The 113,517-nt window shown below is 40.6% G+C and overlaps 1 protein-coding gene across 3 annotated transcripts; it reads left to right on the forward strand.

Moving 5' to 3' along the window:
* The first annotated feature begins 16,037 nt into the window (after window positions 1-16,037).
* Dpys (dihydropyrimidinase) lies at window positions 16,038-92,392 on the forward strand. 3 transcript variants are annotated; one of them, XM_047565579.1, is made up of 10 exons: window positions 16,038-16,391; window positions 30,375-30,533; window positions 32,721-32,900; window positions 34,238-34,427; window positions 45,779-45,935; window positions 47,069-47,210; window positions 48,667-48,809; window positions 79,916-80,123; window positions 90,552-90,665; window positions 90,758-92,392. In XM_047565579.1, the coding sequence occupies exons 1-9, from the start codon at window positions 16,128-16,130 to the stop codon at window positions 90,654-90,656; spliced, it is 1,548 nt and encodes a 515-aa protein (XP_047421535.1). In that variant the 5' UTR covers window positions 16,038-16,127; the 3' UTR covers window positions 90,657-90,665; window positions 90,758-92,392. The 3 variants fall into 3 exon arrangements, with proteins under 3 accessions (XP_047421535.1, XP_047421545.1, XP_047421550.1); XM_047565589.1 differs by lacking the exons at window positions 79,916-80,123; window positions 90,552-90,665; window positions 90,758-92,392 and adding an exon at window positions 68,077-68,441; XM_047565594.1 differs by lacking the exons at window positions 79,916-80,123; window positions 90,552-90,665; window positions 90,758-92,392 and adding an exon at window positions 68,174-68,440.
* The last annotated feature ends 21,125 nt before the right edge of the window (window positions 92,393-113,517 follow it).

Genomic DNA, 113,517 nt, shown 5'->3' on the forward strand with positions numbered 1-113,517 from the left:
TTATTAATTTCCTTTTTTATGGCATCAAAAACAATATGAATATAAAATATACTTTCAGGAGTTTATTGTCTTGAATTTTTAAAAATATTCCAAATTCCAAGATCACTTTTTGTAAGTGCATTCTCTTTTTACAGGATATACGTGTTAGTAGATACTACCCAAATTTGTTGTTCAGGTGTTCTGTACAGTACTTGGTCTTCCGGTGTGTCAGTCGGAATGCTGGTGTTAGTAGGGAAGAGGAGAGAAGCAAAAGAGCTGTTCCAGAAGTGTGCTGTAGGCCAGCGGCTCGTGCCTTATCTCTACAAGCTCTTGAAGTTTTAGTTGCTACTGCTTACTCTCCTCATCCACTGTAAGCTGGAAATAAATAGGTAAGACAGGTTGAAACGGATAAAGGAAGAGTGAGTGCCTTCAATCCATGAGGTATTTTTTGAGTACCTTCTGCAGACCCAGTATGTTTACAGCTGTTCAGCTCTCTGCTGCCCTCTGTCAATATGCTCCATCATTCTCCTCACTCCTTTTCCTCTGAATTCAAAGTAAGAAGATGACAGCAACTTCATGGGGCCTCAAATAGGGGGCCTGTTTAAAAACTGGTAGATGCAGGCAGTGGGGGGAATGCCTGAGCTCTTGTTCAGGAATAGCATATAGATTACAAATTGAATATGGACAGTATATCAGTTGAAAGTTGGCTATGATTGTTTTTTTCCTAAGGTACTCAAAATTCAAGGTGGTAGTAGAAAGAAGACAAAGTAAAATTTACAGATTTTGGGGGCTGGAGGAAATCTTTTTAAAGGAGGAAGTAACAATAACTGAGTATTGAGGAACTTTCTAGGCTTTCTGTAAATCTGTTATATACCCGTTACATATACACACATGTAAATATAAGGGATATATGCACACATGATTTATCATCGTGTGTTGCAGGATTTTTTTTCCTTAATTTTTTTTTTTTTACTTTTTTTGAAACATACCTGCCCCTAAATGTGAGTATGTGTTTCACACTCACGTCTCAAAGACCATTTCTCAGAGCCTTTTACCACTACCTGCTTTGACCTTGTGGGAAAGAATTTTTAAAGCAAATAATACTTACCCATTGTTGAGCGCCTTTTGTCAACACAGTCCTTAAATATGTCTGGAATCTTCACAACCCTATGAAACAAACTTGCTTCTGTTTATCCAAGAACAGAACTAAGATTTAATGTCAGTCATATCTGACTCAACAGCTGTCTTGTGAATAAGATGGACTATTTATCAATCAGGAGAAATATCCGTTGAAATTGGAGCTGATGGACCTGAATTATTATGTACACTAGCTGAGCCTCAGGTTCAGCTCTGAAGTATGATAGCAACTGACAGATGAGACTGGAATTTTCAGGAAGCAGGTTTATTTTTAGCTGTAATGGTCCAGAAAGGCTAACACCTAAAAATCTCTGGACCTAAAATTCTTTTAGATTTATGCTCAGTGGGATGGTTCTCTTTGTCCCAGATTCTTAGGGTAAACAGGTTTCACATGTTTCCTCTGCAAACCTGGCATTTACAAGAAAAAGGAAGCTATAAACCACAATGCTCTCTGCAGAAATTTTTACTGATACCTATTGACACCCTTTGTAAAAATCTTTCTGACAAGAATAATAGCTTAATTATATCAAGGGTCTTTTGGGTGAGGGTACCTGGTCTGCTTCACTACTTCATAAGATCATTGTGAGAAGTAAATTAAAAGAGCATTGGTGAAGGCCTTAGCACATGTCTTGGTCATCTATTGTTGCATAACAAACTACCCCCAACTTTTATGTGTAAAGCAACCTCAGCCACTAACAAAACAGTAATACTTGATAGGAGGATATGCTTCTTGAAGGGCTGACCTACTTGGCTGGCTGCTAGCTGGGATCTCAAATGGGAGCCTGGGGTCCTTCATATGGGTCTCTTCTCCCAACTTCTTGTGTTTCCTTACAGCATGGAAGCTATGATCCAAGAATGTTCCATTACACCTCTGCAGAGGCTGTACTTACGGCTTCTTATAACTGACTGAGTCTCAGAAGTCCTAGAATATTACTTCTGCCACATTCAGTTTGTCAGATCACTAAGGCCAACCCCAGATTCAGTAGGGAAAGAGATTCCACTCTTGATAATAGAAACAGTTTGCAGCCAACTTGTGACATTTTCCATCACAGCACAATACCTGATTCCTAAGAAACACTGAGTTGCCATAGTTATTATTTTAAGTACAAAAATTTAGTGTCTCCATAAGAAGTTCATTTGTTAAGAGAATACCAAATCAGTTTCTCAGTCATAGGCCAACTATATTAATTGTGCCTTACATTTGTTTATTACAAATACCAGGGTAAAACAATTTGCCTTGGCATATTTAGTCAGAAATCATAGCATTTAAATGTATTTCAGCAGGTAAGTATAAACAATTAACAGCTATTTTTCAACTACGTTTGAAATAACTTCTGCAGCATATATCATCATAACCTATAAAACATTTGCTTTAAATTTTATTAGGCACAACAATATAGTGGGTGAAAGTGTGAAGCCAGATAGCCTGAATTTTAATCTCTTTGGTCTCCTTACCAGCATGTGACCTTCAGCAAGTAACTTAGTCACTGTTGACTCAGTTCTTTTTGCTTCCAATGGAGATAATAATAGGACTATTGGAGAATTAAGTAATTAAAATATGGAATGCTCTTGGAACAGCACCTTGCTGTTCTATCTTATCTGCTGAGTTGAATTCAGAAACAAATTCCTTTCCATCTCTTATGTTCCATTTTGTGAACTTTAACTGCATTCTATTCCTACTTCCTTTGGTCAGACTTTGCACTTTTGCCATTTTTATTTGATATTTTTATTATGCAACATAATTTCCATTTCCCTATCCCCATTTCCTTGGTTTAGAATTAAAGTAAACCTTTAATTGTACCAACCAAACTCAACATGGCTTAAGTACTTCTAATCCTCAGAACGAGTATGTGATAACTGGTATTACCCAGTCAGACATCAGCATAAGCATCAATAAGTGACTTTGCCATTGGGATTGGAAGCAATGTAAGTTTTGTAACTTAAACTAATTACCATATTTTTACTTATACAATAGTAGAGGGATTTTATTTTCTATTTAAGATTTTAATAACCCTATACTTTTTTTGTTTTCCAAAACTTATAAGGATTGAAAAAGCACAACTTCACAATCACTAGGATGGCTCTAGTCAAATGGAATAATAAGTGTTGGCAAGGATGTATACAAATTGGAGGTCTCTTACATCACAAACATAAATTGATGCAGCCACTTTATAAAAAGAGTCTGACAGTGCCTCCAAAGTTAAATATAGAGTTACCATATGACCCAGAAATTCCACTCCTAGATATATACACAAGAAATGAGAATATGCCCATAGAAAAACTTGTACACATGTTCAAAGCAATTTTATTCCTAACAGACAAAAAATGGGAAAATGCCCAAATGTCCATATCTTGGTCAATGACACAAGGTTTCTCTTCGGGATGGTGAGAATTTTCTAAAATTAGACTAAGTGAAAATTGCAAAACTAAAAACCACTGAATTTGCATACTTCAAGTGGGTCAACTTTGTTGTATGTTAATTACATACAACTCAATAAAGCTGTTTTTAAAAGATCAGAAAACAAAATTACAAATAACATTTTTTTCCAGTTCATTTTTAGAATGAAATTATGGCTATTCCTCTATAAATAACCTTGCTTATTCTGCAGGAGAAAAGTAGTTGCTTTATCATATTAAAAACAGAAAAAACTGTTCATTTTCATTTATTTAGTCAACAATGTATTTTCAGCAGTTGTGGGTACCATTGGCCTTGAAACATGATCAAGGAACATATTACTTTGTTAACCCCTTTGAACCATACTTTATACATCTGTAAAATGGAAGTGATGTTTCCTACCCCAGAGTTCTTGTAGAAATGAGATAATAAACCCAGTGCCCCGCCTATTCAAACTCACCAACTATTCCATAAATATTTATGGAGGGACTCTTACAGGTCAGGCCTCATTATAACTAGTTCTACTTTTTACCTGACATCCGGAACTCTACCTTAGAAGGCCCCTCCCTGGTTCTCTTCTGTTGTAAGTGTCCTAAGGGGCAAGGAATTCACGGGGTCAGGGAGACATGAGTAGTCCCCACCAGCTTCTAGGTCACACTTTTGGTATTCAGAATCCCAGAATTTCCTGTCCAAATGGTGTAAGCCCACATGTAGGGTCTGCCTGGCTCGTGTATGGATCTGTCTTCCCAGGGGCTGATGGAGCTGCCTCAGGCTGGGGAGCCCACATGCATGAAAGAGCACAAGGCCTCTCACAGGACAGGATGGGGCTGGGGTGGGAAGAGACAGGGTCAGAGTCCCATTCATACCTTGTCCTGGGCACTAGAAATGGTAGGAGCAGGGCTCATCCTGACAGAGATGAAACAGTATCCAAAACAAATTTGAATCCTATTAAGAACACTAAATTATTTCTACTAATTGAAAGAATAATTATAGTCCATTTAACTTTTTTCCCCCTTTTATAGTGTATATAGCTCCAAGTACAGAGCTAGAACTCAAAGATCATCTTTCCCCTTGTACTGGCTTCTTAAATTACAGTGAATGAAAGATTATTGCCCTTAGTACTTGTGTACTTTTATTTTACTTCTAGTATTTTTGATTGTTTCCTTAAAGGACTCATTGCAAAGAAAATCCAGGGATTTTTATTATGACAATAAAAATGCCTTATATTTTAAAAGTCATTGATGCAGATTTACAATGTATAATATGCAATACTCTTTTCCCAGAGAAAAATGTCAAGAATAAATTGATGTCAAGAAGAAAGGGAAAACATGACATAGAAGGATGAGAGTAATTTTAGAGATATTTCAAAACTAAAGAATGATGGAATAACTTTCTCCTCTCCTCCCGGCTGCCTTTAAACAAATGTGGCTACTTGTTACCCAAACATTCTTGATTTGACTTCTTGTGCTTTAGGGGTCTTGTTAAGGAAGTCAGTTCCTAAACTGACATGGTGAAGATTTGGGCCTACTTTTTGTTCTCATAGGTGCAGGTCTCTGTTTTACTGCCCAAGTCCTTGACCCCCTAGGGATTGAGTTCCCTGCAGGGTGAGAGAAAGGGGTTTAATTTCATTTTGTTACATGTGGATTTCCAGTTTTCCCAGCACCATTTGTTGAATCAGGCTATCTTTTCTCCAATGAACATTTTTGGTGCCTTTGTCTAGTTTGAGATAACTGTGTTTACGTGGGTTTGTCTTTGTGTCTTCTGTCATGTACCATTGGTCAATGTGTCTGTTTTAGTGCCAATACCATGCTGTTTTTGTTACTGTGGTTCTGGAGTATAAAGTCTGTTGTTGTGATGCATCCTGCTTCATTCTTCTTGCTAAGGATTGCTGTGGCTATTTTGGGTCTCTTATTTTTCCAAATGAATTTCACGATGGCTTTTTCTGTTTCTATGAAGAATGTTTTTGGAATTTTAATAGAAGTTGCATTTAATCTGTATAATACTTTTGGTATTTTATTTGCCATTTTTGACAGTATTAATTCTGCCTATCCAAGAGCATGGGATTTCCCTTCCCTTCCATCTTCTAAGGTCTTCAGTTTCTTTCTTTAGTGTTGTATAATTTTCATTGTAGAAGTCTTTTACCTCTTTTTTTATATAGTTTTTTTTTTTTTGAGGCTAGATAAATGGGGTCATTTTCCTAAATTTCTCTTTCACTGGATTCGTCACTGTTGTATAGGAATGCCATTGATTTATGGGTGTTGATTTTATATCCTACTGCTTTGCTGAATTCATTTATTAGTTCTAGAAGTTTTCTGGTAGAATTTTTTTTATCTTCTAAATACAGAATCATGTCCTCAACAAATAGTGATAGTTTGAATTCTTCTTTTCCTATTCATATTCCTTAAATTTCTTTCATTTAGTTGCTCTGGCTAGAATTTCCAGGAGTATGTTGAATAGAAGTGGTGATAGAGGGCATCCTTGTCTTCCAGTTTTTAGAGGGAATGCTTTCAAATTTTCTCCATTTAGAATGATGTTGGCTTTGGGTTTGGCATAGATAGCTTTCATGATGTTGAGGTATGTTCCTACCATCCCTAATTTTTCTAGTGTTTTGAACATGAAGGGGTGCTATATTTTGTCAAATGCTTTTTCTGTATCTATTGATTTGATCATATGGTTCTTGTCTTTAAGTCTATTAATGTAATGAATTACATTTATTGATTTCCATATAATGAACCAACCTTGCATCCCTGGAATGAACCCCACTTGATCATGGTGCACTATCTTTTTGATATGTTTTTGTATGCCATTTGCTAGAATTTTGGCATCTATGTTCATTAGGGATATTGTTCCAAAGTTTTCTTTCCAGATGTGTCTTTGTCTAGTTTTGGTATCAGGGTGATACTAGTCTCATAGAATTGAGTTTAGAAGGTTTCCCTCCTTTTCTATTTCATGGAATAATTTGAGGAGTATTGGTGTTAATTCTTCTTTGAAGGTCTGGTAGAACTTAACTGAGAATCCATCTGGTCCTGGGCTTTTCTTGGTTGGTAGGCTTTTGATGGTGTCTTCTATTTCATTGTTTGAAATTGATCTGCTTAAATTGCATTTGTCCTGTTGGTTCAGTTTGGGTAGGTCATTTGTCTCCAGAAATTTTGTTGATGTCTTTGAGATTTTCAATTTTATTGCAGTATAAATTTTCAAAATAGTTTTTGATTATCTGCTGTATTTCAGAAGTATCTGTTGTGATATTTCCTTTTTCATCATGAATTTTAGTAATTTGAGTTTTTTTCACTCCTTCTCTTCATTAGCATTGCTGGGGCTTTATCAATTTTATTTATTTTTTTCAAAGAATCAACTTTTGTCTATTTTTTAAATTGTTTCTTTTGTTTCAGTTTCATTGATTTCAGCTCTGATTTTAATTATTTTCTGTCTTCTGCTGCTCTTTGTGTTAATTCTTCTTTTTCTAGGGCTTTGGGATATAATGTTAGGTCATTTATTCATTGACTTTCTATTCTTTTAATGAATGAGCTCAATGCAGTGAACTTTCCTTTTAGCACCACTTTCATAGTGGCCCAGAGATTTTGATATATGTATCAGTGTTCTCATTTACCTCTAGGTATTTTTTTTATTTCCTCCCTGATTTCTTCTGCTATTCATTTGTCATTCAATAGTGTCTTATTTAGCCTTCAGGTGTTGGAGTAGCTTCTATTTTTTATTTTATACTTGATTTCTAATTTCATTCCATTATGATCTGATAGAATACAGGGCAGTATCTCTATTTTTTATATTTGCTAAGAGTTGCTTTGTGGTATAAGATATGGTCTGTTTTAGAGAAGGATTCATGTGCTGCTGAGAAGTAAGTGTATTTGCTCTTTGATGGATAAAATATTCTATATACTCTACGTTCATTAAGTCCAAATTATTGATTGTATTTTTTAGTTCTATAGTTTTTTTGTTTAGTTTTTGTTTGGAAAATCTATCCAGTAGTAATAGAGATATGTTAAAGTCACCCAGTATTATTTGTTGTGATCTATTTGATTCCTTGAAATTGAGAAGGGTTTGTCTGATGTACATTAGATGCTTCATTGTTTGGGGCATAAATATTTATGATTGTTATGTCTTGTTGATGTATAATTCCCTTAAGTATAGTTCCCTTAAGGATATTAAAGAAATGTCCTTCTTTGTCCCTTCTGACTAACTTTGTCTTGAAGTTCACTTTATCTGATATGAGGGTGGACACCCCTGCTTGTTTAATGGCCCATGTAAGTGATATGTTTTTTTCCATCCTTTCCTTCAATCTGTGGATGTCTTTTTCTAGGAGATAAGTCTCTTGGAGACAGCATATGATTGGGTCTTGCATTTTAATCCAATCTGCCAGTCTATGTCTTTGGATTAATAAGTTTAGGCCATTAACATTCAGGGTTATTATTGAGATATGATTTAGATTCCCATTAATTTTGGTTTATTTATGATTTTTAATTTGACTTAGTGTCTCCTTTGATTGTCTTTTCCTGTTCCTCCCTTTGCTGGTTTTCATTTTCTTTCTTTTTTTTTTTTTTTTTCATTTCCTCCTCATGGAATATTTTGCTGAGAATGTTCTGTAGTGCAGGTTTTCCAGTTGTGAATTATTTTAAATTTTGTTTATAATGGAGAATTTGTATTTCATCTTCAAATCTGAAGCTCAGTTTTGCTGGATATAGGATTCTTGTTTACCATCCATTTTCTTTCAGAGTTTGGTATATGTCATTCCAGGACCTCCCAGCTTTGAGGGTCTGGGTTGAGAAATCAGCTGAGATCCAAATTGGTTTCTCCCCATATGTAATCTGATACCTTTCTCTTGTGGCTTTTAAATTTCTATCTTTATTTTGTATGTTATGTATTTTCATTGTAATGTGCCTTAGTATGGGCCTGTCATAATTTTGCACATTTAGAGTTCTATAAGCCTCTTATATTTGATTTTCTATTTCATTCTTCAGGTTTGGGAAATTTTTGATATTATTTCATTGAAAAGATTGTGCACTCCTTTGGTTTGTGTCTCTTTGCCTTCCTCTATCCTGATAAGTCTTAGATTTGGTCTTTTCATATTATCCCATAATTCCTGGAAGTTCTGTTCATGGCTTCTTACCGTTCTCTGTGTGGTCAGATTTATTTTCAAGATTATATATTTTTTCTTTATTGTCTGAGGTTCTTTCTTCTAAGTGGTCTCATCTATTGATGATACTTTCCATTGAATTTTTAATTTGGTTTATTGATTTCCTTCATTCCAGGATTTCTGCTTGATTGCTTTTCATAATTTCTATCTCTTTATTGAAGTGATCTTTCACCACCTGAAATTTATCTCTGATTTTACCTCTTACATCATCCTTTATCATGGGTAAGTTTACATACATTATGAACTCCTTCTCTAACATTTCTCCTATTGTGTTGTCAGTGAATTCTATTATTGGAGCACTTGGTTTGTTTGGGGTACTTTGTTGCCTTGTTTTCTCATGTTGTTCCTGTGTTTTCCCATCTAGCAGTGTGGATCTGAGGTAGTACAGTTTCTACCCTGTAGACTTAGAGTGTCACTGAATGTTTCCACTACAACATGTTTAAGGTGGAGATCAATATCAACAGCACCCAATGTAAACAGTATGCAGCCTTACACCAAAAAGGTCCTGTTAAGACATCAGGCACTTCTCTCACAAGTGGTCCTGAGGGCTGAGTGCCAGGACTGGAGTGCCTGTCGTCGAGAGCTTTTCTGTGTCAGGCAGATCAGGACCAGGCACTGAGTGCTGCGGGCTGGTCATGTAGCCGTGAGCACTGGACTGGGTTAGTAGCTAGGGAGGGGTTGGAAGACTGGGGACCAGGGAACGAGGGGGACCTGCTGGGTATTGGACTGATGCCAGACCTGGTGGGGCCAGGGGATCAGTGGATGCTGGACTGGGGAGAGAACTGGGGACCAGATGGTGTCAGGGCCCAACAAGTGTGGGCCCCGGTGGGCTCCAGGAATCCTGTGGGTGCTGGACCAGTTGGCTGGGCGAACTGAGATGCTCTCACAACCTCTTTCAACCCTATCCATCCTCTTGTGCCTCAGGACTCATGGACCTGGGGAGAGCCCAGGTCTCTCCCACCTCTGCAGCAAGATGGTGCCTGTCAGCACACCCAGCAGGAAGACCCCAAACCTGCAGGCACCTTGATAATGGACCTCCAGGCCCTGGGTGGTGTCCCCAAAGAGAGACAGCCATGTTCAAAGATGGGGCAGTGGGCAGGGAGCCCATTATTTGTTTTTTGTTTTGTTGTGTTACGTTGTTTGTTTTCTGAGGCAAATTGACCTGCAAGCCAAAGAAACAGTTGTTCTTTTCAAGAAGCCATCTAGTGGTTTAGTTCAGCATTACAATTACTAATCTTAAACCCAATTAGTTCAATAACTTATTTTTCTTAACGCTGAAATGAATTACCTTAGAGTCAAAAGTCAAATTGAAAATAAATGATGCTAAAGCTGAGTTTGGAGATCAAAGGATGTTTTAAAGAGATTCTTAACTGTGTCCTTATTAATACAGACCAAATGCGAAAGTCCCACTAGAGTCCAGACAAGGTGGACAAGGTGGAAATGAGGTTAGTGAGCTCTCCTTACACACCACTGAGCTCTTCTTAATACCATGGGCTCTGCAGTAGGTCTTTGAATCCAAAACTATATCTGATCCAGATTTCATTTTCCAGAAGTTCACAGCCTAGTGCCCTTAAGTACAGAGTTATGTAAGAGTTGGATAGCCAGGTGTTATTCTTGATCTACAACATAATACTTACCATATCTGGTTCTAAATGGATAGCTCCTGCAACAAAAGAGAAATTTTGCCCCCAAAAATATTTGTTCAATGTGAACATTTTTAGTGAAGAAAATACACAACTCCATCACCTTCAATTTCTATCAGAGAAAAACAAATATAGTAAAATTAGATGGCACAGACAGTGCAGAGAGAGAAGAGGTCCAACCTCAGAGGGAGTGGGGAGAAGTGCAGGTGAAGGGCACCTGCCAGCCCATGGCCTGGCTTTTTACATTGAGGTCATCAGCGTCTTACCAATGTCACATCTACATAACTCTAATAAAGTGTTCTGAGGGCTCTACAGTAGCACCTGCTGTCCTTGCTCCAGCCAGAGCCTCCCAGGCTTCCTGGAAAAGTTGTAGTAAATCTTAGGAAGTTCTACCTTTGGCTTTGGACCTGGACGTCATGGGGTTTTGTTATATTTGTAGGGATAGGAACAGCGCTGCCAAGCTACAGATGGCTTTTGAAACAAAATGTCAACACTGGTAAAAATTTGGCTTTGGAGTGTGGTGTTACATAAGGAGTAAATTACAGGTTCCAGAATGAAAGGCTTGCCTCTAGCTTTTGCTGCTGTGTGACCTCAGACAAATCATTTGATCTCAAAAGGGTTGTCTGTTAAAGGGAGAAATAGCACTTAGCTCAAAGAATTGTTCTGAGGAGTAAAATAATACAGGTAAAGAGTTTGGCCCAATACTGACAATGTGAGTGCTCAGTAAGTCTTAGCTATTAGCTGAGCACCATGTCGCACACCTGTAACAACTAAGGAGGCTGAAGTAAGAGGATCACAAGTTCCAGGCCAGCCTCAGCAACCTAGTCTCAAAATTTTTAAAATAAATATGTAAAAATAAATAACCTTGGCTGTATTTCAGTGGTAAGGCTCCCCAGGTACAAGCCACAGAACCAAACAAACGAATAAACCCAACTTAGCTATTGCCGCTGGTATCGTTTTTCAGGGCAACTACTTTCCTCTGCCCAGGAGCCCTATATAAGGGATGAATGCATTCTGGAGTTGCACAGTAGACAAGCTCTCTCAGTGGATCTACAGAGCCAGGGTCACCATTCCTATTTATCTTGTCACATATCACTGAGCAGTGATAAAAATGTCCCTATCCATTTTTATCAGCCCTGTTGTGTTAGTCCACCTGTACTGCTGTAACAAAATACCTGAGACTGAGTAATTTACAAGCAACATAAATTTCTCACAGTTCTGGGGGCTGTGAAACCCAAGATCAAGAGGCTGGAAGGTTCTGGTGAGGGCTGCTTTCAAGATGGCATCTTGTTGTGTTTTCCATAGGGGACAAACATTGGGTCCACTCATGGTGGAAGGGAGTAAGGGCAAAGAGCCAAATACCATGTTAAACCTCCTATGTTAAGGGCTTGATCCCATACACAAGGGAAGAGCCCTCATGACCTCATCAGCTCCTAAAGGGCCCACTTCTTTTTAACATCTCATTAGAGATTAAGTTATTGTGCAAATTATGGAGGCACATGAGCATTCAAACCACAGCACCCAAGCATCATCCCTTGATGACTGCAGGTTTTATATCCTGCACATAGCTCCCTTTCTAAGCGATCCTCATGACCCAGAGGGAGGAACCAGGACTTGATCTCCCATTCACTCATCAGCACCCAAGAAGGTTTAATTCTAGAACTATACCAGGCACTCTCTGTTCATAGAATCTCAAAACTCTGAAAGTGCAGAGGGTGAGACTTATAAACTCTCATCAACCCAGTTCTCATTTTTCTAAGTGGGCATACCGAGGCCCCAGGAGTAAGTGACTTGCCTATATTCCACACCAGAAGTTGACATCAGAGCCAGGATGAGATTCCTCATTCAATTTTCTCATTCAAATTTCCTCCAACCCTCTGTGCTCCCTCTGTGCTACCTTCCCCACTCCTAGTCCCATCCCTGATCCAGATATAACTCATCGCCCTGCCAGGAAACTATCACAGAGGGGGCCATCTTCTTGCTCAGTCTTGTTCACACATACCTTCACACTGCCCCATCTTCTGCCCCACTGAGAGTTCTTCTGTTAGGTAGAATCAATGGCCTAAAAAAGCCTCTCATGGCCCTCAGGAACCTGTGGGAGGACGGTGGGTGATGGAGTAGGAGAATAGCAAAAGCAAGCTTGGCATGTCCAGATAGCTGAGGATGGCAGGGCTTTCTTCCAAAACACCGGCACCATTCAGTGAAAGAAGACCTGCTTGCATTTCTGGATTTTCGGTCCCTGTGGTAGGTCTGGGAAGCTCTTCCTGCAGATTGCTGTCACCCACACTTCAAAGCAGATGTGTCTCTCTGAGTTAAACATCAACAATCTTTCTAATCCTTCAAAATTACTCCTCTGAGGAGGAATGTGTTCTCAGACATGCCTGGGTAGTTAAGTCAATCAAACTGAATACTTCCCCAGCAAGAGTGCAAGACAACAGGGGTCCTCCTTCTTGCCTTCCTCCCTGTGCCAACACCATGTCCCCGTAATACTTGATCACTGTCCTCTGAGGGTCTTCAGTGTCCAGATATAGGACAAAGAAGACAGAAGTGAGGATGTTCTAAGGCCAGGCTTCTCCTGCTGAGCATGTTTGTCCAGATCACCCTTGTGCCTTTCGAAGTGTTGTTCAGGAATGCTGGTTAGAAAGCGGGAACGCCCTTTCTTTTCTGCCAGCCAGAATTTCTCTCTGGAATGTTCTCTCCTCTCTCTTCTATGACTGCCAGTGAATCATGAAATATTTCCCCTCTGCCAGTTTGGTGACATCCCATGAGCCCCCTTTCTGACAAAAGTTGAAGTTAATTAAATGTGGGAAGTTTATTCTGTGTTGCCTTGCTGGGCATTTCATGATATAAAATGTCCACGATAAAGAAACCTTTGAAATCATTAATCTGGACCATTTCAGAACGGATTTGCCACTGACATCCAATCTTGCTTTCCCAGGGTGGTGCTGACTTGAACAGTGTATAGGAGTGACAGTGTATAGGTAATTATGTGCACAATTACCCTCTTTCACCTTGGTACAAAGGTCCCTTGACAATACCTGTGTAACCTCCTTGGGTTTTTGTTCCTGGCTTGACAGCCCAATCTATTGGAGCTTTTATATTATTGATGCTTTCTAATTTTTAATCATCTGGAGGTTTGGACAATCTGAGCTTGAGGAAATTTAGCAATAATAATTCTACTATTGCAAATACCATCTGCAGGTCACATGTGACATCTAATCTTTAAACTCCAACTATCTCCCCAGTCTCTGTCAGTTGATTCTTGCAAGCAACAGGAGAAGCAAACCAGCTCAAGCAAAAAGAAGGAAGTCTAGGGAAGGGGTAGGGTTGGTTTTCAGAGTTCAGTGTCGTGAGAACCCAGTGTCTCTCCATCGCTCCTTCCTGCTTTCTGTGCTGGCTCTGTTCACCCAGGGCTGTTCCCCTGTGTTGTTTAGATGACTCCCAGAAGTCTCTTGTTCATACACCCCTCCTGGCTTTGAGTTCAGCTGCAAAGAACAAGCCTCTTGTCTTCTCTATCTAACAAAAGTCTTGGGATCTGCTCCCCCTGGACATAATTAATCTTCTTGGAGCCCGTGCCCAGCCCTGAACCCATAACTGGTTACAAGCATGTCCTGCTGGGATAGGCAGAGCTGGGTGAGCAGCTCAGTTCCACAGCCAGCAGTCCCCTCTCTTCCACCTAAGAAAGCAAGTTTCCTAAGAAAGCAGGAGAGGGACTTCCCACCAGTGACTGCTATTAGAATAAGGATGAGAATATATGCTGAGTCAGCAGATGTCCATCACAACCAACAACCCTTCCGTGGGACATCATCCTGTCACTTTCTTGAACTCTGCATCACACAGTGCTCTTGGTCTCCTCTCCCAGGTCCTCCCCTGCCTCCTCTTCCTCCCTCATGCCATGTAAGTAAAAGGGTGGTCCCTGTTCCATCTAGCTTTCTTCTTCCTAGCTTACCCACATGGAGTGCAGACTCCCAAACTTGCCATCCCTCCTCCCCTCCTCTGTGCTTTTACCCACCTGTCCCCTCTACCTGGAGCATCATTTCCTCTCCACACACACCCCTCTACATATCCATATCCTTCATATTTGGGTTCAAATACCACTTTATGACTCTTCCATAACTAATTTTCTCCAGGCCAGAAATAAACTGCCTGTTACTTCTAAACTCTTTCTTTTACCTTCATTCTCTCTCAGAGATAGAATGTTCTGTTTTGCATATTGAAATGTGTATGTGTGTCCCCATTGGCTCTGAGCCTGTTGTTATCACTTGACCCTCTACCCAATCCCCCACCAGAGGTAGTCTTTGCAAAGCTAGTATCTGTTAGGTAAATTTGAAATTTTGTCATTGGAAAAGGGTCTGTGGAGGACCCCAGAAAGGGAAAGGGAACCTCACTCAGTCCTGCAAGTTCTCAACTTATGCCACAGGAAAGAATTTCAGGATGCATCAAAATGGGCACAAAGATTTATTTAAGAAAGCAAGGAGATTTCTACAGGAAGCAAGCAGTAGAGCTGGTTATGTACTCAAAGGGAGAAGCAGTGCAGGACTGAGACAAGCTTCGGGGGTCTTGGGCTCTTCTTTTTAAAGGAAACTGTAAATAGTGAATAGGAGAAGTGTGGGGTGGGTGACCTCAGCTTGGTGGGTTCCTAGTCACGGAGCACAGGGCAGGTCACGGTGGTCTGATTCTTTCAGGATCCCTTGATGCCATCTAGTCAATACATAATGTTTGGAATATACCCATATTGTAAGTCTCTAACAATATTTTTCATTGGCTTTATTTAGTCTGACTAAAATATGCTGCATAAACTGGAAACAAATGCAGACATTAATCATCTGGACTCACAATACTAGAATTTAGGCCTGGAGCAAAACAGGGTTAGGGAATAAAAGTGAAGGTGTTCAAGGGGCTTCTTCTGTTTCATTCCCTTCCTCGTGGGTCTCCTTTCTACCTATCCTATTTCTTCCGTCCCACTTCAGTCTGACACTTCCTGCCTGATTAAGATGCCTTCATGTCCAACCTCATATTTGTTTCTCAAAGCAAATCTGGAGGGCAAGAGCAACTACTACTTAGTTTTGTAAGTGAAAAAATGGAGGAAGCAAAAAAATAAAAGATTTATTTGGAGAGCTTTCGGCCAGTTTTCTAGAAAAACCAGAAGTATAAACCTAGATCTTTAGAGTTACAATATCTGCTATTGGCCAAGAAAAAATTGCTGGTATGTGTTATATCAATAAAACCTAGAGAACAGTTGAACAAGTCATTTTGGTTTCAAATAGAGAAAACATTTCGCTCTGAACTGAAAATCACAGACATTGTGTGTAATTTGTTCCTCATATAGTTGAAGAATAGACAAAAGGAAATCCAGACCAAGGGGTTCTGTTCTGATGTGCGTCTAAGTGGGTGCTCTGGTCGCTGCTGCTGGGACGCTGGCTGTCCCACTTTCCCACTCTCTGTTGGTCTTTGGGTACAGACAGGCTCATGAAGGAGAGGGACTCGGTGGAGATCTTTTTTTCTCAAACGCCTTTTCTTATGAAGGAAAATATAATTTCTCTCACTTTTAAAACTCCAAGATAGAAACCCGGGTGGACACCTAGACTCAGGGTGACAGCTTGTGGGTCTGCGAGGGTAGGGACCGTGCTGACCTGTTCTGTCCCTGACTTTGGCGCCAGCCCAGCCCTTCCTTGGGTGGAGCCCGCACCTTTGCCCACTTCATAACCCGCCCCAAGGGCTCAGGATTTGCAGTCGTCCGGGGACCTTCCTGGAGGGCAACCCTCTCTCACCGAGGCCACCCCTCGCGCAGCCCTGGGCGATAGGACCTCGCGGGCCCCTCACCATGGCCACGCGGCCGCGACTCCTCATCCGCGGGGGTCGCGTGGTCAACGATGACTCCTCGCAAGTGACCGACGTGCTGGTGGAGGACGGCGTGGTGCGAGCGCTCGGCCGCGACCTGCTGCCGCCCGGGGGCGCGCCCGCGGGGCTGCGCGTCATCGACGCGGCGGGCAAGCTGGTCCTGCCCGGCGGCATCGACACGCACACGCACATGCAGTTCCCCTTCATGGGCTCACTGTCCGTCGACGACTTCCACCAGGGCACCAAGGTACCTGCCCGGCTCAACCCTCAGGCCTCGCGCGCTGTCCCCGGGGAGAGGACCGCCCCCGCCTGCGCAGCCGCGACCCAGTGGCAGGAGCGAGCCGCAGGGACCCGCGCGTGCGCCGAGCTGGCGTGCAGATTCCCCGCGCGGAGCCCTTTCCTCTGAGCGCCGGGTTTCAGGGGCATCAGCCCAGCCTAGGCCAACCCAGGCGCCAGACACTCCTCTCTTTGGGTAACTGGACAAGTTTAAGGCAGTCTCCGTCCTTACCTCATTTCTCTACGCCCCATCTCCTCAAATCCCCGGTTTCCCTTGCTGTTCTGTGGAAGTCCACAAAGTTTCTGTACTACCCATAGTATCTTTTTAAAAATAGGTCCTTCCAGCCATTTCTCCCCATCCTTCATCCCAGCCAAAACTAAATGCAAAATCCATTCATTTAGGACCCCTGCCTTGTCTCAGGTTAGTGTGTGGCGGGTGCTGTTTGCTAGGGCAGGAAGGACGCCCATCCACACTCACCCCCACTAGGAATAATACGGCCTGACCAGAGTGTGAAAGAGAAAAGATTCCAGGAATGTTCTCCCAGCATACACCAAGACACCTAGTCCCATCTTTTCTCCCACCCGCCTGGTCCTGGGGACACCCAGTGTAGCTCCTGATTCTTGCTGCCTTAGTTACTGATGGTGTAGGAGGGCAATCGGATCCATATTCCCAGGTGAAGGGAAGTTTGGATTTCTCTAGACAGAAAGACTAGAAGTTGGGGACAATGAAAAGAACCTTAAATATTTCCTCATAACTTCGGGAGATTAACAAGGTAGCTTTACAGGAACATGAAGCTAAAATTTCACTCTGAGCACTTGGGCTAAAGCCAAACCCACAGCATCCTGGAGTCTCAAGTTTTGGACTGCCTTGAGAGAAATGGTTCCTTCCAAACTGAATATGTACTTATTTCTTTAAGTCAAAGCTCTTCACTTGGAAATGTGTGTGAGGTTTTCCCCAAGATCATACCTTGATGTGAATGCCAAATCAGGATTGTTTGGTCCAAGTTTAAAGTGCACAGTCTTTCAGTCCACTTTAAAGAATCAGTATTTAGTTTACTGTCCTCATTTTCAACTATTTTAATCTCTTTGTGCCTGCCCTGCTCCAAGTTCCCCAGTCCTTTATGATTGATCAGAATGTTTAACAGAACAAGAAAGGTAGGTGATTCCACCCAGAGAGAAGGATCTGGGGCGGGCTGCCCAAATCAACATTTAGAAAGCTTCTTTCTAGTTACTTATTATTGACCTTTATCATCTGGTCAATAAAGTTTCTTTGCAGGACAAATCTGCTTTGAAAACTGGCAAACTTTGTTTTAAATATTCTTTTTCCCCTTTTGCTAAAAAAAAAAAAAAGTTGAATTTTGATGAACTCATTTTTATATTTTAAATAAATTTGTTCAGTTTTTAAATAATTAATGAGCATAGAAAATTAGAAAAAATATAAAGAAGAAAAATATTACTAATGGAGTAGTTGCCCTTAACAGTCACCATCGTTTGGGTGTATGTGGCCTTTTGCTTTTCAATGTGCTATATTTTACATAACTGAAATCCTATTGTGTATGTGTATAGGAGAATATGTGTGTGTAAAACTGTAAAGTTTTGTAACCTTCTATTTTCAGTTATGGCGCAGGCATTTCCAGTTATCACTAAGACTCATCACTAACAAAATGCTTTGTTACAGCAGGGTATTCCATCCAACACCCTCTTTTGCAAGGTGGGGAGCTGCTGTTACTGACCATCGATCGTCAGGCCATTAGCAGCACTGTCCTTACACTGAGAAGTAGCTTTCATTTCTCTCTCCCTTCAGGGTTGCAGATGAAGTAGCCAAAAAGAGGAGAGAGGGACATTTCCTCCCTTTCTCAAGACTGACTCTATGTGCATGAAGATCCTGGAGAGTGGTTCTCAGTCCTTTTTCTGTTCCTTGGATATTCTGGGTTTTTATAGCATAGAGAGATTTGTCGTTTCTACCTGAAGCATATACCTGTGGCATATTATAGTCTGTTGCCAATATGTGAAAGGTCTTATCCACCAGTTGATTCTCTAGGTATTTCTGTTCTTAAAGACTATCAAAACACTAAACAAAAACATATTCTTAATGAGTTTAAGACAATAAGTCAAAAATGATACAAGCAGAGAAATGTTCAAAGGCTTAGCAAGTTCATAGTTTCTGTTGAATATTAAAAAGTACCACCAAGAGGCTAAGTTGCAAAAGTCTACATCAGAATTGGTTGGCTGGATCCAGGAGATAACAACTTCCACCCCCAGAAATCAATGAGGCTCCCTACAGGGAACCACAGGGACAAATGTGGATCACGGGAGCACGGAAGTGCTACCTGAGTTCTGGAGTGAGTGGACCCTGGCGTTCTTTTGTCTTCTTTCCTGGTCTTCACAATGATTTCCAAGGCAATGTTGGTTATTCTCTGGTTTGAGAAATTAGGGACAAAGAAGCCTTTTGAAAATACTGGTTGTATTTTATATGAAACTTGAAAAATGTCTTCTTAGTAAATATTAAGTAATATTTAGCAAGCACTCGCTACATACTAGGCACTGTGCTAAGTTGTACATCATCTTCCAACAATCCTGGGTGCCATTATTTTTTTTATAAAACTAAGGAAATTGCAACAAGTTACCTGGCTAAGGTCTAGTCATACACCTAATAAGTGTCCAAGTGGCTCTTCAAATTCCATTACTGCCTGATTTTGTCACTAGAGCTCTTACCTTTTAGACTCAATGCCTTTGAAAAAAACATCTAATACTCAGATCTGTCAGAGAAGGAAGTGACGGATGAGCAAGCTGTGTAAGTAGCATGCTAATGGAGATGGCTTTTCTCAAAAATAAAGCAGAGTCACCCTCAGGAAATACAGTAGTCCTTCACCTTTCCAAAGCTGCAGGCAGTTTAAGTCATCAAAATAAGTTCATGTCATAGGTATTATATTCATATGGCATTTATAATTGCATTTGTAGCCACATCATCTCAAAGGGTACAGAAATGGGTACCTTAAGTACAGAAAGCCATAAAGTAAAAATGATATATCATGCTTTCAGGAGATGGGCCCCAAAAGGTTAGACCGACAGCTATTTGCTTTCTGTGTCTACCAGGCTGACCATTCATAATAGCCAACATGTACAAGGGAGGCTGTTTGTGGTGTTCTATGTATTGATCTCTTGTTGTGATGGGTCCCAATTTAAAAAATAAAACATAGGTCAACTAAAGGTTACATATTTTGTAAATATAATTCATATCAGAGATTGATTTAAAGCCTATGATTGACTTACTTAATTACAGATGAAAGCGTTCTATCTGATGTAACTAATGGAAATAATGTTCTGCTTTAAGGAAATCATATTTCATTTTGTTGCTATATACTAGGTATACAGTGTATACAGTGGTCTTCTAATAATTTGATATCCGAGGGGGAAGGACAATGAGATTTTTTATTCAGTGAATATTCAATAAACCTGAAGGAATTATGATTTTGATTTTGCTATGTCCAATGACAAGAAGGTGAATAAAAAGATTTCAACAAGTTTTCAAATACTTACATTTGTATTTAGATATCCATGCAAGATGGCGTGGATGAACTCCCATTAAAAACCTGGTACAGTTGGTAGCTGGAAGTAGGATCATGTTTTTTAAAAACTGGGAAAATATTCAGCACAATTTTTTCTTTTCTTTTCTTTTTTTTTTTTTTTTTTTTTTTTTTGTCTTTTTGGCGAAGGTCAAAAATTTCTCAAAGTTATTGAGAAAGGAAACCATACTTTGCTTTGGAAGTTTTTGGTAAAATGCCATGGAGGTGATTACTTAGAAGGCATGTGATTAAGCACACATTTATGGTTGTATTTATAGAGCTTTCTCACCTTGTGGAAGAGCTGTGCTTCAGAACCCTGAAGTCCCATTTTCTGCCATTTGCCAGAGCTGCAGTGAGAGCTGTGTGGGCTGACCCCATGACCTCGGGCAAGTCACTTCCTCTCTCAGGATTGTCACCCTTTCCTTATCTGTGAAATGAGGCATTGGTTGGATAAACAACTCAGTTTTTAAAATGTTGTTAAAAGGTATAAAAATATATGTATACTTAACCTCCAGCCCTCCATAAGATGCTGGTACATTGTAGTCACTCAGTATACACTAGATGAATGAATAAACTGCTTTTTTAAAAAAGGAAAATACAGAAGAGAATAAAGAAAAATAGCATTTAAATGACTTACAATTGGACCATTTTGCTACCTGCTTTTAGATTTTTCTTTTTCCTTTTGCTACCTGTTTCAGATTTTTTAGTTGGGGAGGAACATATAAACATTTTTTCATTCTACTAAATTGTTTGTAGTCAGTCAAGTGCATCAAATATTTCCCCCTATCCTTAAATTTTGTCATTAGAGAACATGATTCTGTGGCCCCATTATCCTCTCTGAGGCCGAGTCTTAGATTTTTCTCTCTAACCTCAGTGTCTCTTGATCAGGCCTGTTTCCACCTGTCTTCTGATGTCACAACCTGGGTGTCCCAGAGCTCCTCAGACTTAGCCTGTTGCAAACCAATTGTATCCTCTCTCCAAGTGCCTGGCCTGTTTTTCTTTCTGTTTCTCAGACTGTTAATGGCTCTACTCTCATCTTCTCCATTACGGGTATTCTGCACCTTCTAAGGTTTTTTGGTTTTGTTTTGTTTGCCAGTATGTAGCAATGCTGTGACAAACATCGTTGTTTATATTTGTAATTACCTTTCACATCATCCCCCAGAATAAAATGCCTGGGCCAACGAGTGTCAGACACATCTTAAAGGAGTTCAGTGCATTCAGACTGCTCTGCCATTCATGTTCCCTTGTCATTCCCATTTCACTGTGTCCTGCCCATTGATGAATATTTGATTTAAAAAAAATTCTATGCCAGTTTAATAGGAAAAACATAACTTCTTAATGATTTTAGAAGATTATTTTTTTTAAATTACTGGTGAGCTGAGCTTTGAATGCTCATGTTGTGCTAATAGTTTGCAAGAGTTTTCAGTTCTAAAGGTTTGTAATTGTATGTTTTTCCCCAGTGGCTGATGATTACAGAGTTAACCTTTGGATATTTACAGGAAAGAAAAAACATCTTGATTAATTTGAAACCACTAGATGTTAATAAGGCTATAGCCCTATTGAGGGAGTTATGTGTTAGGAATCTTTTCACTAAACTTAACAGAATCTAGGACTTGTCTTCTTTCCATGTTCATACTTGAGTACTTCATGCTTTTTACTTCATATTTTCTCCCTCATTTGTGTTTCCACAGGAGTGTTTTCAATGTCTCACAAAGGTACTTTAGGATCAAGGTTTCCATGGTACTACTTTCAGGGAGGAAAAGCTTTTCCTTTTCCCTCTTGTGTTTCATGACTGAGGACCTACAAATTAAACCAACAGAAGACAGACAAGAGAAAAGACCTTTAAAAAAAATTCCTGTATGTATGTGGCTCAAGAAGTGGGCTAGCATTTGGGGCTTATATACCATTTTAATGGAAGGAGAGGGAAAGAAGAAAATAAAATAAATTACTTTTTTTTTTTTTTTTTTTTTTTTTGGTACCAGGGATTGAATTCAAGGGTATGTAACCACTGAGCCACATCCCCAGCCCTGTTTTATATTTCATTTAGAGGCAGGGTCTTACTGAGTTGCTTAGCATCTCTCTGTTGCTGAGGCTGGTTTTGAACTCACAATCCTCCTGCCTCAGTCTCTCAAGTTGCTGGGATTACAGGCATGTGCCACCATGCCCAACAAGAAATTACTTCTTACTGGGGTAAGTGGGAGAGGAGTGTACACATATGGGAAAACAAATAGGAAAGATAAATGGACCTTTAGCGGAATAGATGGGAACTAGGACAGTCTTGTGACAACGTCTATTTAGGTGTGGTGCAGGTTTCTAATTCGTGGTGAAAAGTTGATCTTCCCTGATTACAAAACTCTCAGAGGGTATCCATGATAATTGAGTTCTTTTGGGAGGCTCTACTTTATGGCAGACATGGGAGTACAGAAGAAATCCTATTCTCAAATTTCTTCCACTCAAAATAAAGTTTATGCTATCGGATATATTTTGGATCCTTAACTGCCAGCTAATATCAAATAACCCCAGATGGAGGATTCTTCAAGTTGATCACTAGTTTCCATTAATTCAGCCAACACATGTTTATTGCAAATCCACCACATGCTGGGCATTGTGGTTGACACAGGGGTTGTAGAGAGGAAAACCATGGTCTTTATTCTCAGTGGCAGATAGACCACAGGTATATGGTCTCTAACTTGGGCCTAAGTAATAAATTGTAGGCAGTAGGATTTAGGCCTTGTAGACTTAGCTTTGATGGTTGTGACTAGTTTTGTGTAAACACTTGAGGTCAATGACTTAGGTCAGATGAAGAAAGGTCATTTGCCCTTTCACATGGTCCCCATCATACTGGCCTACATCCCCCGGCTGTGTTTCTGAGCAGGTTAGATGGCTGATAAGTGAGACTAGGCCGCTGTCCAACACCTACACTTCAGCACCTCTTTGAGCTTTCTTCTCACACGTCCGGTAACAAATGGAGGGAGGACCCTTCAAGTTTTCAGTTGAGTTTCATTTCATCCAATAGGGAAATTGCCTGTTATGGTGACAGTCATGAATTCCTGAGCCTTGAGGAAGAGTTGTTCACACATAAACGTAAATACCTAAAATATTAGTTAAAACAGAACAAAATGCAACCTTTGTTTACATCCCAGAAATTCTTCGAGGCATTGCAATGGAAATAGACTGTAATTTTGTCTGTTTGCGTTCCAGGTGAGCACTGATTAGGGGTGGGCTTTGGACAAATCCGAGCATTCGGCCTTCAGATGTGCTCAGAGTCTGCATTTCACATTAACGTTGTTATTTGAGGATCTAGGAAACTACATGGGTGGGGCCAGTGATATTTGGGGGAAATGACATTTCACACTAATCTGCAGCTACACAGTTTTCCTAGTTTGCTGCCAGAAAAGTTAACAATCATTATTCCATTGCATCCTTTTGGGGTGGGGACAATGGGCCCCTGCCTTCCTTTCTCCTTCAAACATTCAGAGAATATTTATGTGGGAGACACTCTACTGGGCACAGGGCATACAGAGATAAAACAACATCAATTTCAGTGAGAGAGTGAAAATTCTCAAGTTGATTGTAATGTACTGTCAGGTTTAAGAATCGATCACTAGACTTGGTAGAGAAGGGAGCAGGGATCAGGAACATGAGTGACATCTCTCTCTGAGGTGAAAAGGGACTGAATAAAAGGCCCTGTTGCTGGAGCAGAGTGAGTGAGTTGGGAGAGGGCAAATACTTAGAAAGCTGAGGAGACAGCTCAGGTTGAGACCACGCAGGGACTTCTGGGCTGTGTGACAGTTGTGTTTTCTTCATCTTAAGAGCAACAGGAAGTCAAGGAATGGCTCCAAAATGGCAGGTGTCACTGGGCAGGGTGCCTCCTTCCTTGCAGTTTAGTTCATGTTGTCTCTGGAGGATAGCTCTCCAGCTGCCCACAGTGGTCACCTACTCAGTAACCACACCCTCTTCCTGGTTTTCTTTCTTTCCTTTTTCCTTTTCCTTCTATTTCTTCACCCCTCTGTGCTAGTCCAGTCTGGGGAAATGAAGGAGCGCCTCCCAGAGTAGGTAGGAGGTGGCCTGGAAGGCCTTTGTGGATGGACTGGACTTGAGAATTCAGGGAAGAAGAGAGTTAAGTTTCAAGGTGGATTCTTAAGTATCTAGTTTGCACGGTTGGGTGGATAATAGTGTGATCAATGTTTCAAATTTGGGGAATCAAGAAGCTGAATCAGAAGTGTGCAGGACATCATGACAAAGCTGAATGTGCTCTGGATTGGGAACATAAATTGAGATTATGAAGTCTGTTTTCATAAATCATAATGACTACAAGAAAGCTGAAACGAGCGTTTCTCCCTAAGGCTCAGCTGGACTATTGGGTTTTTTTTTTCTTTTGCTTGGGTGGATCAGGTCCTGTGACTCATTTTGATAAAACAAAGTCACTTGTTTTAGGATGAGCTGAGAAATGATAATTTGGCAGCCCCATGAAAAGGAAGAAAATGCTTTGGGGTATTTTCAATGATGATTTACAACCTAATGCATTCTTAAATAAGATCTTATGTAACATTATGGCCCACTCCTGGTCAGAGTTTATCTCCATTTAAGTTCCATTGCATTTGTTCTGGAGACATCTTAGGCTTCCCTGCCCCCAGCCTCCCAAAGAGGATTTGAGATAAATTGGAAGCTTTTCAAGGGAGAACATCCAAAGTAATTAGGAGCTGAGAGAATTGATTTATGAGCCAAGATTAGAAAAGGTAAATGCATTTTGTTTGGCTAACAGACAAATAAAAGTGGAGAGAAGTCAATCAGGAGTGCAAACAAAGAGAACCATTAGGTTTCCTCTAGTGACTGCAAAGACCTTCAGACTCACTGTCTCTCCCATTCCCCAGTGACTCTAAATTCATTCCCAGACTGGGATGAGGAGGAGAGGTCGGGTGGGAAGGAGAAACAGAACAAGAAGGAACAAAGAAGATAAGTGACTGCTACTCTTTTTTCTCTTTCCTGCTCCTAGTTAATTAGGAAAGTGGAATATTTGTGATCAAGCCTCATTCAAGAGCTTTGGAACCGTAGTCCAAGGACTTTCAGTCTACTTTAGTCTTACAAGGGTAGCCCTTTGACCAGCTCGTCTTCGATCTAGTAAGAAGATCATTAATAGTTCAGATCATTAATAGTTCTGTCTTCTTAACTTACATACCAAATATAGGTATATATATCTTCATGTCACCTGTGTAAAGTATTTCTCTTATAAAAATTATGCTCTTACAGAAAATTTAGCAGATACTGAAAATGAAATTTAACTAGAGGAAAATTAAATTGACTTATAATCACAACACCCAGGAATCAATGCTGTAATAGTTTGTCTTGACTCAGCACCGTTTCTTTTTCGTGCTAACTGTAGCTGTGTTCCGACATGATTTTGTGGCTCATTCCTGTGTCTCGTGTCTCTCTCCTGGACGTTTCAGCCAGTTTCAGGAGCCTCCAGCATCCTCTACAAGGTTGCTCTCACTTCCTTCTCTTGTCTTTGATGGCTCTTCAGCATCCACTGAGTGGACAAGTGCTCCAGCATCTCATGCTCAGGATGCTCCACTATTAACTTGTGCTTCTTCTAAATGGTGGGTGGTGCTTCCTCTCTGTCCACTCAGCTGCCATCTTCTCATTCATCCCCATCAAGTCTCACTGGACTCCCTTTGACCCTCCAAAAACCATTGCCCTGACTTCCTCCTCTGGGCACCATCATTTTTTATGGTCCCTATTCACCTTAATTCTGCCCCATTCTGCTGAACTACTGACTCCTCTTTCCATGGGTCACTTCCTCTGAGCCTGCCCTTGTGCATTCACTTTCCTGGAAGCACAGGCTTTGGAGGCTGATGACCCTGATTCCAATTCCACCTTTGTCTCCAGTCGCAAAACTGTGGTCAAGTTTTTTAATGGTTCTCTGCTTAGTTTCCTTCACTCTAAAATGGGGTTAACAACACTGCAGAGCTGTTGAGATGATTAAAACGTGCCAAACATCAGAGTAGTTCCTGGCACATGACAAGCACTCACTATGGGTTAGATGTTATAATTACTGGCAATTTCCATGTGTATGTCCTACTCTTTATTTAAATCTGACCTTCCTCTGATCTCTGAGTCAGTCTTTCCCTCCTCTAAATTCCCTATTGTCTTTTCTCTGTACCTCTTCTAGGGAGTTTAGTAATTTTTACTTCCCTTTAGCCTTTTCTATACGACTATTAATTATAAAAGTAGATTTGCTGTTAATACAATTGAATTATTTTATTATAATTTTTCCTTATCTTTCTCTTTCCCTCTGGACTATACACACCTCGAGAGCAGAATCTTTGATTATTTGTGTGTCCCTCCCCCTGCATCCTTCACTCCATGCAGTGGCTACATGTGATAGACACTTATTATAATTTTATTAAAATATAATTTATATGAAATAAAATCCAGCCATTTCAAGTATATCAGCTCTTCATATATTGTGCCACTGTGTTAGCTTTACATTGCTGTAACAAAATAACTGAGATAAACAGTTTAAAGGAGGAAAGATTAATTTTGCCTTATGGTTTCACATGTTTCAGTTCATTGTCACTTGACTCCATCATTTCTGGCCTGTGATGAGACAGAACAGCATGGTGGGGAGGGTATGGTGGAGCAAATGTGCTCACCTCATGGCAACCAGGGAGCAGAGAAAAAGGAGAGAAAGGAGTGGGGTCCAGGGACAAGATATAGCCTTCAAGGGTGTACCCCTAAGGACCTGGTTCCTCCAACCAGGCCCAATCTCCTAAGTTCACACCACTTCCTACTAGCCCATTAAATTCTGAACCTATCAGTGGAGTAGTCTATTGATGAAGTTATGGTCCTACTGATCCAATCACCTTCCAGAGGCTGCACCTCTGAGCGCAGCTGCTTAAGGGATCAAGCTTTCGACACATGAGCATTTGGGAGAGAATTAATATGCAAACCATAATAGCAGCCCTCACCATAATGAGTTTTAGGACTTTTTATCACCCTCCTCTCACCTGCCTCTGCAAAACCCTACCTTACCCTTTAGCTATCACCCTCTCCTCTCCCCATCCCCTCCAGCAAACACCAGGCAACCATCATTCTGCTTGCCATCTCTGTGGATTTGACTCTATTGGATTTTATTCCTTTTTAGGCCAAATATAGTCCTTTATTCCTTTTATATATAGTACTTTATTCCTTTTTAATGCCAAATCCTATTACATTGTATGAATTCATCAACTGATGAATGTTAATCATATTCATATGCCAAAATGCCTGACATAAACAACTTAGAGGTAGAAAATTTATTTTAGGTGACAGTTTTGAGGTTTTAGTCCATGATCAACTGAACCCATTGCTAGGGACCTGAGGTAAGACAGAACATCATGACAGAATACTGATCAGCTAATGGAAGCTGGGAAGTAGAGTGGAGGGGTCAGGGACAAGACATAGTTTCTAAGGCACACCCCTGTGACCTAGTTCCAACCTCCAATCTTGCCCAACTTACATACAGGTTCCACCTCTTCCCAGTAGTTGATTCAAATTATTAATTCATAAAATCGATTAATCCATTGATAAGGTTAGAACCCTCAAGATTTAATCACTTCTCAAAAACCCCACCTCTGGACACTGTTGCACTGGGGACCAAGCCATCTACACATGAGTTTTTAGTGGACATTCCAGATTCAATCCATAATAATGGATGGTTGAATTGTTTCTGCTCTTTGGCTATAATGGAAAATGATGTCTTGAATATATGTGTACATGTTTTTGTGGGGACATGTTTTCACTTCTCTTGGATATATGCCTAGGTGTAGAATTGCTAGGTCACATGGTAACTCTATTTAATTTTCTAAGGAACTCAGGACTATTTTCCAAAATGGCTGCATCATTTTAGATTCCCACCAGTAGCATGTTGGCCTTCTGCATCTGTGGGTTCTACATCTGTGAATTTAACCAAACCATGGATTGAAAAAATTTTTAAATTGCATCTTTTTTCTAGTCAGTAGTCCCTAAACAATATAGTATAACAACTATTTACGTAGCCTCTATGCCCTGAGGGGTAGATAAGTAATATAGAGATGATTTTAAATATACAGAGGGCTGTGAATAGATTTCATACAAACACTATGCCATTTTTATAAGATAGTTGAACATCCACAGATTTGGGTGTCCTGAGGGATCCTGGTACCAAATTCCCATGGATACTGAGGAATGACTGTGTCTAGTTTCTCCACGTCTCACATGTGGTAAACTTTTCAAAGGGAAAGAATATGTTTCGTAAACTTGATTTCGGTTCAGTAGACCTAGAAAAGTACTTTCTTCTAACAGTATGTTCTATTAAAAAATGTCCCTCATTCTCAAGGGTTGTTTGTGTTGTATTGGGAAGACACTTTGAGAAGGAAGGAAGAGGCGAGAAGAGCATTCGGTATCCAAATAAAAACACAACCTAAGAATATTTTTATAGTACTATCATTATACCAATAGGGATTTCTTGGGAAATGCAAATATACATTGCTTTGCATGGACAAGTTCATGTTATATAAAGGCAGCGACAAAGTATATAATCCTGTACAACAAGCAAGTTTTCTACAAGGCAAAAGAATTGAAGGAGAGCCAAGTGACTTAAGGAAACATAAAAATCTATTGAAGTAAGGAAGAAAAAGGAGGTAGACTAGAGCTGGCATACTAGGCAGGGCCTGGGAACATTTGGTGCATCTGAAGGGTGGTGTGGGGTGGGTGACAAGGGTATGGTTGGAGGACTTGAGGGAGAGGCTGGTGGCATTGCCTTCCTCTATTGCCATATTACCATGTTTCTGGAGATGAGATGATGTAGGAAAAGTGGAGAAAGTGCTAATTCTGAGAGAAGGGTGCAAAACTCATGATACACCATGAACTGAAGCTTACAAAGCCCTTGCATGAGTCAAACTCTGTCCAAGCACTTAATATACAAAACCCCAGTTTGAATCCTCCTAACAGGCCTATGGGTTAGGTGCAATTATTGTCCTCACTGTGCAGATGAGGAATCAAAGGCACACAGAGGTTAAGAAATTGCTCAGCTAATAAGTGTTGAATCCGAGCTTTGTGCTCTAGAGCCAGAGAGCCTCCTGGGGCCTTGCCCTAAATCACAGTGCTATCGTTCCTCCCTGTCTGTGTTTATTTTCTTCACCTGCATTGTTTGAGTACAACAATTAAAAGAACATTAACCACCCTGTGGTTGTAGTTTAAATGAAATCAATTTAAATAATTAGTCTGAGGCATTTGATTTAGTAACAGTTTTTAAATTAGTTGTAATGTAATGTAATGTAATATAGTATGCCAGGAGGTATATTGAGAATTGAGATAGAATGCAGGGACTTACAGACCACGTTAAGAAGATTCAACTTTATTCCAGAAGCATCCAGGTTTTTTAATTCTTGTTCTATTTTCAATTGACACAAAGTAACTATGTATTTATGGGGTATGATGTGCTGTACGTATATACATTGTATAATGATCAGATCAGAGTAACTACCATATTTATCACCTCTGACTTTTATCCTTTCTTTTTGATGAGAACATTCAAACTTTTCTCTTCAAGCTGTGTTGAAACCTACCATACGTTCTTGTTAACTGTGGTCACCTGCCATGCGATAGAGTGCCAGAACTGAGTCCTCCTGTCTAACTGTAACTTTGTCCCAGTTGACTAACCTCTGGCCATCCCCCCTCCCTCTTACCCTTTGAAGTCAAGTGGCCAATTCGTGCTTTGGAGGTATCCCTCTGCAGTGAGGGCTTGGGAGAGGAGGGAAGCAGAACTGGAGAGATAAAGACCAATCAAGGCTGTTCAAATGGTTTAGGTGAGAGATGAGAGGGATCAGAACTAACCAGAGTGGTGGAAATGGATAGAAGGGACAGAAGTAAGTCAAAGAAAAATAAAGGCATTACCTGGTGTTTTTTTGCGGGGGAGGGAGAGGAAAGAACCCTGTCAGTTACCCAGGATCCTGTTTGGGTCATAGGGCAGTTGGAGGTACAATTCACCAACATGGATCTTAATAAAATGGAATTTTACTGTAGTGAATATGGTTTCTTCGGGGAAAAAAAGTCTGACTCTCTCTCACTTTTCCACTTTGGCTCTTCTTTACAGTCCTCACTGTTTGCTTCCAGTCAAGGCCGCTTTCACCTTATCAGCTTTGTCATTCCTTTTGCAGAAGCGATGCCAGCAGTTTATACCTTTCAAACTTTAATTTATGGGCCGTCTACCCATGTCCCTCCGGGTCTTTTAAATAGGCAGCCTCTCTGTACAATTTCTTGGACCCATCACATTTCCCCAAGTGCTTGCAAATACACATTGCTCAAGGTGATAAATGACTTAACTAGAAATTGATGGCTAACTTGTCGAAACCCTCTTGTGATTCCAGGCTGCTCTGGCAGGAGGTACCACCATGATCATTGATTTTGCCATCCCTCAGAAAGGTGGCTCCCTCCTTGAGGCCTTCGAGACCTGGCGGAGCTGGGCTGACCCCAAAGTCTGCTGTGACTACAGCCTCCATGTGGCTGTGACGTGGTGGAGTGACCAGGTGAGGCACCTGGGTGCCAATTTGTTCCACTTGGTCCCCTTCTCCTTGGTGCGCACAAGAGAAAGAAACAGGTAGTGTCAAAAGGCAAGAATCTACTGGTGTCGGCTGCTTCCAGGGTGGCTGGAGAATTGAGGGAAGATTTTCCATTACACACTCTTGGGTACCTTTAAAATTCTGAATTCTGTGAAGAATTATTAATTTAAAAAACTAAAATAAAAAACGTATAAAGCCACTAAGATAAATCCTTTATGCTCATTCACGCAGCTTCTCCTAATATTTAATCCATGAATTATAAATATTTTAAATATAATTTGTAAAGTACTGATTTCTCTTTTTCTCAACTTCAACATTCCCAGAATCATTTATAGACAGTATTTTCCCACTGATTAGAGCTTCAATTTAAAGTACTTAGCTTCTGGAAAAAAAGTTAAGGAAATTCTATTTTTAGAATTCCTTCAAATCAGATGCCTCCCGTCCCTCTCTTGACACCTTGTTGAGAGAGGAGGAGCAGACTGGGGCCATTTCCCAGCCCTCTCCCTGCTGTTTCCTGACCCAGGCCCTTCCTGTACTGCTCTACTGATGCCACCCCTGGCAGCCATTCACAATAAAGTCTAACCAATCTTCCATACCCACTCATGGCTTAGGCCATGGCAGAAATGGTAGCAAGATTCAGACAGGAAAGACAGTTTTGAGAGCTGCTAAAATATGGTGGTTTTGCCTCATCCATTTGTGTGTGTGCCTTGAAAGAAACTTTTAACAGGGATTTAAATCCCAACTTGTTTTTCTGCATTAGACTTCATCAGGTATCTTTTTGTCTGAAAAGTTCACCATAATAACAACATTATCTGAGTAACTCAGGCCCCCACCTCTTCCCCCAAACTGGGCTTCAGATCCCAAGTTAATATAAAACAAGTAATCTATCTTTAACAGATAGTTCAACAAACATGATAGCAAGGTTTATAGTCCACAGCTAAAGTTGATTTTTCTCCAAAATTCCTTTCTAAATGATGCATTTTTTCTCTTTTATGCCTGTAAGGCACATCCTTCCTTCTTTCCTCCCTCCAGTTCTTATTTTATAAGATGGAGCAGAGATGATAGTGTTTGCCCTTATCAGACTCCTCATACTTTAATATGCAGAGGGATAAACTGTTGTTAAAATTCAGGTTCTGTTCACTTGCTATAACCAAGCTTCACAAACAGAATGACTTAAACAACAGAAATGTACATCTTCCCTTCCAGAGGAGGGAAGTCCAGGATCCAGCTGTCAGCCAGGTTGGTCCCTTCTGAGGACTCTGAGGGAGGCTCTGTTCCAGGCCTTTCTCCTGGGTCTCGTAGCTCACTGCAGTCTTCCGTGTTGCTTGTGAGGAAGCTTCACCGCAGTCTCTGCCTCCATCTTCACAGTGTGTTGTCCCTATGTGCAAGTCTGTGTCTGTTTCCTGTTTTTAAGGCCACCAATCATATGGGATTAGTGTTCATGCTAATGACTTCATCTTAACTAACATCTGCAATCACCCTCTTTCCAAATAAGGAGTTGGGATTCAACATATGAATTTGGGGGGCACACAAGTCAACCCATAACAGTAGTGCAGGATTGGGTGATCCTGAGACCTTGCATTTCTAGCAAGGTAATGCAGATGCTGCTGATTCGTGTACCACTTTTGGAGGAGTGAAGCTTAAACCTCTTTGCCTGAGAACAGTAGAATGGGACTTTCCATGCACATGGATGACAGGATGATTATCTTCCACTTCCATATCATCTACACCTTCTGTGTACATCTTCTCCTTCCTCCCTTTGAGAACTCATCCTATGGCTTTAGACTTGACCTCACTTAAGCTTCAAGTCCTTCTAGATCCGTGATTGCTCCTCATAGTGGCCACATGACTTCCTCCTAATCTTCCAGAATAATTTCCTCAGACTGGGAGATAGATGCAGAGAATTTATACCAAGTATAGAAATGAAGTACTTTGGGGAACACTATTAACTTTTTCATGATCTAAAATATCAGAACAGCAGCAATTCATCAGAAGAAATAGTGCATCAGGTGGGAGAAAGATCAAGGACTCACTGCACATTCCTGGAACTTAACTGTTCTCCTTATTTTACTTCTTTATTTCCTGAATGTAATTTTTTGAAGAATGTTGAAACTATTCAAGGGTGCAATGTTGTTGTTGTTGTTCCCTTGTTAGGTTAAAGAAGAAATGAAAGTCCTTGCCAGAGACAAAGGTGTCAATTCTTTCAAGATGTTTATGGCCTATAGAGATTTGTACATGGTGGGAGACAAGGAGCTGTATGCAGCCTTCTCTCAGTGCAAGGAAATCGGTGCAGTTGCTCAGGTCCATGCAGAAAATGGAGACTTAATTGCAGAGGTAAGCATTTGTATTCCAACCCTTCTACAGAAATAAAAGCAGCCATAACTTAGGTGAAGATGATTACGTAAGAAGTAAACTCATTCGCTGCAGTGGAGGACACAGGACAGGACAGAGACAGATTTTCTGTGACTCACAATTACTTGACCTGGTTACTTGAGCCCCTGTGCTGAGTTTTATTCAGCTGGTGTGCATACTTCTATGAGGACTTCCCTTTTTCAAAACAGCTACCTGTATTAGATACCAACCATGTGCTATTATAAATATGTAAGTAGGTTTCCCTGTGTCCCTTAGTACTGGTTTTGTGTTTTTTATTTTTTGTTTTATTAGTAGCTTGGGCTGCAGGGTTCCAATTCTAAAGCATGGACAGCATGGGTGTAATCTGATGACTTAAGCAGTGTATTAGATAGCTTTTTAAAACTCTACTCTTTTCAGAAACTGGGAATTAAAATGTGCTCTGGAGGAATCTGGATGATATTTATTTCTCATGTTAGTTCCATTATTAATGCCCAAAGGGTACACTATCTGCAAGATTTAAAGAGCTGTCTCTTACCCTTTATATTAGCAGAATATTTTTTTCTCCCCAGGCTCAGCTCCCATTACAGTGAGTGAGATTGAGGCTCAGTGGCCAGGAGGCAGTAGGAATAATGAGAAGAGGGCATGAGCTGTAAAATCAAACAGAACCAGGGTTTAAATTTGACTCCTCCATTTCCTGGCTACGTGACATAAGTGAGTCATTTTACCACTTTACGTCTTGACTTTTTGCCTTTTTTTTTGTGAGGAAGAAATAAAATTTTGGAGTCAAGAAATAACTGGTCCAACATCATTTAGTGGGTTGGGTTAGGGAGACAACGAAGACTATGATTCAGTAAAAAATAAAATGAAACTAATCACACAATACATTATAATGAGTCACTTCAACAAAGATCTATAATATTTGGTTTTGTTTGAATCAATATCCTGTCTTTAAATATGGACATCGCTTTTCAAAGAGTGTAAATTAGAACTAATCTCATATTTTTTTTAACTTTTCAATCAAAAGAACTTGATGGTGAAATTCTGCATATGAAGAATTAACATATGCTATGGGTATACTGAAGTTATTTTTACCAAGCATGTGCACTGTATACACATGTGCACAAATATTTACACACACACACACACACACACACTCTTTTACACCCTTACACAAACACCACACACACACACACACACACACACACCTGTATACTTAGCACTTCTAAAAAAGTCTGAGTACCTTTAATTTATGATAAAGCAACTATATTTGGTGTTGGAAACCTTCGTGCTGTCTTTTTGCTTTCTTGTTTGCTTTTTAGGGGGCAAAGAAGATGCTGGCACTGGGGATAACTGGCCCTGAGGGCCACGAGCTGTGCCGACCAGAAGCAGTGGAGGCAGAGGCCACGCTGAGAGCCATCACCATAGCCAGCGCTGTGAACTGCCCTCTCTACGTGGTGCATGTGATGAGCAAATCTGCAGCCAAGGTGATAGCAGATGCACGGAGAGATGGTAATTCCTGAATAAAACCACCCTTCAACTCAGTATTAGCTGTAGAGGGGGATGAAATACCTGTAGCCTCTGCTTTTGCTTATGGGAAGAGTTGCATGTAAATTCCCACAACATTTTTTCCTCCCTCTTAATTTCATCCTGTCTGTCCTTATTTCATCCTTACACATGTCTAATTTTTTTTCTTCTTTCACTCCTCTTCGTGGCTGCCTGTCTTCCTTCAGGTTATTTCTTTCTTATCTTTGGGACCTCAAACTGTTTCTTTTAGTTCTGCCACATCATGAGCAACTGTATTTTAATGTGACGGCCACATGCAAAGTTCGCCAGTTAATTTGAAAAAGGCTTCCTCACCTCTTAGGCATCTCCACTCATCCTCCCAGCATCTGAATCAGGCCAGTGCAGGGTGCATAGTGCATGCCCCAGATTTTTCTTTTGAATTGAATTGATTTGTCTAATAGCAACTTGAGTGTTGGGAGTAATGAAAGCAATTATCTATTACGAATAGTATTTTTAATGATGATTATTTTAATATTTTAAAACCAAAGTTATTTTTACCCCAAATTATGTTTTTGCCTCTGTTTTCTAGTTTAACCAGGCTTGTAAATAGTCATCCTAAAATAAATGGAAAATCTCCTATTTGTGTTAAGAGTGGGGCCAAGGAATAATTTCATTCATTGCAAGTCCTGGTAAAGGAAGGATGAAAAACAGACGTTGTGCATTTTATTCAGGCCTTGCTGTGTTGTGCTACAACTTCTATCACCTCACCTTTAGAAACAGAGACGAATCATTCTGGTAGACTTTTCCCCCCTCTGAAACTGGCTACATAGTTCATGTGCATTATAGAAACTATGAAAATGGATTTGGTGTGTATACAATTGGTACTAACAAAAATTTTATTAAAATTGCTTCTTGCTGCAAGAAGTTTCAGTAAGGATTTTGTGAGCCATAGGCACTGGTTAAAATGCAACCAGTCAGCACTTGTGTAAGAGTGAGCTTAATTTCACACAAGCATTAATAAGGTCTTGGTCCCAACTATTTCTGATTGCTTCCTCTCCCACATCTCACGTGGGACAGAATTGCAGTATCAAAGCAGCCCTTAAAAGAAAATGCTGCATTTATAGTATTAGGTTTCCCCCCACCAGGTGGCGCTGTTGCCAACTCTATGAAATTGGTATGGTTTCCACTGTGAACCGAGCAAAGTTTGTAATGTCAGAATATGATTTAGGGAACAGTAAAGCCAGCAGAAATGGTCAATCCTAACCCACCAGCAAGGTACAATTTTGACAGTTCTGTTAGGAAGCAGTTTCTTGTCCTTGTGTATTTATTTGATAATGGGATGTAATTCCATTAGAATCAGAGTAAAGATCTGAGGAGAATTTTAGACTATAGATTGTAGAAAACTAATAAACTTAAGTATGAACATTTTAATTTTATTTTAAATTAGTTTTAATTTCAATTTTATTTCAAATAGTCAAAACATTTATATGGTCCAAAAGTCAAAATTATATTTAAAAAAATATTGAAGGATGTCTTATTTTCTTCTCTAATTCCTTCTCATATCCCATAAGTAATTTTTTGGTTAATTTATATTTACAGTTTATCTTTACAAAATAAAAATATATGTATATTCTGATTACCTCATCTTTCCTACATAAAATGGATTATACTATACATAGCATTTTATACCTTGCATTTTCTTCCCTCATTTGAAAATATGTCCCGAAGTTCAGCCCTCTTTAGGTGTGGAGATTTTTCTAATTCTCTTTTACAGGCACAGAGTATATCACTGTATTTATTCAACTAGTCACTTCTTGATAGACACTCAAGTAGATTCCAGTTTTTAGCTATTATAAATAAAATCACAATATTGTCTTATGCATATGTTATTTCATGTTTGTGGACAGTGAATTACTTTCCTATTGCTTCTGTAATAAATGACCACAAACTTGGTGGACTGAAATAATAAAAATTTATTAACTTACAATTCTAAAAGTCTGAAGTCTGAAATAGATCTCCCTGGACTAATGTCAGGGTGTCTGCAGGGCTGTGTTCCCTTCCAGAGGCCCTAGTTCTCCTTTCCTTGCCCTTTGCAACATCCAGAGCTGCCCACACTCCTTGGCTCATGGCCCCTTCCTCCATCTTCAAAGCCAGTCAACAGTGGGTTGAGCCCTTCTCACATCCCTTTATTCTGACCTCCTGTTTTGCCTTCTTTCTTTTACACTTTAAGGATCCTCAGTTTGCATTGAACCCACTCTATTAATTCAAGATCATCTCCCCATCTAAGGTTCTTAATTCAGTCACATCTGTGAAGTCTCTTTTGCCACATAAAGCAACATATTCATATGCTGTGAGAATTGGGATATGGACATCTTTAGGGATCCATTATTCTGCCTAATGCAGAAGGATATCTTCAGGGTAGATTCCCAGAGGTAGGGCTGTTGGTTTAAAAGGTAAAGGTATATTGTAATATTTTAGATATTGCTAAATTCCTTTCCCAAGGGATTATAAATACAGAATATTTAAATGTTACCTCAAATGTTATTGTTAAGTCAGATTTATTGTCGTAGTATTTGCGAAAATACCCTATTGCCCAGTTGTTGAAGAGGGAGTGGAGCCCAAAATAAAAAGCACGAGAGATTCCCCACCCTTGCATGTACCCTTGCAGTAAATAAGGCATGTGACCAAGAGGAACCAGAAGGGAGAGCATGTTGGAAATTAAGAGTCAAGCTGTTCACATGGTAACTGCATCAGCAAACCCAAGGGCAGACCTCTGGGGAGTGTAGAGGGACCAGAGAGGGTGGACCACACTGACCTTTTGTGAAAGATTCAGCCACCCTGTGCACATTCATGTATTATCTAACATAACGTCTAAACACAAAAGAGTAATATAGACCTATTAATGGTTATCTTAAGTGAGAAATAATTCAGTCTTACAGGTTTATAATATGAACGTTCCCCATTTGTAAATAGCTTTGCCAGTCCATTGTATCTTCTAGGACTTTGACACTCTCAGTGGGTGCCTAGAACGCAGCATTGGCATTGTCTGGGAGAATGTTGGCCCCCATCCCAGGCCCACTGACTCAATATGCACTTTTAACTGAAACCCCTGGTGACTCATATGCATATTAAAGTCAGAATCCTGTTTCAGAAGGCACAAAGGATATTCAATTATTGATTGCCTCTATTGTAATAGCCTAGAAATACAATGCTATTAAATTTGATTTTATTGTTCCATTGCCAACAATACACTCAGAAAAGAGGGAACATGATTTTAACAACTAACATTGTGGAGTATTTAATATGTTCCTGGCACATAGTAGTATTTTAATATCTTTTATTTCATCTCAGGTTTGACTCTATATTATCTTATCAGTGCATTTTCATGTATATTATTATTTTTAATTGTCATAATAATGTTTCAAGCTCAATTTTATCACTATTTTGTGACCGGTGAAGCTGAGGCTTGGGAAAGATGATTGGTAAATTTAGCTGAAGATCACATTATCAGTAAGTGCTAAATCTAGAACTCAAGCCCAAGTTCATCATCCCAAAACCAAACTTTTTTGTTATTCTTCATCCTATTCAAGGAGAAGCTGGTCTGCAGTTGAGGAAATGCAGATATCTAGTTTAAATTTAATTGACTTGGAGATTAAAAAGATCAAGTGGTTTTTGTTTTTTGGCATTATGTTTTAAAATTTTATTGAAGGCATCATCACCATCTTGTTATTTTTATAATTATTAAAAGTATGAAACTGCCAAGAATGGAAATGATAAAGTATTCAATGGAAAGTAAACACCTCTTATCCTTCTTAGTTCACTCTTTGGAGCCAGCAATTTCATCATCTCTCTTTTAGTTTGGTGATTGTCTCCAAAATTCTAAACTCTAAATATGTAAGCAGTGATTTGTAATTTCTTACAGTATCACCTGGCTTTCAGCAGTGGAAAATGAGTAATTTATGTAAATCTCGCCCCTTGAGAGGTCACTTCAATTGGTGGACTTAAATTTATGTGCTTTGGCCATTGCTTTTAGTTTATCTTCTTTCTCCACCAGGAGGAAGAAGGAGCTGAGAGGCCCTGGGTGAACTTTGCTGCCTCTGACCTTCACCCACTGCAGGCCCCCTTCCCGTGGACAGGGTGCTCAGCAGTTGGAGTTCTCTGTAACTGGAGTCGCATGGCCAGGCTTTGTCTGTAGGTTAAGTCTAGACTTTAGAACTGTTCACAGTATAGGATTGTGGAAAAATTCTTCTCCGTAGAAACAGTTAGAAGAGACCTTGAAAACAATTTATATCACCAAGCCACTGCAACTTAGTGTTATTCAAATTAACTGCTGGAGAAGCAATTTCCAGGAGTCAGAGTCGAGTGGATTTTCTTCCCTTCAGTGAGGCTCAAAAGCACGCCTCCTTTTAGCTTGCTGCATCTTCAGACCACTACTGTCTTGTAAAGTTTTTTGTTTTACCTGGAATTTTTCAGTTAGTTCTTTTTAAAATAGGTTGAGAAAAGAAGCAATGGCCTTCTTTATAACATCACCAAGAGTCTCCAGCTTCTCCGCGCTTTCCACTGAGCGCCATGGGCTCTTCTTGCAGAGATTGATTTTGTGAGAACAAAAGGAATTTTTTGAAAGTTGCATGTTTGATAGTTGTATTCAAAGCCTGCTATAGAGATGTCATCCTAAGATACTCTAGGCTCAATATCTGGTTTCTCATATCACCCCTTTTCTTGAATTACATTGAAGAGTCTCAGGTCATTTTTTTTTTTTTTTTTTTTTAAGGAAAAGTGTATAGGAGGTAAATTTTCTTTTTCTTTTTTTTTCTTTTGCAGGCACTTTTTTTGATTCCTTCTCAAGTTCATTTGGTGATTTGAATGGGCATAGAGTTCCAATTTCAGAATGATTTCTTCTGAATTATCAAGATACAATTTCATTCTTTTCTGGTATCAAGTGGTTATTGATGAACAAGCAAATGCAAATGAGGTTTTTGTTCTTTTGTCACTAACTTTCTTCACCATCTGGAAAATTATATTTTTTCTTCATCATAAAAGTCTAGAAAATTAATTAAGAATGGCAGTGGACTTTTTAAAAATTCACCTTGGTGTTCAAAGGCCTGTTTTAATCTGAAGACATCTTCGATTCTGAAAACTTTCCTTCTTTTATTCCCTCCACATTCATCTTTGCTTCCTTTTCCTGGAACTCCTCCATCGTCCTCCATGTCCTTTCACTATTTTTACCTTTAGGGAAAGAACTTTAATTTTTTGCTCTCCAGTTTAGGAAATGGTTTTGTTTATTCTCTTTGCCCTTCTAATGGACTTTTATCTTGGTAATCCAAGAAAACTTTCTTGTCCCTTGATGACTCCTTTTTTTCCATGGCTGCATCTTCTTTTTTGTTCTTGTTTGTTAATGCAAGCAGTGTTTTCTTGACCTCTCTGAGGATACTAATGAGTTATCTCTGTTTCTTTCTGAGTCAAGTTTTCAGTTTAAAAAATGTTTTGGTTCACCCTTTTTTGTGTTATTTATGTCAGGTGACCCTTGGCTGTCCTTGTGTGGAACTGGACAGGCCATGCAAATAGCGTGGGGAGTGGACGTGGCTTTCCCCTGACACAGAGAGATCTGTTTTCTAAATGAGTGCTGTGGATGGCAGCGGAGTGTGGTACCTGATGAGCTTAAGCTTAGATGTGGGAGCTTTACTTGGTGGCACTAGATGCCATCAGAAGCCTTGTCTCACACATAGTGGTGAGGGTCAGAGCTGACTGGTCCACTCTTCCCTCCCTTCACCAGCCCCTCTCACCCCAGGAAGATGCTCCCATGACTTCTTCTGCTCCTTTGAGACCCAGCTGTCCCTTCAACATTTTCCTCATTATTTATGCCATCCCATCTGCTTTCCATCTTCCTGAAGTCTGTCAAAAGCTCTGGTCAGCACAGTCTGTCTCCACACTTGTGTAACTCTGGATTTCTTCTCTCTGTACCTCTTTCCCAGGGTGCTGATGTGAGCTGGGAAGGAAGCAAGTTCAGTCCTTAACTTTAATGCAAAACCTGAGCCTTTCTTGTGCTCACCTATTGATATTTTCTTCTAGAATTCAGCACCTGTAATGAGTGAAAAGCAGGTTACAGAAAAAGGCATAAAACTTTCAAGTTCCAGCCATCCAAAGGTCGCCTTTGACCATTGAAAGGTCTGTTTCATGCTTTTCTTTCTCAGTCTAAGTTGAGCAACTGGAACTCAACGCACTGGTACTTCCCACTTACCTTTCTTACATGAAGTCACTTGTGCGAAAGCGAATTGAGGACATCAAAAGTGTGTGGCCTTTTCTCCCAGGAGCAGTCTGCCTGCTTGACCCAGAGCTCAAGGGTAAAGTCATGTTGCATTTAGAAGTTCTGGTCTCTGCAGCCCAGATTGCATTTCTCTTTAGTCTAGTCTTTGTCCAAAGAGTATGTGTGCCAATGTGAGTCATTGCCTAGTGACACTCTTTATTTTGATCTGGATAGCTTTGGTTATATGTGCTCCTTTTCAACCACAGTATTGCATGTAGGATGATTAATGGTCTTTTAGAAAATACACTTGTCACTTTTCCCCCAACCTCCCAATAGAACTTGTGTACATAGAGATTCACAGTTTTGCTGGTGCTCTGTTTAGAGCGATGGTGATTTCTCTCAGCAGCTAAACTTGATGTTCTACTTCTATACACCTGTTATAGTTTGTTTTCCATTTATGATTGAGATTTTCAATGTATTTCCCACACATGCCCCGTTCAACTTGTCTTAATGAAGTTCAACTTTATTTTATATCCAAGATCTTATTTTCAGGGTGTAAGTATGATTCTCATTTGAACTTACTAATAAATTTTTTTCTTTATACTATTTAAAGAAAATAAGTCACCAGGGCTGAGGTTGTAGCTGAATGGTAGAGCACTTGCCTAGCATGTGTGAGTCCCTAGGTTCAATCTCCAGTACTGCAAAAAAAAGAAAGAAAAGTTACTGGACACCAAGTGTATGCTAAAACTGCTCTAGACACTGGATTTGCAAGCTGGATTATGATTATTTTAGTTTTCAAGGAGTTCACGGTGAACTGGGCTACTTTGTACTTAGTTTGTTGTTTATTTATTTGATTGTTGTTTGTTTGATTTGGTTGTGTTATGTTTGATTTTGGTTTTCCTATAGTAGAAAGCTTTACTTTCCAAGTTTATTGTTATAAAGAACGAAGTTCTCTTACACAGAGGTTTTAGATTTCCTGTTTTACGTCTTATTTCAACTTTGTCCTCCGTAAAATCCTTTTATGTTTAAAAGATGGGGAGAAAGTTCCACACAGTGGCCTTACTCTCCCCAAGTGGTCATACTGACCATTGCTTCTTAGTGCTAAATGAGAGCAAATCAAATTCTTTTTGCACATGTACAATGTGCTGATGTTCTATAACCAGGGCCACAGAAAGGATGCTGTGTAGCAGCGATGAGGTAGATTTGAATCTTATCCTTTCTTTTTCCTTTCTTCCTCTTGAACATCTAAACACCCAACTCTCTTTTACTTGGAACATGATTTATCTTGTATTCAATTGTAAAACAGTTTTTTTAAAAGTTTTTCAAAAAATGGAATTGTGTGGCCAGTAAGGAAAATATCATTTGTGGAATGCACCAGTTTGCTGCAGCTGCTATAACAAAGAACCATAGACCAGGTAGCTTAAAGAACAGAAATGTTATTTTCTCACAGATCTGGCGTTTAGAAGTCTGAGATGGAGGTGTCAGCTGGGTCCATTCCTTCTGAAGGTTGTTAAGGAAAGTGTGTTCCAGGCCACTGTCCTTGACTTATAAATGGCCATCTGTATCTTCATGTTATCTTCTTTCTGGAATTTCCTCATCCTATAAGGACCCCAGTCTTATTGGGTTGGAGTCCATCCTAATTACCTTCATCACCTCTATAAAGACTTTATTTCCAAATATTGTGAGATCTTCAACATGTTAAAGTTTTCAGGGGACACAATTCAGCTTATAATATGAAGTGACTATAGGAGTCTAGGCACATGGCAGGTACTTTCATATACATTAATTTATTTGACCTGCACAAAACTAAACTACCATACTAGAAGGACATTGTGAACCTATTTCATAGATGCAAAGAACAGACTATAAGTATGGCCATCTTGCACAAAGCTAAAAGTAGCAAAAGTAGGATTTGAACCTAATTCTGTCTGATCTGCTCTACCCTGCTGCTTGTAGGTATTTCTCTTCTCGATTATTTCCTTTCTTTGTAAAAGTAATATTTTTAATTCACAGTAGAGCCCAGGAAAGTTTCACCCTGTTGTTTAAGCTAGGAAAATTAATTTTTGTAAGTGTGCTTGGCTTCCTATTTGGTAGCCAATATTTCTGCTGCTGGTACTTATACAACTTCCCTGCCATCTTTCAACCTGTACATATCCTGTAACTCAGTAAAGTGTTGCTCACAGATCCACACAAGGTTTTAACATCCATTCTATCACCTTCATCTCATAATCTGGTTGGCTGGTTCAGGGGGAGTTTGGACGGGTTTGACGTGCTTCATTATTTGGAAATCTTTAGAATCTCTCAGAGGGTGAAATGACTTTTAGTGGGAGAGTGCATCATAAGTGTAGAGTCTTTTTTGGTTTTGAGCCAGAGGATGGAGGAAGTAGGTGAGCACATCTGTGGGTAGACAGGGTCCAACCTCATGTGAGACTTGTGCAGGCAGTGGGAGGAGATTAATGATGAAGATGTCTCTCTCTCCCAGGAGTTGTTGGAACTATCTGGTTGCTAATGTAATCAGAAAAGTACCAGACTAAGGACAGGTAGAGAGTTTTTCATTTACAACCTGCCATGTAGTAAATGAAAGCAGTAAGTGAAATTGGAAAATTGCTCAGCCTCATCCACAAACAGCTTGTAGTGGACTCAAACATTTAAAAATGCATGCTCTTTACCAATGACACTTTTCTTAATAATGTGGTACATATGATCTGATATCAGAAGAGGAGGATTTTTAATTCTGGCTGTACCACTAACTACCAATATGGTCTCAGGTAAATTAATGTCTCATTGAGTGTCAATTTCTTCATCTGTCACCCAGCAAGAGGGTTGCTGCAAGGGTCAAATTAGATGGTGTGGGAGAGCTTTGCAGGCTGTAGAGTGCTATACAGATGCTAGCTATTTTTATTATTCCTTTATTTTTTGCCCAAATCTATCAGAACCCATGATTATGCTGAATTGTCTAGTTTGATTCTCCAGTTTATGGATTTTCCAGGCCCCTTTTCATTTCTTACATGCTTATTAGTCCCTCGAAAATGTTTTAAAATCATTGTGAAATAGGGTAGAGAGCAGTTAGGAATTTTTACTTTTTAATGTTTCCTGCATATTTATAGACACTTAATGGGGAGAAAATTGGGAGGGGGTACACAGTTAACAAAGACTTCATATATACTCAAAAAGTGGCCTATCACATTTTAAAGGAGCTAAGCCCTTCCAAGGAAATTACTGTCATCTGGTTTCAAAACAGTCCTGGCAGACTCCCGGTAGATGCTGACACTTTTAATTTTTCCTGAGAGCTATTAAAATGGTAGAAGTTTTGGAACTGCGTTCCCATATCACCGTGATGTGCCAAGTGATTGAATAGAACGTGTGATAAGGATCTTGCCTCAATGATGAAGCACCACAGAAAATCCTGAGTTGGCAACTCCAAAATGATTGCCAATCAAGTTTCAGAGTTCTCGTTGTCCAAGCTTCTGGAAGAAGTTCTTTCCTACTAGGAAGTTTTCTTTGAACTTGCAAATAAAAGGTCGTATCTGTCTTGCTTTTTCTCTGGTAGTAGTACGTTACCTCTTCATTCACTAGAAATGATCGCTGCTTATGCTACAGGCCCGAAAGAGATGCTAGTGGTGTTTCCCCTTTCTGGAGGAGGGTAATCAGGACCTGGAGCAGGATGGGATTCATCTAAGTGTGTGCATCTTGAAAGCAAACCATCTATGCTCTGGCTGTTCCTGGAGGATTACTTTTATTGACCACGGCTTGATACTTGGTTACTCTGGTGAACTTCTTAGGTTTCAGCAAGTCTAGCTTCTGTGGTTTTATAATTTCCTAGACTGGTTAGAGGAAGATGGCTAGATTGGGGGAGAAAGGATCTGTGAAATAATAGGGTGTTACATCCCCACTTAATATGACTCAGGCAGCTAGTGGCCATCGACCGTCAGTACTCTCTAGGGAAATCAGTTAATTTCAGTTATATATCAGGATTGTAACTAAAATTTGGCATCTGATTAACCAGAGTGAACTCATTTGGTATGCCAGTGTCTCCTTACTGCGCACTCCTTTTTTTGATTGCTTGCATATGATGAGGCTGAAGCCAGAGAATCTATTATTCTGACAAATGCTAATCAGAGTTAGGATTCTGATTTTAAATTCAAATTCATTGTGCACTATTAAGTTTTCTAACATTGTGTGCTTTTGATGGACTCATTTGCATGATTTTTAAAATATGCATTTCAGGCTATAATTTTATTATATGAGTGTTCTTTTACTTAATATAAGATTTTTGGAGAGCTTTTTTTAGGGTATGAAAAGATTAACAATCTATTTGCAGCAGCAATGTACTGTGATTGAACTCCATATGACCTATTTTAATCATTATCTGTCCTCTGGCTGGTAGATCCTAAGTTAGGACTACTGGAATACTAATGAGTGTGTTCAAATCCTACTCCTCTGCCTCATCTATGTGGACTGTATATAAAATGACTATAGAGAAGCACATAACCCCATAACTTTATCATCACGTTTCACTGGAAATTATAACAGCATTTTCCTGATAGAATTTTTGGGAAAATTCCATTAGAAATGGCACATGTATAAGCCAGCCTTTGCAAGGTGTGCTGCAGTAACAATGCATCTAAAATAGGAATGGCTGACAACTAGAGATTTACTTCTCATTCGTATTCATGTCCATCGTGGGTTGGCTTTGCCTCTGCTCCATAGTCTTTTCATTCTGGAACAGCCCCTACTGCTGTCATGACAGAGGAAAAATGGGAATGGAAGAACCCCAAGACATTTTTAGTTTTTACTTGGAAGTAGCACATTTTATTTCCATTCATATCTAATTGGCCAAAGTAAGTCAGGTGGTCAAGCCTGGTATCAGGTGAGTGGGGAGAAAAATCTATTCTACCATTCAGTGCAGTTACTAGTGCATAGTAAATGCTCAATGAACTTTTTTTGTTACCTTTAAATCTGTTCCCAAAAGTAAATTATAGTTTGGGATTCTGTTACGCTATTGATATTTTCCTCTGCTAGCTAGGACAGAGAATACTAATATTTGTGTGTTTGTCATATGGCTCTTTTAAAAGCAAATTAAGGTGCAGAATGCTTCCTTTGAACTTTTCAGGGAAGGTGGTCTATGGAGAGCCCATAGCAGCGAGTCTGGGCACTGATGGCACACACTACTGGAATAAAGAATGGCACCATGCAGCCCACCACGTCATGGGTCCACCTCTGCGACCAGACCCTTCGACTCCTGGCTTTCTCATGAATCTATTGGCTAAGTAATCATTGTACAGATGACTGTGAAGTGTTTTGCCAGAAGAAGTTATTCTACAAGTCTCAGGTTTGGGTGAAGGAGAGCTAGTCTTAAATCTGGAGCTTCCATGGAACTTCCAGTATTCTGTTCTCCCTGACCTGACAGATTCTGGGCACTTCCCTACCTGGAGAACAAAATCACTGGCTTAATTATATTATGATATGTTGTCAAAATCTCTCCTGGAGATAGAGAAAGCTGATTATTTTTACTGAAATTTTACTTCTGATTTTTCCCCATCTCTTGTTACCCAGAACCCAGATTGTTTATTATGCATCTCACTGCCTCAGTGCTGTGGATTGAACCCAGAGCATTCCACATGCTAGGCAAGAGCTCTGCCACAGAGCTACAGCCAAGCCCTATGCTTCATTTTTATTAGAATATCCTTGAATTTTTTTCTATGCTGACGTAATCGAGGTCCTGGATTGTTGTAGGTAATTCTGCCACTTTCTGGGAAGGGCTGATCATTGTTCTTGAGCATGACACCATACATGAACAGCCTGACATGACCCATTCACAGATGCTTAGATTCGAGTTATCAAAGAGCTTTTCAGCACTGACTATGTGAGAGTTCACTTGCCCCTTTCTTTCAGTGCCCTTCCTCTTTCAGACTTCTGTATCCCCAAGATAAGTCACAAGTCAAAGCAGGATTTTCTGTCCCTGGTGACATCACCATCCTCAGTCAGTCTCACATCTATATTTACACAATGTGGCTGTTTGTCCAGGGGTCACCCTGGAGGACCTGCCCTCCATTCCCATTACCTGATACCTAGTGACCCTGAAGTCACTATCATCAAATACCTACAACTGTCAAGTTCTAGACGAGATGAGCTCATAAGCACAGCACCAGTAGGTGAGAGAGCTGAGCCTAGAACTCAGGTTTTCTAACCCTTGATCTTGCATCAGGCTTCTTGTGTGTTCTCTGAAAGCGCTTCTTAGTACACAGTCCAGGAGAGGGGGGAAACCCACACCGGAAATGCTACCGTTCTCCATTGCACTTTTCTGACTTTCAGTGGTGAAGGGGGTCAGAAGATTAGGAAATGCATAGTCCTTTTCTCTTCACATGTTCTGTCTACTCACCTCCTGTTTGTTCGTTTATAGTGATGATCTGACCACAACAGGGACTGACCACTGCACTTTCAACACCTGCCAGAAAGCTCTTGGGAAGGATGACTTTACTAAGATTCCCAATGGGGTGAATGGTGTTGAGGACCGAATGTCAGTCATATGGGAAAAAGGCGTGGTAGGTTTCGCAGGCTCCAGCCTCGTTTTGCTTACTTCTTCAGCTGGGATCCTGACTGAGTGACAGCCAGAATGTCACAAACCTGCTTAGAAGCTTCCTGATTTTGTTTCTCACTAGAGTGGGAATGCAGCCCATCACCACCAAATCCATCCTGCCCCACCCTGTGACAGTCTCAGCAAAAAAAAAATATGGTCTTCTCTGCATAGTTTAGTTTAGAGAGTGCATTGAGGATGGGTGTAGATTGGGTACAAAGATGGCCATTCTTGAAATGTTACAGTTATGCTTCATTTCTCATGTTCTTGGATCTCAATTCGTCAAGTGTCACCACTGGCAATACTTGAAATGATGGAAAGTACATGAAGCATTTATTATGTTCACATTTGTACCTCCTTTTCATGAAATCTTTGCAGATGTCCCTTTTTAAAGAACCCTTGATTTTTTTTTTTTTTTTTTTTGCGGTGCTGGGGATCGAACCCAGGAATTTGTGCTTGCAATGCAAGCACTCTACCAACTGAGCTATCTCCCCAGTCCACTTGAATATCATATTTTTAAACTGCTGTATGAAATCATATAAATAATAACTCAAAGTTTAAGGGGAAAAAAGTTCAACCTTCTTCTTTTTGATTGGTGTCATTATTATAAGTATCTTAATTACAGTATATTTTTATGATTTATTACAGTTCCCAGGTATGTAAATATGTCCTATAATACGCATGATACTATCTTATTTTCTGAAACAAGATGGTTTACTTCTGGGATTATTTCTTTCAGGTCACAATTTTTAATCATTTTTTGAGGCAGGAATAATAAACTTTAAGGGCACTCTTAAAATGTAAATATACATAGGGATAAACTCTAAACACTTTTTCTGTATTAAAATCTCCTGCGATAGACTCTTCATGATTATTGGTTCATGTACATTTTGATTACATAAAATTGAACCTCTTAAGTCGAGTTCGCATCTTTCTAAAGGCGTTGTCACCTGATTTAAAAGCATTATCACCCATCTTACTTGAACTCCATAGTATCCTGCCTATGTCTACATGATCATTTGTTGATCTTGGGTCTACGATAAATTAGCCAGATCATAAATGTAGCAGTTGGTTGTGGAACACTTTAAATGGGAATTGGAAATATGATTGCCAGCATTCAGCTGTCATCTGTAGTGACCTGGTATGGTTCTGGGAAGGATGGGAAGAATTAGTCTAGTTCTTTTTTTGAGCTGATTTTTGCAACATTGGTCCTCAGGTCTCCGTGTTACCCCATTGTCTCTATCATTATCTCTATGATTGTTTAATACCAGCACCCACAGATGTTGTCAGCTCCTCAGTATAAGAAATTAAGTGCCGTTCTGTTTGGTTTAAGTGATGCGAGTCTTGTATTTTTATTAATAGGAGGTTTTATTAGTATTTGATCATCAGAACAAATGAATTTTCTCTTTGGAATTGTTTTCTAGCATAGTGGTAAAATGGACGAAAACCGATTTGTGGCAGTTACTAGCACAAATGCAGCCAAAATATTTAATCTCTACCCGAGAAAAGGAAGAATAGCTGTAGGATCAGATGCTGACATTGTGATTTGGGACCCAAAAGCCACAAGGTAAGTCTGACTTCTTGTATTCCTTGGCTTCATGATGGAGAAAAAGCACTAACTTGCAAAGTTATTTTGCTTTGGCCTTAATCAGCCATTTCTTATTAGGTGATATATTTAGCCATGCTCAGGAATTTTGAGCATGGTTTAGGTTTTGATATACAAATATTTCTTTGTTTTTCTTGGCATAGAGGTTGCAAAGGTTGTGTTGCATTCTCTGGAAATGGATATGTATAGAAAACCAATATGAATTTACCACTTCAGTGCCTGGCAAATGCCTGAGTTCACAGGGAGGAAAGGTACAGCACAATGAAGAAAATAAAAGGCTTAATTTGAAAAGGGCTGAATTGAAAACTCAAAATAATTACAGCCTTTTTAAAGCTTTCAGATAGAAAAATTCCAGCACAAAAGATGTCACTTTTTGTTAGCCAAATTTTCCAGTTGAGTTCATCTTGAGCCTATCATTCCCAGTAGACTCGAGCTTTTTGTTTCCAATTTCCATAATTCTATGTTAATATTGCAGGCCTGGCAAATTCCACCAACTCAGGGAAGCATTCGGTGGAGGAGGAAGCTCTGTGAATTTCTTTCTTCTTACAGGATGAGAGCACAGACAATACCTGCATACTGATGTGTGTTTTTTGTAGACTTTGCAACTGTAATGGAGGGAACCCCAGGGACTTTAACATTTTTTTGTGTGTGTACATACATGTGTAAACAGCAATACCATAAGCCCGTCTGCCTCACCGTACAGCCATTTATTCAAAGTCTATCAGATGTTTTTTTATCGTAGAAAGCAAAAGTGTATAGTTTCTTGGAGGTGATATTTTCCTAAAGACCCAGCTTCCACTGAAATGCTTCAGGACTGCCCCCTGGGGAAAACTAAACTAACCATGGCTGTGAACCTAAATCCAGCCCCAGGTAGTCTCTTAGAAAGCACTATCCCCTGGACACTCATTGTCCCTACCCAGGGACCAATTCACATGGTTGGCAGGCCATGGTCATGCCAAGTAGCCGTTAGCCAAATACTTTGCCATAACACCTCACTGCTGGTTAATGATCCATGCAGAACAGTAAATGGTAGCACAAGCATCTTATTTACATGAATATCCTTAGACACCAACTAAGTACAACTCTAAGTCTTTGTTATTATGTTAACAAGGAATTACTGACCATTAAGGACTCAATACCTAGTAAACCAATGTGGGCATCTTCTCTACTAGGCTAGGAAAATTTTGCTTGGGAAAGCAATGGAAAAAAAGATTGCTTGGATTTGGAATGATCTGCAGATGTATTGCGCATGCTACGTTTAGAGAACCTGAGGTATTTTAAATACCACTCTGCAGTAGGCTGGTGTGTGCCCAGCTGTCTCTTGCCCAGGGTCACCTTTGCTGTAATTCAAACTATTTAGGCAGCTCCAAGAGCTGGGGCAAGGTAGATTTTTTGAAACATTTTGTGGCTTAGGGAGACCATGAGGTTTAATCAGAAAACCTAGAAGTTTTCAAAAGGGAGAAAACTATCATATGAAAGTAATATTTATGAAAAATTATGATTTTGAAGCACAATATCCGGGAGAGATATAACAATGATAATAATTAGGAATAATTTGCACTTGCATGGCTCATGGTGGGTTTAAAAATACTTCAATATGTAAAATGTGATTTAGCAGGTAAGACAAATAAGATTGCTTCATAGTGACGAGAAAACTATAACTGCCATACAATGTAAGCAGCAGGTTTGAGAACCCTGACCCTGTGGCTCTGACTTTTGACACTCGTGTGTTTGCTGTGAGATTTCATAGCACGCTATCTCCTGATATCAGAGTAGAGCACTTCATATTATACTTGCTTGTTCATGTTCCATTTTTAATTCCACTCAGGTGGGCCAGTAAATATAAATCCATTTTTGGATTTGATTCTTTTCTTTGGTTTTCCTTATGGAAGGGAGGTTGGGGAGATGAAAATACTCTATTGAATGAGAGCCAGTCTCACTTCCAATACCCAGAGCGCCTCAGAAAGTCGTTCTGTGTGATCCTTTCCAACCCTACACCTGGGTACCTCCAGCAGGGCCCAGCCTTAAGAGTCCTTCCTGGCTAGTTTAATTTCTGAGGACGACACCAGCTCGGGTGTAAAGCATTGTCTTCCTTAGGCAACTGGACAAAGAGAAATGACCGGAACGTACGGTTGTGAATAATTCACTTGCTTTATTTACCACATATTGCTGCTTGGAGGATATTTATAGGCTGTGATTATGTCTCCTTGAGTCATGTTTTTAGACTACACAAATTTAGATCACTTTCTCCCAAGTTCCAGCTCCTGATTTCTATAACATTGTTTTGTCCTTCCTTTCCTATTCAGTTGTTTCAGAATAGTACGTAATGATCCAGATAGGTAGTTATTTTTTTCAGATCTATATATTACCTGCTTAATTTCCCTCATTTCTAGTCTAAGAATAACTAACTTAAGGTCAAACCAAAAGGTTCTATGCTTTTAAGTTTCTTTCTGTCTCTTTCATCAGTTTTGAAACATTTCTTATACAACAGGGCAGTTATTATAACTTACTTTATATAATGATACAGAAATCAAATTTTAAATTTTCACATATGGCATTTTGAATAAAGATAGATATAGATATATGGAGATATGTATATATCTTGTATAGGTATATAGATATAGATTTGGCCTTTAATTTTATAAATATGTACATAACATTATATATAATATTTGACCTTTAATTATTAGTACTATCTTCTTTAGTAATTCAAGTATACTTTTGTACTACTGGGTATTCTTTCTTACTTTTAGTCTAGGACTCCTCAGTGCTAGGCATAATAAAGATGAGCTCAAATTCAAGAGTCTGCTATGCAGGTGCTGGCCTGAGCTCCACCCAAGGTCATTTAAAGTCTCTGTAAGGTTTGGGGTGTAGCTCAGTGGCAGAGCACTTGCCTAGAATGCATGAGGCCCTGGATTCAATAGCCAGGACCACAAATATAAGTAAATAAATAAAACTAAATAAAGTTTCTGTATATCTACTTGCTCATATGTAAAAAGAGATTGCTCAAAATTGTCATGCCTACCTCACAAGGTTTTTGTTAGAATCCCATAAAGTATATACATGTAGACATGCTTTGTAAACTGAGAAAGTGTTACACAAAGACAAAATGTGTGTGATGATAGCTATTTTATATTTTTCTAGTTAGGCCAGTGTCATGCTTTTGGGAATATTTTCAGTTTTAGGTGTTCTCAGATCCGTTGCCCGAGGTGACCACACAGACAGATGAGCCACAGGGCTCTAATTCTCTGAACCTCAGATCTTTTTTTTTTTTTTTTAAATACTAGAGATATTTTCATTTTTTCTTATTTTACTGTCTTTTGGGAAAAATGCAGAAATATCATCAGGTATGTTGACTTGATCTATTCCCCTTTGGATTTCTTTGACGTATTTGACTTAATAAAGCCCCCACCAGACTATTTGGCATTATCAAATAGTCATTATCAAATAGTCAAATATCATTCCCATGTGAGCACTACAGAATGTGGGCAAAGGAGAAGCCGGGCAGTTGAGGAGGAGTCTTCATGGAATAACGAATCTGGAAGAAAGTGTGTTAATGGTGGTTCACATCACAAGGGAGAGACTATCGCAGAAACTATGCTGAGTCCTTATCTGGGTCGATCACAGTCCCAGCTTTCTCTATTCTTGGCCTGCTTCTTATGAGAAAGTTGCTTGTCTGGCTGGCGTGGCTGTTCCCGACCAGACTTCATGCTGATGACCTCGACAGGGACCTTTCTGATGTGCCACAATATTTTTAGCCTTCTCCAATTGCCCAGGCATCATCCAGAGTTCCCACTGTCCCCACATACTATCTCATGATCCTCAGCATCTTCCTCTTCCCATCTCAGTCCTGAGTTCTGTGAATCCCACACACCCACTCACAATACTGTACTTTGGTCTCTTATTCACTTCCTCCTCACTAATAATCTTGAGTTCCATTTCTTAAAATAAATGTTTTATTTCCAAATCACTGCAATAGTTAAGAAAAGTTGAAATGGGAGTACAGAAAAGTTTGGTGCACCTCGCAGCTATTTTCCACTATTATTATCTTACATTAGTATGGAAGATTTGTCACAACTAATGAACCAATATTGGTATGTTACTTTAATTAGAATCCATACCTCATTCAGATTTGCTTAGTTTTTACTTAATATTCCTTTTCTGCTCCAGAATCTCATTGGGATCTCACATTACATTAGTCATCCTGTGTTCTTAGGCTCCTCTGAGCTATGACAGTTTCTCTGATTTAGTTTTTGATGATCTTGGTAGTTTAGAGGAATGCTGGTCCAGTATTCTGTAGAATATCATGTGTTGTTGTTATGGTTTGCATGTGAGAGGATCCCCAAAAGCTCACATGTGAGACAGTGCAAGAAGGTTTGGGTCATGGCCTTAACCTAATCAGTGATCCCCTGATGGGATTAACTGAGTGTCAACTGGAGGCAGATGGGGTGTGGCTGGAGGAAGTGGTTCTTTGGGGGTGTGGCTTTTGGCATATATTTATATCTGGCAAGACTTCTCCTCTGCTTTCTGATCATCATGTGAAATGTTTCCTTCTGCCACACTTTTCTACCATGATTATCTGCCTCCTTTTCTCTTGAGCCCCCAGGAATGGAGCTTGCTGGCTATGGACTGAGACCTCTGAAACCATGAGCTCCCAAATAAACTTTTCCTCCCCTAAGATTATTCTGGTCAGATCTTTTAGTCACAGCAGCAAAATAGCTGACTAAAACAGTTGTGATTTTATGTTGTCCTCATTGCTAGCACAGGTTGGGGAAGGAAGACAGCAGACATTACATCACATGAAGATGGTGTGACACAGGTGGCTGGTACTGTTGATTGACCTGGCTGAGGTAGTGTGTGCCAGGTTTCTCCACAGTATAACTCCTCAAATTTCTATACTGTACTTTGAATGGAGAAAGTCACCATGTTCAGACTATACTTAAAGAGTGGGGAATTGTGCCCTATTTGATGTTTTAATTGATTCTGTAGAACCTGGGCCTGGCCCAGTTCTGCACAGAGCAGAAGCACAGAGAAGGATACAACCTTCTACACTGCATTCAAGATTGATGCAATGAAGCAACGGCATCAGGAAAATTGGAAATATTGTGTTCAGCAACAGCTGTGGGGAGGAGAAAAGTCAGAACAACATTTCCCCATTTCATGCTTTGAACTTCTTGCACATGACCAATTCACTGTTGGGAGAGTGAATGAATTCAGATGTGTATAAATAAAAAGGATTTTCTGAGGACAAGAGGAAGCACTGTTTTACTGGTCTTGTTTTCTTTAAACATCCCTTTGTTTCTGAGGTTGGGAGTGATTTGTTAAGCAGAGCTCTTTGGGAGAAGAGATGAAGCTCTATGAGAACTGCCCTCATGTGCACCTTCATTCAGGGATTTACTTTGCACTGGAGTACTCCTGGGACCCAGACCCTGAGAACAAGGTTGTACAGAGCCTGGATCTGACTTTAGGAAACTGACAGTCTAGAGAGAATAGATGAGACAGAAAGTCAAATATTCTCAGTCTAAGAAAGTATGTGTTAGGAATATCAGAAAGAAGATGCTGTTGAAGTTCAAAGAAGAAGGATCTTTCCTGTGTTAGAACAGTCATAGGCATAAAATCACATGAGAGAGAAGAGTGAGAGAGAAGTATCTGCCCCTGAGATCAGGACTAAGGTGGTGGTGAGGGAAATTGATGCAGCAACGACGAGATCTGTGAGGAAGCACTTACCGATTGAGAATTATATGAGACAGAATAATTTCAGGCTGCAGAAGGGAGAAGGAAGGTGAGGAGGTCATGGGCTGTCTGCATTTTTTATTTTGTTTATTATAGACAAAGCAATTTTAAATAGATCTCACCCCGTGGAGAAGAATTATTTAATCAATCAATAAATGAATATATCTATGGAAGTTTCTCTTTCTACAAGAATTTCCTCCTTTTATTTTACCTACCTGATTGTAATATTAACTGAAGGCTAGTAATTTTCAGACTTTCTGTCTGACCACACCATTAGATAGTGGCCAAATTTTTTCTGCAAAATTTCCTTATATTATTTTAACAAAAACAATTGGCCCAGTTGAGTCGTTCTCTCAAATGAGAGCAACACGCATTTCACCCAGATCCTCAAGGGGGCGCCCATGGCCCACACTGAGCTCAGTGGTTCCAACCAGGCCATTTGAGCTGCTGGTTATGCAAGAACAAACCAGCCTCTGGAGAACAGATGCACTTGCTAATGATTTTTGGCTTCATGGCACATGGATGTTTTCATTTGTTTTTTTTTTATTCTCATTTCGTTATTGACGGCATGTAGAAATAAGTGTGCTTGCCACACAATCTGTAACCTTAAAAATGTACTGCATCAAAGTTATCAAGGGGAGATCGGTAGAAAGAAAGAAGCAAGGTAGCCATGCTTATTCTTCTTTCTTTCTTTCTTTCTTTTTTTTTTTTCTTTTCCCCTTGTAAACGTGTGAAAAGCTGGATAATTCCAGGGTGAGCATTTGACATGTGGTGATGGATGGTGTGAGAGAATTGGGAGTGGACGCCTCAAAGAAAGGTTTGGATATACTGATGAAAGATTACCTAGGACGTTACTGGCTGGTAAAAGTTCCTGCAAAAAATCAACTGCAGTAGCTCTTCTGTGTCATTGCACAATTAAAAAAAAAAAAAAAAAAAACACTGCATTCAGTGCAAAGGGAGCATACACTTTTTTTTTTTTTTTTTTTTTGAGCTAAGAGTCTGCCATATTCAGCTTGACGGCTCACTGAGCCAGTGTCTATTGCTTGTGACAGAGGTATGTGCCCTAATGCTCCACTACTTCGGTCAAAGCTTTAAATTTAAGGACATATCCCCTATCTAAATATTTTGGTACTTGGAGTTGGGGGAAGAAATCAAGAGTATTATTTTTATGTGGTATTAAGGCAGGATGTTGTGGTGTCCTATGGCAAAAACAGAGATCAGCCAAACTGACCAACTGGTTAAAAATCTTATTAGCGAGGAGGACATGTAAGTTAAGTTGCAAACCCACAGCAGCAGCAGTAACTCATGTTCTGGCAATTTAAGGCTACCCTGCAAGCTTCAGTTCTTCGGTATTCATTAAATAGCACTTTGTTACTATAGCAACTGTCCCTTTTCAGTATTTATGAACTACAGGGTATCTCACAGCATCTCAAGCACACAAACATGCAGCCAACACACTGTGTGCACTGGAACATTTAATGAAGACTTCTAGCTGCACTGGATTCTGTCGAGCAGGCGTATTTTTGATCCCAGTTATTTTAGTTTATTACTTTTTTAAACTCGATTACAGCAGACTTTGACCTTGAATACACCGTTCTTGTAGGCATTGTGCTGTCTTTCCTGCTTAATTTCCTTCACTTTCTCAATGAAGATAGAGATAAATGAATTTAACTTTATATCCAGTGAAGAGTAATGACTTGCAGCTTATGAATATGCCCCTCTAGATCCTAGAAGGGCCTTGTGGATGAAATCAAGCAGGGAAGAATGACTTTCATCCTCTAGTAGTGGGAACTGTAGCATGTGGGGGAAAGAAGAAATGAAGAGTAAGGTGTTCCTTGGCAAAATAATGATGCTTATGACTTGTGAATTTGGCTTTATTACCAGTAACGGTTTTAAAGAAGCTACCAGGCATTTTCCCCTTGAACTTGAGCATTGAATGTCTTTTCATTTCTATGCCATAATCCTCCTCTTCCAAAGAAGCAGCATGTGCACACATACACACCTTCCCGGCAGCCCAGAAACCTGCTGTTCTGCCTTAAAAGCTGGTCAACCTGAAGACGGCCTTCAATGCCTGATTCTAAGAATATTTATAATAACTCCTCCCTGCCCCGGCCCCAAACTGTGTGGGAGGAGGTGGGGGATGCAGGCCTCGTCCAGGTGCATGAGTGGAAATGAGAATGATGTATGCTGTGATGTTTTCACAGTGCTGTCTGTGTGAGTTCATGGAGGGACATGGCGTGGGGCGGCTGCTTTAGTTGATCCAGGTTGTGCTTTGTGCAGCTATGGGGGGGGGGGGGTTCATGTAGTCATCTCCACAGATTTTTATGGTAATTTTGACAATTTTCTGGGAGATGATAGTGAAGTTGAGGAATAAGTGTCTTTTGCTAATCCACCCAGAATCCAGCCTGCAGTTCCACAGAGAAAGTACCAAAGAGAAAGTTTTGGGGGCTGAATTCTTCCTCTGCTGCTTGCAAACTGGGTGGATAACCTTGGGAATGTTACTTGATTTTTCTGAATTTTAATTTCTTGACATGTTAAAAAGGCAAGTTGATGTGTATTTTATAGCATTGCTGTGTTTAAGATAGTGTTTATAAAATGCTTGGTACATAATTAGTGTTCCATAGTACTTGGAACTTAGCAGGTAGTCAGTTAGTATTAGGGGGTCAATTTGTGGTTTAGTGGGAGCTGCTACAAGCTAGCCTTGTCATTCAGAAGTCATTGTGTAATGACTTAATTCAGACAGCACCCAAATATACCAAAATTATATTTCATATAAAAACTCCATCTCCCTTGTTTCTTGTATCTACCTCCTATTTTCACCAAGATGATTGAAGTTGAGAAGCTTGGTTGGATTCTCTCAGCCTAGGTAGTCTGATGAAATCAGAATTCTTCCATGCCCCCAAAGCTGACATCTTTTAAAAATTATTTACAGTTAAACTGGTCAAACAAATCACATAATATTCATTTTGTGGACTTAAGTAGACATCTGTTTAAAAAAAGAAAAATCTTGGATTCTGCACAAAAGAAACCTCACTTTGCTGATTACAGATGGTAAAATTTTAACCACTATTTATTCCAAGCTGTTTATTTAAACATGTTCTTATGCAACTAAACCTTTCAAGGAACTAGGAATCATTTCTGGGGACCTTACTAGTAATAGCTGCATGTTCTTCCAAATTATAAAAGAAAAGCAGCTTAGAAATGAATCATAGCATTTGCCTTTGCCAGAGTAAGCATGGTTTATTTTCAGTATTAAAATCAGGCAGAAAGGAAGCACCAAGGGGAGGTCGTGTATAAGGGCCCAGCTTTCCTATCTAAGCACCTGCTGTATATATCTTCCTACCTGACATATATTCTATGTTTCTCTGTTTTTGGCATTTGCTTGTCTTCCAGTATACTTCTAGGTAGATATAGAAGCTCAATACTTACTTGAGTGAATAAACCAGATACCAATAGTCTTGGGACAGTGAACAAATGTGTGATTGAAATTTTTGTTCTAGACTTTGTTTATCTACTCTTGGAACTGATTTAATATCTGCATTTCACATTTTTCCCCCTTTGAATTGAAAGAAGAAAGAGGAAGGAAGGAAGGAAGGAAGGAAGGGAGGGAGGGAGGGAAGGAGGGAGGGAGGGAGGAAGGAAATTCTCAGTATTTCTCTGTGCTTCCTGAAAAAGCAGTGCTTGACAGAGATGCCTTCCAGAGTCAGTGGCCAGCCTGCATCGCCAGGCCTCACACCAACATGGTTTATTTCAGATTGAATGTTTTGTGGGTCTAATGACTCTGTTTTTGGTCTCAAATTCACCCCTAATTCTGGCTAGTTACTTTAAAAACATGGGCTTTTGGTTATGGAAGAAACAGAGAACAGGGTGAAAATGGATCAAAGGAAATTTCTTATCAGTACCTGGAGAGAATTCCAGGGTCCTTATGTTCTTAAATTTTTATGGGGAGGAAGTGGAGGCAACTCAGGCTTGGGACCCCCTCCCATCCTCTGAGGTGACAGAGTTAATATTCACTTTTAGACTTGAGCCTGTATCTATTTTGTTGATCTAATTGCACGCTGAGTCCTTGAAATATAGAATATTGGCACTCACTCCAGACACATGCACACAGGTATGTAACTGTTTCCTTTTAATCAGGGTCTCTAATTACAACCACACATATTTTATACAAATATACACGGGCCTTGAGCTCCTGACCTCTTCACGTATAAGCAGAGAATCATGAATCCAAGGTCAGTGTTTTCTCGCCAAGCTCCTGGGCAGCAGATCGCACGTCTGTCCTTGGTTACGAGTGTGCACTTGACCAGTGAGTGGCAAGGATCCCAGCAAATCTGCCAGTGCTCCTGATGTCTGTCCCAAGCCCATCCTGCTGGCAGTGGGACTTCTTTGGACACCAGAAGGCAATTGACTTTTTAGTTGAAAAGATTTCATGTGCCTGCAAAACACCTACTCAGCGCCCTCCCACAAGCGTGGCCATGCTGTGCACACCAGAGAGAGCTGGGGAAGGAGAGTCAGGGTACATTAGGTTTATTTTGCAGCTGCGACTGGAATCACATTAAACCTATTGCCTAATTTCCTTTGTCTAACTTGATTTCTCTTTGGCTGGGAGGCAAATGGATCAATATTGTTTTTTATGCCACGATTACATTGCCTGAAGGAAATTTTCCATCGGTTCACTGTGCCTGCCTTAGTCCTGTAATTGGGGCTGCGAGCTGTCCAGGCATGGAGGGGCCTCCCCCGTCGTGTGTGCAAAGCCCACCATCTGTGCAGAGCTCACTGAGCGCGCCTTCTGGCAGGGTCGGACAGGCTGCCCCTCTCAGGGCAAGGCTTGGCATTGGTGCCAGGATTTTTGCACATGGTTCTCTGGATGTCATCTAATACAGATAGCTTTGGATTTTTTTTTTTTTTCCTTTCCTGTGAAGTCCTTTCCCCCTGCCTTTTCTCTACATATTTTTTCCCCTATGTTTGAAGTGCTCTCTTCCTCTCCAAAATTTCTTAACAGTAGTTTCTTTCCATTTCTGTTTTCTTTTCTTTCCCATCAGCCCCATCCCACCACCCCATCCCATGATTCTGCCCTTTTCTTCTCACCAGGAAATGTTCCTATTTTGCTCTCAGTTTTATTCTCCTGCCAGGCATTTAAGGAAAGCTAAGATTCTAGAGGCAGAATAATGAGAAGGCAATTTACCCATGTGAAAAAAAATACTGGAGCATTTATCAGTGCAGAAGAGTTGCTGGATTTCTTCCATGGTGGGGGGAGAAAGAACGTATCAGTCAGTTACCTATTAACATATTTATTGCATGCATAGTGTATATAAGACATTTCTGTCTATGTGGGGGACAGAAAAGAAATATAAGGTATAGTATCTGCCATCAAAGAGGCTGTGTTTTGTTTGGAAAGACAAGATAAAAACATGGGAAAGGATAAATAATTTTGGGGACAGAAGAACAAAACATTTCAGCATATCAGTTCAAGAAGTGGGGGGAAAGGATCATGTGCCGGAATCCTTGAGCAGTCCAAATAAATATTGAATTGACTTATCTGTGCGCTTGGTTTTGGGAAACAGCATCAAACTAGCAGAATCTTTGAAGGTGACTCTGGATAGGTGGACAAGGAATGGAAAAGTCATCCAGATGGAGAAGTTGGGGTTAAAGAAGGAGAAGTGGGGAAGATATATTCAAGGGGTAATTCAGACATGAGAGAGGGAAGGGTTCAGGAGTTGAAGATAAGATGCGTCTTGACCAGATTGCCCAGGGCTTTGTTACCCTAGAATGCTAGATTCAGTGGAGAAGTATGTCACACAGCTTGAGCAATTGAATGCCTTCAGCGATGCCTTGAGCATATCTAAATCTGCCCTTTCCAGTCTTGACATGGCACAAGCAGAAAATGATATTTGTAGAGTACGTGATGATAAAGAACAAGGGATTTGGAGACTGGGAAGATGTAGTGCAACCAACTTACCCTGGTTTGTCAAGGACTTTCCCAGTTTAGGACTGAAAATTCCATGTCCTTAGAAACAACCTCAGTCCAAGACTTAACTGTGATGTGGTTTGTCACCCCAGGAGGATGCTTTTCATCAAAAGTGGCTTGTCTAGGAGCTCTACCCACATCGGGTCACCCTAGGACCTGAGAGTTTCAGTCTTTGCCTGAGCTCATCAGTTGGGGATTCTGATTGATGAAGATTTTAGGGCAATGAGTGTGTGGGATGAATAGGAGTCAGGGAACCAGGTCAGAGGTTATTGTTGGAGTCTGGATTGAGAGGATGAGACCTCAGACAAGACGAAGGCATGGAAAAAGGGGGGAGATAATGATGTAAGAGATCTTTTTTCTCCAGAGGGATAATGCTCCCCAACAATGTGGCAAAAGACTGAAAATGGAGTGAGGGAGAGGAGAGAAGAGGGACATTTGTGACCCAAGCAGCTAAGTGCAATACATTGTATTCAAAGTTGGGTGAAAATTTTGTATTCTTAAGGAACTTGCAATCTGATTGAACAGATAAGTAATTCAGTGACAATAAGGCAATAGATGAAGTATAAGGCAATGCCTATAGTATAAGGCAAAAGATGAAGATGTGCAGTGCCATGGTTAAGGGCGTGGTATTCAGAGTAGAACCAGTAATTGGAGTCAAATCCCAATTGTGCCCAATTAGCTGCCTGACTGTGGGTAGGTTACTTCCCTCTCCTGAATAAAATGTAGATTTTTCTCTTCAGTAAAATGTAGAGATGAGAACAATGGTGCCAACCTTTGAGGGTGGTTGGAAGTAGCTAATACCTGCAGTATGGCGTGTGGTATACAGTAAAACTGGAAGAAACATTAATATCATTATCATGTACAAAGTGACAGAGAGGTATCAAAGTGAATGACTTCGATAATGTGGGATCCTAGAGAAAATACAGCTTAGAAAAATCAACAATAGACTCAGAATGCCAGTTTGTTTTGTCAATCATAGTTTCATCCCTGTTTATAAACATTCTCTAGTACACATTTAGTTTGTAATTGGCATGCCAGCAAGGTACGGTTTTAACTGCAATTTCAGTAGAATGCCCCTTGGAAGTAATGTTGTGCAGGGCCAGTGAATGTTTTTTGGATGATCCAAAAATGTATTGTACAATCCTTGATGCACAGCCGCTGGTGGCCTGACAGCATGGAACAGTGGCCTCAGGGGAAGATTATTTATACAAATTTCTCCATGCTAGGTCCTTCATCTAGGTTTCATAATAATGGGTAACTTCTACAGCTTTTAATTGTTTTGCCATTTTAAAACCAAATTCTGAGTATTTCCATTGGATGACTTACTAAAAGCAGAATTACTGTATCAAATGGTACAATCTTTTGACACAGCACCATCTTTTCTTTTGACTTTTCCTTTTCAATAGGTAAAAATTGTTACCTTTCAGCTGCAAATTGTATGTATTTGAGCACTAAGGAGGTTGAACACTTTTTCATTTATTTGTCATTGAGTTTTACTTTTTCTGATAAAGAAATGTCTATTCACACTTATTGTTCACTTTTCTTTTGGTAACATAATATTATTTGTCTTTTTATTTAAATGGTCTGTCACATTTCTTGCAAACTCTCCAAGGTTCTACTGAGAAATAAATGCTATAGTTACATGAAAGTGTTCTGAATAAATTGTAAAGCACCATATGCTTGTTACTAATATTGACATGTCAACTTTGTTAGAATCATGTTTAAAGCCGTGCCTGATGGTGCACATCTGTAATCTCAGCGGCTTGGGAGACTGAGGCAGGAAGACTGCAAGTTCAAACCCCACCTCAGCAACTTAGCAAGGTCCTAGGTAACTTAGGCAGATTCTGTCTCAAAATAAAAAATAAAAAGAACTGGGGATGTGACCCAGTGGTTAATCACCTCTGGGTTCAATCCCTGGTACAAAAAATAAATAAATAAGTAAATAAATAAATAACCTTTTTATCAAAGAGGTCTTTGCAAATTCAGAAATAACCTAACTAGAGTATCCCCTTTGTGGGGGCAGGAATTTTCATCTGTTTCTTCACTGCTCATCTGCAGTACTTAGAACAGTACTTGGCATGGAGTAGGTGAACAATAAACACCTACTAAATGAATAAGTCAGTTATACAGCCACAGATGGAAAGGAACTTTCTACATTCTTCTACCAAGATGACATCTCCATTTTCTTTCTTTCTTTCTTTCTTTCTTTCTTTTCCCCTCAAACCAGAAATGAATAGGGTTGTACAGAGTTGGTAGATCAGAACTGTGAAATAGTGGTCTTTAAAATTCTGGACTTAGGAAACCCATCTCTTAGAACGTCTTTCTTTATGATGACATTTTAAGCCTAATTAGTAATTCTACCTCATTTATTTAGGTGAAAAGCCAGAGACAAGAAAAAAGTGGAATGATAAAGAATAGTTTTCAGTGATATAGTAAAAGACCCAAGTTGTTTTGTTTTTAATATATCAGTGTTTCTAATGCCAGAATATTTGGTAAATCTACTACTCTTCCCATGCCTTGTTTATTGCTTTTCTGGTAACTATGAGAATAAATTTGTGCAAGGCCTAAAAGAAAGCATGATGATATGCCTTAAAGTTGATTCATTCTTTGCTTGCCTGTTTGGGGTGGGGAAAAGGTTTTGCATAGAAATGGGTGCTGATAAGTATATTCTCCTGTGTAGACATAAATTCAGCTATGCACAGGTGTCGGGAACCCTCTTCTGAAGTATTGCCGATCTGTTTTTATCCCTAATTATCCTATCATGTTATGTTTCCCTTTTAAGATACTCTTGTATCTTAAAAGAAGATGGGGCAAAATTTTGTTTAAATATGCATTGGACTCCAGACGTGCTCTCTGCATGGATCACTTGCATTGGGAGGCAATATACAGTGCTAAGCACTTGGTATTGAAGTCACATAGACTCTTATTTATGACTAGAGGTGAGTTACTCAGCCTGAGTCTCAGTCTTTTTATTTATAAAATAAGTATGGAGAATACTGCTTCTGAAGGGTTGTAATTAGGATTTAAATAAAATAATGTATGAAGAGCATCTAGCACAGGGATTAATGCATAAATATGCAGTGAGGGGAAGCTGCAGCTGAATATTTTTATTTATCATCATCATATTTATCAAAGGTGACCTTGGCCATGGCTTCCAACTGCTGAGATGCTGTTAGTAAATGTAAGAAAAGCAAATGAAGATGTCAAGAGCAAATGCTTTTGGATCCTAAAAGACAAAGAAAGGAAGATCCTGAGTCAAGTGTGGTGGTACACACCTGTAAGCCCAGCTGCCTGGGAGGCTGAGGTCAGAGCATCTTGAACCCAGAAGTCCCAGGCCAGACTGGGCAACATAGGGAGACCCTGTCTCAAAAGAAAGGAAGGAGGGAAGGTGAGGGAGGGAGAGTGGATTCTGCAGACACCCAAGATATGTTAGTCAGGGTTCAGTTTAGAGAAGTAGAAATTCTTGTGTGCTTCTGTGTGTGTGTGTGTGTGTGTGTGTGTGTGTGTGTGTGTATAAACATATGCAGACATAGACATTGCTTTGGTCAGCTTTCTTACTGCCATGACTAAAAGAACTGACCAGAACAATTTTAGAGGAGGAAAAGTTTATATGAGGGCTCAAAGTTTCAGAGGTCTCACTCCATAGACCGCTGACTCCATTCCTTGTGGCTTGAGGTAAGGCAGAAGATAATGATGGAAGAGTGTGGCAGAGGGAAGCAGCTCACATGATGATCAGAAGTAGAGGAAGAGAGAGAATCTAAGCTCAGCTCACTGAATATTTACCCCAAAGACCTACCCCGGCCCCACCCCCAATGACCAACCTCTTCCAGCCACACCCCACCTGCCTTCAGTTCCCACTGAGTTAATCCCATTACAGGACTGATTCACTGATTGGATTAAGGCTCTCATAACACAATCATGTCTCCCCTAAACCTTCTTGCATTGTCTCACACATGAGCTTCTGGGGCACACCTCACATTCAAACTATAACAGACATAGACATACACATATCCATGTATGACTTGACCTTCCATAGCGGTGAGGGTTGGAGTTACCACCAGGTGCTGCCTTTGCATCCGATGCTGGAGTTTGAGGTCCAGAAGGCAGGTATCCCAGAGGGAAGATGGGGAGACATGAGCTGCAAGCATGAGCTGGAGTCCCCAGAGGCAGGTGGAGACCTGTGCAGGTTCTTATTCCTGTGCCCTTGGCAGTGTGGTATGGGTGTCTGCTCTTGGCCATGAGGTCGAATACTCACCTGGCCCAAGAGAATGCAGAGGAGTGTGAGTGTAGCAGGGCCGGACCCCTCCTTACACCATGAGGTGTGTCAGTCGATACTGTGTGCACTACCGAGTGCTGCTTCACTTCCACCCTCCCCCAACTGAGGTCTTGGTGCCATCATCAATTTGGGTATGTGTTTTAAGGATGAATGCACTGAGGTTCAGAGTTAAGTCATTTACCCCAGTTCTCACAGCTAGAAAGGACAGAGCCAGGATTTACAGCAGGTCTGCAGAGTTCACGGCCTCCCCACAGGGCAGGAGCAGAGGGGCAGCTGTAGCACAGGGGTTAAGGCTTAGTCTCTGGATCCAGTCCACCTGGGTTTGAATCCAGCCCTCCCTCTACTACACTGCAGCCTCAGTTGAGCTGTTCAGTGTTGGTTCACTTTAATGTCCTTGTTTGTGAAATGGGAATGATTATAATACCCAGATTAAAGGTGGAATCAGAGAGTTGAGATAAAGGAAATTTTTTTGCAACAGGGTTCTGCATTTTGAGCATCCCCCAAACTTGGCTGTTATTCCCTCTGTCTGCTCAAGTTAGTGGCTCTCTGGGTGACTGGCAATAGCAGACAGCCTGTCAGGCCCTCCTGGGTGGCTCTCCCTTCCTGCCTCAGCTGTGGGAGTTTGCCCTGAGGCATGCTTGGTGAAGAAGCTGAGTCAGGTTCACAGTTTGCATTTCTGCACCTTTTCAGCCTCACAGCCTGGGACTCTGAACCTTGTGCCTGTTTGGGGTGATTACAGTGACCACATTGGCCCCAGCGTCCTGTGAGCTGACAGCTCATCATGCTCCCAAGAAGCAGGTATCTTTTGGGTTGGGCCAAGCTCAAGCCATACAACTTTATTTCTAACTGGGACTCTGAGGCTGTGCTTCTATCTCTGGCAGAGCCTCCAGAATGCTCTATTTTAGGAGGGTCGATGAAATGCTAGAGTATGCCACGGCTGTGGGAGATGATTAGCTGTCACTGGGTTCTCACCTGTGTGGAAAGCAGATAATTACTGTAAAAATCCCAAGTGCTCTGGTGATCTCTGCCATGAGTGAAAACACAGCACTTTCATCCCTGAGCAGGGGGGCAGTGGCAGGGGAGCAGAGGGGCCAGCCTACTTGTATTTGATTTCTGGCCCTGTCACTTACACACCAGGTGACTCCCAGCAAGTTGCTCAACCTCTACAAGCCTTTATTTCCTCATTGGTTAAATGGAAATAGCAATATGTGTTGTTGAGAGATTAAATGAGGCAACATACATGAGAGTACTCAGAATACAGCTAATGCCCATTCCTTGCCTTGAATTTGTTGGGACTGCCACCAGTGTCCTTCCCTGTTAGGATTTAGATATTAATGCAAGAAAGTTCAAAGGTGAAATAATCCACTCGAATGGATGAACTGGGTGGTAACTGTAGGCAGGTAAGGTGTGGCTGGAGGAGGTGGGTCACTGGGGGTGGTGTGCCTTTGTCTTATATTTTGTCCTTATTGAGCAGAGATCTCTGTTTCCTGATTGACTTGACCTGAGATGCTTTCCTCTTTCCACTGTGATGTTCTGCCTCACTTTAGGCAGAGCAATGGAGTCAGTCATCTGTGAACTGAGATCTCCGAAACCATGAGCACCAAATGCACTTTTCCTCTTCTCAAACTGTGCTTATCAGGTCTTTTGTTCCCAGCAGCAAAAATAGCTGACTAAAACATGCCCCTTTAACTTTTTGGTCCATTGTATTTTTGCCTTCCTTTCTGCTCTTTTAATTATTTACTTGCTTTTCTTTATCCCTGCCCTTTTCTCTCTCCCTTTCTGTCCTTACCTACTGATTTGTGTGTGTGTGTGTGTGTGTGTGTGTGTGTGTGTGTCTTTCTTGCTTGTCAAGTTTTAGGTCTTACAGTTACTCCCTCAAGAGCCTTGTGATGTTGTTTTGTTCTGTTTCGTTTTTGGAGCAGGAGAAAAGCAAACTCTTTTTGTAAAGGTGGATGCCTATTGCTGCTACTCAAGGCTGACATTCCAGTGCAAAGGCAGCCATAGTCAATATGTAAGTGAATGAGTGTGACTGTGTGCCTATAAAACTTTATTTACAAAATCAGACTGTGGGCTGGATTTGGCCTGTGGACCAAGGGCTTTAGTGCCAACCCCTAGTTTAGAGATTTGAAGGTTGCAGATTCCTCTCATTAAACCTCCAAGGTCACCTCCTCTGATGGACATCCTGAGATCCAGTTCACACCAACACAATGAGGAAGACTTGGTCTGTGTTTTTCCATAGCACAGTTTTCAAGTTTAGAAGATTCTAAAAAAATTCCATTTAGATGCTTAGATCATAAGTGGCTCTATCAATTTAAAACAAGTAGCTTTATTTTTTCCCCAGCACTGGGTATTGAACCCAGGGGCACTTTATCACTGAGCTACATCCCAGTTGTTTAAAATTTTTATTTTGAGACAGAGTCTTACTAAGTTGCTGAGGCTGGCATTGAACTTGTGATCCTCCTGCCTCAGCCTCCCAAGTAACTGGAATTATGGGCATGTATCACCATGTCCAACTTGATGGATGACTTTTTAGCAGTCAGCATTAGGCGAGACTCCTAGCCATAGCAGAAATATACAACCACAGTGCTGGTACAGTGCACTTTGCATAGTGTCCTTCCCTGTTAAGATTTAGATATTAATGCAAGAAAGTTCAGAGGTGAAATAATCCACTCAAATGGATTAACTGGGTGGTAACTGTAGGCAGGTAAGGTGTGGCAGGTGGAGGATGCAGGGATGATTGATTGTCTCAGGCCACTTCCAAACAAGCAAGCTTGCAGACCCTGCACTGAGGTTAAAACAGCTCTTTTCATCATCACAGACCTGAGTTCAAGGTCTAGCCTTGTCATGTGCTAGTTATGTCCTACACAATTTAACCTCTTCCTTAGTTTTCTCATTCATAAAATAGGGATAGCCAGGTGCGGTGGTGCATGCCTGTAATTCCAGTGGCTCAGGAGGTTGAGGTAGGAGGATGGTGAGTTCAAAGCCAGCCTTAGCAAAAGCAAGGCACTGAGCAACTCAGTGAGACCCTGTCTCTAAATAAAATACAAAATAGTACTGGGGATGTGGCTCAGTGGTCGAGTGCCCCTGAGTTTAATCCCCAGTCCCCCCTGCAAATAGAGAAAATAATAATAATATTGATATGTACATACTGGGAAAATTAAATAAGATAATGCTTTAAATGCCTAGCACAGAGCAGAGAGTTCACAAATATTTTTACAGTTATTACAAGAAAATGCTTTTGGTGACCTTAGAGTTTCTGAGTGTCCCTTCACTGGTGACTTGGAACTAGAGGATTCCATCTGCCTTGCCGCCTTCTCAGGAATGCTGGTGGCTTGTCTCAATTCTCAGGATCCCAGCGGGAGAAGTTCTCTCTGACTCTTGAAGGGGGCAGCAGCCCATCTCTGGATGTCAAACAGCCCTTCAGCTCTCTGGATTCCATGGTTGTCAGGCCGGCCACACACTTTCCTTCTCTTTCACTATCATACCACACTCCCTGATTGTCAAGAAGTAAAAACTCTACACGAAGAATACAAATATTCCAATCAACAAATGGGCTAAGGAAATGAACAGACACTTCACAGAAGAAGATGTACAAGCAATCAACAGATATATGAAGATATATGAAGAAATGTTCAACATCCCTAGTAATAAGGGAAATGCAAATCAAAACTACCCTCAGATTTCACCTCACCCCAATTAGAATGGCGATTATCAAGAATCCAAGCAACAATAGGTGTTGGCGAGGATGTGGTGAAAAAGGAACACTCATACATTGCTGGTGGGGTTGCAAATTAGTGCAGCCACTCTGGAAAGCAGTGTGGAGATTCCTCAGAAAGCTTGGAATGGAACCACCATTTGACCCAGCTATCCCACTCCTTGGCCTATACCCAAAGGACTTAAAATCAGCATACTACAGAGATACAGCCACATCAATGTTCATTGCTGCTCAATTCACCATAGCCAGATTGTGGAACCAACCTAGATGCCCTTCAGTTGATGAATGGATAAAGAAACTGTGGCACATTTATACAATGGAATATTACTCCGCAATGAAGAATGATAAAATTATGGCTTTTGTAGGCAAATGGACGAAATTGGAGAATATCATGCTAAGTAAGATAAGCCAATCTCAAAAAACTAAAGGATGAATGATCTCGCTGATAAGCGGATGAGGACATATAATGGGGGGTGGGAGGGGTTAGCATTAGGTTTAGGGTTAGGTGTAGGGTTAGGGATAAGGAGAGCGGTAAGAATGAAGGAAAGAAGGACTGTATAGAGGGAAAAGAGGGGTGGGAGGGGTGGGAGGGAAGGGAAAAAAAAATAAACATCATTGCCCTATGTAAACGTATGATTACACAAATGGTATGCCTTGACTCTATGTACAAATAGAGAAACAACATGTATCCCATTTGTATACAATTAAAAAAAAATAAATATATATTAAAAAAAAAAAAAAAAAGAAGTTATTTTCCAGTGTCAGACTACATCTCGTCTGCCAGCGATTATGCTTCCAACTCTCTTTATTTCAGTAGGGATGCAAGGAAAATAGGTCATCTTCTTCCTTTCAAAAAAATTTTAAAAAGAGTAAAGTTTAGAAACCCTCAGACCTTTCTGCATCCACCTTCTCTTTCCCATCGCTTTAGTTGAGAACTGACTCTCTTCCCTCTTCAAATTCCAGTTGCTCCTTTTTCTTCCTAAGATATGGAATTAGAACTGAACATAATAATGCATCTGGAACATTCAGTATTTTCAGTGGAGAGCATTGGGTGAATTTTACCCAACATATTCCTATATGGAAAATCAACATTTTTTTCTGCTTGACTGGTGTCCATAGCATCTGTCAAGCAACATCATCTTGCCAAAGACAAAACAGCACCCCAGGAAGGTGACAATTCCACTCACCACCCTGGGAAGCCATCTCTAACTCTTACCCATGTGCAGGCCCATAGCTTAGCCTTCCAAAGTCAATACTCATCCCTTACCTATGATCACCTACCTGTTTAGTATTCACAGGACATACCTCCTGGAACATCCTAGCTTAGCTGATTCACATTCAATTCCTGCTCCTTCAAGACACTAAATTATTTTTAGTTCCCTACTTTCTGAAAACGAGTATATAGAACATGCAATATTTATGTTCAGTAATAGTCCAGAAATTTGCTAATAAGCTATTTTCTGATGAATAAATATGTATAAAAAATGCCTTCTATTTGTCAGTTCTTCCTGAGGCACATGGGTGAAGGATATGGTGCCTACCCCAAGGTCACCTTCCTGGTGTCTAAATCCAGTTTATCTAACCATGCCCTACACCAACATCCATGACCTACATCACACAGCTCCAAGGACAAAATAGCAGGGTTACATGATCAGTTTATTTCTTTAAGTCAATGTTTGGGCAGGATTTTTATGAACCTGCATTAAATGTTTTGTCATCCATTGAGCACCAATAGAGTTCCAAGTTATTGTTCAATTTAGATTTAATAATGTGGCTGAAGCAATTCCCATTTTCTCTTCCGTAGGAGGCGAGTATAGAAGTCTGAATAGAGGGAGGAAGATTGATGGGTGCAGTGAGCAGCAACTCTGCTTAATAATGACAGTGTACTTGAAGTAGCACCAGTTAGCATTTCCAGAGATGTGGCTGCTGTGCGCCCCATTTATATAACTTGTCACGTCCAAGAAATCGACGGAAGAGGTAGTTTGAAATAGACAGTTGGAACACACATCAGAAAAAAATATCTCCTAGTGAGATCATATTGAGAATGACTGGTCAATTTCAGTTTAAGGAATTTTTAATAGCATCTTCAATGCTTTGCTGCAAAACAGAAAACCAACCAAGAAACACCAGGAAATATGAAATTAAGTTGCTTCCTGTTTGTTTTCTGGGTATGAAGAATATTTTCGTTAACTAAATGCTGTCCAGGTGGCCCGCCATAAAGCTTTCAAAGGGCACTATTGTCTAGTGGTAGTATGGAAGTAAAAGGCTCAGGTGGATATCATAACTCATATGCATACCTCAGCTACATGAACTTAGGCTATATACCATAGTTAAGTTGTTAATCTTTTTGTGCCTTGTTATCCTCCTTGATCACCTGGGAATAATAATCATGCCTGCCTTATAGAATGTTGAGATTTAACAATGAACTGTTGCTTTCATGTTGAATGCGCAGGTATCCCATAGCATAATGTAGAGAAACGAGATAAGTAAAGGTACTACTAATAGCCCTGAGATGATTCTATTAATTTTTTTGTTGTTGTTCTCATGGCAACTGGGACAAAATGACTTAGTTGGAAAAATACAACAAATACCTAGACAAGTCATTTCTCTGGGGTCATGAAGACCCACAGTGCTTAAGAAATTCTCCTCCTCTTCACAGTGCTCTCTCTGAATGTACATGGGCAGTGTTGTCGTCTCCTGGCTCAGCTTCAGTGATTTTCTCTTCTATAAGTACACACAGCTCTTTGGTAGAAAGCTATTTGCAAAGGGACAGAATGTTTTTCTGCAGTTCTGACATGAGTAGTATCAAAGCTTTGACTAAGTTGGAAAAGAGCTTAATGTTATCTTTGGGGGCTCTGCTTCCCTGTCAGCGTCAGCCTTGGAGATGTGTATACTATAATTGGGACTCAGTAAGACAACCGTGACACCCCTCTGCAGTGAGACGTGCCTGTGACGCGCCTGATACAGGCTCACAGTGAGCCTGACAAAGAGCAGCTTTTCCCTGGGGCAGAGTGACCATGAAGGACACTCCTTCCTGTGAATCTGCTAATGGGGAGTGGATGGCCCAGGGACCCCAGCTTCATCTATTGTATAGAATGGCTCTTATCACCCTGTGTTCTTCCTGTCACCGCCAGGGCAAGTCAGCATCCTAACTATCCAGTCAGTGATGAGAGAGAAGATATTTCTCACAAATACTCCCTCCTCAACTAATTTGCATATTGTTAGAACTGAAAAATATTTGATAATGAATCTTGCAGTTCTTCATGTTTGCTTACAAATGAAATTGGAGCATCATTCCCCATTTGCATCTATCTTGCTGGCAGATTTGTTGAGAAGATACTCTTGCTTCTTTTAGAATCACAGGCTTTTTGGACCCTGCCTCAGAGACATTCATGGGCTCTTTTTCTTTTAATTAACACATATTAATGGTATATGTTAATGGGGTTCAGTGCGATGTTTGCACACATGTATAGAGAGGGCACTGATTAAATCCAACCGCCCTTTTCCTAACCGGCCTCACCCTCTCCCAATCTCTAGTAATCACTATTATATCCTCAGGTCAACAGATTTTAGCTTCCACATATGAGAAACTAAACTTGTCTTTCTGGGTTTCACATGTCTCACTCTACACAATGTCTTCTAGTTCCACCATCCATTTTGCTTCAAATAATAACATTTCTTTCTTCTTTATGGCTGTAACACACATTGGGTGTGTGTAACATTTTCTTTATCCATTCATCCATTGATGGGCACCTGGGATGGCTCCCTATGTTAGAACTTGTGACTTGTGCCACAATAAACATGGGCATACATGGGCTCTTCATTAAGGGAGTTATTTTCCAAAGGACAAAGTCTCTATGAGTCCAAGTTTTCACTGCAAACCACAGTAACTAACTTGTATTCACCTAGACAAAAAAAAAAAAAAAAAAAAGGAAAGAAAGAAAAAAGAAAAGAAAGAAAAAAAAATACTCCTTGGGAAGACTCAGAGACCAAAGGAGATTGCTGCTCTGCTTTGGAAGACTGGAGCCCAGGGGAGAGGGAAGCCTGCTCTGCATCCAGGATTGTACCCTCCAATTACTTTCAGTTCTCTCTGTCATTCTGTTGAAGATTCTAATTCCTGGGATGAGCACACAGCTGCCTCTCTCTTGGTTAGGGAACAAGAGGACACTGAGTCCTCCTGTCAGATTATGTCCAAAGGGAGAAAAAAGTTTCTTAAAAGGAAATTGTGGTGCTAAGACTAGAAGGGAGAATAGGTGCCAAGGGAACAGTGCCTGCTACCCTGCATGCCTTAGGACTGGAGGATTGTGTGGCCCACTTAAGAGCTCAAATGTGCTGCACACATGACAGCTGCTCCAGTTATCCCCGTGCTACTGAACCTTGTGGCAGAGATGAGTTACCTCTTCAGCTGAATCTCCCATGTGTGTGCTTGTCTTCATCCAAGGTGGTTTCCTGAATTCAAAGCACAGTCCACTCATCACATGACATGGGGCCCACCAGCTCTGCAGAGGAGGTTATATACACCTGAACCTGGATTTCATCAGAGAGAGCCTTCTGGAGAATTTGCAAAAACCTTGGGGATGTTTCTTTGGAGGGAAATAAAGATACAGGGAGTTTGGAAAATCATAGGTCTGTTATCACGTGCTGTAGACGGGAATCGAGAGGCCTGGGCAACACTCACCTCGTGCAGACTCTTCCAGGGATGGTGCCTGCAGGGCAGTCAGGCTCAGACTTCACATTCGAGAAAGGCCTCAGACTGATACTTTTGAGATGACCATGAAAACAGATTTTTGTGAAAATCTAGGGAAAAAGATGTATCAGGCAGGAGTCTTAGCTGCAGTAGGGAGAAATCGATTCTAGATGGTTAAACAAAAAGGAAATGTATCAAAAGATACTGAGTGGCTCACAGAGTCTCCAGGAAGGCTGGAGGACCTGGCTGAGAGGTTATGCAATCAGGAACAATGCCCCAGGCATGCAAAGGGCAGCAGAGAACACGGCTGCGGCCACTGGACACACTCCCAGCAATGGCCTCATTGCTCAGGGACTAGATCTACGTCTTGAGCCTTGTCACAACTGTCCCTCAACATGGGAGTTATCCCTCTCACCCCCACCAACATGGATTTCTGTGGCACCTGATTCTTGAGCCAGCAATCATGGCAAAAATGGGCACCATTTGGAAGGAGCTCTGGTTTTGTGCCTGGGAGTCTGTGAAGGCATGTTCCTGGCTTCTGCCTTGGGGACAGTTCTCCAGAGGAAGTGTGATCAGAGTAATGACAGATGGCCTTACAAAGATGTGTGACTTCCGAACTTGCGTTCTTTCCATTAATGGATCACATCTCCCATATCACATTATGAATGAATAGATTTTAAATAATGCTTTGCAATAATTTTATGAATCATATGATGATATCCATCATATGTTATGTTGAAAACCACCTACCAATTAAATATTGAATGTACCACGAGGTGCTTTTTAAAACCTTCTTACAGCAGGATTACATATGTAACAGTATTCTTAAAAAGTTCAAAGTAGATCCTACTTCTCAGAGGTACATTGGCTATTGAACTTGGGCAAGTTCTTAAACAGTTCCAGTCAGCATTATCACTGGGTAAATGGGGGAATAAAATCTAACTGTAAAATTATTATGGTATTTATTGATATTTCCAACTGTTGCTAATTATTGATGAGCAAGTGTTTTGTATAAATTGATAAAATGCAACTAAGAATAATCATAAAATTTTATTTATGTATTACTACTTAACTTGTACAGCCTCAGAAATGTTAGGTTCCCAGTAGAACTTCTATACTGAATACTAACTTCCCATTTAATTCAGGTTTTTTTCCAAAATACAGACGTGTCCCAGAGGACAATGGAGGCAGGAAATGAAATCAACCTGACTAAACAGGAGGACAATTATGTGATCCTTTTATTTGATCACTTCATATTTATAAAGCACCTACTATGTGCTGGTGTTTATCTTTAAAGTGTACACCAGATAAGAAAAAACAGCCTGTTCAAGAGATCATTATAATACACTTGGACTGGAGGTGGGGGAGCTCATTGGTGAGCACTTGTATGGTGGTCGTGAGGTCCTGGGTTCCATTCCTAGTACCAAAACACACACACACACACACACACACACACACACACACACACACACTTGGATAATGCTAAACTACAAAGGAAGAAGTGTTCAGTTTCACCTTCGTTCATCTGGGTTGGAATCTGGGGACCAGATTTTTTTTTAAATTTTATTCATTCATAATCATTATACATATTCACAGGGTACAGTGTGATATATTGGTGTGTGTACACACTGTGTACTGATATAGCAGGGTAACTGGTATGTCCATCACCTATAACCCTTGTCACTGCTTTGTGATGAGGACCCAAGTTTTGGTTTTTTTTTTTTTTCTTCATACCCTCATGGCTTTATTTTTTTGTTAGGGCTGACACAAACTACTTCACTTTGATTTTGACGGTTTTCACACTACACACCCGAGATTCATTTATACGATGAAACATAATTAAAACGGATCCTCCTCCTGAATCTTTTTTGGGTCATGGACTTACCAGAGAATCTGAAGATCTTCTCTAGAAGACCTCTGTACCAACAATACAATTTTGCATACAATTTTAAAAGCTGTTTACTGATCCTCAGGAATGAAACCATAATCCCATTAAGTATCAGTGATTTTCACAGTAAGTTCTGATTGAGGCAAAAGGGAAAAACATGCATGAGTGGAAGGCAAGTGAGAACTCAGGAAACAACGAGCACGTGTAATTTAGGTGACAAGGTACATGCTGTGGGGCAATGATATTAACAATCATAGTAATGGTGACAAATACCTTGGCACATGTGAGGACATAGGCTCTTGAGCAGAGTTTTAGGGAAGGAGAGGGGCAGAAGTGAGGAGGGCATTCAGGGTAAAGAACCGCATGTGCAAAGATTGAGAAGTGTGAAGGTGCCTCAGAACTGGAGAATTACAGCTTCGGCTGGAAGGAAAAGTTGGGTGAAGAATGACACCCTGTCAGACACCTTCCACTGTGAAAGTGGAGGCACAATTTTTGCTCCTGTTGATAATGCCTAGAATTTACATTTGGTGTTAATTTGACTTCATTTACATAATGCCTTAGTATAAAGATCTCTTAGATGTTGTCTAATTGTCCTCTTTCTCTTCCTAACCCCAAGGCTAAGATAGTCAAAGTAATGACCTTTATTTGGCATGAGGCAGAGAAATCGAATTGGATATTTTGCTGCATCAACTTCATCTTAATATCATAACTTAAATCACAGAAACAGTATAACAAAAACTCTAAAGATACTTTGATTCCTCCATATTCATTTTTTCCATTCCCAAAAGACTTTGTATATTTCCTTTTGTATTTGTCCAGGTGAGTATGTATTTTCCTTACACATGTGGTATGCATGTTCACTGGGGCCTGTTTTTGCTATATACTAATAGGAAGTTATCAGGCATTTTTGCTTCTATAAAAGTATTCTTAAAACAAGTTTTTCACAAATGCCTAATATTCCTTTTAGTAACTATTGGAAAATCATTATGCTTCAGTTTTTTAATACTTTAGGCAATACTGGAATGGCAATCTTTATGTATCAGGTTTTTTCTTCTTAGATTATTTTTCTTAGTTTGAGAAGCTCCCAACTTAGGGTTTCCCACCCTATTATTATACTTCAAATAACCATTTCAGCATGAATTTTTAAAGGCTTTTGTTTTGGTGGTGCTGGGATTGAACCCAGGGCCTTGTGTATGCCAGGCAAGCAAGCTACCAACTGAGCCACATTCCCTCATAATGAATTTTTAATTCATTTTACTTTCTTCGTATAGCAGCCTTACTAAGGCATCAGTTCAAACATCTATATGTAGCATTCTACAGTACAAGCCCAAGAGTTCCTGCTGCTGTTAGCTATGAAGTGTAGAAGGGCAGAGAGATTGTGCTGGTCATCAAAAGTCACTTTAACTGGAAGGTCTGAATCCCCTCTCTATTGTTTCCTCAATTTATTGATTTATTTGAGTTTGTGTCTTTTATCACCAATTCACAATTCACCATAACTCATTCTAAGTATCTCTTTGAACATTTTCATTACCCTACTTTGGTGACTTAAATATGAATGATAATACCCTTTCCTCCTCCTCAGTATTTAAATTCTTATTGTATTTGTGCTTCCTTCCTGCTGCTCTGGGGTCTTTTAAACTTTTCACTATATGGGTAAGTTGGTTCCAAAAGTCTTGGAAGCTCTTTTTTGCAACCAGCACTTAACATATGACCCAGAAAATTCACTTCTGGGTATTTATACCAGACAAGTCTGTATAGAAAGTACATACCTTGATGTTTACAACAGCTCTATTCATATTTCCAGTTAAAATCTGGAAATAATCCAAGTGTCCTTTAGTGGGTGAATGATAATAAGGAACTGTGTGTCCCTGCAATGATACCACTCAACAACCAAAAGAAAATGCCATTGAAACAGTCAGCAGTATGGATGAATCTCGAAGAACTTACGTGGAATGAAAGAAGTCAGTCTGTAAAGGTTGCATACTGTGTGATTTTATTTATATGCAGTGATGGAGAATAGATTGCTGGTTGCTGGGAATTAAAGGTTGGGGATAATGTGCTTTAGAGGGATAATAGGAATTTGTGTGTGTGTGTGTGTGTGTGTGTGTGTGCGCGCGCTGATGAAACTGTGTTGTGTTCTAATGTGATTTAACACAAGTCTATTATATATGTGTCAAATATGTGTCAACATTCATATACCTGTACACCAAAAAGTTGTTTCATTATTAATTTAAAAATTTTTGGAAAATCCCAATTTCATCAAACTAGTCAAATTTCCTGGGGTATTATCTAACCTCTAAATCTCAGCTTACATTTTCCTGGGGTATTATCTAACCTCTAAATCTCAGTGTACATACCCACAAAAGGTGGAAGCTACTCAGCACTTGAAGAGGTGTTATAAGGATGAGATAAGATGTTATGGGCTCTCTCCTTGATTTACTGGAAGCACCTCTTTTCCCTTTCTGTGGTAGATGTTTCTCAGTGGGAGCAGATTCTTTGTATAACTTTCTTCCATTTTTTTTTATAGTTATTTGGCCCTTAGGGGACAAATTGGAGTTATTGAGTGTTTCAAGCAGGAAAGTGACATGATCTGACTTTCACTTTTAAAAGATTGTTGGAGCAGCTCTGCAGAGAAGGTAGAGGGTAAAAGAGGAAACTAGGAGGCCAGGAAGAGGTGCCAGGGGGACCCGAGGAGAGGCAGCGGTGACGTGGCATTGTCAGGCACAGCAGAGAGGGAAGGACGTATTTTGGGGGATGTAGGAATGACAGATGTTATGATGGCTTGAGGGGCAAGAAAAGGTAGCTGGCGGTGTCATTCACTGAGATGGGAAACTCAAGGGAGGAGCACACTCCAATGAGTGGGCTGTGGAGGTCACTGCCAATCAAGAGTTCAGTTTGGGCACATCAAGACTGGAAACCAAGCAAGCAGCTGGACATGGAGTCTGGAACCAAGGACCAGGCCAGTGTTGTCCTGTCTATTTCAGTGTCCAGCACACGTCAGCAAGAGGTTCTCAGCCCTTCCTGGTTAGGGCTGGAAGCACTTAGGGTTGCTTTGCCTCAGTCTCAGCCTCGAGGATTTTTGTAGAGTACCTCTCTTTAATCTATTCTGAAGAGGGATTGTAGAAATTCTACCAGAATTCAGATTATGCTCATACTAGTCACTCTGGCCAGATATTTTTGTCCTTTTCCATTTAATAAGATTTAAGGAAAGGAGGCATCCAGCTTTTCCAAATACCCCAGCTTAGAAGTAATCAATAAGATTGAAAAGTGTTCTTAAGTTACTGAGATAAAGCAATCCCACCATGGGTCTATATCCAAAGGAAATGAAATCAGCTTGTCCAAGAGACATCTGCACTCCCCTGCGTATGGTGGCATTATTCACAAGAGCCAAGATATGGAGTCAACCAGAGTGTCCACCAGGGATGAAAGGATTTTACAAGTGTGGTATATACGTGGTGGAATGCTATTCAGCAATTTAAAAAAGCATTCCTCTTATTTCCAGGAACCTGGAAGATATTGTGTTAAGTGAAATAAGCCAGGCACAGAAAGACATAGTACATGATCTTACATGTGGAATAAAAAAATGATCTCACAGAAATAGAGAGTAGAATAGTGGTGACTAGGGACTGGAGCAGTTGGGAATGTTGGGGAGGTATAGGATTTCAGATAGGAAGAATAAGTTCAAGAACTCTGTTTTACAACATGGTGACTATAATGTATTGTGTTCTTGAAAAAGGCTGAGACAATGGACGTAAAGCATTCTTACCACAAAAATGATAACTATGTGGGGTTAACTCATTTGTTAATTAGCCAAACTTAGTAATTCCACAATGTTGACATACTTCAAAATATCACTTTGTCCAAATAAATAATACAATTTTATGTGTCAGTATAAAAAATAAAATAAGATACTGAGAATGATGATAAATATACAAACATGACACAGAATATGCTAAGAGATTATATCCTAATGTGCAGTTGACCCTGCCATCCTCAAATTTCCAATTCTGCCACAGACAAGGGGGAAAATCTGGATATGTTTTTCCTGTTTTTGGTAACTACCAAATACAGTTCCATAACGATCAAGTAGTGAATCCTCTGGAAAGGCTGGAGCATGAATGGGACTTGGGGAGGGGGTTGAGGAACCTCAGCTGCAACTGCAGACAGCTAGGTATCAATCAGGTCCTGTGTTCGTCAGACTCATCTGTTTAGAATGTTTTATAATTAAAAAATGAAGCTGGGCATGCCTGTAATCCCAGCAACTGAGGAGGCTAAGGCAGGAGGATCACAAGTTCAAAACTAGCCTCAGCAACTTAGGGAGGTCCTAAAGCAACTTGGCAAGACTCTGTCTCTAAATAAAATATTTTTAAAAAGGGTTAAGTAGGGATGTGGCTCAGTGGTTAGGCACCACTGGGTTCAATCCCTGGTACCCAAAAGAGAGGGGGATGGGGGGGGGGAAGAGAGAGAGAGAGAGAGAGAGAGAGAGAGAGAGAGAGATTTTGATTCTTTAACACATGAAAAATAATTTTAAAATCTAAACGTAAAAGACCACCCACCCCATTCTCATGGATCACCTTAAAAAGTGATCTCTTGGGTTTTTCTCTCAGAAAATGTGATTACTGTGTAATGAAATGTTAATGCTATAGTCTATTCTTAAAGTCACTTGGTACAGTGATGAAGCTGTGGCTTAATAGAGTTGCTAAATTTTCTCCTAGGTCATTCTTCTTACATATTTTTTATGTTCATCAAGTGAGCTGGGGCTGATCTGGAGCTTTTTTGATTTTGTTTTTACAAACACAGGACAATCTCAGCTAAGACTCATCACCAGGCAGTTAACTTCAACATCTTCGAGGGCATGGTTTGCCATGGGGTGCCCCTGGTGACCATTTCAAGGGGCAAAGTGGTGTATGAAGCTGGAGTGCTCAACGTCACGGCAGGAGAAGGGAAGTTCATTCCACGCAAACCGTTTGCTGAATATGTTTACCAACGAATCCAGCAGCGAGACCAGGTGAGTCATGCAAAGTGGGCCAGGGTCTGCCACCTGCTCTGGGGTGCTGGTGTTTGTGGTGATGGTGGTGGTGACGCATCACACTGGTCTAGCATAGTCCCGGGCTGTCAGGGTTTACATGAGAGATTACAGACGAAGGCCAGTTTTCAAAGAATTGTTGGATGGATGCATTTTCCTTAGCAGACTGGTGTGTCGATTCGGGGCTTCCTGATACGAGGTCGGGGTTTTTTTTCCAGGCAAGCTCAGGACCTTTTGGGCAATTTAATCAGGCTCTTCCAAGAAACAGACATCCAGATGGATAAAGGTTCAGGGGTTTTATACTGGAAACACCTGGGAAAGAAGAATGGGCAGGAACTGGACCAACTTAAAGTGTTCCAGAATGCAACTCAGGTCTGACCCAGTAAGGAAAGAAGAAAAGAAGGCGAGAGGAAGCACCCTAGACCACCAACCTAGTCTAGAAGGGGTCGAGAGGGGCCCTTGGCAGTCCTTGAGTCTAGTCTCCTGCCCCACTGTTAACGTGGCACCCAGTCATTGGCTGGAAGCTGCCGTAGTAGGTGTGACCTCAGAGCAGAGCAGCGGCCCCTTGAGAAATTGCTGTTCCTTTAAAGATTTGCAAGTTACGCTCTCATGACCACCAGAGCAATGGTGGAGTAGGTAGGTAGACATAAAAATGAATTCCATCCTCCCTTCCCATTTCCTAGCTATGTGGTCAAGAGCAAGTTTCTTTATCCTTGGGCTCAGATTCCTTATCTGGAAAATCAAAATAACATTTCCTCCCTAAAAATTGTGAGACTCAGATAAGATGTTTTTAAATATAAGTCACATACATTTAAGGCATACAGTAGGAGGTCAATAAATGCTAGTTCTGTCTCTTAATCTATAACAAAGGCCCAAAGTTTATAATAACTCTGCATTATAAGAGATACTTGCTTTTTTAAATTTATCTTGGCTTTTCAAACGTTTCATTAAGTTTATACAGAGTTTTTAAAGTTATTAAGTTTTGCTATACTAAATACAGTAATGTATTTGAAAATTTCAAATAAAAAAAATCCATTTCTGGTTTTGGGGGTAGGGGACAACTCTGTGCCCTTAATCTCATATGTCATAGGCCAACTCTAAATGGCTAGGACCTGAGAATTTTCTGATTTTCCCTGAGATGCTTCACTCATGTTCCTTGCCTGGCCATATAGACTTTGTGACCAGTGGATTTATTCTAAAGCTAATTTCTCTTCTTTCCATTTTTCAAATGTAGATTTTCTTTTCCAAAGTTCTCCATTTTTTTTTATTCATTTCACTTAGATCTTTTAGTCTCTTTGATTTCTCCTCTAATGTCTTGTACAATATTTTTTAAAAATTGTGGATTCTCAGAATGCATTACACAAGATTCCTGCATTTTAAAAAACACTTCCTAAGGTAAAGCAGTGCTTTAGAATGCTTTGAATTCACAGGAATACCACAATCTTTATATGCTGTATTTTGGTCAAAACAGAAAGTTTAAGATTATAGTTCATTTTCCTGTGGGGTTAATTTATAAATGTTGACAGTGACAGGTGACAGGTAGGTGGTAACTGTAAGAATCTCAGGTGTTCTTGAACATTTGTGTGGTAAATAACAGCAGTACTAACACTTAATGGCTGCTTATTGGATTCAAGACATTCTTCTAAGGACTTTGTCACTGTGAAAGCCCTGTGAAGGAAAGAGATATTATTTCCCTCATTTTAAAGATTAGAAAACTGAAACTTCAAGAAAATTAAGAAACTCATTCATGTCACACAGCAAGTATTTGACAGGGCAGGACATAAACCCCAGTTATTTGACTCCAAAAATTGCATAGCTAAGCAATCAATTATATTGTAAAATATAAAGATTGAGTTCAGTGAAGTACTGAGAGATAAATTGCTCAGTATTGAATTTGCAAAAGAGCCTTTCAAAAAAGAATTCAATCTGAGTTGTAGCCATGGATGACAGCTAGTTTATTCATGAGTCTATAGCAGTAACTTGGTGGAATGGTGGATAGGAATGGTGGATTCTGGAAATCATAAGAAGGTAGAATCAATAGAATCAAGTGATAGATAATACACTTGAAATGGTTCTGAGGCAGGGCTGCTCCTAGTGGTCAGTTCTAGTTGGTCACCAGCAGGGACACTAGACAAACAGGAACTCCCTGATTGACTATATTTAAATGGTCAACTTGAGACAAATGACTGGTTTCATCAGTTCTTCTTTTCAAATTGCTTTCTGTTTGGTTGGTAGAATTAATGTCAACTTCATATTTTATGTATTAACTATCAATTTTATGAATTTTAGTTTCTTATTATTTTCTTCTGATATCAACCTTTTAGGTATTAAGGACATTGTTATTTTTAAAATAGCACTAAATGATAATTATCATTATTATCACGTATTGTTCTGAGAACTTATTATCTATCAAGAACTGCATTAGGTGATTTATAGTCATTATTTTACTTAATCTGGTCATCCACATGATGAATATTATTATTCTCATTTTACAGAACAGAAAACTGAGTCTCAGTAAAATTAAATAACTTCCCCTGGTTTAAGAAGTAAGTAAACTTTAGAGCCAGGATTTGTGATATTTTCACACTACCGTAGGATCACTGTAGAGATAAGAAAAGAGGAAGAAGTAATCATGAACCCCAAACCATGAAGGAATGCATGATTTAAAAAGATGTTGGGGAAAAATGCCAAAATCAGTAAAGTGAACTGAAGTTGGGGAATTACGTGAAGGTATTTCAGATCCCCTCCCAGTTTAGTGAAGATGATAATAGAGTAAAAATATTACACTAAATTTAAGAAAATGATTTGTCAAAAACTATAGATTTTAAATTCACATGAGGTTATCAGGACTCTGTTTTTCATTTTAAACACTCAGATTTCTTGAACTGGGGGTGTAGCTCAGAGGTAGAGTTTTTGCTTAGCATGCACAAAGCCCTGGTTTCAATCCCCATAAATAAATAAAATTAAAATACTCACATTTCTTTGTGAGTGAAGGATAAGAATTTGAAGGCAAGCAGGAATGGCCCATAAGATTTCTCCTGCTTACCTGTTACCATCCCCCGGCAAAATAATCGCTTCCCATTCTGGACTCCCAATGTACAGACTCTAGGCCCCATCCACACGGCCAGCTCTAGAACTCAGCTGGTCTCCTGGCTGGGGAGCTAGTTCCTTCAACACAGTATCTTGTCCTTTCCATGTTGATACTTGGTACAGCATAGGCATTTGACAAATTAATAAACTAAACACAAGAGGAACAAAGGCAATAGCTTCAGAAGGTCATAGAAGGAACTTTAAATATACTAACCCAGATATTGCCCCGTGTGCCATTCCAAAGAATGGGGTTATCTGTAAACTTGATTTTTGTCCACGATTGTAATTTCTTAACAAAACTTACCATCATTCCACCTAACTACTTTCACTGTTATTGAATGTCATGAGGCATTTCAAAGGAAAGCAAAGATATTTCTATTCAATTCAACAACTTTGGGGAATTGTTATTTATTTTAAAACTTAGCTAATCCATAAGGGAAGAATTTTAAATCAGAAGATGAGACATCAAACTTTATTTTATAAATATAACACAATAAAACATTTCAATATTATATAAAAAGTCACTTAAGGAACAGTATTATAGGGAAGAAAAAGAAAAGAGAAAAGAATAAGTAACAACTTAGATATTCCAAGATATTTCTTGAAAGAACAAAATTATGTACTGTTGATTCTTTACCAAAAAGCATATAGCTCTTTAAAATTCAAATGGATTATATTGCTGAAATCTTTGTGTTTAGAGTATTATAATTTTCATCAAATTTTGAAAAGATGAACCTTCTTTAAGTTATCCATTAAGTCATCTTTTTTCTCCTTTTCAGTAATAAGCAACTTTGTCCTTTTCTGGAAGATACAGGTCACACTGCATTTTACAGAGAAACAAGAGTAGCGTCTCAGAGTAATATATGGTTTCAGAATACTGCTGCCAAAGCTTTTAAACTGGGCTGTATCTTTGCAATGATAAGTGTAATTTGCCTTCTAGATAAGATGAAATTGAGTGGATGGCTGAGTTGGTCCTTGAAATGGGTATTTTCCATTTCTGAAGTAACAGTTTGTCAATGTCTTCCTCAAGGTAGTTGCTCAGAAGAAGTAATTTAAGATATGTCATCAACTGCCATATAGACCGAATTTCCTCAGATTGATTGGTAATAATAATAAAAGGCAATACATATGCTGAATCTGGCTCATTTTGGCTCACAAAAGACACTTGAATTCATCTCTGCCCAAGCCCTCATTCAGGGATGTCACTTTGGTAGATTGAAATCAGACATGGTGGGAGTATTTACACCACAGAAATAGGCAAGTGCTATAACTTAGGATTTTAAGGATGGTGAGAAAGGGAAGAATAGAGTTGGTTGCTAATATTTACCAGTACACTACTGGATTATAGGACACTTTCTAAATACATGTTGAGCATCTCTGATCTAAAAATATAAAAACAAATGCTTCAAAATATACAACTTTTGAGCACTGACAAATGCATTGAAGGATCTCAGATTTTCAGACAAGGAGTACTCAACCAGTAAAGTTTATGCAAACATTCCAAAGTAAATCAAAACAAAACAAACAACAACAGCAACAAAAAACAAAGAACACCAAAACTCCAAATTCTGAAACACTTCTGGTCCCAAGCATTTTGGATATGGGGCACTCAACCTGTAACTCTCTTTTCATGCTTTATCTAATCATTCAACATTCATTCTGTAAATATTTGTTGATCACCAGTTAGGTGTCAGCTATAGGTTAATTCTCAAAACTACCTGGGAATAGTGGTGGTTCTAGCTTATAAAGATTAAGCATTTGAGGCTTATGGAGGTCACTTGGCTATATTGGAACTCAGACTCAGGTCTGTCTACCTCAAAACCAGTCCCTTCAATCTCTAGCACTGCAGCTCATTAATCATGAAATATAATCCCTATCAAATGAATAGCCACCCACCTCAATGTAGGGTCCCCCAGTCTCTTCACTGCACAAACGGCTTATTTACCCTTCCGCTGGAAAACTTACCAGAGGAACCAGCCCAGAAGGGAGAGGGCCGGGCTTTGTTGCATTGTTCTTGAGAAAGAGCTCACAGGGTATTTTAAGTGGATGGTAAAACTTTAGCAAAATGCACACATTTTTATTGTTGTAGATCACCTCTATGGAACTAGGGGTTCCTCATGGTCTAGCGGTGCACAGAGCCCTAGATGGCTAAATTCGCTGTATTCCACTGTTCTCTAAATTCGCCAGGCCACACCTAGATTTCATTCTCAGGGACTCAGTGTTCATTTGAGCTGTTTGATGTTGAGCCAGTGTCTGCTATTTGGTATTTGGAACTTCTTTTGTCTTTATGTATATTTTTGTATCTTTATCTCAGTGGGCAGCATCACATCAGTAACTCCCTTGGGGCCTGTGAATTCTTTATTGGTCTTTCTGTTTTCAGAAAATGTAGCATCCCAGAACTCCATTCTTGGCAGACAATATAGTTAAAATCATTATCCATTCACAGCTTCCTCTTCCCCTGATCAGCTAACCAAAAAGCATTTCTCCAATTATGCAAATATAATGATGATTGCAATTAATGTTTATTCACAGTACTGCATGTGATATAATTCTCATGTTTGTCTTTCTATTAACTTGTCACAGTGACAATTGTCATTAAATCCTATAAACTCAGATTGAACACTCCTGCTAAAGTGATCTACCAGCATCCTGTCCAGTGAGGTGCCATCTGTGCTCTGTATTACCCAAGACAGCCTCTCCCAGGGTTGTACCTTTAAGCCATTTTATTTGATTGTGAGACCATCAAGATGGAAACCATTGCTGCCATTGATCTCCTAATCTTGACCGGCACATACTGGGAAAAAAATCATGCAACCCAGATTAGTTTCAAATGTGTATTTTCAGGACATTTTAGTATCTTCAGGTGCTCCTTGAGAAAGTTGCCAAGTAATCGTAAATTACGTTACCTTCCAGTGATTCTGTTGCCCATCAATATATAAAATGTTCTGAGGAGTCCGACAGTCAAGCAGTCTCCCTCCATTAACAAACGTTCATCCAGCACCAGGCACCGTCTGAGGACTAGTGATACTGGCATCAATCAGAAAGCAGCCCCAATACCACAGGCTTTATCTTCTATCTGTTCCAGCTCTAGTTCCTTGTGCTTAACCAAAACCTAGTTCTGCTTGACACACTTTTACACCTCTTTGCTATAGTCAGTTGGTCACTTGGAAGGGGAATCTGAACAATGGAGAGATCAAGGCTGTAGATAAATTTGGGAATCATAGCACATGGACTTAAAATCACAAGTCTGGAGCCATCAAGGAGGATTACTAAATAGGACAAAAGGGGGCTTAAGATAGTGTTCTGGGTCCACCAACCTTCAGAGATTGAGGAGAAAAGAAATCAGCAAAGGAGCCTGAGATAGCTGCCCAGAGAGACAGAAAGATCAGGAAAACATGGATTCTCAGAAGGCAAGAGAAGAAATCTGCTTACTTTTTGCAACCCATACCTCTCAGATTCTTCATTCTGATCTCTCTTGAGTATTTTATGCTGCATAGAAGTCCTCTAAGAATGAACTGTGCTTTCAGCTGAAGCAATGGGACTGCAGACGACATGACCACTATACTCATCTGAGATACCAGGGAAGGAAACCCATTTTATTTTTGACCCAACCACTAGCATTGAACACTGGTTCCGTCATAGACCAGGGTCCATATCAAACTGGGCATTCACACATCTGATAGAGATTTGCCATTATCACTGTCGCTTTCCTGAGTAGTGGGTTAGGTCTACCTAGAAAACAAATGTGCAACTGAACTTCTGAACAATGGGAGTGACAGTTTAAGATTCTGCAGAGTGATGCCACCACTTTTCCATTTTGTCACAGTGAATATCTATTGAGGTTCTAAAATATAGAGAGAGTGCAATGCCAGGGGCAAGAGACAGCGCAGAGATGAATGAGATGCAAGTCTAGTCAGTACAGGGCTCATGCAGCCCACCTCTCAGGAGAAGAAAAGAGTAAAAGGTTGAAATTGCTTGGAGCATGAGACTGGAACCTAAATTGCCTTTTTTAATAGATAAAAAATATCTATTAAAATGAAAGATTGCGAAGTATGAGACAGCAAAAGACTGCTAAGAGACTGGTTTGTTTCTCAGGTGGCAGCATGGGTAGGCACGGTCAGTGATCATTCTGGAGGTAAAGCAGACTGTGCCCACCTGGAACCTCAGAGACAGATGAACAGTGAAACTGCAGATAAGATCAATCAGGTCACAGACATATGATGATCAGTGTGACCTGGGGACCAGCCAGCTACATGCTGCTTGATGGTGTTACCAGGGCAGTGACTGAGCAGCCAGAAAGCAGTTATTAGAAAACCAAGTGACCTGAGACCTCTCCACAGAAGGCTGCTGGTCAGCCAGACAGAAAAGCCTAGAAAGCAGATACTCAGTGAAGCACAACAAAGGAGTATGAGGGAAACTGAGTCAGCCCAGGCCAGGACTCCTCATGCACAGAAGAAAGCAAGCTTAACTGGGAAGCACCTACACTTCCTCAAAAGACCCTTCCATCCGTACTTATTGGGTACATATTATGGAGAAACAGCAATACATTGGTCCCCTGACAACTGGGGGAGACAGACAGGTTAACAAATCATTACAGAAAACAGTAGTATGCAAGACAGTGGGTGTGATGGAGAGGGCTAAAGCTTACTAGTCTGATGACTGCCTGCCTGAGGAATAAAAGCAAAGTCAGAGATACTTAGGTAAAAAGATAGTGGGCGTCCCAGCCTACGCCAAGCCTTGGCCCCAACATGAAGATTCTAGGAAGGATTCCAATTTGCCTGGTTTGGGACATGCACTATCCTGGGACTTGCAGATAAGATCAGGGGAAGCAATCCTCTAAGGGACTGATCAACTTGTAGAGCAGGCCTGTCCCTAAATGCGGACAGACCCACACTTGATGACTCCACCCGAACCAATGGTGTTGCAGTCCGTTCCCAGTGAGCCCAAGACAGACAAAAAGTTAGTAGCTGAAAACTAAGTAAGAGAGGTTCAGGAGCCGCTGTGAGAAGAGGGAGATGGAGCAGGAGTTGAGGAGCAACACACAGCACAGAGTAGGTGGTGCAGCTATCTGCACACTTATGTCAATTTCCCCAGGGGCGCTCCGTGCAGAAAGGCTGATGACTGAACTGAAATATACCATGGGTATATCTGAATGTGAAGACCAAGAGCAACAGAGGAAGGCAAGATCCTCTGGATGGTGGTCAAGAGAGGGTTGAAGGCAGGTGGAGAGAAATCTTGGTTTGCTGGCATGGTCCTGGATCATGCTTGTTAATTATGTTAGATATCCTTTCCACTCTCAGTCCTACTAGTTGATAAATTATATGATCACCCTCGGTCAAAGTGCTATACCAGGAAGTTTAGCTTGGGAAGTAAAGGCAGGAGGGGAAGAAGCATGGGCAAAGATCTGAGAGGAAGAGGGTGAAGGAAGTGGGGGGTTAGGTAAGTGTAAGGTTTCAGGTGTGCATTGACTCCCAATGACCACAGTGTCCAGGGCTTTGTGACAGAAATGGGAAGATTGCACTTCATTTCCAGGCACCTCAAGATGCCGACAGGACTGGGGTGAAGCAAACAGTTGCGTGGATAATGAGTCACAGTGGAGGTCCAGCCAAACATTGGGGCAGACACAGAAGGGGGACAGAGGCTTGTCCGGGTGCTCACGTGTGCTGCAAGTCCAGGGCTGTGGGAGCTGTCCCCACCTTACTCTTTGTTATATTCTCTGTGTTGGCAAAATAGGTGAGACTGTGTGGGTTCAGTAATTATCTGTTGAACGAAGGAAATGCTGAGTCTCTGGAAGATCTTAAGTATCTGAGAGATGGGTTTTATTTACCAAATTTTGTGGATGAGGATGTCAACTCAGAGGCACTAAATAACTTGTGAATTCCTTACAACTAGCAAAGAGAGAATTCAAACTTAGATCTGTCTTATTCCACAGTTCACATTGTCATTCACTACAGTATATTTATTAGTTTACATGATCAAAATGAGACCCACAATAATTTGTTATTTGTGTGTGTGCATTATTTTTAAGTGTTTTGTGTCAGTCACTGAGACAAAATATATGAGAAAAACAACTTGATCAGAGGGAAGATCTGTTTTGGCTCACAGTTTCAGAGATCTAAGCTCATGCTCAGCTCTCCATTGTTTCTGGGAAGTTTCTGTGGTGAGGCAGAACTTCATGGTGGAAGGACGTGGTGGAGCAAAAGTTGCTCACCTTATGGCAGCTAGGAAGCAGAGAGATAGTAGTCGGGTGGGGGAGGGACCAGGGACATGATGTAATCCCAAAAGCATGCCATCAAAGACCACTACCTTAGAGTAGGTCCCACCTCCTACAGTTTCCACCACCTCCCAACAGTACATTCAAATTCAGAGTCTACCAACAGGTTAATCTACTGAGAAGGTCAAAGCCCTCATGGTTCTATGACTTTCCAAAAACCTCATCTCTGAACATTGCTGCTTTGGGGACCAAGCCATCAATAGAATGTGACCCTTTGGGGGACATTGGAGATCCAAACCATAACGGGCTTATTCTCTGTTGGTCTTCATTCCAAATGTTTCCCTTCTATTTAATCCTGTCAACATTTAATCCTCACAACAGCCCTATAATGTAGGTGCTGCTTTTAGCCCCAGTTTACAGCTAAGGGAACTGGAGCAGAGTGTTAAGTGACTGCCCAGGCAATCTGGTTCCAGAGCCCATGTCATTAATCACTGGCGTTTGCTGCCTCTTGACTTGTCAGAGAAGTTGTGTGCATGTTTACAAATAGCATGATTTAGTTATTTCTCATGAATTCCTTTGCTTATAAAGTCCAGATTTTGAAACTGTTCAAGCACTAAATTAACTCCAGCTGAACCCAACTGTGAGTTCTGCTGTGTCATTGGCCACCAAAGAGGTGAGATTCTGCAGAAAACCTGTTATACACAGAGGCAGTCAGGAAAATAAAACACAAGCAAATTGCTGTAATCTGGAGCAAAATGCTCAGTCCTAAGAGAGGGACAACAAAACCCTCTAGGAACACAGATGGCTAGGACTGAAACTAGAAGAAAAGGTAGAATGTCAGATGGTGAAGGGACTCAGATGAGGTGAAGATGTGGCAGAAGCCCATATGGCACATTCCCTGGGCCTTTGTCTGACACAGATTAACACTGACAAAGAAAGAACAATCCCAAGACCCAAGGTTGCTAGGAAATCCTGTGAGAGGGCAAGAGGCTGCTAGATGATATGTTCACAAGGTTCTGTTTTGCTCTCACAAGTCACAAAGGAAGCTGTCTGTAGCTTTAAAGTCAATAAACCACAAGAGAGAAATGAAATATATTCTCTTTCAGACTTGCACACCTGTGCCGGTGGAGCGTGCACCCTATAAGGGAGAGGTCAGCATGTTGAAATCCAGAGACTCTACAGCAGGGACCAGGATGCAGGATCACTCCTGATTTGGTGCTGTAAGTGAGGGAGAGTGGGCAAAGAAAGTATACTTGCATGACAATCAGCGTATAAACATCAGCATGTGAAATTAACCTCTCTCCCTTCCCAGGCATTTAAAGAGTCCAAGGTCAAAGACTTAAAAGGGATGTAAAACTCAAGGACGGTTGAGCTAAGGAAAGACTGATAAAAGACCTGTTGGTGTAGAACAGTTAGATGAGTCTTCCGGATTGAAGAAGGCCTTGGGATAAGATCAAGGAACATTCCATGGAGCCCTGGAAAATCTACCACAAGTAAGAAGCAGTGGGTCGGGAGCATGACGAGGGCCCTGTTACTGCACTACTTACAGCAAGGAGTGTCATTTCATGGTCAAAATTTATAAGCCAATTAGAACTTTATATGAAACAATGAATCTTTGTATTGTAAATGCCATTGTGTTCTAGAATTTAGAATGCATGAAAAATGAATGTTGCTTTCATGAATGTAATTCTCAGGAAAAAAATATTTGATAGTATGTGATGCACTTTTTCCTCATGCTTAATTTTTGGAATAATATAGATATGATCATTTGTGTAAAGATGTTCCATCAGTTTCCCCTTGGCCTTTTTGACACAGATGTTTCTTTGTGTCTTGGAGCTGCTGTGATCACCATCCTTGTCAATTTTTTTCTTTGTTTTCTAGTCCTGTTCTGCCATATCCCTACTTAACGACAGTCGCCTTGCTACGATTTTAGTATCTCTCTATCGACTTCATAAAATCTACATATTTTTCCAGTTTTCTAATTTTACTAAGCTCTGAAACTTTTAAAAATTTATTTCATGACATGTTTTCAGATGTTTCAATTTGTAACAATCTGCATGAGACTTTAACCTAGGGTTGACCTGATGGACAGGGCTAGAGGTTTGTACTAATCAGCAGCTCTACTTGACAAAGGTCTGGTCTTATCTGTGCTCAGGCATTGCACAGAGTCACATTTTGACAGCTTGTGCTTCCCTACAAACCCCCCCTGACTGCAGGGATTGGGATAATGAATTCTTGAATAACCAAGCCCTTTGACCCACATGCTGCGCCTGTTTTCCGTCTTAAACGTTTTCTAGCCCCAAGTTCCAGTGTTTTTGTTGTTTCCAGATCACTGGAATTATTCTTCCAATTCAGGGAGATTATATTAAAAATTCAGAGGAAGATCAGCAAGGGAAGAAAATGCTACTGAAAGCTATTGCATGCTATGAACCACATTTGCAGGAGCAGGCTTGGTGTTTACTTTGATTAGAGCATTTCTTGGGGTTAGCTTGAATTCTGCCTTTCTTTGTGAGAGAGAATGCTACACGGAGTGGCTTTCATTCCCTTCAAAGGTAAAATCAGAGGAAAGAATGCTGCCTTCCCCTCAGCACACGTCGTCAGCCCGTAGAGAGGCAGGCCTTATTTCAATTCCCTAAGATCCTTTAGGGAAAATAATCGCTCTAGGCCTCTTTGATTTTCTTTCAACTGTAATTGCTGTCTTCCTCACTATGCCATTATTGCTGCCTAAGATTGAGGATATAAATGAATATTATTGTGATGGAAAGTCTGTGTGAAAATTCATTAATGTTCCTTTAAAATTTTTGCTTGCACTAGATTTCTTTCTTTGAATTTAGAAAAATCACTTTCTTGTTTAACAGTTTTGTTTTTTAGTGGCTACATTTGTTTTAAAATTGCACTGTGATTTTACATTTTATTGTAACTAATAAACATTGAGATCTTCATTTGATACCCTGTTATGTGAATTATGTGTCTCCTTCTAACTAGTGGGACAGGGACCGTGGGGTGGTTTTGACTTGAGACTGTGATTTCCGGTGTGCCATCTGCTTTAGCCTAACAATCAGACCCTTGACAGAGTGTATGTAATCAAATCAGGTGCTCAACCTGAAGGTAAATCCAAGGCAATTATCCAATCACAGTGATGAGTTGAGGATTGGAAGGATTAAATGGAATCAGCAAGTCTGAGAGATGCTGTGTTTACACCTTCCTCCCTGCACTTCCGGTCTGTACTGTGACCCCTCTGTGTCTGCTTCTCCTGAGTAACTAGGTCAAGAGGGATGTTTAAAACATGGAGTAAAGTCAGGATAATTAGGCAGTTCTTGTGGGCTCCCCTAACATACACACTTAGATCAGGGGTGGGTATTTGCACACTTAACAAAGGGTAGTAGAAAATTCACTGTATCCACCTGCCATTTGTTTTAAGCAATAGGAAAAAAATGGTTGAGGAGCTACCCCTGAAGAGGAATCTTTAGGTTCAAACTACAGATCTTTTATCCTCAGGTTAAAAGATACCTTAAAATATTGGTTATTTTTCTTCTCCACGTTGACTGACAATGGAAGTTCCACAATAGAATCACTGAATCTTCTGAAAGGAAATAATTAAATTGCTTTCTTAGTCAGCAGGAAGTTCTTACTCAGCCTTTAGCATTCAGATGAAATGCCACCCTCTCTGGGAGGCTTTCCAAGATCCAATGACTGGGTCCTGTGCCTGATTTATGCTTCTCCATGGCGGTGCCCAGCGTGGGCGCCATCGTGGTACCTCACCTCATCTACCTACAGCGGGCGCTGTGTGTCGGTGAGTTCCACAGTTGTGGCCTCAACCAACTGTAGATCAAAAATATGTCTTAAAAAATCACACCTGTACTGAAAACATACAGACTTTTTCTTGTCCTTATTTGCTAAACAATACAATATACATAGTGTTTACATTATATTGAATATTGCAAGTAATATAGAGATGATTTAAACCATAAGGGAGAGTCTACTTAAGTTGTGTGCACATACTCAGCCATTTTATATAGGAAACTTGAGCATTCTCAGATCTGAGGGATCCTTGGGGACCCCAGAACCAATCACCCACATTTGCTGAGGAACAGTAGAAGTTATTGACTTTGCCTCTGTCTCCTTCAGGAAACTGAGAGCTCATGCAGGGCAAGACCTGTCTGGGTCCCCAGCACCTAGCAGAGAGCCTGGCTACTGATGGGCATTCAGTGGATACCTATATTTTTAAATAAAGGAAAAAGTGTAAGAGTTTCTGCTAAGTTTTTAAATTGATATAGATAAAGTTAGTGAGAACTTACAACAAAATAGGAAGAAACTTCATGGAGTATGTTTCTGTAAGGGCACTATCTGTAGAGAGCACGGGGTCATCGTTCGTTGTCTGTTTGATAACTCTGTTTGGGAGAATGAAATAGCTATAGAGTCAATTGAAATGAATGTGAGGCTCCCCTTGTTGCTTTTATTTGGTTTTGTTGCCAGTGTTTTTGTTGAGATCATAGTTCTAAATAATACTATAAGGCAATGGGAAAACATAATTCACGCTATCAATATTTAATGCCATATTTTTCAAGATTGCCATTGGTGTACAAAATAAGATCTCTGTCCCTGAACAATTGCTTGTTTGAGGTCTGCACAAAGGATGGAACAAGAATTTCTTCTGCATGTTCACCTTCCACTGAACTTCCTCCAAGGAAGCATGAGGAGGAAATAAAATGCAGGCTCTAAATGGTGTTCTCTGCTCACTACACATGAGGCCTTGAGCAACTTTTAAAATTAAAATGTGAGATTATCGAAACTTGCCAAAAGATAAAAATTAACATAAATCACCCTTTTGTATTTTTCCAGTTAAGACCTGAGATTTTCCCCTCACTCTGTTCATTTCCCTTTCCCCTCCCTGGGCACCCAGCAGCTCCACTCTGCTGTTTCATTTCCACGTACATCTTTTATACCTTTTATACATGTACTTGTCCCCAAGCATTGTTTTGAATGTGATTAAACCTATTAAAACATTGCATAGAATATAGATTTCTGCTTTTTTTTTTTTAAATCAACGTGTTTGGGAGTTATTTGTTTTGGCGGGTCTAAGTTCTAGTTATTGATTTTATTGCTGAAGAATATTCCATCTGCATCACACCACAATCTACTTACCCAATCCCTGGTTGGGTGAACATTCAGGTTGTTCTATGACATTGCTATCCTGATACTGTTCTCGGTATCTCAGCGTAGCTTTCTGTGGGTATGCATGTGAGTTTCTCTAGAGTCTGTACCTTCAGTGCAAGGAGCAGAACCGATTGATCTAAGGTGTGCACATTCTTGCCTTAACTTAGAAACTGACAAATGGTTCTCCAAGGATTTTGTGAATCTGATACCTGTCAAAAGGATCTCATTGGAGTTTGATTCTGTATTTTCTGGAGCACTAATGAGGTTGAGCTCCTTCTCTTCGTGCAGTTTATTTGATCTTCCTAAACCCCAGTTTCTTCATTGATAAGAGAAGAATGATAATGATAACAGAACCTGCCACAAGGATGCTGTGCGGATTATGAAGGCCAGACTGAACCATCAGCAAATGCTAGCTGCGATTACTCTGCTTACCGTTAATGGCAATATGATGAGTTAATAACGATGTGCTATCCAGAGACTGCCAAAGCCTTGGCTGCTCATCTCTTTCTATGGAGAAATTTGCCAAGCTTGGCAATACCAGCTCCTTTGGCAGCAACGGAGGCATGGAAGCCAAGAGTGGAGGATAGAGCAAGTCCAGGCACCGGGTCAGAGTATAAGGGGGGGCCTGGTGAGGGCCAGTGGGCATAGTGGCCTGGGGGTGGGTCCCAGTGAGCAGTCTGAGCAGGGACGCAGATGAGGGAGGTTGGAACCTGGCTTTCAAGTGCTGCAGGCAGGTGTGAGCAGGTCCCCATGTCAGCAAGGAGACTGAATGTTTTCTCTCTGTACAGGAAGGAGTGTTCAGGCTTATCACAGGCTTTTCCATCTCAGACGCTATATTTAAATTAACTGAGCGAGATACTAAAATTCTGAAGTCTCAATTTCTCTATGGATAAAATGGGAATACAGTAACTAACAATACCTCCTTCGAGGATGGTTAGGATTAATTGAGGTGATATACATAAAGCTCCTGGCCCTCCATCGATGGTGGGTCAGATTGTCCTCTCCTTCCTCCCTTCCCCCACAATGACTCACTCTCTTCTTGCTCATCAACCTCATATTGAGCCCCCAAAGGCAAAAATACATGAACTAGATTTCTTTTGGTCAAATCTACTCTCTTCCTTTACTTCTTTGTGAAGATATCTGTTTTTTAATTTTTTTTTAAAAGAGCAGTGGGCTCATTATTTGTTAAACTCCTACTGTTTCTAGACCACAGAACCAAACCCCTTAGAGTGGCTGCCACTGCCCCTTGGAGGCCTTGCACGGGGGGTGGCAATTCCTTGTTAAAGGAATGAAACAAATTTGGAAGGAGAAGATGATGGAGGAGGAGGAGGAGAAGGAGGAGAGGCACCATTCACGAATAAAAAGTACCATTACCAAAAACCATTACTTGTGTTCAAAGTCAGAGATGCATTTGCCTAAAGAGCTAACAGCAGCATTTGTTAAAGTATAAACTGCACTGGGGACTGGCCCTGAGGATGCTGTGGGTCAAGGTCATTTGCATAACAAGCTGGGGCGTGAGGAGGCCTTGGCAGGGCTTTCCCAGCAGTGCTGTTTTGCCCTGTAACAGGATGCAGCCTCCCCAGGTACACAGGCCCTTTGGCTTTTTCTTCAATGAAACCTACAAATGTGCTCAAGAGATTCTTCACGTCACTTACAGGCCCTTATTAGATGCAGACCAGTACGGAGCCCCATTTAGACTCCATCATTTAATTCTCCCTTGGCCTTATGAGACAGTATTATTATTCTTATTTAACAGATGAGAAAACAAAGCATGGGGGAGGTTGAGTCATTGCTTGAGGATACTCAGCTGTTTACTGGGTAGCCCAGGATGTAAATCCTGGTCCAGTTGACTTCCCATGGCCACTCTAGCATGGTTCTTAGTCAGAACTGTGGAAAGGACCCACTCCTGAAGGATGTACCTGACATTACTGGCACTCAGAAGAAAATAATAGCAGCATTCAGCCTTTAAGAGTGTCTCTGTAAATACATCGTACTGCTCTAATACTTCCTGAGTATCAGTCGACATGATCCTTCCAATAACACCACGAGGGGGGAACTGTGATTATCTTTGTTCTGTACATGGGGAAACTGAGGCATGGGGAGGTATATGGACTGTAGTTTCTCAAACCCCAGATCTCATCAGAGGATGACCGGGAAAGGAGTTTCCAGGCTGTATTAAGCCTCTTTTGTGAAGAGACTCTCCAAATCACATAAAATAGCAAAGTTTTATCAAATTATCTCTATAGTCTTGCTGAACTCTTTCTCCAATTATTTTTGCATAAAGGTTATTTATGCATTATTTTCTCCAATTATTTATGCATAGTGTTCTGAAATCAATGACAGTTATTGTGGAATTCAACTTGATTCTTTATAGGAAATCTAGCATACAGATAAGGACTTGTCTCCTCAAGTGGTCTGCAGGTTGGGTTTTCTTTTTTTTATGCATTTTATTTAAGATAATTTGATCAAAATTGGCTGTTTTCTTCCCTTAAACCTAAAGTCAAGAGCCCAGGTGGGAAATGGTGAGCGGGAGTACGAAGCGGGTGGCTGAGCAGGGGCCACAGAGCAGTGGAAGTCTAGCCACGGCCTGTCCCTAGCCACCAGGGACTGAATCTGAACAGCAGCACTCTGTCACTGCCACTCCTGAACACTCACGGGCTTAGCACCTCTTGCCATGAGGCACCTCCCATGACGCACAGAGGGCTCAGCCCCAGTGACCCGTGTCGTCCCGGCTCTGCCCTGTTGGCTTTCGTGGCTGTGCAGGACACAGCTCTGCTCCAAGTGTCCATCTTCATCTCCACTGGAGGAGGTGTGGCTGGCCATGCAGGGAAGTGCTCAAGACCACAGAGTCCAGAGTAAAACGGACTCAGTCCCACACTTCCCTCTGTCACTTACCGCCTGTGCCACTCAGGCAAATTACTCAAATTTTCCCCACTTCACTTGTCTTATCGGTAAAATGGGGAATAAAAATATCTACTTTTTAGGGTTTTGGGAGAATTAAGTGAAGCGAGTCATATCGTGCCCTGAGCATAAAGTCAGTCCTGGATCAACATTTGCCTCTGTTATTTCTCTGAGCTTGACTGCTTTATTGTTTTACCTCAAATCAGAATAAGTCCATCAAATGTCACCTCAGAAATTTTGGTTTCCTCTGAGTCACATTTGATAACCACTGTTGCCCAATAGTTCAATTATACAACTGAACTCAAACCAAAACACAAAACAAACCCTCTGCAAAAGAGGGTCCCTAGCGATTGACTATTATTTCCTACCTGGGCCTCAGTAATTCATGCACCCGCCTGAGAAATAGATCTGACTATTTTCTTTTCAAATTTTCTCATGAGCTAATTAAACACAAGTCTTTCCATCTCATAAACTATAGTATTTGAGTTCATTGTTGGTGAAAGTTAATAACTGAAATTAAAATATCTGCAATGAATTCGTCTAAAGTCATAAGTGGTTTTGGAATTTATTCCTTACAACTTAGAATAGAGAGAGCGAGCCCGAATTATTTCCTGGGTGAAGTCTTCATTATATTCGAACATGAATCAGATTTAAGTTTTATTCAGATAAGAAATCAGAGCATGATAAAGATTTGGGGATAGAAAAACCTTTCAGCTCCACATCACAGAGATGGAGAAGCAGAGACTATAAGGCCTGAGTGTCACCTGTAGGCAACTAAATGTTTACTGAGTGTGTATTATGTGCCAGGTATTGGCACAAGAGATGAAATTGTGAAAAAGAGCAAACATGGTTCCTGCCCTCCCGAGAAAAACAGACATTGACCAAATAATCACAAAACCTACATTTCTAACTGTAGTGCTACAAAGAAAGCGTATGCCCTGAAATGAGAAGCACAGTGATTATTTTGCACATTCTGAGCGTGTCTTCTCCAGCCCATCTCCTCATTGCCTCTTGAACCACATCTTTTACTTTTTTATCCTTAACACAACCAGCGTGGTGATGGTGTATAGTCACAGCTGTTCCCAAATGTCTAATGCAGAACCTGGCACACAGTAGGAAGTCAGTAGATGCTTGTCGAATGTTTATTCATGTCAACAAGGATTCATTACCAAACAAGATCAGTGTCATTAGAACGAACTCTTTCCTCTCTGGGCTTGTGTATAGATCTTTCATGTTTTTTTGTGTTTTTAGGATGAAAAGATAATAGACCAGGGCAGGAGAGAGAGGATATGGTCATCAATCAATGGCAAGGGCTACCTTTTTTCCCATACTCTGGCAATTCTTTCCTTTCACAGTTCATTCTCAACTTCTGTGGTTTATGGTACATAGTTCTGATAACCATAAATCATGGATATTCCAGGAGAATTTGAACTTCTGATGTCATATAGCATTGTTCCTTGTTGCAGTCCCTGTCTTGACAGCACCTCTGAAAGATTTGAGCAAATGAAGTCACCAGTTACACTCTTGTGTATGTATTGTCCCTACCATATGACAGTCTCCCTAATTGAGGTATGAGTTCCTCCAGGCAGAGATCACTGCACCCCCAGTGTCTAGCATAATGCCAGGCAGGGATAGGCACAGTGGCAGGAGACAGTCGAGGTACTCCTCAATAAGTGAAATACAATTACCATCTGACCCACCAATCCCTCCCTGGTACAGACCCCAAAGTGTTAAGAACAAGCATTCAAAGACCTGTACAAGAATGTTTATAGAAGCATCATCCATCATATCCCAAAGAAAGAAACAACCCAAATGTCCAACAACTGTTGAATAGGTAAACACATTGTGGCATAGCCATATAAGAGAATAGTATTCAGTTATCTAAAAGAATGCAGGACTGATACATGCTACAACCTGGACCAACCATGCAAACATCATGCTGTGTAAAGAAGCCAGACACAAAGGGCTGCATGTTGTTTCAATCCATTTCGATGATATGCCCAGAATAGGCCAATCCACACAGACAAAAGACTAGGGGTTTGAGGCAGGGAAGGAATGGGAAGTGATGGCTTAATGGATATGGCATTTCTTTAGAGGATGAAAAAAAAATGTTCTGAAATAGAGTGGGGACATTGCATAACACTATGAGTATACTAAAAGTCACTGAATTGTACTCAGTAAAATTGCCTATGGTTACAAAGGCAAACTTTGTTATACGTATTTTATTGCAATGAAAAAAAAAAAACTTTAGAAAATGGAATAGGCACACACAACAATTTTAAAATGAACTAATGTTAAGTGAAGGATTTGAGTGCTTAAGTGGTTAGAAAACCAAAATAAAAAGATGCAGGGAGGAGGTGCAGGGTTGGTGTCTTCAGATGACAGGGAAGGCTTAAGAAGCCCAGCTGCGAGCCCTTAGCTCCCTCCCCAGAGTGAAAGCCAGGTTCTTCCAGGGGTCAACAAGGGATGGCAGTGTCAGCAATCAGGACTCAACGATGTCATGGTGAAACGCTGTTAGAACCACAGCTGGTACAGGAACCAGTGGCATGATACTGAAGTTGTTGCCACTAAGCACTTTCTAGATCTGCTTCATTAATTCAACTAGAATCCTTGTACTTTACATCCTTCCTGCCTGTGAGGTCACCAACTTGTTTTTCTGCCCCTCTCCAAGCTGAAGCTGGTGGGAAGGGACCTCCAGGAAGGACTTTGTTCATGGCCTTGAGACATGACCACAGAGTTAGCTTTGTCTTGAATAAGCTCCTGAGATCATATTTACCTTTGTTCTGGCTGTGTGGCCTTGTATAAGTCATTCAAACTCTCTGAGCTTCCATTTCTTCAACTGGAGGTAATAATATTGACCCAGTCTTCCTTATAGGCTTGTCATGAGAAGTCCATGAAATAAACAGAGTCCACTTGACACGATCAAGTGTCAGATCCAGGCAGAGAGAGCACCATCTTTAGAGTGGTTAAGAGCATAGATTATGGGGTCCAACCCCCAGCCTTCAGGAGCTAGGAGACCACAGCTGCCAAGGGCATCTAACTCTTTAAAAACGGGAGTAGTAGTCTTCAGGTGTATGGTGAGAAAAAGATGAGACTGCACCCCAAAACCAGCCAGGGTGGGACGGAAGGGAGCTAGCCATTGGTAAGTGACAGGGACTGCAAAGTTTCCAGCCTGTGCCACTTCCTGGTTCTCTGCAGGGTTCTGGACAGGGCCAGCAGGAAGGTGAGCGCCCCGTGGGCCATCCCCACTTGCCTCTAGGAGGGGCCTGGGAGGGTCCTGTGACCCTGGGACCAGGCTGCATGGTCCCCAGCCACAGTGCACAGTCCTCCAGGTCCACCAGGCTGTCCTGCAGCTCCACAGACAAATGTCTTGGGAGTTATTTGCTGTCCTCTCCTCTGTTCCCCAAGTTCTGTTTTCTTTTCTTAAGTGCTTTCCAATCATCACTGCAGCTTTCCTCCCTGGGCCCAATCTCACTGTAAATAATTCTCTTGTCTTGGGATTTCTGGTTACCAGCCTTGTTTTTCTTCCTAAAAGAACACGTGCACCCTGGCGGATCAATATTGACTGTGCGGCACAGGTCTGTGGACAGGCAGGGAGGATCGCAGCACATTAGGAAGCGTGTGCACAGCCCTTGGGAGCTCACAATAAAAATACTCCAGAGAGAGGCAGTTGAAGGGAGCCGGGCCCCCGGGGTGGGCAGGTGGGCTGCAGGGCAGGCAGAGCCCACATTCCCAGGGAGATCTCAGGAGGAGGGAAGTCCCTCAGCATCTTCCGATTGTTTTGTCCTATTTTGTTTGTAGGCTACACAGGACAAATGGAACTCACTGAATCTTAGTTGTAGGATCCTAGAATATAAAACTGTGCCACTGGATCTGGTGGGAAGAGAAGGAAGTTTTAGTTGGTGTTTCTTCCATGTGTTGAAATTCTCTGCTTACCCAGAGGAAAGGACTTAGAATAAGAATGGGGACAGTGTGGGCAAGGACTCAGCCATGAAAGGCCTGATGCACCAAAGGACAAGTGACACAGGCCAGGGGCCCACTTCAGGCTTGGGTTTCCTTGCTTCTCAGCATGAGGCCTGGGGAAAATCGCTTAAGCTCTTTGAACCTCAGTTTCTTGATCCATGGACGGGAGACCATAATACCAGCGCTGCTTACTGTACTGTATTGTTCAAAAGACAAAGGAGATGACCTTGTGAGCAACAAAGCAATATGTGGGTAACAAGTGTGATATGATTATAAACATAAATGTCGTGCTCAGAAAGCCAGTTGCCCTGGCAAGTTGGTTTGTAGTGAAACAAGAGGCAGTCATGGGAGAGTTAAAGATAGACTGGTGAGATCATAGTGACACAATAGAGACCTTTGGGAGGAAGGTGCCAAGGACTCTAGAGAAGAACTGGAGCCTGAACAAGGTTACAGAGGGTGGCAGAGAAAGGGAGACGTCACCAGTCCCTGTGGAGGAAGCTGAAGGTTTTGTTCCTTGATATGCAGAGACTGGGGCTGGGCTAACAGATCATGACATGAGGGTTTTCCATGAGTCACTGTACCATCCTTATTGAGGGTCACAAGCAAATGTCGGAGCCAGGAGGGAACAAGCACACCAAAGCCAAGGCTGAACATGGAAACTGTGGAGAAGGCACTCTGGGCCTGGAGTACTTGGGCAGTGAAATGAGCTGGGCGTTCCAGGTTGAGGAAGCCCAGCAGGAGGCGGGGGAAGAGACGAGACCATGCACAGCGGAGGCTGAGCTCCAGGAAGGGGCCCGACACCAGCATGGGAAGAAGACAGGTTCTGTAGAGCTGGAATCCTGGGCAGGGTGGCAAGGTGTCCCTGGGCCAGGAAGCAGGGCTGGAAGCACCCCGGGCAGGAAAGGGCTGCAGGGCAAGGGGAGGTTGATTCCTAGGCATGAGTTGGCTTGTGTTGAGGTCTTGTTCCTTTAGAGAGCAGGTTGGGACAGCAGGCGCCCTGTGCCTCCTGTAGTCTCAGTGCCTGGCCCTATGCCTGGCACACACGAGGCACTAGTCATTGGCTGGAGTGAACAAGGAAATGAATGACACATGAATAAGGTCAAGTTAAAAATACCCAGTAGGCTCTGAATTTTATTCCCCTCTTCAGTGGCTTTTGGTAAACTTTGGCTTTCTTTCTAGAAACAGATAGCAAATGCGGAGATCACTCCTGCTACCCCTCCTGAGAACTCCTGCCGTCCAGCATGTCCCTTCTCTTCATACGGCATACACACTCAGGGGTGTCCCACTTAGGGGCTTGTTTCCCTGGCAGCTTGCTTCTGCATTTCGGCATTCTCAATCTGTCCCAAGTCACCAGGCAGGCATGGCTGCACCTTATTCAAATCTCTAACAATGGCAGCTCCCAGCCGTGTTTATATCCTGTACTCATACTGAGTGTCTTTCATTAAGGGAACATTGGCTTCTCAAAAATCAACTTTAAAATTGCACTTAAACACATGAAGGCATGATCTTTTTTAAAAAAATAATAAAACTAAAATATGGAATTGCTTCACAACTTCCTAGCCAAGAAGCGACTTTCCTTGTCAGCCATTGTCACTGACTCTCTTCAAAACTGCTTCTCGGTGTGTGTTCAAAGACAGCCATGAAAGGAGTCCCTGGAAGAAGCATTTGCCTCTGAAAATAATGTCTGGCACTCAGACTTTCACCAGCACCTGTGGACTCTGCATGGTCTTGGTCACTATTGTGGTCGGACCCATTCTTACAATGAAGACTCACACTCCAGGTCGAGCTCACGGAGGAAGCATCACAGTGAAAATTTCACTTTATCTTTCGGTGTCCTTTTTATTAGAAGGGTCCATTTGTGTTGTCTAAGGCTCCTGACATGCTGTTAACTTTTTAAGACCTAAGAAACACTCAAACGGGGCCCACGCCTACCAATTGAGGAGCCTCATCTTTGCTTCTGGAGTTGAATGTCCACATCCTCTCACAAACCTGTCTGCTGCACCTTTGAATGGGCATGTCCTCGGTCCTGCATTGAGTTGAGTCCATTCCTCTCTTGAGGTCTTAAATCACCCTCCCTGGTGGCACCATAAAGCACCATACTGATTCCCACATTGGTCTCTCTCACTGCTAAGGCTTCTACAGGCTCCACTCCATGTATGGCTGAGGTCTGCTGCCTGGGTCCTTTCCTCAATGCCCAGCAAGCTTCCACACAGTAGAACATTTATTGTGGCCAAGGAAAGTTCCAAGTTCCTCAAAACTGCTAGGCTCTGACTGCATCAGAAGCCCAGTGCTGATGTCTCCTGCCCTTTTCATGTCTGCATTTAGCGTCAAAGGGCCCCAGAAGATAAGCAAAGTTTATTCTAACTGTGCTGCTATGCTGTGACCTACTTGGAAAAGGCATTTTCTAAAGGATTGATTCTGCACAGCCACATGCAGTGATGCTTATAGGGGGACATCTTTGCTGGTTGTTTCCTGCACTGGATGGAATCTTATCCCACCAAAAGCTATGTTCAACTCCTAATCCTCAGTCCCTTGAAGACAGTCAACTCTTCCCATCCATGAGTTCCATTTCTGCAGGTTCCAGTTATCTTGGATCAAAAATATTTTTTTCAAAATTATGTTGTTCAGAATACATAGACTCTTTCTTGTCATTATTCCCTAAACAATACAGTAAAACAACTATTTATAGGGCATTCCCATGGTATTAGGTAGTATAGTGATCTAGATGATTCAAAGTGTAAGAGAGGATATGGAAATGCTTTGACATTTTATACAAGAGGCTTGAGCATCTGAGGATTTGGGTATATACAGGCTGCTGGAACCAAACCCCCAGGGATACTGAGAGATGACTTTATAACCTTATTTGGAAACAGGGTATTTGCAGATATAATCAATTAAAATGAGGTTATGCTCCATTAAAATGGGCTCTAATCCAATCACTGTCTTTCTTATAAGAAGGGAGAATATTCAATACAGAAAGAAGGCTGTCATGTGAAAACAGAAATTGAAGTAACACTGCCATAAACCAATGAATGCCAAGGATTGCCAGCAATCACCAGAAGGTAGGAGAGATAAGGGAAAATGCTTCCCCAGAGGTTCCGGAGGGCGCACAGCACTGCTGACACCGGAATCAGGCTTCTAGATGCCAAGGCTGTGAGAGCATTGTGGACGTTTACAGCTGACCAAGGAAAGGAATACATTCACCAACTAGACAGCTAGATAAAGGTGAGAGGGGTGAATTTTCCAGAGTCTCCTGCTTTCAAAGTTCAGTTCTTCCAAGGATAAATGAGAATTTGCTGAGTTTGTTTCTTGGGTGACTACACTATCTGTACTTTTGGATGTGAAAAAAAATGGTAGAACCCAGCAGCTTGGGATCCTGAGGCAGGAGGATCAGAAGTTAGAGGCCAACCTCAAAACTTAGCAAGACCGTGTCTCAAAGTAGAAAGGGCTGGGGACATAGATCAGTGGTAGAGTCCCCTGGGTTTGATCCTCAGTACCATGGAAGAAGGAGGAGGAGGAGGAAAGAAAGTTGACTTCTAACCTGAGAAAATCAGGAAAATATTTGGGCCACTAATAGCTGTGGGGAATTGATCTTTGAGATCAGGAAAGGTAAGAAAGCACAAGAAGGAGGATCTGTCGGGTTCAAAGACTAACCGAGTTTCATAGAGTTCTCAAAGTCCTCATCTCAGGGTGTGTTAGCTCATCCAAAAGCCCATATCTAGCAAAGGGCAAATCAGAATCCAGGACTCCTATCAAAATTCCATGCTCTTTCCAAATTTTAAAAGCCAAGAATTGGAAAAAAATGGGAAGGTTTAGACCAATAAGTACTAGATTTTTTAGGTTCCCACATTATAGCTGGTAACGGCAACACAAAATTCCCCAAAGGGCAAAAGTCACAAATCGAACACTCAGTTTATCCTCTACTCTCTTTTTAAAAGTCAGTATCCAAATTTATTTCTAGCACTTAAAGATTAGGTGAGTTCCCACAACAATCTGGGTTTCTGGGAAACAACAATCTGGATTTCTGGCTGCTCTGGGAAAAATCAGTTGATCCGGGGGAAACTGAGTCAGAGCTACCCTCTCGGAGGGGTGTGCACAGTCTGGCAAGACCTTATCTCCCTGTTTGGTTTCATTACATTATATTGTCTACCCAGCCCGTGAAGTTCCCGGAATTAGTAACCCCTGCAACAGGGGAAGAAAAATAGGGGCCCCACGCTGGCCAAGGGATTATACATCATGAGTTGCAGGGGGTGGTGAAGAAAGTGGGCAGAGGAACATGGAACAAGGACAAGAGAGCCGAGGTCACAAAAGCAAAAGATCTTGTCCAAAAATCCAGGGACAGAGTTTTCATCTATTTTTAGATAAAGGAACAGGATGTGGGGACCAAAAAAAAAAAAAAAAAAAAAAAAAAAAGTGGTGAATTCTGTAATACCACACAATGGTGAGGACTTTAGCAAAGCATCTCTTTCCTATTTTTAACTAGATCACAGAAGATGCGTCAGAGGACTTTGCTGCTGACTGATCCTGGTGAGGCGTTTTTTTTTTTTCTGAATTGCATAAATGCCATCTACAGAGATTAAAGAACATTTGAGAAGAAGAAGGAAAAAAACCTGTAAAGACTGCTACACACAGGGCATCTTATAAATAGTGTTGAGTGGGACCAGGGTGTTCTGGGCCACAGCTCTCTGGAAGTTGTTTAGGATTTCATGGTTGAGTGATGCAGACATTCAAAGAGAAATCATTCATTTGTTTAAACTGAATTAATGTCGAGTGAATTTTTTTGTACTCTAAAGTACAGTGAGGGTTGTTTTTCAACATAGATGATATGGAGAATCATGCTGATTTTTCAGCAAAACAATTTTTCAGTTGTACAGATATCCCTGCACCAGGAATAGGTTTTGTATTGGAGGAAATGAATCAGGAAGGAGAGCAAAGTGTTCTCAATGCATTATAGGCAAGAACCCACCCTGACAACAGCAGGACTTCAGTGCCAGCCCAGACCTGGGTGATCTGGGACGCAGCCCCTCTCACTTAACTGATGGGGAAATGGAGGTTTCAAAGATGTCGGCTCCAGCCTGGGTCCTCACAACTTCTGCCACTCCCAACTGACTTTACTTGCCAAGGTCTGCTCGCTTTGCCTGGGAGCTCTACTTCACAGCCAGGGAAAGCTCTCATGGCAGCCCAGAGAGACGGGGAAGTGACACCACCCAGAAACACAGCTGCCCACACCAGCCACTGCAGAAATTGCTGCGTAAATACCCTCCTCCCATTCCCACCCCTCCCGATGCAGGTAGCCTAACCCCTAAACACAGGGTCTATGACCTGTTTAATACTCGGAGTGGGCTGTGGGTTCTGGCAGGTCAAGTCTCAGTTCGAAGCTAATGATGCCATAATATGGCTTTGCTTTCTCTCTCTCTCTCTCTCTCTCTCTCTCTCTCTCTCTCTCTCTCTCTCTCATATATATGGCTATATACATTTATACAAAATGTACACATGTCCAGACCTCGATGAGTTCCACATGAATGGATTCAACCAACTTTAGATTGAAAACATTCATTAAAAAATTGCCAAACACATACAGACTTCTTTTTTCTGGTAAAGATTTCCTAAGCAATATAGTACAATCACTATTTTTGTGATATTTATAGTACATGAGATATTTTAAGTAATTCAGGAAGTTGTGTGCAGGTTGTATGCAGATAATGCACCACTTTATATAAGGGACACCCTCAGATTCTGGTAGTTGCAGAAAGTCCTGGAATCAATCCCAAGGGATGATTGTACTATGTATTTAATGTATATAAGTACAACATGTATATATAATAAATAATGTACACAATAAGTATGTATTATTTGTACGTTTGCATTATCCCTTATTTGTAATACTTTTTGAGAGATTATATTCTTTTTCACTTACGGTGTTGTTTTAAAGTTTTCTTTTAAAATGAACTTATTTAAGTAAATATCCTGAGTTAATTTGAAAAAAAAAAAATTTAAGTAAAAGAGCAGGGCCTACATCAGTATAATAAAAAATTATGGAGGTCTATGCATGGAGGGATGAAGGTGGGGACCTGTGACATTACAGGGAAACTTATTTATGTGCATCCTGGGGCCCAGAAATATCAGGAAGAACGTTGGGCTTACTTCAAAGACAACTTATGTTACAAATAAGTTGTTACATGACCTGAGTCTCTTGAGGCCCTACATGGACTAGACTTAGAAAGGCTTTTTGGCCTGGGTCTTTCATCTGTTCATTCCACACATACCTAGGAAGGGTTTAATGATATGGATCTATAGAAGGTGTCATGCTGTGCATTTATTGAGGGACCGTGACTGTACTGATGGCTTTAGTAGATTAACAAGTAGTGAAATATATAACCCCTGTTCATCAGAAAGTTAGAATCTAGTTGAAAACCAAGATAAAACAATTACCCAGGTATGGCATGTCATAAAACCACAGGACGTACGAAGGAACAGTTACAGTAAATTAGGGTGATTGAGAAGTTTTCACTCATTTGCTTTTAGAGATGGAAAGAACGAAATAAAACAAAACCAGGAAATTCTACTCTAGTGTCTTCCTACTTTGTTTTTCGGATGCACCTCAGAAACTACCACTCTGAAGGAGGAGGGAAGGATGGTTTGAGGCCACCTACCTCTACTTCAAGCAAGGGCTGCTTATCTTGGCTGGTTTAGGAATTGGTACTCCAGAGTTAGAAAAAGGGACCTTCTGCTCAAAAGAATAATAATTTACAAAGAAATTTGAAAGCTTCAAATTGAATCCAACTCCACTGATTTTTAGATAAAAAACTATTGAGGTCCAGAGAGGTTTAATGACAGTTCCAAGTTTCCACACAGAATCTGTGAAAAAGCCAGGACAAGAGCCCACTCACATGACTCCCACCAGCCTCCTCCCACTGTGTCCTGAGTAGTAGGACTTGGTAGGGGCCCTGGAGGTCAGAAGGAAGTGGACTGGGAGGGAAGGTCAGGGAGGGTCAGAGCAAGTTTTGCAAATGGGAAAGTCCAGGGAAGAGAATATGATACAGAATGCAGGTGATTCCTGCAGGACAGGTACAGAGAGGTGTTTGACCAGGGGAGGGTTCAGGCAGGCGGAGTATGAGGAATAGGGTGGGGAAATAGGCTGGTCAGATGGGAAGGGAGCTTGAATGCCTGCGAGGAGGGTGGGGCAGGCGAATGTTACCTCCCTGGGACTAGGATCACATCTCAGAGCTGGGAAAGTATCCATCAAAACCATGTTCTCGAAGAGAACATGAGAGAGAGTCTCTGTTCAAATCCTGCTTCCAGAACACACGGTGGACAAGTTACTTAGCCTCTCTGTGCCTTGGTTTTCTCATCTACAAAACTGCAATAGCTTCAGGGCTTGCCTAGTGGGGTTTTTGTTAGAATTAAATGATAATACATTAAAAGGTATCTGGAATATAGTAAGGATAGCAAATAATAACTAATGTTTTCTGTGAAGAACTAAATGGAAACAAGAGAGAGAAATGCCTTGGCTAAACTGTCTGTTAGCAGTAACTGAATTAAAAACTTGGCTGGGGTTGTGGCTCAGTGGTCGAGTACTCGCCTAGTATGTGTGAGGCACTGGGTTCAATACTCAGCACCACATAAAAATAAATACAATAAACATATGGTATCCATCTACGACTCAAATTAAAAACAAACAAACAGTTCTTCAAGGTTTAAATTCAGCATCCTTTCTTTCATCTCATATGTGCTTTAAAACAACATATTTTCTAGGACTTACAGCATTTCCACTTGCAAAATATAGCCCAGTTATTGTATGTGCAAACAATTTTGATTGGTTTCTTTCACCACATAATTAATATATCACATTTACAGAGAGTGCCTTGTTCCCTTTGAAAAAGCCAAACTTTCAATTTTCAGGTCATCAGCTACTGACATCACAGTCTGACTTTAAACTGTAGAAATTACATATGACATTTAGAACTGAGTAACTATTGTGATTATTTCTTTGGGTCTGTGGAGAAAATAACACTTATGACCTAATGTTATCTTTTCCCTTTTTCCTCAAATAAATCATACTAAGACCCGAGAGCTTCTGTTGTTCTTTATGATTCATTGATCAACCATGAAAGAACAAACCAATCAAATGCTGAAACCTGTAGTACAGTCCTTTCTTGGTTCTCCAGCAGACTGACACCTCCCAGAGAACCGTGGATTTCAACAGAGAGCACCTTCCTCCGGGATTCTTTAGCTCAACCCTTTGATCTTGATAAATGAAAACATTGAGCTCAGAGTGCCTTGCAAAGTCATCCAGCCAGTGGGTAACCCAGAGGGATTTTTAATTTCTTTTTCTGACTTTAAGAATCCCCATTGCAAATTGAGCTGCTATAAACATTGATGTGGCTACATCACTGTAATGTGCTGATTTTAAATCACAAACTAAACTAAGTGGGATAGCTGGGTCAAATGGTGGTTCCTTTCCAAGTTTTCTGAGAAATCTCCATACTGCTTTCCAAAATGTTTCCACCAATTTTCAGTCCCACCAGCCAAACGATGGAACCAATCTAGATGCCCTTCAACAGATGAATGGATAAATGAATGGAGATGAATGCAGATGAATAGAGCTGGAGAATATCATGCTAAGCAAAATAAGACAATCCCCAAAAACCAAAGGCCATATGTTTTCTCTGATATATTGTTGTAAATTCATAATAGGGGGGCGCCCTAGGGAAAAATAGAGGTAGGCAGAGGGGAGTGAAGGGAGGGGAGGGGGTATGGGGGTAGGAACAATAGTAGAATGAATTGAGATTATTACCCTATGTACATATATGATTATATCATGGGTGTGATTCTACATCTTGCATGATCAGAAGAATGAGAAGTTATACTCCATTTATTTATGATGTGTCAAAATGTGTTCTACTCTCATGTATAACTAACTAGAACAAATGAAAAATGAATTAAATAAAATAAGATTGCTGGGTGCAGTGGCACACACCACTAATCTCAGTAGCTTGGGAGGCTGAGGCAGGGAGATCGCAAGTTCAAAGTCAGTCTCAGCAACTTAGTGAGACTCTAAGCAACTCAGCAAGACCCTGTCTCTAAATAAAGTATTAAAAAAGGGCTGGGGATGTGGCTCAGTGGTTGAGCACCCTGGGTTTAATTCCCAGTACTACAATAAATAAACAATATAAGAAAAAAGAATCCCCATTGCATCATATCCTGTATCAACTCATAGACTGTGTTTGGTGAACTACAGGCTGAATTCTGCTTATGACTTCTTTTTGCAAATAAAATTTTATTGGAACACAGCCATGCATTTACTTATGGCCTATGTCTGCTTTCTCACAACAATGGCAGAGTTGAGCAGTCCCAACAGTGGCCATCTGACCACAAAGCCTAGAATATTTGTGACACAGTCCTTCATGGAAAAAAATTTGCTAAGCCCTGTTGTATATCAAGCCTGGTTGAGATTCCTTCTTCTCTGTTCTTAATGCTTTTGGTAGCAGATCCTAGAGTAATATGTAGAAAAAAAGTGGGGTTGGATAAGGGAACTGTGGAAAGAAAAGAGTTTTCATTTCCTTATGTAGTTTGGGATAGGAAGCATAAAGCAAGTTTATAAATGTCATTTCATTAAATTCTCAAAAAAGATGCTATGAGATGGGTATTTTAAGTCTTGTGCTGTAAGCAAGAAAACTGAGTCTCAGAAAGATAAGATCTAAGTTGCTTAAGTTTATGTCACTGACAACTAGAGCAAGGATTTGAACCCAGCCCTCCTCATTTAAAAAATCTCTGTTCTTTCTTCTATATCATGTGATTGTTAGAGTCAAGATTATCTTCCATTAAAAAAAAAAATGAACGGCTTTCACCTAAACTGAAATAACTCAATTTAAAAAATAACATTTGGTACCAAATCATATTTAACAAAGAGTTAACTCATTCTTAGTACCATCATGGGTTTTGTTTTTGCACGGGTCCCATTAGTATGAGTGGGCGAGTTGAACTGCAGAAGATGAAGATGATACATTTCTTACAACTCATTAGCATTTTGCATTATTGGAAAAACTTAACAACTTGGTTACAGGTAGATGGAAGTCCTGTGTGCATACCCACATAATTAATTGCACAAATAGCATCTAGATATGTTTAATCAACAATCCTCATCTCCAAGGGTTGCTAAAGTTCCCCAAATCAGAGTTACCAAAGTTGCCTAATCATCCAAATCACTTGTGAAATTCTTTAGAATATAGGTTCCAAGGACTCTTCTCTGACTATCTAAGTCAGTAATCTGGGTTTAGGTTTGGGAACTGTAATTTTAGTCTTTTTCAACTTCTGCAGGTAACTCTGATGATCAGCCATCTTTGGAAACCATTATTTTAGAAATGTAATGAGGAAATTTTACTCTCAAAGAGAAACTCAGCTATGACAAGAAGTCAATGAGGACATCAGGTTGAAACTTGAAAGACCCTAACAAACTGCAGCCACCAAATTGGAATTTGTGAGATGGGAAATGGTGACTTAAAACTATAATACAATATACTTTCAAAAGCCCTAAAATTAGAGATGAAAAAAGGAAGTTTTATGAAATTACCTCAGGCAGGATCTTTCTGCCTCTCCCAGGTTAACAGAGCACATTTCACAGCAGAATCTCAAGAAATTTAACTAACCATTCATTTAAATCTTAAGTGGATAAGCTGCAATTAAATAAGCATTTTATGTCCAAGTAATATTCACCCTAATGAGCAAGTCTAAATCCTATTTTCAAGATCAAAATTGCCTTTTGCGACAGGGTTTCTTTTCCAGTGTGTCCTTCCAAGGGAGGAGCACGTCAGACTGAGGGCAAATGTGCCTAACAGATGAAGACAGCAAGTCCTGTGATCCGTTAAAAGTCACTGGAGAAAACAGAGATTGCTCCTTTAGAAAGGGAGAGATGATTTCAAGAAAATAAAGACCCTTTATCACCCTGCCAGTGACCCTCCTACAGAGGGCGACAGAGAACCCACACGTGGTTTCCTAACACCGCCCCATTCTGCTGCCTGGGTGCTTCCTTTTGCATATTTTTACTTATTGGCTAAGCATCTGTACGGCTCCCTGACCAGTCTGGAAGCAAAGGCAGGTTCTCCAAAGGCAGAAGCCAAAGGGGACTTCAGGACATCACCAGCGTCTCCTATGTAGCTCTGTTCAAATGTCTGTATCAGATGTTGGTGATGCTATTAGGTAAATAAGTATTCCACTTAACTCACAGATTGTAGAAGCTCAAAAGCAAGCAATCCTCTCCAAAAATTGAGCATTTGATTCTTTGCCTTAATGAATGTGGGGTAGGAACATGGGGAATGTCTGTAGGATGAATAAATTCAAAACATATACACAGATTCACACATTGTATCAGCTTATTAATACATACATTTATTTGTTTAGTAAACACAGCAGGGCTGAGTGTAGCTCAGTGGTACAGTACATTGCCCAGAGCATGCAATTCCTTGGATTTAATCCCCAGCAACACATACACACAAAAATTCAGCAAAGTATGAACTCATCAGTGTTTAAATAAGTCAAAATTACAAATGCACCTTTATTTTCTCAAATCCTTTTTTGGATGAAATTCATGCCAACTATATAAGCATCTCTCAGAGCAAGGGCTGCAGAACTGGTCCTACATGATGTTAATTATTATTACAGATAAGATTGTTCCATGGTTTAATTATCTGGGGAGATTCTAGGTGAGACACATTAAAAGTTATTTCTTTATTATAGAGTTTCTCTAAGCTTTTTCACTATCCCAATTTGCCTATGAATCTTAAATGTTAAAAGATGGTCAGTATAAATTTACTGCATAATATTTTCCATATTATTATTTTTATGAAACAACCAAGGGGCTGACTGTTGATCTGGGAACACACTTTGAGAAATGTTGAATCAGACAGTTTTATAATAAAATCTTCTTCTGTTAAAGAAATTTCACCATCGAAGACTTGTAATTCTGTAAGATCCCTCAGAATGGCGGTCCTCAATCCTAGCAGCCATTAGAATCTCCAAGGTGGTTTAAACATGCCCAGACCCTACCCAAGA

The sequence above is a fragment of the Sciurus carolinensis genome, chromosome 1, assembly GCF_902686445.1.
Source record: "Sciurus carolinensis chromosome 1, mSciCar1.2, whole genome shotgun sequence".
NCBI classification, from domain to species: Eukaryota; Metazoa; Chordata; class Mammalia; order Rodentia; family Sciuridae; genus Sciurus; species Sciurus carolinensis.

What these genes read in the sequence shown, in the direction of transcription:
- Dpys (XM_047565579.1), top strand. Translation starts at nt 16,128, where the DNA reads ATGGCCACGCGGCCGCGACTCCTCATCCGCGGGGGTCGCGTGGTCAAC. An exon ending in TGACGTGGTGGAGTGACCAG is followed by an intron (nt 30,534 to 32,720) that starts GTGAGGCACCTG and finishes TTCCCTTGTTAG; the next exon opens with GTTAAAGAAGAAATGAAAGT. An exon ending in TGGGACCCAAAAGCCACAAG is followed by an intron (nt 48,810 to 79,915) that starts GTAAGTCTGACT and finishes TTACAAACACAG; the next exon opens with GACAATCTCAGCTAAGACTC.